Consider the following 144179-nt stretch of genomic DNA (forward strand, 5'->3'; position numbering starts at 1 on the left):
GCCAGTAGAAGAATTTCTTTCCTACATTAAGAGACTACCCCACAAGTTTGACATATACTGTATATGCCACAACATGAAAGGGTATGATGGACATTTTATGCTGCGAGCTATGATCACCAAATTCAAGGTTTGCCCGGAAATTATCATGAATGGTTCGAAAATTTTGCTGATGCAAAAGGGTCACATACGGTTTCTAGATTCACTCAATTTTCTACCTATGCCTCTATCAAGTCTACCTAAGGCATTTGATTTACCAGAAGGGATGAAAAAAGGGTACTATCCTCATCTTTTCAATACAACCCAAAATAGATTCTATATTGGACAGCTACCTAATATGGAATATTACGCACCGGAACAAATGAAGTTGGAAGAAAAGCAAAAATTTGAGAAATGGTATCACGAACAACAAGAGAAGAATTATATTTTTAACGCTGAAACTGAACTTGTGGAGTACTGCATCAAAGATGTTGAGATTCTTCGATTGGCTTGTATGAAGTTTAGAGAGACGTTCCTAGGGGAAAACGGTATTGATGTTTGGAGAGAAGGTGTGACTATCTCTGGTGCGTGCAACCTTTTGTACAGAAGAAAGTTTCTACATGAGAATACAATTGGCGTGATACCGGCCACAGGGTACCGGTGGGGTGACAAGCAATCCATTGCAGCTATCGAGTGGCTTGTGTACGAGGAAAGAAAAAGAAAAGTATTTATCGAACATGCTGGGAAAGGAAGAGAAAGAAAAATCTTAGGAATTAAAGTGGATGGATATTATGAAGATGCTGAAGGAAAAGGTCATGTGTTACAATTTCACGGATGTTACTATCATTATTGTGAGAGATGTTACGGTAACAAAAACGGTGGAGAGCAGTTAGGTGGGGGTGACACAATGAATGCCCGAAGAGAGAGGACACAGAGAGTTACCAGTTGTCTGGAGAAAAGTGGTTACAAAGTCGAAGTGATGTGGGAATGCGAGTGGAAAAAAATGAAAAAAGATCACCCTGAAATTGAAGATTTTGTGAAGCATCATCCGATGACCATCCAGAAGCCTTTGGACCCCAGAGCAAGTCTTACTGGCGGTCGAACTAACGCTGCAAAATTATACTACAAAGCTGGTGGCACTGAAAAGATAAAATATATTGATATTTGCTCTCTCTACCCTTACATTTGCAAGTATGGGAAGTTCCCAGTAGGCCATCCAACAATATTTCTCGACAAAAACTGCCCCAATATTGACCAAATCGAGGGGCTTGTATTATGTACTGTTTTACCCCCAAAAGATCTCTACCACCCGGTGCTACCTATGAAAATGAAAGGTAAATTATTTTTCGCGTTATGTAGAACCTGTGTGGAAGAAGATAACCAGGAGGACTGCTCACATACCCTAGAAGAAAGGTGTTTCACAGGTACATGGGTTGCAGACGAAGTAAGAAAGGCAGTGCAGAAAGGGTACCAAATTGTAAAGATGTACGAGGTCTGGCAATATAAAGTAACAAGTTTCGATTCTGAAACAGGTCAAGGGGGTTTGTTTGTGAACTACATAAATAAGTTTCTAAAAATGAAACAGGAAGCTAGTGGGTGGCCATCTAATTGTATAACCGAACAAGAAAAGACTGATTTCATCGCAGAATATCAGAAAAAGGAAGGAATTCTACTAGACTACAATAAAATTGAGGTGAACCCTGGAAAACGCTGTCTTGCCAAGCTGATGTTGAACAGTTTTTGGGGAAAATTTGGACAGAGGTGTAATTTACCCAAAACATCTATTGTATCACAACCATCTGAGCTGTATACAGCACTTACTAATCCCTCTATTAGTGTTAATGCACTTTTACCTATTGATGAAAATGCTTTGGTTATAAACTGGCAGCAGATAGAGGAGGCAGTCGCCGAACTAGCCACTGTGAATGTAGTTATTGCTGCATATACCACGGCGGGAGCACGACTTCACCTTTACCAGTATCTGGAGAATTTGGAGAAACGTGTGTTATACTACGACACATACAGTGTTATATACATTTCCAGGGATGGAGAATATGAACCAGAGACCGGTAACTGTCTTGGTGACATGACCGATGAATTGGAAGTGTACGGTGAAGAGAGTTACATTACAGAGTTTGTCTCCACAGGCCCGAAATCATATGCATTTACTGTGAAAAACCCTACCACCCAAGTTCTGAGTAGTGTCTGCAAAGTGAAAGGTATCACCCTTAACTATGAAAACAGGAAGAAAATAAATATAGCATCCCTGAAGAATATGGTATTTCACAAGACCCAGCAAATTACTGTTCACAATAGGAGGAAGATATCTAGAAGTAAAGATTTCAGAGTATTTAACAGACCCGAAAGTAAAATCCAAAGGGTGGTTTATACAAAAAGAAGAATTGTTGAGGATATCAACACTGTGCCGTTTGGGTACGTTATCCCACAAAAGAAACAGCGAACAGTGTAAATCTAACAGAAGCATTCCGGACACCACCACGTGCAGAATCTCTGTAAACATCTAAATTCTGAAAAAATAATCGGGTATTAATTTTAAAATTGAGTACAAATGGGAACATCCATTTTCAATGATTCTAGCTGGACCATCTGGATGCGGAAAGTCAAACTTTGTTTCGAGGATTTTAACACATCTGAAGAGTTTAGTGAATTTGGATTTTATGAACATTACATGGTGTTACAGTGAATGGCAGCCATTATACAGTAGAGTTTCAAGTGATGTGCACTTTTCGAAAGGACTCCCCAACATGGATACATACACAGTAGAACAAGGACCTCATTTGATTATACTTGACGATCTGATGAGAGAGGCAGATAATAGAGTTGTTGACCTTTTCACAAAAGGATGCCATCACAGGAATATCAGTTTAATATTTCTCTCTCAAAATGTATTTCATCAGAGCAAAGGATCCCGCGATATATCTCTGAACTGCCACTATCTTGTTTGCTTTAAAAACCCTAGGGATAAAGGTCAGATTGGTTGTTTGTCTTCTCAAATATATCCTGAAAACAAAAAATTTTTCGTTGAAATTTACAAGGATGCTACAACCCCGCCTTATGGATACATATTCCTCGATCTCAAACAAACCACACCAGAAAAGTTTCGATTCAGAACCTGTGTGTTTCCCGATGATGAACATAATTATGTTTATGTACCTAAATAAGTATATTAAACACCCTGGAGAAATATCATTCTATCACAATGTCTCCTACGATCAAGAACGGGGCGTTACTCCGAACTTTATCCAAATGTAAATCTGGAATCAGACAGACCATCCTCAAGAATGCAGATGAATCCTTGGTTCACGACATCTGTGAATGTGCCCACAATACTTTAAAAGGAAATGTTCCGTTAAACAGCAGTCAGAAAAAGAAACTTTCTCGTTACAAGCAAGTGCTAAGAAAAGTAGTTAAGCGTGGAACATCGTGGAAGAACAAAAAAAGTATATTATACAGGCAGGCGGATTTCTACCGTATCTCATCGGTCCCTTAATTGGTGGAATTTTTTCTAGTCTTTTTAAATAATGGAGTATGCAGATAAAATGATTTTGGTACCACAAGATACATTTCGAAAACTACATCACCAGCATCAAAACATTGTACCACTCTCCAATCTGGATAAAGAGATGAGTAAAATATTGGATGAAAAAAATTTATCTGATGAAGAAAAATGGAATAAGTACCATCAAGTTCTCGGTAGATATCTTCATTTTGTTCAAAAATTAAACACCCCTATCAAACTCCCCATAGTATCACAAATGGAACATCAAAATGAAAAAGTAAGTAAACAACCAGATCAAGAAGTGGAACATGGAAGTGATATCTCAGACCCTATCTATGAAGAAATAATATCGACAATACCAAAAAAGTTTCACTCCAAAGCAGAATTACTGTATCGTCGTCTGAAAACAAGCAGTGATATCCAATGGGATTCTCGAGGGGAAACAAAAATATATGAGAAGTTAATCCCTGGAAGTAACATGATAGACCTTATCAGTGATGTATTACGAAACAGACAGAATAGTAACCCTAGGGGTAACAATATCTTCTCTCGACTCCTTGCAAATGTCAATATTCCTCAGGAAATTATTGGTAACTCTCGACGTTGGGAATTAATAGAGAAATTTAAAATGGAACCATCTAAAAAAAAGAATAGTGCATCCAATTGGCTAAACTATTAATATCTCTCACACACAGTCACCCTATTATTTGTGAGTAATGAATTCTACTTTAAGGAACACTTATTATAACGTCTCCAACCCTGCAGGGTATTCCACCTTAGACAAAATATGGAGGGCTACAAACAGAAAATATCCAAAAAAAAAATAATTGAAGAATGGTTACAGGGACAGGAAACCTACACAATACATAAACCTATAAGAAGAAAATTCCCTCGGAATCGATACATCGTTAACAATATTGATGATTTGTGGCAGGCAGATCTTGTAGACTTGAGAGGTATTAGTACCCACAACAAAAATTATAAATATATGTTGACAGTTATTGACAGATTCTCCAAGTATTTGAATTTGAATTTAAAATTTTGGGAGCGTCAGCACTTAGGCTATTTTGCTCCCGTCACATTATACGGGGGCCAGCCCCTTATCATTACAAAGAACAACTCTAACGTTGCATAACTAAAAATCTTAAAATGTTCTGACTTCTGTTAAAAGCTGAGGCTGTAAACGGGCACTCAGCACACACAAGGACAATAAACAGGACAACACGCACAAAATTATACTGGTAATAATGCCAGTCGCCAGAGCCTCGTTAGTCTTTAGTCCAGGGTGCACTACGTGGAAGTGAGGTTGACTTTTGGGCGCCTTAGAAGAAGACCGCCCCTTACACCCCCATTCTCCAAGTATGCATGGGCGGTTCCTCTACCAGACAAAACAGCCGCAAGTATAATAAAAGCATTCCGGAGTATTCTACAGAATCCAGATGGAAGAAAACCAATTACTATTCAAACAGACAAAGGAAAAGAGTTTCTGAATATTACAGTCCGACAATTTTTCAAGAACAGTAATATTCACCATTTTACAACAAAAAACCCTGATGTAAAAGCAAGTATTGTTGAAAGATTTAACAGAACATTGAAGGAAAAAATGTGGAAGTATTTCACATCAAAACAGTCATACTATTACATCGAAGACTTACCGAAGATAATGAAAGCTTACAACAATACTAAACATTCAACAATCAAAATGTCACCCAGCGAAGTCAAACGAAATAATGTTCTCCAAGTTAGGGAAAATCTACGTAGCGGACGTTTAAAAATATCATCACCCAGTGTTAAAAAAAACTACTCGACATTTTCTTCAAAAAGGTGATTATGTGAGAATTGCTAGAGAAACATCAGCATTTGAAAAAGGGTACATAGGAAAATGGTCGGAGGAAATTTTCAGAGTTGTTTCCATAATATCACGGAATCCTGTTGTTTACAAAATTCAAGATTTGGACAAAAATTCTGTTGATGGTACATTCTACCGACAAGAACTTCAAAAAGTAAAACTACCAAAAACTTTTCAAATTGATAAAATATTGAAGACCAGAGGAAAAGGTACCAGACGAGAAGTTTTTGTTCAATGGAGAGGTTATCCGTCAATGTTTAACCGGTGGATACCCTACTCCAGTCTCAAAACAGTATCATAATGTCTTCTTCGTTCTATATAACGTTACCAAGTAACAGTTCTATGAATATATTTCCTGATAATACATTATCGAATTTTGTGACGAAATTACCGAAGGATATAGAACTTCAAGGTCCGTGGGAAGTTGCTGTAGCAGAAATTCACTATCCTAATTTTATGTACAACGTAACAGAAAGGCAAAATATAATCTATTATAATCTAAATCCAGATGCTGATGAATGGAAAAAAGTAAAGATCCCAGCTGGATATTATAGAGACATGACACAAGTTGTAACAGCAATTCAGAACTCTGGTGTCCCATTTCACATCTCCCTTTTGGATGATCAGCATATTCTTTTGAGACAAAACACCGAAATTATAAAAGAGGGGCTTAGTACAATAATATTCACCGAAATTAGGTTTTCACCAAAACTAGCAACACAACTAGGGTTCGATCATTTCAAAATTATCAAACTAAGTGGGGTTCAACGCATACACTCCTCTGCTCCCACAAACCTAGCATTAGGTGTACCACAACAAATGTTCATCTACTGTGATATATTGGAACCTCAAATTGTAGGGGACAGTTTTGCGCCACTTCTGAAGATTGTGGGTACAGATGTTCGAAATTTTGTGTTTGGTAGTGACGCACATATTGAGTTTTATGCTTTACATTATGTTCCACTGATGAAAAAACAGTTTGATACTTTGGAAATAGATATTAGAGACCACACCGGACAGAAAATACCATTTCTTTTCGGGGAAGTGTCGCTAAAACTTCACTTTAAACGGTCTCTGCAGTGATGAATCCCTACATATATCACTACCACAATCTTCATGGGAATGGAGTTTCCAACATATACCAAGGGGCACCCTTCCAGAAAGGACACGGTATTGGCAGTTTCCTTGGAGGTCTTTTTAGGTCTGTAGTTCCACTTATAACCAAAGGAGCAAAAGCTGTTGGTAGGGAGATGCTTAACACAGGTATCAATGTATTAGGTGATATTTCTCAGAACCATCCTATAAAACAGTCGTTACAGACAAGATTTGCGGAAGCAGGAGACAGATTGAAGCGAAAAGCTGAAAACAAAATTAAAACTATGGTTGGTTCAGGCAGAAAAAAAAAGAAAACTCTCAAATGTTGGTAAAAAACAGAAAAACAACAGTAATACAAAAAAGAAAATAAGTGAATCGTCAAGAAAAAATATAAAGAAGAAAAAACAGACTGCACGTAAAACAAAGATGGATATATTTGCTTAAAACATCTCACCAGGATTTATTCTCATAACGTCGTTCACAGAGGTACAAACTGGTCAGTTTTACTTTGATTGTCAAAGAATAAGGTTCTCTGGAACATGTCTTTTATTAACAATCTTTCATGTCAGTGTGCAAATTCGGAATTGGAAATTTTCTCCGTCCCCCCGACGCAGACAAGTATACAATCTGGACAGTTTATTTCATACAAGCCACTGGCTTCCATCAAGGATGATGCTCCCTTAGAATTTTCGGTTCCAGGGCATGGCGAAGACTACTTGGATCTACCACATACTTTTCTTCATGTCAAAGTAAAAATTTATAATTCCGATAATACAACAATCACCGTTACAGATAAAGTTGCACCTGTCAACAATTTTATTCATTCTCTTTTTAATCAAGTTGATGTATTTCTTAATCAGAAACTTGTTACATCACCATCTTATACATACCCATACAGAGCATACATTGAGAATCTTCTTAACTACAACCCTGCTGCAAAAGAATCCCATCTTACATCATGTTTATGGTTCAAGGATACCCCAGGATACATGGATTCTGTAAACGGGGATGAAAACGAAGGTTTTAAGAGTAGAAAAAAGTTGATTTCCAACAGTAAATCATTGGATTTGATTGGTCATCTCCACTGTGATATTTTCAACCTGGAACGTCTTCTTCTGAACAACGTCGAGATGCGTGTGAAGTTGGTTCGGGCCAAGGATTCTTTTTGTCTGATGGCAGAAAATAACACATTCAAAATTCAAATCGAAGATGCAACTTTATTCGTTAGAAAAGTATCGCTGAACCCCAGCATTAAAATCGCACATTCCATCATGTTACAAAAAGCAACTGCAAAGTACCCAATCAACCGTGTGCATATGAAGGTGGTAACTTTTCCAAGAGGAATTTTGAACAAAACCGTCGACAACTTATTTCTCGGACAGCTTCCAAAACGTATAATCATCGGTTTTGTAACTAATAGTGCTTTCAATGGAGATTATACTAAAAACCCATTCAATTTTAAACATTTCAATATCAATTTTCTATGTCTGTATATGGATGGAAAACAAATACCGTCTACACCGTTACAACCTGATTTTCAAAACAATCTATCTCTCCGTGCCTATCAGACATTATATGACAGTACCGGGATACAATATCAGAACGATGGGAATGGAATCTCCAGAGAAGACTACGGGAATGGATATACTCTATTTGCATTCGATTTAACTCCTGATCTCTCAGCTCACACTTCAACACATTGGAACCTTTTACGACATGGGACCGTCCGGATGGAAATCCATTTCAATACACCATTGGCAGAGACAGTCAACAGTGTGGTGTACGGAGAGTTCCAGAATCTACTCGAGGTGGACAAGGATCGCAACGTCATCACCGACTACACAAACTAATAGTACAAAAGGTGAGTCCATTGTTCATTCTATTTCAGTTGAATAAAAGATGGGTTTTGTAGTAGTCGATTTGCACGGTTTTAATGTAGACAAAACATTTATACCAAAGGAAATAGCTATATATAGTGGTGATGGTAGTCAATCAGTTCATTGGTTCCTTCAACCCCCATATCCTATACAAAATCTCTCCTATAAAAATCTACAAACTGTTAAATGGCTACAGAGAAACCATCACGGGCTATCCTGGTCTGATGGAGCAGTTCCTTTTTCCTCCTTACAGCGTCTAATGCAACATGCTCTAGCACCTTACCAAACCTTATTTTGTAAAGGTTCAGAGAGAACCCGATTTTTAACATTTCTGCTCAACAGGCAAGTTGAAGATCTCAACTACCACAATTGCCCTTCCATAAACTTACTCTTGAAAAATATAACTGGACCTCGCTGTTTTCACCAGGCACACATCAAATCTACATTCGCCTGCTCACTCTCAAACGCTTACGTGCTTGCACGTTGGAAATATGGACACAATTCAACTACTGTCGTTTCTTCGACAACTCCCTAATCAGAAGCACATTGGTGTATACCCTTCAAATAGACTCCCTTATAATGTAACCACGCCGGCTTCTATAATTGTAAACACAGACCCCGACTATAAACCTGGAACCCATTGGGTTGCTATTTATATCGACTCCTCAAGAAGAGGAGAATATTTTGACAGTTTTGGGGTACCACCACAAATAACGCAAGTACGTAATTTTCTGCAAAACAATACTCTTTTTTGTTCAACCCAATCCGGTTGCAAGGTTTGAACAGCACCGTATGTGGGCATTACTGTCTTTTTTACATCACACACAGAACACATGGAAAGTCTTTGAACAAATTTCTATCCCAATTTACAAATAATACTTCTTGGAATGACACATATGTTAGAAAAAAAGTCTCACCTATTGTGAAAAACATTGAAAACTACAATTGTTCAAGCTTGGAACTTCAAATTTGCAACCCAAGGTAAAAAATCTTTGGTTATAATTTTATATATATATATATATATATATATATATATATATATATATATATATATACACACACACACACACACACACTCCTTTTTTTGTTTCACCAAAATAAATAAAAATTTTAATTGTATTTTTTCTAGATAAAACAATTTTAATTGTATCTTTTATTTTATTTTTCAGAGGAACCTAAAATGACTATCGGATAGCAAACCAGTAGTTAATAATACGCACCTGTGTTCATCTTGGGAAGAAGAAAACAGAAAAAATCTTGAGACTTTCGAATTTTTCATGTGTTCCACCATTACAAGCAATTCATAGATACTCTTTCCCACCTTTCTACAGTAATCAGATAAACTGAGTGTATTTTCTGTGCGTGTGTGTGTGTATGTAAAGTTTGATATCGAACAAAAGACATTTTTTTTTGTCCTGAACAATGACCAGAGATTCGTCAAATATATATATTTTTTCTTAGTGTACATATATTATTATCATTATTCTGTGTAATATATAATATACTATAAACTTATTTTCTTCTCATGTAAAACAGAAAAAATATATAAACAATATGTTTTTTAAGGTGTTAATTTTGTTCTGCTCAATTAAATGTTTTTCCAAACTTGTATCAAACTTGTATCAAGCAGATTACTGTTAAATTTATGACAATCTAATCTAGTAGAAATAATGAACAATAAAATAATATCAACATTATCTTATATTTATTATTATCACCACCTTTTTTAAATAGAAATATTCTCTAGAATACTCACAATTTTTCAACGTATAATAATTTACTAACAAAAATACGAAGTGGGGCACACATGGTAATTTCTAGCACAGCTCTCGCATATTAAGTCTTTTTTTTCCAATATACAAGCACTACTCTTGAAAATACCGTACCTACTATGTATCTGAATTAGTAACAAAATAGAAAAATAAGGTACTAAAATAAAAAAAAAACATATATTTTAGAAATTTATTTTTTCATTTTTTTTACATATATTTGTAAACATTTCAACAATATTCTTACAAATTTCAAAGATTTTTCTAGTTAAAATTGAAAAATCAATTGTTCTTGCAGAAGCCAATAAAGTAGGCGCCAAATTGTCGATAATCATATCCTTGCAAAAATATTCCACTTCAAGCAATAATCTTTCAACATCAATACTAGCACTGTCAATTCCAACGGGTTCAGAACCTTTATGGCTAAGAATAAATTCCGGTTCAATACATCCATGAATCTGGGAATCATCCCGACAAGCATTACAACTGTCACGTACATTCTCTGCACACTTTGCCCGATAACGCTGAAACCATTCCGCCACAGGTTTCTCATTCTTCTGCATTTGCTCTAACGCATAATCAACACACGGACGGAGATTCAGAAGCCCTTCCCATCCCTTTTGGGCCAGACATACACATAAACTAGAATTTTGACTAGAATTTGAATTTAAAATTTTGGGAGCGTCAGCACTTAGGCTATTTTACTCCCGTCACAGTATACAGGGGCCAGCCCCTTACCTCTACAAATAACAACTCTATCGTTGCATAACTAAAAAATTTAAAATGTTCTGACTTCTGTTAAAAGCTGAGGCTGTAAAGGGGCACTCAGCACACATAAGGACAAAAGAACAGGACAATACAAACAAAATTATACTGGCCATGGAGCCAGTCGCCAGAGCCTCGTTAGTCTTAAGTCCAGGGTGCACTAACGTGGAAGTGAGGTTGACATTTGGGTGTACTACGTGGAAGGTCGCCCCTTACACCCCATACACATAAACTGTATTCCACATTACAAACAGGCTCCAAACTTATCACCTTGTTTCCATGGAAACGCCAAAAACGCACATTCAGATTCGCTCCAAGTTTTATACCAGGAAGACGTTTTGAACTCTCGTTCTCAAAATAATTATCCACAATCACTTGCACATTCATTAAAGTTTTCCACTCCTCCACGTTCAATATTACACCATGCTGACCACTTTTGAATACACGAACAAAAGAAGAAAAGTTCTTCACCGGATCCAAACCAACAACAATATGTTTCGATCCTCCTCCTTCACCCAGATTATAGCATACCTCCAATAGACCCTGTCGGATTGGTGTACGTTCAGTCTTCTTCTCTGTTCCTTCCTCATCCTCCTCCGTCTTATCCCCTTCATCCTCTACTTGTTTTGTGCCTGCTTCAGATATTTTGATCCATTCTCCTCCACACCCTCCTGTCGTCGCTTCATACTAGGACGTTTAGGAACAATTCGCCCCAATGCAGAATTCATGACTTACTTCTTCCACAACTTGCAATAAACTGATCTTCCTCGTCTTCACCAAAATCTACAATGCCGTTATCTTACACGTCACAAAGCATGTATAAGCCTGTTCCATGGAAAATTCCAGTGACCCGAGTCAATACAAATACACACTTGCCTCATTCCATACAAAGGTCAACGCACCGTCTTCCACAGCATCCACGTGGTTAGCTTATGCCGTCCAACGCTACAAATTCATAGTCACGTCACCATAAACACTACGTAGAGTCACGTGACCCGTGACGTCACAAAAGTTAGGTTAACTTAGACCCTTCAAGACTACACACACATAGCCACGCCCCCTTAGAGTCACGTGACACGTCTCGACCAATCAGAGGCCTTGTGCTCAGGTGACTCCTTACTACTTACCTACGTATACGTATACCTGTGAAGTAGTGTGTGGCGCGTAGACAGACACACACACACACTGTATATATATATATATATATTATATATATATATTAATATATATAAATTAATTTTGTACCTCCGCAAATGCCACTGTCACTGGTCGAGGCAACTGAGCATTGTAACGAGATGAATTTGAATTTAAAATTTTGGGAGCGTCAGCACTAAGGCTATTTTGCTTCCGTCACATTATACACAGGCCAGCCCCTTACCATTACAAATAACAAGTCTAACGTTGCATAACTAAACATTTTAAAATCTTCTGACTTCTGTTAAAAGCTGAGGCTGTAAACGGGCACTCAGCACACACAAGGAAAAAAAAAAACAGGACAACACACACAAAATTATACTGGCCACAGTGCCTGTCGCAAGAGCCTCGTTAGTCTTTTGTCCAGGGTGCACTACGTGGAAGTGAGGTTGACTTTTGGGCGCCTACGTGGAAGGTACCCCTTACACCCCACATTTAGATGATGTTGGGGTAGAGCCCCACACATTCTCGATCTCGGCCACTTTGGAGGTGCTATGATCAGCACCAGGCTCCTGCCGCCTTTGACGTCCACGCACCCTTTGTCGGTGAACCCCAGTACTATGCCTGCCTAGGGATTGAGGTGTTACACGTTTCTCTAAAGAAGTAGATTGGAAGATAAGATATAAATCTGCTTCAGAAGAGTATACCATATATTATATGTATAGGTATACAACTACCCTTCGAATTTCTCAACATTATATTTTTCATTTGCAATCCACCTGATTTGCTCAAATACGCGAACATGGAACTCGTTCCAATGTTTAACCCTTAATTGGCCGTTGTATCTTGTGGGATACACTACATTCGATACGTTCTTAAACGATCTTTGCGCTTGAGTTGAGCAAACGGGCAGTGTGGATCGTGAGATACGTGCATTTGGAAGATTCTACTCGTGTGCCATCTGTTGGATCTTTGTAGAACTGCATGCACAGTTGCATGGAGAGGAACATGGCATCTTGCAGTAGGAGTTCTAACAATGGGGTGGTAAGTTTATTTCTTGTTGACCTCTTTTTATTTTGTTTTGTAGGACGTGAGCATGAAATAAATGTGTATTGAAGTTACTAGAAAACTTCTGATAGTTAGAATACTTGAAATTGTTACCAAGTATGTTGTGAGCCAGTTCTTTCTTCGTGTGTATCTACAGGGATACATTGCCCAAAAAAGGACAATTTCACCTTATCACATTCTATGCAAATACAGAAGGAAATACATGTAGGATGCATGTTCTCTTGAACATTCTGTGTACTCTACCATTGCTTTTGCTCAGTATAAATGTCGTATTTTATGTTGTAATTTGTAGGGTTATTTTCTAATATACAAATGTTATTTTACATATGAAAATATGTAGAAATATAGTATCATTGTATAAGAAATTGCATCGTGTCTCCTTTTGTCTCGCTTTAGTTTCTCAATATTTTCTTTTGTTTTTACTAGAATATAATAACGAAACTTACGTTGACTCCACTTTGAACAACATGAATAGTTACACCATTTCTAAAATAATAATTTCCAATAGAGTATGTGCATTTGAATGAAATGGAAAATGTTTTGTCTGCATTTTACATTTGTTTTCATACAACTGCCTCTTCTTTCACAGGATATCACAATACCACCATGGAAGTTTTATGGTCACCATGGAATACTGGTTCCTCTTGGAAATCCTAATGTGTCAGATATTGGATCCTCATCTAGCGACGAGGGTGATATTTCTTGCGATGACAGTGACATTGATCCAGATCATGCTCCACCACCAGAACTGTCATCTCTTGGTGAGGAACAATGTTCCAGTGAGGATGAACTAACATCACCCCCACAGAGCAACAAAACTGACCAAATCGGAAGAGGGAAGAAGAAAGTAAAAGCACAGATTTGTGATAATTTCAGATAATGCCACATTTTATTTTCAAATTTGAAAATTGAAAACCAGTAAATGTATCATATGAAGAGATACATCAATTTTGATACAGGATGACTTTAGTGCATCTTGTATTTCTTTCAACGATTAGAAATTACAATTATCCAACATAAATGCAAACAATAACATCATTTCTTATTTCAATTTCATTTCTTCGAAAAGAAGAAAATCATTATCTACGATGACTCAAGAATTCGTTTCCAGATTCAAGCCATGTTTCAGAGGTGTTCTGTACAATGCTATGAGCACATCTGTCAGAGCCACACCACCCATGTGGACAGAATAAACTGTGACTCTGGCTAGCTCTTGTATATTTAAGGATCGTCGTGATGTCGAAGCAAAAGGAAGAAAGAAGTTTGAAAACATTGAAAACTTTCAGGATGGACATAGCTAATGGACATAGCTAATGGTCTCATTCACTTACATACACCAAAACGGGGAAGACCATCTCAAACAGACTTACCACAGAAATAAGTAGAGCATCGAATAGCACCACGTCCACTTCAAGATATAAGATATGACAGTGTTGGGCATTGGTAAAAAATTACAGAGAAAGGTCGTTGCAGATTAAATGCGAATGGTTGACAGGTTCAAAAACAAGGAACTGCTTTACAGCATTTTACCAAAAGTAGGTAGAAGATAAAACAAGCATATGTCTGTAAAACGTTATGTAATCGGTGATTGTGGCACATTATTATAACAAAAAAATACTTAATTTTAGGATTTTCTTCATTTTCTTGGTAAATATATTTTTGAATATTCATTATACTAACAAAGAAATGTGGAACAATTATATTTTATATGGTACGATTCTAATCATTGTAGGAGCACTATTTACCTATGTATAATTACATGTATGTCTCTAATGGGCAATGTATCTCACAGGACACATTATGTATCTCACTATGTAATACATAAATATGTAAAAATAAAATATTTTTGTCATAATTACACTGAAAACATAACATGTATCCTATTAATTAATTTTTTTGAGCATGTCATAAATGTTTGCCCGTTTAAGGGTTAAGGTAAAATTGAAATCAATGCTCCAAGCTCTCGCGGGGAATCTAATCCGGCGACCCTTCATTACAAGAGGACAGTGTTTGCTACTATTATATCGGAAAGGATTTCCTAGGAAACTAAGGAAAAATAAATTCGTGATTTTTCTGTTACAGTTATATGCTTCTTGGAGGCTTTCATACGCCTATCCGATGGCGTAGTGCTAACGTCGTTACCTTGTAATCAAGGGGTCCCGAGTCAGATACACGATTCGTATCCCAGTCCTGATTAGCTTGCCTGTCTGTGCATGCAATGGACTTAAAAAAAACCTAGAACCAACAATGAGTAGAAATAAACAATTCTTCAGTGTTCTCTCGATTTTCTTCGTTAAATTATTGTTCGTTCTGATGTATGAAGGTCAACTATCATGAAAATTTGCCCCGTACCTTGAATCACAAATGATATGCGTCGACTGCCAACCTCCTCTCCTCGTTCCGTCTCGAAACTCTCCTCTTACCCCTATCTCCTTACTATATACGACTAACCGCTATTCACTTTACTGAGTTTGGAAAGAATACAAAGATGATCCTACTTTCTTCGCTTTAGTGAGTACTAGTGAAGATCGCGACGATGAAGCAGTAAACCACATTTTTTGCCACCTTCCGATGCAGGTAACAGGTGCTATTCTCAAGGAAGAAAATGAGATTGTTCAACAGTCCATGGGGAGAAAATCGCGAGGCTCACGATATCAGTTGCAGTAATGCTGGAATTCGTGAACACGTCGTAAGTCATAGTTCAGAAAATGATAATGTAAGTAGTCTTTACATATCAGGGTCAAATATCGAATACATTTCTTAAAAGAAATTTGAATCTGTTTCTTGTTCAACGGAACGTTTAAGTCAAGTTGACGGAATGTTTTTTTTTATTTTGAATTTAAAAGTTTGGGAGCGTCAGCACTTAGGCTATTTTGCTCCCGTCACATTACACGGGGGCCAGCCCCTTATCATAACAAATAACAACTCTAGCGTTGCATATAAAAATGATAAAATGTTCTGACTTCTGTTAAAAGCTGAGGCCGTAAACGGGCACTCAGCACACACAAGGACAACAAACAGGACAACACACAAAATTATACTGGCCATAGTGCCAGTCGCCAGAGCCTCGTTAGTCTTTAGTCCAGGGTGCACTACGTGGAAGTGAGGTTGACTCTTGGGCGCCTACGTGGAAGGTCACCCCTTACACCCCAGTTAACGGAATGTGAATTCTTAACTCCTGTGTTTGATTTGCACGAACCGGGTAATTTTGAAAATTTCTTGTTGCAATTGACCACGAGTACCGACAGTTATCCATGCACTGCTGTTTCCGGGGATGCAGATGTATCGGCCAAGGACCATGATGCTGACCTTGTAGCATCCTCAACGCCTCTGCACCGTTCTCAAACAAATGGTGCACACGTTGCACAATCCCAAGCACGTGGTGGTGTCACACGCAAACTTACTGTTTATGAGGACTTGAACGTTAAATTTGGCATGACGTATGGTGGGTGGTGTAATATATTCGTCGAAGGTGAATTACATGTTGGACACTGGACTAATGTGGTGAGACCTTACTTCAATTCTGCCAATGATAGTTGTGTTTTGCAATTCGAGACCCATCGATTAAAAACAACTAAATTGTTGCCGAAAACTCCGTTTTTTTACTATTTACGCATACTGTAAATACAACTGTAGAAAGTACAAGTTTACAGTTGTCAGTGAACCGACACCGGGTTGCCTTGTTGTCTTTCGGGTTTCTGCTTGTGGTGTCTACGATCATAGTGGAGATCCTAAGAATTGCCAGTTGCGGGGCTCTGAATAGGCACGCGACGCATTGTTATGAATGAAGCCGATGCAGTAACGTGCGCAGAAAATCGTTGATTCTGATGCAGAAGTATTGAAAAAGGGGAATTTTAAGGGTATCAAATCAGTTTGGGTATTTAGAAAAATTAGATCTGAAGATCATTCGCGGGACGATTTACTTGATATCATACTTGAACAAAAGCACGAAGTTATTGCAGATGAGCAAAACGGTTCGAAAAACTCAATACTTACGAGGGGGTGTTGAAAAGTTCGTAGCCCAACCCAGAAGGAGTGCACGTGGAACGATGAAACTTTACAGTTTTAGAGAACATATCTTGGTATGTACACATACAAATTTTCATATTAATAACGGAATTGGTATTGTGGTTTTCAGGCCCCGGAAGTGATCATGTGTGCCCAGCCAGCGATTTTCACAAACATCGAGATCAGAGCTGTCATCAATTTTTTGTTCCACCAAGGAAAGACGTCAAAGCAAATTCATGAGGAAATCAGTGGAACACTACGGGACTCTCCTCCATCATATGCAGTTGTGAAGAAGTGGGTGGCACATTTTAAACGTGGCGATTTTTCAACAGATGATGCTCCACGTGCAGGAAGATCAAAAACAGTGACTGTCAACAAAATCGTGGATGAAATTCATGACCTTATTCTTGAATTCGCAGAATCTCACCAAAACGTGTGGCAGAGATTATGGGCATTTCTCGGGAACGCGTTGGTACCATAATTCATAATGACTTGGACATGCGCAAGCTCTCGACAAAATGGGTTCCCAAAATCTGTCAGCAGATCAAAAGCGTGAAACAGTGAGGACATCAAGGGAAGTCATTGCCAATTTTGAACACAATGCCGACCAATTTCTGTCACGAATACTAACCATGGATGAAACATGGTTGTACCACTACGATCCTGAAACGAAACAATAGTCAATGGAGTGGCGGCACTCAGGTTGCCCTTGCCCCAAGAAGTTCAAGATGCAGAAGTCTGCTGGGAAAGTGTTTGCAACATTCTTCTGGGATAAGGATGGAGTCGTACTCATAGACTACCTGCCCAAGGGTCAGACATTTAATGCAGAGTATTACTCTGCATTACTCACAAAATTTAAAGACAAATTGAAAGTGTAACGCCGCGGAAAAATGAGAAAAGGAATTCTGTTCCTGCAGGATAATGCCCCTGTCCATCGAGCACTGCAAACACAACTGACATTGCATGATCTAGGGTTTCAATGTCTAGATCATCCTCCTTATTCCCCAGATTTAGCTCTATCAGACTATTTCCTATTTCCCAAACTCAAACAACACTTGAAAGGACGCCATTTTGGATGTGATAAGGAGGTGATAAGCGCTACGGAACAGTGGTGTGTGGAACAACCTTCAGAATTTTTTTTCACTGGTCTGCAAAAATTGGAGCACCATGCAAGGAAGTGTATTGCACTTCGGGGGGAGTATGTACAATAACTGTAAAATTTTATCATTCCACGTGCACTCCTTCTGGGTTGGGCTACGAACTTTTCAGCACCCCCTCGTACAAGCTGTGGGAACTTCCTTCTACGTACACATGTATAGCCATGATCAGTATTGCATTTTGTACGAGGCGCCAAACGCTAGAAACCGCCCTGTTGTATATTTTGATGCTACGGCCTCTGTTGTTCGATCGCCCCCCAATGCGAAAAGAGAGTATTACAACGCTGGCCTAATTGCTTTTAAGAACAAATGTGCTCCTATATTTGAGATTAAGTTCAAAGCACGATTCGCACAACATTGCAAACTTACTGACGTCTTTCAGACGTTACTGCGCAGAACAAACTACAAGATGGCCGTTATTTTCAATTATTGTTGTTGATTTCAGTAGAGCAATGATAAATGCAGTTATGTGGTCTATTAATCGCATCACTTTAATTGTCTATTTGATTTTGATTTTGAATTTAAAATTTTGGGAGCGTCAGCACTTAGGTTATTTTGCTCCCGTCACATTATACGGGGCCAGCCCCTTATCATTACAAATAACAACTCTAGCGTTGCATAACTAAAAATGTTAAAATGTTCTGACTTCTGTTAAAAGCTGAGGCTGTAAACGGGCACTCAGCACACACAAGGACAACAAACAGGACAACACACACAAAATTATACTGGCCATAGTGCCAGTCGCCAGAGCCTCGTTAGTCTTTAGTCCAGGGTGCACTACGTGGAAGTGAGGTTGACCTTTGGGCGCCTTAGAAGAAGGTCGCCCCTTACACCCCTAATTGTCTATTTGAATATCTGCTATAAGATCCTCACATGCGAATTCGACATGACTTTTTAAAGAAGAAACTACATTTCGGTCCATATCTGTTGCGCCCATGTCATTCATATTATTCACATTATACGGGGTCCAGCCCCTTATCGTTACAAATAACAACTCTATCGTTGCAACTAAAATCATAAAATATTAAAATGTTCTGACTTTCGTTAAAAGCTGAGGCTGTAAAGGGGCACTCAGCACACATAAGGACAAAACAACAGGACAACACAAACAAAATTATACTGGCCATGGGGCCAGTCGCCAGAGCCTCGTTAGTCTTTAGTCCAGGGTGTACTACGTGGAAGTGAGGTTGACTATTGGGTGCACTACGTGGAAGGAGCACCCCTTACACCCCCCCAAAAAAAGGCTGTGTTACCTTACTAGATCCCTTGATTATCAAGCAACAAACTTCCGACTCAAGGTTGCGGACATTCGTAAATTTTATCGCTAGATGGAACACAATGATATCCGATAAAATGAGCGTAAGTAACTGGGTGGCATATTCCAGGGAAGCTGTCAAGCAAAATGACGGCGTAAATTGTGGCGTGTACGTTCTGTATTACACACAGCAAATGGTCAGGGGTCAGAGTTTAGAAATACCGTTTTCTCCGCGAAATTTACGTCTTCAAACTCAGCAAAACATTCTCTCCTCATCTGAAGACATGACAAATCTTTGACTATATTGTGGTACTAAGGACCCTCGCAAATTCAATTTCAGTTCAGTGCGACATGTGTTACAGGTGGGTACACACTTCTTGTAATTGCCGTACCAGATCCAGCAAGGATTACGAGAATGAGATTTACAGTTGCGAGCTTTGTCTCCATTGAAAAAAAATTGGAGGGAAACTTCAAGTAGTTCGTTTATATATTTGGTAGATATATTTCGCTGTTTGTGCTGTAAGAACTGCAATTTACCATCCATTTCTTTCAAACTAGTGGATAATGCCGTATCGGTAGATGTGCCATCTAGGTTTCGAAATTCAAAATACAGTTCCAAAACATTTTGCAGTTGATTACATTTATGGGAATCACTTGTTCACATGCGACAGGTGGACGTGATTTGAAACCATACAGTGCATTGTAATTTAAGTTGTTAATAATCCATTGATTGATTGTTTGAATGAATTGTTGCTTCGAGTCCTCTTTACGTACATGAAGGCTAATCGGGACTGGACATACAGTTTAAAGAGAAATCCGAACACGACAGGGTATCGTCTTTCCACGAAATAAACGGTTTTTCGCGAAATAAGCGTGAAATATCATCAAATTAAATAGCAAACGCGCAAAAACCGACACATCGAGGTTGTGCGCGCAAACGGTCGATTTGTAACGAAACGTTTGCCTAAACTTTCCTACCACTTGCAGCTGAAGAACGTTTTATCTTCGATCACATCAGGAAGACGCTGCCAATTGGGATTTCCCATGCACATATACTCAGTTCGAAAACTTCGCTCCCTGTCAAGCTGCATTCCTTTCTTCCCCCGAATGTCTACTTAACTTCCAGTTTCATTGAACTTGCTAGCTGTAGCAGCGATAAGATTAGTCTGTTCCTGCACATCAAGGGAAACAATGGTGTCATTTGTGTTCAGTCATGAATGAAGTTTGTTTATCATCATGTGATTTTCAACATGTTGGATTGGATTGATTTAAAATTTCTGGGTGCGTCGGCACTTCAGGCCATTTCGCACCCTTCAATGTATACGGGGAAATATCCCCTTATCTAAAATTATCACTGAAAACTTAAAAAGGGGTGTAAATAGCCCCTTGGGAAAAACTAAAAGTGAAAGTTTGTAAAAAGACCTGCACGAGACAAACACATTAAAAAGTCAGAAGAAACAAACTAAAAGCCTCCTTACAGACGGTGGAAGAGTCCAGCTCTTCGCAAAAAAAAACAAAACTAAAAACATTTGATAAAATTCTGCAGTCATCACCCAAGAGGGATGACAAACAGCCGGAAAGGTTAAAAGTCTGCCTGAGGTAAGCAAGATCGACACATTCAACGAGAATGTGTCGAATGCTTAAAACAATGTTACAAACACGACACAACGGAGGGTCCAGCCATTGCAGCAAGTGACCATGCGTTAGACGGCTCTGTCCTAGTCGCATGCGGGTAAGAATAATTTCTTCTCGCCGACAGGGACGGGACCAGGAACGCTAAGCACCTATGGTGGGCTTAATAGTTTGAAGCTTGTTCCCCGTTTCTGTATCCCACTCGGCCTGCCAAGTGTCAAGAAGGTGACACCGGAACACATTCTGCAGGTCGCTAGCTGGCAAAAGGTGAGGGACTGTACTGCACAGAAGATTCCAACAAATAAAATCCGGGATCTTTTGCACTTCAGAATGCATTTAGTTGAAGCTCTCATCAAGGCCGATTTACCAACAAAAAAGAGGGGAAGGCCAAGCATTGAAGAGGAGTCGCAGGACATTTGAAATGTGGAAGACTTGAAGAAACCATCAAAGTTACCAGTGTCGGATGTGAGGTACGATTCTGTATCCGATTGGCCAATAGCAATGGAACTGAAAGATCCATTATGTTGTCGCATGGAACGATGTGGAAGCAGGAGCAGAATAATGTGCCAAAAGTGTCACGTTTATTTGTTTGACAAAGAAGAAAAAACTGCTTCATGGAATTTCATGTCAAAAAATAATATAAAAGACAAACTAAACTGAAAACGTAGATAATCCTGTACAGAATTTATAATCACTGATGATAGAGATTTTGATTATTAAATATATAAATTTTGCAAAAAACAATGGAAATATATATATAATAAACGGTACTGCAATCTGTACATCGATTTGCTTGAGAATTTATTTGTTATTTTATTTTATATAAATCCTTACTAAATAGTGTTTTAAAACTTAATATCTTCCCTGAAAATAAAATTTACATCAAATAAACCAATAAAACACGTAAAAATGAATTTTTCAATTGGCAATTCCTATATTTGTGAGATCTAGCAATTCTAAACCAAACCCTTGGTGGCTACCCTCACGATTGTGAAAGTGCTAAAATTTTACAAAAGGGATTTTTTAAAAAAATTGTCAAATATATATGCCACAAATAAGAATATACCAAAACTATATTTTTCTAGATTATATTGACAAATTGGCACTGAAAGGGTTAAGTAGTCCTTCCCGTCTTTGGCGTTCTCTTTTTAGGGATATTACGCCAGGAGAGAGGGGTTATGACCCCCCTTCCACTTGGACACGTCACTGAATTCATGTTCACTTTTGCACGCACCAGTAATTCTAGGTAGCCTACGTAGCGGAAACTGAGAAGTTGCCTGTTACTTTCTTGGGCATTGCCTGCTTTTGTTTTTCAGTTTGTTATTTAACTTGTTACTTGTAAGCAACCTGTAATTTATGCATCTTGAATCTAATCTTTACAATGTAGTAGGAATGGGACGATATGAAATTTTGACAGATGCCGATAAAATACAGATATAAAATTTACCAATACCGATAACCGATCCGATATAAAATTAGAAATGGTCCTGGAAGAACCCGAGAGGTTCATTGACCTCCTTAAAAATGTGTCTTTCAAAGTGACTGCAGCGCAAGAGAAATTGCATCTTTAGACATTTACTTTTTAAAAAAGTAGGGCATGGAGATTATCCAAGAAAATTACAACAAAAATGGCAGAATTTTGCACTAAACATCAGATATTTATCGACATATCGGATCGGTAAAATAATCGGTAATTTTACCGATAAACCGATATGCCTATATTGGCCAATATCGATAGAGTACCGATTAATCGGTCCCATCCCTACAATGTAGTAAGATACATATAACCATTTTCTTTGATAAACACTGTCACTTGATTGATTGATATGGCGTTTTCATTCCACTTTATGTACAGTAAGGCTAATCGGGACTGGACCAACAGTTTAAAGTGGGATCCGATTGACTATGTGCCTCCACCCGGAATCAAACCCGATACACCTTGTTGATTACAAGGCAACGACGCTTCTACTGCGCCATCAGGCAGCCCCTAAACGCTATCACTTATAAGAACAAAAGAAAAAATTTCGAAGTAAATTTTAATCCTAATAGAACTTTAGAAGAGAAACTACTTGCCCTTTACAATGGAAAACAAATAGAAGAAATTCTAGAGAGTACATTTTTAGGTATATGGATTGATGGGAATCTATAATGGGATAAACATTATAACAGTTGGGCTGAAAAGTTCATAGGCTGACTCATAGATGGCGTTACTAGAATTAAATCCATGTGATTTTTACTTAGTACTAACCTTCAAAAGATACGTGTATAAATTTCACAGCTGCCGGATAATTAGTTTGTGAGATATAGCATTGTGAGTGAAGCAGCTTTTGTTATTGTGAAAAAATGGATAAAAAAGAATTTCGTGTGTTAATAAAGCATTGCTTTTTGGCGAAAAAAAATACTGTTGAAGCCAAGGCTTGGCCTGATAAACATTATTCGGACTCTGCACCAGGAAAATCAACCGTTGAGAAGTGGTTTGCTAAATTTAAACGAGGCGAAATGAGCATCGAAGACGATGCACGCAGTGGACGCCCCAAAGAGGCTGTTACCGACGAAAACATCAAAAAAGTCCACAAAATAATTTTAAATGATCGTAAAGTGAAGTTGATCGAGATAGCTGAGACTTTAAAAATATCAAAGGAACGTGTTGGACATATTGTGCATGAATATTTGAACATGCGAAAGCTGTGTGCAAAATGGGTGCCGCGTGTGCTCACAATCGATCAAAAGCAACAACATTTTGATGATTCGGAGCAATGTTTAGCGATATTCAACCGTAATGAACACGAATTTTTCCGTCGATATATTACAATGGATGAAACATGGCTCCATAACTACACTCCAGAGTCCAATCGACAGTCAGCCGAGTGGCTGCACGTGATGAACCGAATCCAAAGCGTGGAAAGTCGCAACAGTCGGCTGGCAAGGTTATGGCATCAGTATTTTTAACATATGCTGTGTTATCTTCATTTCTCTTCTTCTTTGCAGCTTCCTTCTTTTCCCGAAAACTGCCGAAAGGCACAAGTCGGGAGTGCTACACACAATAGATGTGCTTTCAAGTAGTTACAAGCTAACCGCATGATTCATGCCATATACAAGGAGGGCTCTCTAGTGTTCTACTGTACCTGCCTCACAGGTGGTCGGGCCCAAGAGAGGCTGCCATCACATTGCAGCGCCGGTTGGTCTGAGTTGGGCCCCACTCAATACGGCGGAGAGTTTTGGGGACCGTATTGCTATTTATATCACTATAAAGACATTTCCAAGAAGTCTTTCAAGGAGTGTGTCGCCATGAAACTACTGATATTCTCCTAGATATCAAAGAGGGCCATACAAGGAAGTCAATAATTGTCCTCTCTGCAAAATATACTACGCTCATTCAGAAAATTTCATCTTTCGAATATGCATCTTCCTGTTGTTTAACAATGTTTTTTTCCTTTTTATTTTTTTCTTTCAGCAATGGAGGAAATCTGGGAGTACTTCCAGTTCGCTCCCAACAGAGGAAAAGTTTGACTTGTTCGTCTCTTTGAAAATCAGCAGGTTTCTCTTTCCCTCTGTTGGATTTTTATGCTACTTGAGAGAACAACGGTATTCATAATAGACGGAGTCACGGTTTATGGAGTCCAACAGCAGGGTGCAATAACGGCAAAAAAGTGTGCACTCGTTTTAGAATATATGCCGTCATGTGTACGTAATCATTTTCGTACAAGATAGTATTGTGTACTGGTATCATTAAATTAGATTTTTATTTCTTGTATTGCAATTGGGTATGTTCGGATGGCACATAAACAAGTTGTACTTTTTCAGTTTTATATATTTTAAATGATCAAATATTGATTGATTGATTTGGTTTATCTTACTTCGCTTTTCTGCTATTTCTGGCTAATTGTGAAGATGGAGATCAGTGATATGATGAATTGGATGAGTGGATACTCATACCCATGTCCAGGCCGAGAATCGAACCCGGAACTCCTGACGTCGTAGCACGATGTCCTAAGCATGTTCCCTGTATGATTAAAATTGACTACTAGCTCCTGTATTGTGTGGTTAATATATATAACAATATTGGGAAGAAGTTCCTTGAGCCCTTCATAACAAGCTTGTATCATCAGCCCACAAGTCAGATCTCGCTGAGTTTTGAATTTGATTTAATTTGAATTTAAAATTTTGGGTGCGTCAGCACTAAGGCTATTTTGCACCAGTCACATCATACGAGGTCCAGCCCCTTATCGTTACACATAGCAACTCGAACGTTGCATAACTAAAATCATAAAATATTAAAATCTTCTGACTTTCGTTAAAAGCTGAGGCTGTAAAGGAGCACTCGGCACAAATAAGGACAAAACACAGGACAACACAAACAAAATTATACTGGCCATGGGGCCAGTCGCCAGAGCCTCGTTAGTCTGCAGTCCAGAGTGTACTATGTGGAAGTGAGTGATAAGAAGGAACTATTGAACGTTTAAAGTATTTTGCATTGTATTTTGTAGAGTAAGGGAGATTATAACCTTAATAATAATGCCATACATTCCAGCGTTTTCCAGTGTTGAAACCAGTGATAATTTCAGGGGGTAGCTGGGGTGATCCCCTTCGGAAATATTTAAAATTCATCACAAAACTTTCAATAACCTGCCAGTTCATTCGGACAATAGCTAAGTAATTTGACAAACATGTTCACTCTGGCCATCTTTATTTCACTTCGGTGTAATGTACAAGGTGTACAACTTTGCTTCCGCCGTTTTCAGACAGGTGGCAACAACAGGAAGTAGCGGCCGAAAGAAGCAGATCGCAGACGTCACGCAGTTAGCTTGGACCTCTGTCAAGATAACCCCATTCAAACATTAGTCGAGTGGTGTGTGCATCGTGAAGTTGTTCGCGATTGAAAATGTCAGTGTACGAGCCAAATTCTCGCCATTTGCGGGAGGTTCTACTTTTTTGTTTCAATATGAAGAAAACTGCGGCTGAGGCTCATCGAATGCTCTCCACTACGTATGGTGAGGACGCTATAAGTGAGAGAACCTGTCGTGAGTGGTTTCAACGCTTCAAGAACGGTGACTTTAACGTAGAAGACCGGCATAGTGGTGGAAGACAAACTTTTCGAAGATGCAGAATTGGAGACATTGCTGAGTGAAGACTCGCGTCAAATTCAAGAAGAATTGGCACGATCATTGGGAGTGACACAGCAAGCCATTTCAAAACGTCTGAAAGCCATGGGTATGATTCAGAAAGAAGGAACTTGGGTCCCGTATGAGCTGAAACCACGAGACGTTGAACGGCGTTTGTGTGTGTGTGAAAAGTTGTAGAATGTACTTTCATGGCTTTTTCATAGTAAGCACTGATTCAGTTAGTTCTCTTTATAATTAAATGACAAAGTAATGAACGAATTTAAATTATCATTTGTTTGGATAACTCAACTTCACCGCTTAAAGTGAAAATGCCTAGTCTACATTCTAAAACTGTATTTGTTCTTTCATCTATTACAATCGTTTATCCTCATCGTTACGCTCAAACTTAGAAAGTGGGGCAAAAGTATTTCCCTCCCAGAAGTATGATAAAAATACGTTTGTAGATGAAGTTACTGCCGATTTATGAACGACGAACCAAAGGCTGATATACCGGTCTCCTTAAAATTTTAATACCACTCGACTTGTAGGTTAATAAACAAAAATTCGCCAACTCTAAACCGTAAAAAAGAAATCACATCACATGTATGCCTGTATTGTTGACTTGTGAGCAAATGAAAAATTTCCCGGATCGGGATTTGACCTCCACTCAGGTGGATAAGGAAGAGGAAATATGCAGCATGACCCCTAGATACCATATTTCCCATCCCCTTCTCCTCACCCTTGGAAATACCAAGTGAATCAGCCGTACCCCTTCAATAGCCATTCAAATAAAGAACGTGTCATTCATTGTGAATTGAGCCTACCAGCATGATGCCTGTACTCCATGGTTACGAGATGGTCGGCGGCTCCCAGCTCTTGCGGCTGGCGAAGTATGTACACACCACGACAAATCAGAGGGACTGTGAATCGAGTTATTTTTATGCATATTTTTTGTAAGAAAATAATTGCAAAGCCCTTAAAACACCATTGAATGAAACCTGCAGTTTCACGTGTCTTAGGACCCTCAAAAATCTAATTACACAATGTATCTCCTGTGTCATATGCATAGTTTATCGTTATAACGCACTTCCACCGTGGTGTGAGCATGCCTTCTAGTTGTTACATAGTTTTTTGAACTAATTATGTACTCCTCAAATAACCTCTCATATCGCGTATAATTCCAATTTTACAATTTGCACTTTTGTAGTGTGTGTGTGTGTGTGTGTGGTGAGGGAGCGAGGGAGAGAGAGATAGAGTGCATGTGCACAGCCATCACAACTGTAAGAGGTGGCGAGTTTTGTCTCCCCGGTTACTTGGAATCTTCTCTCGAATGAGAATTATGGATATTCGCACTTTGTGACAACCCACAGTTCCCATGTTTCAACAGTCAACGGACATAGTTGTAGTAACAGCACGTGCGGTGTTGCCACGTTCAATATTCATGTTTAATTTGTCGAGTAAAAATCTGCATAAAATTGGATTCGCAATGTGAATTGACAATGATAATGGATTTTAAAAACACAGCTGCAAAAAGGTTCAAAACAAGACCAAGAACGTATTTGTAGGACTATCAAATACTAAAAATAAGTTGTTTCACATCATTATTCAGAAAAAAAATAGGCAGATTTAAAAAAAACACCTGAGAATTATGAATTGTATTTAGAATTTTCTACCTGCACTGTTGCTAAATTTCGTCAGCATCGGACCACAAGTGTTTCATGCATGGAATTTCAAAAAGAGGTTTTGAAAAAAAAAAAGACTGGTACTTTTTCTTGTTCTCAAGACTATAAAAAAATCGAAGACACATTTGAAAGAAGTTTCGTTACCATAACTTAACTTAGAATTGAATAAGCTACATTTTGATATATAAGTATGTCTTCTGTTAATTTTTAAATGTAGTACTAACTCTAGTATTAATAATTTTTAATACGATATTATGTAGTTTCGCTCCTTGAGAAGGTAGTTCCTCGACGAGTGCAGCAAGGATAAATCACCATGTATCGGAATCTATTACTTACTTCGTGTAAAAAAAATCTGCTTTATCTTTTTAGTGAACAGAATTCGTCGGTGGGGTTTTTGTGTAAGTGTGCAGACCACACACGATCTCTTCAGTGTTCTGCGGAACTATTCTGTGAACAGGAAGAGAGTGCTGGTGATGATAGGAACTAATCACTTCCTCGAGGTTGGTGTAGTTCTGTCTTTTTCTTGTTTCTTTTTTGCAATCATTTCATTGACAAGATGTAATTTCACCGAAGCCTGTGAGGATTTTAATGAAACGTAGCCATAACCAAAAGATTCATACAGACCAGCAATACAAATGAAATCGGTGTTTGGAATAACGGTTACTTTTTTGAGGAATTCTATAAGTATCTACTTTTATTTGTGAAACATCCACGATCTGTCATTTCTAAATGCAACACGAAAGAATTAAATATTTTGAATTGATTTCTGTAATTGCATGTTCATGGAAATCTTGATTTGCAGTTTTGTTAATGAAGAAGGAAAAGTACATTAATAATACTTTCGTGCAACAAGATTAATTTATAAGTGAACGAACATTCTTGCTTAGTACGAGAAAGTGTTTAAGACATATGCATATATATAGTGTAAAGTTAAAGTGAAAAATTCATGTAAAGCTGTCTCCTTGTTGTACTAATATAGATATATGAAGACGTATATCATGTACCACAAACATAAGGAAAGAACATTTCACTTACACACATTAATTTTATTATATCAATGATCATAATGTAAATTGTTTGGAAAACAATTCCCATCACAAAGTGACTATGAGTTGAACTTACTGTTATTTACTTATATTTATTGTTATTAATGTTAATGCCTACTTTGTCATTGCAGGGTGTGCCCATAGCACGTATGTGCTAAAATGTCTGCCAAATTGTATCCAATGATTTGAATTTAAAATTTGGGTGCGTCAGCACTAAGGCTATTTTGAACACGTCACATTATACCGGGTCCAGCCCCTTATCGTTACACATAACAACTGTAACGTTGCAGAACTAAAATCATAAAATCTTCTGACTTTCGTTAAAAGCTGAGGCTGTAAAGGAGCACTCAGCACAAATAAGGACAAAACACAGGACAACACAAAGAAAATTATACTGGCTATCGGGCCAGTCGCCAGAGCCTCGTTAGTCTGCAGTCCAGGATGTACTATGTGGAAGTGAGGTTGACTAATGGGTGCACTACGTGGAAGGAGCACCCCTTACACCCCTGCCAAAATGTACAGATTTTGGAAGGGAGAGGGCATGAATTTGTGATGTTGGTGCCTCCCCCAGTGGCATTAATAATGAGAAACCAATAGCAATACAAAAAATATAAACGCTATGCACAGCACATAAGAAACCTTCCTCGCTGTAGTATTTATTTTCCCGTTTTTCTTTTCGATTATGCTGTTCAGCAAACTCAAAGGGTGGGGTTAGTTTTCAATCAAGGTGATTTATTTTATCATCATTTCTTGTTTTTACAGGATTGTTTCCAGGGAGAACAAACGAGGCATATATTGATCCATAGTCTTGCGTCCCACACAAAAAGCACTCATTCAGTCTCAAATGATCATGTTCATCCAACCAATATACAATAATTAACATAATTACTACAACAAATTAAATTAAGTATGTGTGAAATATACATTTTTGGTTGGACATTCAATTTTCAATGGACTAAGGGGGATTTTTTTTTTTAGAACTACATACTACATGTTAACTGACCAGGGTGGAGAGTAAAAAAATGCATTACATTACATTTGATTAAACATGTCGTTCATTTTAAGGAAGTTTATTGTTTCTTTCTCAACAGGTCGGTCAACACGCACGAAGGGAAAACTGGAAGTAATGAAGATTACAAGTGTAGAAAGAGGCGAGAATGTAATGGCAGTAGTGTGTTGTAATGCTTCTGGTAGTTTCATTCCACCTTTCATTACTTTCAAAGGCAAACGATTCAAAGAGGTGTTCAAAAAGGAACTTCCTCCAGGTGCCATGGTAGAAATGACAGACTCAGGCTACATTAATGAAGACGTCTTTTTACTATGGCTACAGATTTCCAAAGAAACCGCGTGCAACGAAGGTGTCTCCTGATTCTAGATGGGCATACCTCACACTGTTCTGTGCAATGCGTGGAGTCTTGCAAAGAACACAACATAGAACTGCTCTGTCTCCCACCGCACACGCCTTGCAACCATTAGATAGAGCAGTTTTTAAACCAATGAAAACATTTTGCCATGACGCTGCAACATCATATATTCACAACTACCTTGATTCTACATACAATCAACTAATTTGTGTTGGGGAAAATATTTACGGCCGCTTGGAACAGGAGTGCAATACAAGTTTATTCAGAACCTAATGATAGGCCAAGCCCTACATATGTCAGTTCTACTCCACCATCTACCCTTCTCAGGGCCTCTACAAATTTAACAAGCACATCCTCTTCTACCCCCTCCATGTAGGACTGCCTTGTTGGGGCAAGGGGGCTTACTAGGGAGGCCATTATCATCGTATCATTTCATTCATAGTTCATGTCCATCTCTCATATTTTCACAATTCCATATCATCATTCATCTCCATTTAGTTGATCTCCCTATAACTAAGGGTCCTGCTAGAGGAGCCAACCAGGATAAAAAAAACTATATCACAAGGTGTTAGTTGCGCCTGCCCATGGGACAGTGTTGGCTGCAGGGGTAGGTGCAGTCGCGAACGTGGCCTCGGGGATTTCGGTTTGGTCCTCGAGTGGCCTCCATCTTTGGGGGTAGGCCTTCCTCGGCATAGAGGGCATGTCGAGGCGACAATTTATGGACCCTCCACAATAAATAATTTTGTATATGGGTACATAAAACAACTCAAACGGGAGAAAACGCCCAAAACGAGTCCAGCCTTCGAGCCCGCTTCAATTGTTGGAAAAGACAAGTAGCGTACCACGTCATCTTGTAATTAGTACGTATTACACAAGACTGATAGTAACGATGAATCTGCAACAACCAAGAAACATGGAGCTGCTACATTGAAGGACTTGACACAGTTTCTTACCAACAAACAGCTAGACTACGCCGTTGGTTCTGATGTACCAGAAATAAAAAGCTGAGAAACGGGAGTCTACTTATCCAGACCAGCACAGACAAACAACCTTTTAAATTTAAGATCTTTGGGCGACTTCCCTGTTAATGTTAAACCCCATCGTCAACTTAACAGTAGTAAAGGTGTGATTCGCCACGTGGATCTGCTAAATTCTGAGGAGGAAGAGATTCTTGAAGCACTCTTGGGGTGTAAGCGGTGCTCCTTCCACGTAGTGCACCCAATAGTCATCATCACTTCCACGTAGTACACCCTGGACTGCAGACTAACAAGGCTCTGGCGACTGGCCTCATGGCCAGTATAATTTTGTTTGTGTTTTCCTGTGTTTTGTCCTTATTTGTGCTGAGTGCTCCTTTACAGCCTCAGTTTTTAACGAAAGCCACAAGATTTTAATATTTTATGATTTTAGTTTTGCAACGTTAGAGTTGTTCTGTGTAACGATAAGGGGCTGGACTTTGTATAATGTGACGGGTGCAAAATAGCCTTCGTGCCGACGCACCCAAAATTTTAAATTAAAATTCAACATAAAATTGAAGCACTCTCGGACCAACATGTCACCGCAGTGCAGCGAATAAAGACGAGAAAATCCGGAGAACTTGTACCAACTGCTTCACTTATACTGACTGGCCTTTCAAACGACCATTCTCCAAGATAGGGTACGGGCTGGATATTTGAGACAAAGTCCGGCCGTATATCCCTAACCCGATGAGGTGTTTCAATTGCCAGCACTTTGGAACACTCAGCCTTCCTGCAAGGCCACTACCGCCCTTTGTGGTAAGTGTAGTCAGCCTGATCATGGGACCGAACCTTGTTCTTCTGGTCCCAAATGCATTAATTGCAAAGCCGAGCCCAGTCTGCCCAGTCTGGCATCGTGACTGCCCCTCTTTTCAACAAGAGAAGAAAATCAGAGAGTTGGTCGTCACAGAGAAAATCTCTGCTGGTGAAGCAAAACAACGTCTCCGTGAAAGTATACGCACCGCTTTACCTGTACCATTTGCTACAGCTGCTCTTACCCATCCCAGTGTAGGTGTACAAACCAGCGACGTGTCCACTCAAACGACAATGCTTCCCGTCGTAGCTCGCCCTGCTTCGAGGAAACCAGCAACCACTCCTCGCTCCACAGAAAAGAAGTTCAAGCAGGTACATACTAAAGAATATTTTCTCAAGTCCAGTAGCTCTCCAGTCAGGGTGGTCAGGGCGGCATCGACCACCCTGAAACTTAAAGCGCAGCTGAAAGCACCCGCTACCACTCCCTCTTCACCATCCCCATCGCCCTCATTGTCCTTAACCGAGGACATGATACAGGATGAAGCTGGGGATGAAGAATTTATCAAGGTGACAGGGCCTAGAAATAGAGACACCTTAAAAGGTAACTTTCATACCTATAGCTATAGCTTATTGTCTCCAATGGAACCTTAACGGTTTCCGTGCGCATCTCGAGGAACTGCAAATTCTAATATCCGAATTTGACCCTGCAATTATGTCTCCAAGAGACACATTTTCGTCCAAATGAATCAGTGATTATGAACGAATACACGCTTCACCGCACCGACAAGCTTCCTGAGGGTCTTCGTGCTCATGGTGCTGTTGTAATCGGTGTTCAAGATACCATCCACTTAACGCCAATCTTTCTCACACACCCCCCCTCCACCTTTCCTCCAAACTGTCGCTGTGCATGTTCATCTACCACAGCCAATATCTGTGTGCTGCGTCTACATCACAAGGGACGAGCGATTCTCTCTTGAGGACCTCCTTACTTTATTCGAACAACTTCCGTCTCCTGTAGTTCTTTTGGGTGATTTTAATTCTTACCATAGTTTGTGGGGCTACGTTCGTACAGAGCCCCGGGGTAAAATTGTAGATAGATTCCGTGAGGCATCAGCTTTAACGTTGCTGAATAATGGGACTCCCACATATTTCAGTCCTTCCTCAGGCACACACTCTGCGTTGGACTTGTCCTTCGCCTTGCTCCTACCACATCTTGGAGCCTTCACCATGGTCTCTCTGGGAGTGATCACTTCCCACTCTTCCTTACTTTCTTACTTTGGAACATCTTCAGCACTCACGTGAACAACACCCTCACTGGCATCTCAGTCGGACTGACTGGGGTGACTTCGAGCGGGCAGTGGGCCTTGAAGTCGATCTTGCGTCGACTTTGTCAGCAATCGACGCCTTAGATATCTTTGTGTGACGAGTGCATGATGCTGCACGCACCTCTATTCCACATCCTAGTGAACCTGGGAGGTGACGCCCAGTCCCCTGGTGGACTGCAGAGATTAGTGCAGCCATCAAGGATCGCAATCAAGCCCTCGATCGATTCAATAGGAAACACACAGCCGCAAACTTCAAGCAGTTACGCATTAAGCATAACCGTCGGCTCATTCGAGCCAGTAAGAAGGCGTGCTGGGTCCAATACGTGTTTTCTCTGGCAAAGCAGGCTTCGTCGAAAGCCGTTTGGGCATTATCCGAAAGGTTGAGCTCATATTGTTACATGTTCCAAATCCTCAGGAATATCCTAACAAAACATATGATGAAATCTTTGTAACATGCAATAATTAATTCAAGAATAACACATGGGGTACCATTCTGGGGTCTATTATCAAAAATATAAACCATTTTCAAACTCCAGAAAAAAATTGTCAGAATAATAATGGAAGAAGCTCCTAGAGCACCTAGTAAACCAATCTTTAAACATCATCGTATACTACCAGCGCCTTGCTTATATATTACAGAAACAGTTTCATACATACACGAGCATGCACACTTATTTAACCAAAATTACAACTTACAAGAACACAACCCAAGAACAGCAATCAACTTTCATTCAGGGACCATAAGATTACAGTTAACAAAAAAAATACTATTGACCACACATCATTAAAACTATAGAACAAATTACAAAATGTATACAAGCAAATGAACAAAAAAAAGATTTAGAAATCATGTCAAGGGATTTCTCTTGAATTTGAATTTTGGGAGCGTCAGCACTTAAGCTATTTTGCTCCCGTCACATTGTACGGGGGCAGCCCCTTACCATTACAAATAACAACTCTAACGTTGGATAACTTTTGAATTTCAATTTAAAATTTTGGGTGAGTCAGCACTAAGGCTATTTTGCACCCGTCACATTCTACGGGATCCAGCCCCTTATCGTTACACAGAACAACTCTAACGTTGCATAATTAAAAATCTTAAAATGTTCTGACTTCTGTTAAAAGCTGAGGCTGTAAACGGGCACTCAGCACAAATAAGGACAAAACACAGGACAACACAAACAAAATTATACTGGCCATGAGGCCAGTCGCCAGAGCCTTGTTAGTCTGCAGTCCAGGGTGTACTATGTGGAAGTGAGATTGACTATTGGGTGCACCCCTGCAGAGGTCTGAATTCAGAAATATTAACATAGAGCCTGTGTGGAGATCCACGAAGACTCCATCCTGATTCTTTAGCAGCAAACTCAGAATGTTTGATAAGCAATTGGTCTCAACCCGCTTAATAGTTCGTCGAAGTTTGTATTTGAGTATACAGGTACAGTTTTTGTTATGTGGGGCTGTGTAAATATTGTACTGTTTGGTTTCTTATATTGAGTATACAATTTGAGGGATAGCTTATAAGAGCTGTTTTGTGCATATAGAATAGCCTGCACATTAGAATTTACACTATTCAAAAAATTCTTAATATCACATTTTGGCTCTGATACGAAACGGTAATCCCTTAGTTCACCATTAAAACTACTATCAATGGGTGCTTTGCATGGCTGCTTTCCTGGTCTAGTATTATCAGATGTAACAAGCTTTCTTCTTAGACCAGAAGATGTAAATGGCTGGAGGGACGATGTAGATAGTTGTGCGGAACAAGCGCCTATATGCCTATTGAAGTATGCCATGCTAAATATTCTATGGCATTTTGGGGATATTTTAGTGGGCATTTTGAGTTTCTTGGGATCACAATTACGTTGATGCTTAGCCCAATTAGGGCTAGATATATTATTATCGCATTGATTACAATATTTCTGATTTGGCATTTTTGGTTTTGGTATTTATATATAATTTCTTGGGGCTCAAATCAAAAACTATATACTTAATACAAAATATCAGTTGGGTTCAGCAGTGTGCTTTGTATACTTAGTCTGTTACTATTTTTGGTTTTGGTATTTATATATAATTTCTTGGAGCTCAAATCAAAAACTATATACTTAATAAAACTATATACTTAAAAAAATGGAAAAACCGACAGGTGTGTCAAGTAAACCGGAAGTAAATATGTGTGGGTGTAGGTGTGGGTGTTACGTAATTTAACTCGAAAGAAATTATGACACTCGTACCAAGTATGAGATGAAAAATCACAGAGTTGCAATACTATAAAATCGACAAAAACATCGTCAAAATAGGTTTACCACTGTGCTTAAATTAATAAAAATAATAGGCCTCGTACCAAGTATGAGTTTGAACGACTCCAATTACACTACTGACCTAGGGCTACTGCAGACGATGGCACAGTCTCCTCCACAGGTGCAACCACTCCAAATAGAAACTAAACTGAAAACCTAGATAATCCTGTACAGAATTTATAATCATTGATGAAAGAGATTTTGATTATTAAATATAAATTTTGCATAAGCAATGGAAATATATATATATATATATATATATATATATATATATATATATATAATAAACAGTACTGCAATCTGTACATCGATTTGCTTGAGAAATTTTCAATTTTATATAAATCCTTACAACTTAATATCTTTCCTGAAAATAAAATTTACATCTAATAAATCAATAAAACACGTAAATTTTTTTTTCAATTGGTAATTCCTATATTTGTGGGATCTAGCAATTCTAAAAAAATGATTTATAATATAAAAACAAAACTCTTGTTGGCTACCCTCACAATTGTGAGTGTGCCAAATTTTGGCTAAAATTTGACAAAAGTGAATTTTAAAAAAATTGTGAAATATATATGCCACAAATAAGAAAATACCAAAACATTTTTTTTCTAAATTATATTGACAAATTGACACTGAAAAGGTTAAGTAGTCTTTCCCGTCTTTGGCGTTCTCTTTTTATGGATATTAGGCCAGGAGTGAGGGGGGTTATGACCTTCCTTCCCCTTGGGCAGGTCCCTGAACTCACATTTACTTTTGCACGCACCAGTAATTCTATGTAGCCTATGTAGCAGAAACTGAGAAGTTGCCTTTACTTTCTTGAGCATTGCCTGCTTTTGTTTTTCCATTTGTTATTTAACTTGTCACTTGTAAGCAACCTGTAATTTATGTATCTTGAATCAAATCTTTATAATGTAGTAGGGATGGGACGATATGAAATTTTGACAGATACCGATATAAAATTTACCAATACCGATAACCGATATTCTACCGATCTGATATAAAATTAGAAATGGTCCTGGATGAACCTGAAAGGTTCATTGACCTCCTTAAAAAATGTGAGTTTCAAAGTGACTGCAGTGCAACAGATATTGCATATTTAGACATTTACTTTTTAAAAAAGTAGGGCATGGAGATTATCCAAAAAAAATTACAACAAAAATGGCAGAATTTTGCACTAAACTATCAGATATTTATCGATATATCGGATCGGTAAAATAATCGGTAATGTTACCGATAAACTGATATGCCTATATCGGCCAATACCGATAGAGTACCGATTAATCGGTTGTAATGTAGTAAGATACATATAACCATTTTTCTTCTGATAAACAGTCACTTGATTGATTGATATGGCGTTTTAATTCCACTTTATATACAGCAAGGCTAACCGGGAGTGGACCAACAGTTTAAAGTGGGATCCGAATGACTATGTGCCTCCACCCGGAATCAAATCCGATACACCTTGTTGATTACAAGGTGACGACGCTTCTACTGCACCATCGGGGAGGCCCTAAACGCTTTCACTTATAAGAACAAAAGAAAAAATTTCGAAGTATTGAAGCAACAGGCACGTGACACCACTACCATGCCAAGTTCAGATATTCACCAGGATAATAGTTCGGAGTCAAATGTAATGAATCCTGTTATGTTGCTCTACCAGTCCCTGCAGTGACTTCATATTGTGCCGGATCGATACAGGATTCGGATTCGGAAGAGAACACATGTTGTGTTGAGTATCCTGGATCTTGCCGTAATCGGTGAAGGTCTCAATGTAAGCTTAGCAAAACAAGATGCAGCGAGGCAACTTTACCACTTGCTAAGAATATACTATGGGTTGGTAAGTGATTCTTCAATTTCCTTTTTGGTTTATTATAAACATAAAAGTTTTATTCATTTACCCTTCTAGAATAAATTTTTAACCTGCAGCTTCTCTTTCTAAAGCTGAGTGCATTAATTAAAGAAGTGAATTAACCATCAGAACCGTGGCATGCATGTAACCGGTGTTACCACAGGTAACAGTAAAATGTGATCAAGTGATGCACAAGATTCCACCTATTTTCAGTATTTAAATTTCGAACTGAAGTGCTGCTTGCCAGCATCATTCCAATGTTTCATTTCTTCATATCAGTGAATTTTGGGTGGAATAGTTGAATTTTGATAACTTGTAACAAACATGCTAAAGTTAGTGTGCAAAAGAAGAGGCACTGATGTTCACTGAAATTAAGGAATAGCATAAGGCGTTAAAATGCAATAAATAAAAATGAATTAACCCTTTCTCTACTAAGTTAGAATTCAACATGTTACACTTACAGACCAACATAGTATGTACTGTCAATACCATGCCAGGAAATCTGATATTGTTTCAAAATCTAGTCAATGATCATAAAATATAAAAAAAATAACATTCATGTGTTAGAAGAATGTATGTACTCACAATGGACATTTCCACTCTAACCTAACATATGATTTAACTGTATCACTGCATGCCATTCATGTTATATTAACATTGTGCAAAATACTTTGTGTTAATTCGAAATAGTTTGTGAAAAATTGGCCTTAGAAGTTGTGCCAAAATGATGCTATACATCACGAAAACTGAACGGCCTCTGATTGGATATTCCAGTTATGACGTTCTTGTTCAGCAGTAAACTCGGTCGTCTGCTTAGTGCTCTAGAAATCCATGCACGAAGGCGCTCATTGCTCCTCGTGTTTGTAATGCTGAATATTGAAGAGGATTCTCTGTGATTTTCAAAATTTAAAGTTTCGATTATGACATGCGAGAGATGTACGAAAGCCAGTTCCGGCAATCTAACATGTGCAGATGCATTCACGGTAGCTCCATATTTTGCACAACTGATATTGGATGGAGCAGAGATAAGAGGAGCGAAAGCAGCGAGTTAAGTTTTGCAAGGGAAATTTGACATGGTGTTTACTTTCATCGATAGCTTATTTAATATTATTCTATTGAAAGATTTTTCTCAGTAGCAATCATTCCTAATTTTCAGTTATTATTTGTAGTGCTGGTATTACTGCAATTCAATAAGTTTACCTGGAGAAAAATGTCAGTGCCTTTTTTGCACGACAGTATAAACAAGCGTTTTTTTTTCTTGCGTAGCTGAAAATAAATGTGTGTAATGCAAATGTTCATTGGGAAGGGAAGGGACACAAACCGGTCTGTTTACCAGCTCCTAGAAGTTGGCACCGCTCATTTCAAGTTACAAAAACAGAAAGTATATTATTTTTATTGTAAATAATAATAACAGAAATAAAATTCAGTTACATATCCAACCATGGACATTGTCAGAATTTGTTGCTGGAGCTCGGGAAACGATAAAACTTGAATAGTAGAAATAATAATAATAATAATTAAAAATTATAGATACCCTTGGTATCTTCATAATCTTGTGTAGTAGTAGTTGTGCATTTATGTTTTTTTTCTTGTGTAGTGGTTGTTATATGTTTGTGTCTCTTGTGCAGTAGTTGTGCTGTGTAGTGTGTTTGGGTTTGTCTTGTGTAGTAGTTGTGCTGTCTAGTGTGTTTGTGTTTACATCGTGTAGTAATTATGCTGTCTAATGTTTCTTGATTTGATTCGATTTGAATTTAAAATTTTGGGAGCGTCAGCACTTCGCCTATTTTGCTCCCGTCACATTATACGGGGGCCAGCCCCTTACCATTACAAATAACAACTCTAACGTTGCATAACTAAAAAATTTAAAATGTTCTGACTTCTGTTAAAAGATGAGGCTGTAAAGGGGCACTCAGCACACATAAGGACAAAAGAACAGGACAATACAAACAAAATTATACTGGCCATGGGCCAGTCGCCAGAGCCTCGTTAGTCTTCAGTCCAGGGTGCACTAACGTGGAAGTGAGGTTGACATTTGGGTATACTATGTGGAAGATCACCCATTACACCCCTCTAATGTGTTTCTGTTTGTCTTGTGTAGTATCGGTGGTGTGTATGTATGTGTCTTGTGTTGTAGTTGTGCTGTCTAGTATATTTGTGTAGTAGTTGTGGTGTGTAGGATGTTTGTTTTGTCTTGCGTAGTAGTTGTGCTGTCTAATTTGTTTGTGTTTGTCTTGTGTAGTAGTTGTGGTGTGTAGTTTGTTTATATTGTATAGTAGTTGTGGTGTGTAGTTTGTTTGTTTATATTGTATAGTAGTTGTGGTGTGTTTGTGTTTATATTGTGTTGTAGTTGTGGTGTGTTTGTGTTTATATTGTGTTGTAGTTGTGGTGTGTTTGTGTTTATATTGTGTTGTAGTTGTGGTGTGTTTGTGTTTATATTGTGTTGTAGTTGTGGTGTGTTTGTGTTTATATTGTGTTATAGTTGTGATGTGTTTGTGTGTTCGTCTTGTGTAGCAAATGTGCTGCCTAATGTGTTTGTGTTTGTCTTATGCAGTAGTTCCTCCATTCATATTGGGGGTTAGGCGTAGAGCTGACAACTCTGCACTATAAAAAAAAATGTCAAGAAACAGCAATATAAGGCCATGGATGTTCCCACGGTAAAATATTCCGGAGGTAAAATAGTCCCCCGTTCAGATCTCCGGGTGGGGACTACTTTGGGAGGTCCCTGGACTAAAGATAAGATCTACATTGGGAATAAGGTTATTAAATTAGGCACCTGGAATGTTCTGAGTCTTTACCGGCCTGGGACATTTCAGTGTACAGTTAATGAGATAGTTAAGTATAAATTAGATGTAGTAGCTGTTTAGGAAGTTAGACGGCCACCAGAAGGGAATTGTAAAACTAAAAATTATACTTTTTTCTATGGTGGTACTGAAAATCATAATTTTGGAACAGGCTTTTTCATAAATAATAGAATTATCTCGGCTCTTAAAACAGTAGAATTTACTAATGATAGGATATCATATGCAGTTTTACAGGGTAGGTGGTGTACAATTATTTTAATAAACATACATGCAGCAACGAAAAGATAAATATGATGATACTAAACATGATTTTTATGCAGAGTTAGAACAGGTCTTTGATAAATTGTCTCATTATGATACGAAAATAAAATTCTGTTAGGTGACTAATGCACAGATTGGCAAAGAAGAGACATTTAAACCCACGATTGGTAAAGAAAGTCTTCATGAATTAAGTAATGATAATGGCATAAGATTGATTACTTTTGCAACCTCAAAGAATTTAATTGTGAAAAGCACAACTTTTAAACATAAAGATATCCATAAATATACCTGGTCTTCTCCAGATGGTAAAACTCATAATCAGATAGATCATATTCTCATTGATAAGATTGATTGATTGATTGAATTTAAAATTTTGGGTGCATCAGCACTAAGGCTATTTTGCACCCGTCACATTCTACGGGGTCCAGCCCCTTATCGTTACAAATAGCAACTCTATCGTTGCAGAACTAAAATCATAACATATTAAAATATTCTGACTTTCGTTAAAAGCTGAGGCTGTACAGGGGCACTCAGCACACATAAGGACAAAACAACAGGACAACACAAACAAAATTATACTGGCCATGGGGCCAGTCGCCAGAGCCTCGTTAGTCTTTAGTCCAGGGTGTACTAACGTGGAAGTGAGGTTGACTATTGGGTGCACTAGATGGAAGGAACACCCCTTACACCCCAAACATAAGAAAATAACATTTCACTTACACATATTTAATTATATTAATGATTATTATGTAAATTGTTTGCAGAACAATTTCCAAGACAAGGTGACTATGAGTGTAACTTACTGTTATTTACTTATATTTATTGTTATAAATAGTAATATTAATGCCTACTTCGTCATTGCAGGGAATGCCCATAGCACGTATGTGCTAAAATGTCTGCCAAATTGTACAGATTTTGGAAGGGAGAGGGCATGGAGTTATGATGTTGGTGCATCCCCAGTGGCATTTCTAATGAGAAACAAACAGCAATACAAAAAATATAAACACTATGCACAGCCCATAAGAAACCTTCCTCACTGTAAGTATTTATTTTCCAATTTTTTTTTTTTTTCGATTATGCTGTTCGACACAAGGCGATTATCTTATCATTTCTTGTTTTTGCCCGTTTATGGACGTGCTCTGGATTGTTTCCAGGGAGAACAAACGAGGCATATATATTGATCCATAGTCTTGCGTCCCACACAAAAAGCACTCATTCAGTCTCAAATGAACATGTTCATCCAACCAATATACAATAATTAACATAATTACTACAACAAATTAAATTAAGTATGTGCGAAATATAAATTTTTGGTTGGGCATTCATTTTTCAATGGAGGGCGGGGGAGTTCTTTTTAGTTCCTTTGATAGTAGTCAATTTCGGGTTCAAAGGTGGTAAATAAAATAAAATTTTGGTGTTATAACGGTGAAAAATTGGATGAAAAGTAGTATAAAAAAAGATATTTTGGTTTTAAAATTGTGAATATAATCCTATATTTGACTTAAAAACTAGACTTATTACACAAAATTAACATTTCACTTCTAAAAGCTCATTTGTGTAGTTATCAGAGTATAAAGTTTATTTCTGTGTAAAGAACTCCAATTTTGCTTCTACCATATTAACAGCAGAATTAATTAATTTTCTTTGAATTGGTTAACTCACAGGATAATTCTGACCTCAGAAGGTGTCGCATTGGTAAATAAACCCTAAATTTCGTGTTTAAGAGCTTATTTCGCATTTTGCAGTTCATTTCGCATTATTTCGTGAAAAGACATGGTAGCAAAATGCATCCCACACCTTTCAAAATCATGAAAAATTAACACTACAATGTATTTCTTGACAGTTCATTTTCCGTCAAAAAAGAAATATGCATGCCCCTACCGATTCATAATTCGCATTATCATTTTCTTTCAGGATCTATAATGGAAGTGGGAGAACCGATCTCACACACTGCTGTGAGGAGGGAATGATCCAAGTTCTACATATGTTACGGCATCACCTATAAACCATTCAGAGGAACACAAACTGACAAGGTTCTTTTTACGAACCGATAGAGGAAAATATTGACCTGCTGGTTAAATTCAATAAGCATGTTTCTATCTCCCTCCAGTGGGAAAATTTTCGACAGAGATCCATCAGACTTATCCTGTTTTATGTATATAGCACTAAGAAAGGTCACACATTACCCGCTTGATGGAGCCTTCTTCAGCACCGCCAATCAGTATTTTATTTATTTATTGAACTCAACAGGTACGCAACTAATTACAGAGTCCAGAAACAGTGAATACAGTTACATTTATTTTTTGGTAATGTGTTTATGCTTGCTACTTTAATACACCATTTCATTAGCAAATTATGTGATTTAGGTCAGTATGTAAATACCGGCTTTACTAAGTTCTCTCAGTTTCATAGAAAAGATTTAAATGGTGTTATTCTTCGCATGTCTGCTACTTTTGGCTTATCGTAAAGATGAGGACGAGTGATATGATGAAATTGATGAAAGAACAAACATGGCTAGGCAAGGATTCAAATCTGTTCAATCTATCTAGCCTCATTGAAAAGAAAAACTTCGTTCTTGAGTCTAGTGTTCGTTGATAGGCTTATAGAATTAATCTGACCGAGTATACAGGGTGGGCCAAAAGTCCCTCACCACCCCCTGTAAAAATCGTTTTAGTGGAAATTGATGAACAACAACCATGTGTGACCACATTAGGCCTAGGGGGAAGTCATAAGGTGGGGGTGCCCTTGACGGCGGCCATCTTGAATTTGAATTTTAAAATTTTGGGTGTGTCAGCACTAAGGCTATTTTGCACCCGTCACATTATACGGGGTCCAGCCCCTTATCGTTACAAATAACAACTCTATCGTTGCAACTAAAATCATAAAATATTAAAATGTTCTGACTTTCGTTAAAAGCTGAGGCTGTAAAGGGGCACTCAGCACACATAAGGACAAAACAACAGGACAACACAAACAAAATTATACTGGCCATGGGGCCAGTCGCCAGAGCCTCGTTAGTCTTTAGTCCAGGGTGTACTAACGTGGAAGTGAGGTTGACTATTGGGTGCACTACATGGAAGGAACACCCCTTACACCCCAAACATAAGAAAATAACATTTCACTTACACATATTTAATTATATTAATGATTATTATGTAAATTGTTTGCAAAACAATTTCCAAGACAAGGTGACTATGAGTGTAACTTACTGTTATTTACTTATATTTATTGTTATAAATAGTAATATTAATGCCTACTTCGTCATTGCAGGGAATGCCCATAGCACGTATGTGCTAAAATGTCTGCCAAATTGTACAGATTTTGGAAGGGAGAGGGCATGGAGTTATGATGTTGGTGCATCCCCCAGTGGCATTTCTAATGAGAAACAAACAGCAATACAAAAAATATAAACACTATGCACAGCCCATAAGAAACCTTCCTCACTGTAAGTATTTATTTTCCAATTTTTTTTTTTTCGATTATGCTGTTCGACACAAGGCGATTATCTTATCATTTCTTGTTTTTGCCCGTTTATGGACGTGCTCTGGATTGTTTCCAGGGAGAACAAACGAGGCATATATATTGATCCATAGTCTTGCGTCCCACACAAAAAGCACTCATTCAGTCTCAAATGAACATGTTCATCCAACCAATATACAATAATTAACATAATTACTACAACAAATTAAATTAAGTATGTGCGAAATATAAATTTTGGTTGGGCATTCATTTTTCAATGGAGGGCGGGGGAGTTCTTTTTAGTTCCTTTGATAGTAGTCAATTTCGGGTTCAAAGGTGGTAAATAAAATAAAATTTTGGTGTTATAACGGTGAAAAATTGGATGAAAAGTAGTATAAAAAAAGATATTTTGGTTTTAAAATTGTGAATATAATCCTATATTTGACTTAAAAACTAGACTTATTACACAAAATTAACATTTCACTTCTAAAAGCTCATTTGTGTAGTTATCAGAGTATAAAGTTTATTTCTGTGTAAAGAACTCCAATTTTGCTTCTACCATATTAACAGCAGAATTAATTAATTTTCTTTGAATTGGTTAACTCACAGGATAATTCTGACCTCAGAAGGTGTCGCATTGGTAAATAAACCCTAAATTTCGTGTTTAAGAGCTTATTTCGCATTTTGCAGTTCATTTCGCATTATTTCGTGAAAAGACATGGTAGCAAAATGCATCCCACACCTTTCAAAATCATGAAAAATTAACACTACAATGTATTTCTTGACAGTTCATTTTCCGTCAAAAAAGAAATATGCATGCCCCTACCGATTCATAATTCGCATTATCATTTTCTTTCAGGATCTATAATGGAAGTGGGAGAACCGATCTCACACACTGCTGTGAGGAGGGAATGATCCAAGTTCTACATATGTTACGGCATCACCTATAAACCATTCAGAGGAACACAAACTGACAAGGTTCTTTTTACGAACCGATAGAGGAAAATATTGACCTGCTGGTTAAATTCAATAAGCATGTTTCTATCTCCCTCCAGTGGGAAAATTTTCGACAGAGATCCATCAGACTTATCCTGTTTTATGTATATAGCACTAAGAAAGGTCACACATTACCCGCTTGATGGAGCCTTCTTCAGCACCGCCAATCAGTATTTTATTTATTTATTGAACTCAACAGGTACGCAACTAATTACAGAGTCCAGAAACAGTGAATACAGTTACATTTATTTTTTGGTAATGTGTTTATGCTTGCTACTTTAATACACCATTTCATTAGCAAATTATGTGATTTAGGTCAGTATGTAAATACCGGCTTTACTAAGTTCTCTCAGTTTCATAGAAAAGATTTAAATGGTGTTATTCTTCGCATGTCTGCTACTTTTGGCTTATCGTAAAGATGAGGACGAGTGATATGATGAAATTGATGAAAGAACAAACATGGCTAGGCAAGGATTCAAATCTGTTCAATCTATCTAGCCTCATTGAAAAGAAAAACTTCGTTCTTGAGTCTAGTGTTCGTTGATAGGCTTATAGAATTAATCTGACCGAGTATACAGGGTGGGCCAAAAGTCCCTCACCACCCCCTGTAAAAATCGTTTTAGTGGAAATTGATGAACAACAACCATGTGTGACCACATTAGGCCTAGGGGGAAGTCATAAGGTGGGGGTGCCCTTGACGGCGGCCATCTTGAATTTGAATTTTAAAATTTTGGGTGTGTCAGCACTAAGGCTATTTTGCACCCGTCACATTATACGGGGTCCAGCCCCTTATCGTTACAAATAACAACTCTATCGTTGCAACTAAAATCATAAAATATTAAAATGTTCTGACTTTCGTTAAAAGCTGAGGCTGTAAAGGGGCACTCAGCACACATAAGGACAAAACAACAGGACAACACAAACAAAATTATACTGGCCATGGGGCCAGTCGCCAGAGCCTCGTTAGTCTTTAGTCCAGGGTGTACTAACGTGGAAGTGAGGTTGACTATTGGGTGCACTACATGGAAGGAACACCCCTTACACCCCAAACATAAGAAAATAACATTTCACTTACACATATTTAATTATATTAATGATTATTATGTAAATTGTTTGCAAAACAATTTCCAAGACAAGGTGACTATGAGTGTAACTTACTGTTATTTACTTATATTTATTGTTATAAATAGTAATATTAATGCCTACTTCGTCATTGCAGGGAATGCCCATAGCACGTATGTGCTAAAATGTCTGCCAAATTGTACAGATTTTGGAAGGGAGAGGGCATGGAGTTATGATGTTGGTGCATCCCCCAGTGGCATTTCTAATGAGAAACAAACAGCAATACAAAAAATATAAACACTATGCACAGCCCATAAGAAACCTTCCTCACTGTAAGTATTTATTTTCCAATTTTTTTTTTTTCGATTATGCTGTTCGACACAAGGCGATTATCTTATCATTTCTTGTTTTTGCCCGTTTATGGACGTGCTCTGGATTGTTTCCAGGGAGAACAAACGAGGCATATATATTGATCCATAGTCTTGCGTCCCACACAAAAAGCACTCATTCAGTCTCAAATGAACATGTTCATCCAACCAATATACAATAATTAACATAATTACTACAACAAATTAAATTAAGTATGTGCGAAATATAAATTTTTGGTTGGGCATTCATTTTTCAATGGAGGGCGGGGGAGTTCTTTTTAGTTCCTTTGATAGTAGTCAATTTCGGGTTCAAAGGTGGTAAATAAAATAAAATTTTGGTGTTATAACGGTGAAAAATTGGATGAAAAGTAGTATAAAAAAAGATATTTTGGTTTTAAAATTGTGAATATAATCCTATATTTGACTTAAAAACTAGACTTATTACACAAAATTAACATTTCACTTCTAAAAGCTCATTTGTGTAGTTATCAGAGTATAAAGTTTATTTCTGTGTAAAGAACTCCAATTTTGCTTCTACCATATTAACAGCAGAATTAATTAATTTTCTTTGAATTGGTTAACTCACAGGATAATTCTGACCTCAGAAGGTGTCGCATTGGTAAATAAACCCTAAATTTCGTGTTTAAGAGCTTATTTCGCATTTTGCAGTTCATTTCGCATTATTTCGTGAAAAGACATGGTAGCAAAATGCATCCCACACCTTTCAAAATCATGAAAAATTAACACTACAATGTATTTCTTGACAGTTCATTTTCCGTCAAAAAAGAAATATGCATGCCCCTACCGATTCATAATTCGCATTATCATTTTCTTTCAGGATCTATAATGGAAGTGGGAGAACCGATCTCACACACTGCTGTGAGGAGGGAATGATCCAAGTTCTACATATGTTACGGCATCACCTATAAACCATTCAGAGGAACACAAACTGACAAGGTTCTTTTTACGAACCGATAGAGGAAAATATTGACCTGCTGGTTAAATTCAATAAGCATGTTTCTATCTCCCTCCAGTGGGAAAATTTTCGACAGAGATCCATCAGACTTATCCTGTTTTATGTATATAGCACTAAGAAAGGTCACACATTACCCGCTTGATGGAGCCTTCTTCAGCACCGCCAATCAGTATTTTATTTATTTATTGAACTCAACAGGTACGCAACTAATTACAGAGTCCAGAAACAGTGAATACAGTTACATTTATTTTTTGGTAATGTGTTTATGCTTGCTACTTTAATACACCATTTCATTAGCAAATTATGTGATTTAGGTCAGTATGTAAATACCGGCTTTACTAAGTTCTCTCAGTTTCATAGAAAAGATTTAAATGGTGTTATTCTTCGCATGTCTGCTACTTTTGGCTTATCGTAAAGATGAGGACGAGTGATATGATGAAATTGATGAAAGAACAAACATGGCTAGGCAAGGATTCAAATCTGTTCAATCTATCTAGCCTCATTGAAAAGAAAAACTTCGTTCTTGAGTCTAGTGTTCGTTGATAGGCTTATAGAATTAATCTGACCGAGTATACAGGGTGGGCCAAAAGTCCCTCACCACCCCCTGTAAAAATCGTTTTAGTGGAAATTGATGAACAACAACCATGTGTGACCACATTAGGCCTAGGGGGAAGTCATAAGGTGGGGGTGCCCTTGACGGCGGCCATCTTGAATTTGAATTTTAAAATTTTGGGTGTGTCAGCACTAAGGCTATTTTGCACCCGTCACATTATACGGGGTCCAGCCCCTTATCGTTACAAATAACAACTCTATCGTTGCAACTAAAATCATAAAATATTAAAATGTTCTGACTTTCGTTAAAAGCTGAGGCTGTAAAGGGGCACTCAGCACACATAAGGACAAAACAACAGGACAACACAAACAAAATTATACTGGCCATGGGGCCAGTCGCCAGAGCCTCGTTAGTCTTTAGTCCAGGGTGTACTAACGTGGAAGTGAGGTTGACTATTGGGTGCACTACATGGAAGGAACACCCCTTACACCCCAAACATAAGAAAATAACATTTCACTTACACATATTTAATTATATTAATGATTATTATGTAAATTGTTTGCAAAACAATTTCCAAGACAAGGTGACTATGAGTGTAACTTACTGTTATTTACTTATATTTATTGTTATAAATAGTAATATTAATGCCTACTTCGTCATTGCAGGGAATGCCCATAGCACGTATGTGCTAAAATGTCTGCCAAATTGTACAGATTTTGGAAGGGAGAGGGCATGGAGTTATGATGTTGGTGCATCCCCCAGTGGCATTTCTAATGAGAAACAAACAGCAATACAAAAAATATAAACACTATGCACAGCCCATAAGAAACCTTCCTCACTGTAAGTATTTATTTTCCAATTTTTTTTTTTTCGATTATGCTGTTCGACACAAGGCGATTATCTTATCATTTCTTGTTTTTGCCCGTTTATGGACGTGCTCTGGATTGTTTCCAGGGAGAACAAACGAGGCATATATATTGATCCATAGTCTTGCGTCCCACACAAAAAGCACTCATTCAGTCTCAAATGAACATGTTCATCCAACCAATATACAATAATTAACATAATTACTACAACAAATTAAATTAAGTATGTGCGAAATATAAATTTTTGGTTGGGCATTCATTTTTCAATGGAGGGCGGGGGAGTTCTTTTTAGTTCCTTTGATAGTAGTCAATTTCGGGTTCAAAGGTGGTAAATAAAATAAAATTTTGGTGTTATAACGGTGAAAAATTGGATGAAAAGTAGTATAAAAAAAGATATTTTGGTTTTAAAATTGTGAATATAATCCTATATTTGACTTAAAAACTAGACTTATTACACAAAATTAACATTTCACTTCTAAAAGCTCATTTGTGTAGTTATCAGAGTATAAAGTTTATTTCTGTGTAAAGAACTCCAATTTTGCTTCTACCATATTAACAGCAGAATTAATTAATTTTCTTTGAATTGGTTAACTCACAGGATAATTCTGACCTCAGAAGGTGTCGCATTGGTAAATAAACCCTAAATTTCGTGTTTAAGAGCTTATTTCGCATTTTGCAGTTCATTTCGCATTATTTCGTGAAAAGACATGGTAGCAAAATGCATCCCACACCTTTCAAAATCATGAAAAATTAACACTACAATGTATTTCTTGACAGTTCATTTTCCGTCAAAAAAGAAATATGCATGCCCCTACCGATTCATAATTCGCATTATCATTTTCTTTCAGGATCTATAATGGAAGTGGGAGAACCGATCTCACACACTGCTGTGAGGAGGGAATGATCCAAGTTCTACATATGTTACGGCATCACCTATAAACCATTCAGAGGAACACAAACTGACAAGGTTCTTTTTACGAACCGATAGAGGAAAATATTGACCTGCTGGTTAAATTCAATAAGCATGTTTCTATCTCCCTCCAGTGGGAAAATTTTCGACAGAGATCCATCAGACTTATCCTGTTTTATGTATATAGCACTAAGAAAGGTCACACATTACCCGCTTGATGGAGCCTTCTTCAGCACCGCCAATCAGTATTTTATTTATTTATTGAACTCAACAGGTACGCAACTAATTACAGAGTCCAGAAACAGTGAATACAGTTACATTTATTTTTTGGTAATGTGTTTATGCTTGCTACTTTAATACACCATTTCATTAGCAAATTATGTGATTTAGGTCAGTATGTAAATACCGGCTTTACTAAGTTCTCTCAGTTTCATAGAAAAGATTTAAATGGTGTTATTCTTCGCATGTCTGCTACTTTTGGCTTATCGTAAAGATGAGGACGAGTGATATGATGAAATTGATGAAAGAACAAACATGGCTAGGCAAGGATTCAAATCTGTTCAATCTATCTAGCCTCATTGAAAAGAAAAACTTCGTTCTTGAGTCTAGTGTTCGTTGATAGGCTTATAGAATTAATCTGACCGAGTATACAGGGTGGGCCAAAAGTCCCTCACCACCCCCTGTAAAAATCGTTTTAGTGGAAATTGATGAACAACAACCATGTGTGACCACATTAGGCCTAGGGGGAAGTCATAAGGTGGGGGTGCCCTTGACGGCGGCCATCTTGAATTTGAATTTTAAAATTTTGGGTGTGTCAGCACTAAGGCTATTTTGCACCCGTCACATTATACGGGGTCCAGCCCCTTATCGTTACAAATAACAACTCTATCGTTGCAACTAAAATCATAAAATATTAAAATGTTCTGACTTTCGTTAAAAGCTGAGGCTGTAAAGGGGCACTCAGCACACATAAGGACAAAAAACAGGACAATACAAACAACATTATACTGACCATGGGGCCAGTCGCCAGAGCCTCGTTAGTCTGCAGTCCAGGGTGTACTACGTGGAAGTGAGGTTGACATTTGGGTGTACTACGTGGAAGGTCACCCCTTACACCCCGTGGCCATCTTGAAAGCCGTCATCTAGGATACAAGTCCAGTTTTGTAAATGGGAAGGTAGGCTTGTGATACATGATTTTAGGCTAGAATTTGATAAGGAAAACAATGGTGAAGTCGTAATGTTGAAATCTTCATTTGTTAAAAAGATACAGGCATTCAAATGTTGGAATCACACCTTCATTTTTTATTTGTTGCAGGTGCCTAAATCATGCTACTAACCACAGAGGAGAGGAAAGAGTTAATAAGGGCATGGGGTGGAAGGAGTGCAAGGGTTGTAGCAGCTGAATTTAATGAACGGCACCCAGATCGACATCCTGCATCTCATGTGAGTGTTGCCAACCTCTTCCAGAAATTCATGGGTACTGGTTCAGTAGCGGACAAACGCAGGTCTGGAAGACCCACTACTGCAAGAGACGAAGGCACACCCCGATTTGTTCTGAGTATGGCTGAGTACTTGGTACTGATATTAAATTGGCTTCTTCTTTCGAATAAATATTCCATAATGGCATTTATTGAACTTTAGCGTTAAGTCATAATTTATTGTCCACGTTTCTTAATTTTTAATATAATTTTGAAGTTGAATACTGTATTTCTTGCTTATTTTTCTGTATAATTTTAGGATATTATTATGCATAGTGAAAGTAATTTTCATGCAATCCTTCATTTGAAGTTTAAACTCGAAGGCTAACCTATGTCGCCTAACTACAGGCTATTTGGTTAAATATATCCAGTAATAGGAAACTGCAAAACACCTTCAACTATCTGAAACATGTAAAAATAAATCAGTCAAGAGTTCCAGGCCCTAGTGACAGCAGCCACAAAGAAACAAAGCAAGTGGCATTGTTTAATTATAAATAATATAAAGGAAAGCTATTGTATTTGCATCGCACCATGCCAAGAAGCCATCCATGTAAATTGATGCGCTACACGGAGATTAGCACATAAAGGCTCCAGATGAGAAAGAACTATCGCACTGTGGTTTAGAAGTCAGGTAACCAGACCTGTGCTGTCTATCGAACGAGCTGTTTTCTAATGACTTCTTGCTTATTGTCCAATCAAGCAAAGAAATGCTTTGATTTATTTGACAATTGGAAGATATTTATTTAAATTCATTTCCTTTTATAGGAATGGACTATGTGGAATGCCAGCACCGACAACAGATTCAGTACATTATCCACCCTTTTATGCTTAAACAATCAGAGAAAAGAAGCCACTCATGCTTCCACCAGAGCTCACCTCTATAGTTTAGCTGGGCTTGAGCTGTCTGGCATCAAGATGAATCTCCTAGTAAAGAAGGTAGGGACCATGGCCCGAACCCATGGGAGGGGCCATTGGGGACACGGGCCCTCCCCTTCGAACTATGCTCCGTCTACCAAATTCGGTCGTAGTAGTGGCAAGAAAATGATGCAATTTTCCCACGAAAATGGTTGAAATGTCATGATAGGTTGTTGATGAGGTGAGCAAAAGTAGGAAAAAAGAGTGTCAGCTCAATTTCTTTCACTGAATATTGTTGTACAAGGTGTCAAGTATCTACCATGTAAATGACAGTTCGCCCCATCTTCCGATTCGGTCATAGTGGGGGCGAGGATGAACGTCGCATGATATGTTGTTGAGTATGTTTCTGATGCTCAATGCATGTACTTTGGGCGAAGTGTGCCTATTCACCATAATATTAAGGAATTACAAAATCCGCCGAAAAATTACTATTGTACCTATCCATGCTGGTTAATGATTGTAACAATGTGTACCAGACATTGTCCAATTTGTGTTCATCTGACATTTCTGTTTTCAGAGTATGGGTACTCGCTGTGGATACACCAATCTGTCTCCGGACATGCAGATTTCGATTTGATTTGAATCTAAAATTTTGGGTGCGTCACGACTAAGGCTATCTTGCACACGTCACATTATACGGGGTCCAGCCCCTTATCGTTACAAATAACAACTTTAACGTTGCAGAACTAAAATGATAAAATATTAAAATCTTCTTTCGTTAAAAGCTGAGGCTGTAAAGGGGCACTCAGCACACATAAGGACAAAAGAACAGGACAACACAAACAAAATTATAGTGACCATGGGGCCAGTCGCCAGAGCCTCGTTAGTCTTCAGTCCAGGGTGTACTAATGTGGAAGTGAGGTTGACATTTGGGTGTACTATGTGGAAGGTCACCCCTTATACCCCTCCGGACATGCAGAGAGGCATTGCTAACGGACGCGTACAAGACGCGAACACTGCACGAACTGGCAACACAGTTTGGAATCACTAGAAGTGCAGTATCGAAATTTCTGAAGCGGTGGAAGCAACAGGGAGGTGTTGTGAAGGAATCCCATATAGGATGAACCAGGATCACGTCGAGACATTGTTTCCAAACAGCATGGTGGACGTCAGATAGACACAAAGGCCTTTTTACATCTACATGAACGTAATGTGAATAACTTTGCTGAGGTCTACAGAACCAAGGTAATGTATTTAAAGAAACATCTACAGATCTCACGAATTTTATGACAAAGGCTGTCGTGAATGACAGCATTAAGAAAGATGTTTGTGACAGAAATGTCATTGGTCAGGGAGCTTATGACAAGTTTGTTGAAACTCGAATACAAAATAATGTAACCAATTTATGGTCAAAAATGACTATGTTGAAGCTTAACATGTTTAATAGTAATGGCAAAACAGCAATTGTGAAACTTCAGTCTAAGGTATTGCAGCTAAAAGAAGACCGTGCCTTGTTTGAGAGATTGCTATTAGTTGCAAAGTCTAGACCAACTGCAGATCTGAGAGATGCTATATCTAATTATGAGCTTTCGGTTGTTCCACGTGCACTCTTCACACCTGAAAGTAACCTGCTTTTACCAAGTAGCAAGAGCGACCTTCTTGCCATACTAAAATCTCAAATTCGTGACCAAGCACCTGAAAATCCAGAGCCACCCAACCACATGTGTGTTGCAATTGTAGATGGTATGGCAATTTTGCAGAGCCTTGATAAGCCTCATTATATCTATACTTGTGAAGATTTGTCCAATCATTTCCTTAAAAGATTACAGACATACTATAACTCCTATGACAAAGTGCAAGTTGTTTTTGATAAGATATAATATTCCGGTTTCATTGAAGAATGCGACTCACCAACAAAGAACATTACCATGAAAACATTGCTGTCTAGTGTGCAGACTAAAGAAGAGTTAACTGCTTACTTGGCAAATAAAATTATCAGTCGTAGTAATGATCTTCTGAAACAGATTCTTATAATATTTAATTCATTTCATTGTGTTTTCGGTAACAAACAAATACATCAATATGATCCCATTGAGTTTTTCTGTCCTTGTATCTAAAATGTATGATGATGGCATAATTAAATTAAATAAAATAAAAATAATGAAAGATACACAATGAATATTTTGTTTCATTCCAAAATATTTTTTGTACTCTGTAATAGAAAGTAACCCTTCAACGGAAACCAGAAGAGCTATATTAAGCAATCCATAAGAGGCTAACAAGTTCATTTATATTATTCGCAATATTTTAGTAATTGTAGGAACTGCATCAAGAAGTATTTAAAGCTTTGAAAATTGGTTGTAGTCGTTTAAATGAAGAAGATATTGCTGTTTCGGTGAAACGAGTTGTCAGCCATTTTGAATCCCCCCACTCCCTGCACTGCACAATTTTTGGGATTGGCTCCCATTATTGTACCACAAAAATCTCACGGAAGGCAAATATATTACCATCCCACCCCCACTATTTGGACAAATTCTTTTTCAAGCCGTTCAAACACTAATTCAAACAAGAATGTAGGAGGTGGGTAGTGCAACACCCAGGAAGAAAGATCAGGAATCTCAAGGCATGCAACCTACATTTGAGTTCTTGCCAGTGTTGGATGATATAAGGCACATAATTGAGAAGAGAATATCCAAGTACAGGCGTTGCAGATTATGTGGAAATCGCACAATTTATATGTGTTAACAAGTGGGATGCGGCTCTGCATCCAAATGAATGTTTCAAGGTATTTCACAAACAGTGAAATTTCATTGAAAATTACCTAATTTGCCTAACTGTAGAATATTATATGTACAGGGTCATCGAGAATGATTGCCGGCATTTTAAACTGTTATTATAAAAGAAATATTTAATTGATATACATGTGGCATCTTAAAATGTTCAGGAAAGTTTAAAGTTTCGTATAACCTTGTGTGACCGTGAGGCTTAAAAAGGCGGATGCGCTGGAGCGGGAGTGGGCTGCGCTGCTACTCTATTCACTCCGCTTCAGTGTGAGTTGGCACATGACAGGATGTGGACCCTTCAACAGAAGACTGAGTGTGTGTTGTGGTGTGCCAAACTGAAATCGGTTGTCGCAGTGCAACGTAAATGGCGATGTTTGCATCCATGAGAAAACCTTCCAGATGACAAAGCTTTGAATCGGTGGCTGAAACAGTTCAGAGAAACTGGTAGTGTTGAGAAAGGAAAATCTGGCCGACCAAGAACATCGGAGGAAGATGTGGAACACATATGGCAATCCTACATTAGAAGCCCAAAAAAATCAATTGCTCGTAGAAGTTTAGCATTAGGCATTCCAAAAACTACAATTCAAAATGTTCTGCACAAATGCTTAAGGCTCCGCGCTTGCAAAATTCAGCTGCTACATGAAATTAAACCGAACGACACACAAACACGTGTGGAATTTGCTGCATTTATGCTCAACAGCATCGATGACGATGCAACTGTCCTACAGCATGTTTGTTTTAGTGACGAAGGAACATTCCATGTCAATGAGTGCTTTAATAGACATAACTGTCGCATTTGGGGTTCACAGCCACCAAGGGAGATTCATGAGTATGTTCACGGGTCACCTAAGGTGAAGGTCTGGTGCAGACTACTGTACGGTCGCGTTGTTGGTCCCTTCTCCTTCACTGAAAACACCATTACTGGACATATGTACTATGACAAGCTTCAACATTACGAGTTTCCACAACTTGAAGACTGGGAACAAAAACGGGGGGTAGAGTTATTTTCATGCAGGACAGAGCTCTCCATTTCAGTCGCATTGTTCGTGATGTCTTAAATGAGAAGTTCCCAAATGCCTGGATTGGAAGGGGTGGACCAATACCCTGGCCACCTCGAAGCCCATACCTAACACCACTAAACTTTTTTTTTTCTGTGGGGATACGTTAAAAACATTGTGTACGCTAAGAAGATAAGGGACATCCAGCACCTTAAAGAGAGGGTCGCTGTAGCAATTGCAACTAACTCTGACATGATTCAGAAGACATGGCAGGAGATTGAATACCGTCTAGACATCACCAGAGCTACAAATGGCACCCTTATCGAAGTGTACTAAGGTAAGTCTAAAACTGTAAACTTTTCTGAACATTTTAAGATGCCACACGTGTATATCTATTAAATACTTCTTTTATAACAACATTTTAAAATCCCGGCAAGCAATCATTCTTGATGACCCTGTATTATGTGATGCGAGTGAAATATACTAACCCCATCTGCACCCATGCTTTGCTAATGTATAACCAATACGTAACCCTCCCAAAACAACAATAATATTACTAAGGTTTTTCTAGATGTTATCAAAAAATAGCGTTATTACTGATTTAGACTCCGTATGTGCTCCTCGGCAACTAAATTTGGCAGTCAAAAAATACTCCTTTACACATTTTTTTTTTTTCAAATTTTCAGTCTCAACTTTCTATTAGACCCACAATAATAAAAAAACATGAAAAGGTTTTCTAAAAAAGGTTTTTCTAATTAGGAGCACTAATGGGTTAATAGTAATTATCTTCATAAATTTTACGATATGACTTCTTAAGTTCAGAGTCATTTATCAGATTTCGTGAAGACCCACCATAAAGAAATTAAATTTTGAACATATGTAAATACATAGTTTATTACTTTTTTGCTTATTGTTGCTATTTTTGGCTCCTAAGTTTGTATTCATATACGTCACTGGAAAGGCGTGTGTGGTTGCACATATATATTTGAGCTTCTATGGAATAATTATGTTCTTATGGCAACGAGTCGTCGTTATTTCAAGTCAGTGGCATATCCAAGGGAGGGAGGTAGGTTTGGTGGGGGTTATAACCCCCTCCTCCATTACTCCAGTATTCCTGAAAAAAAAAAAGTCAAGACGTGGGAAAGAACTGCAAAATGAAGGCTGAATACTAAACCAAGTATAAGCACACACACCCTTTTCAAAACTACTGGACACGACACTGTTTAAAGTGTAATAAATTTTATTCATTTAATGCATCAGAATTATTGAAAACTAGTGCTGCACTAAACTTATAAACACTGATTATTTTCCTTAATTTAGCGAGCCATATTTTCTTTGTTGCAGAGCAGTTTCAGCTTTTGACGTATTCTAATGTTTTACACAGTGCAGTCGTAGAAACTTGAGAATAGTGATGTTTATCATGGGGCGTCACACTCCGAATAAATACCTGTGGATGTTTTACGGTGAATATATTGGATATACTGCAAGTTTCTTCGTATTTGCGATGGTTATTGTCCTCCGTATAACTTGTCAGTTGCTATGTGCTGGCGAGTCTTTGATGATGGCGACAAACCTCTGTTCCAGAGGTGGCAATACTTGCACCACCTTCCACAGACCACTACAGAGTTGACAATTGTCTTAAGTAGCTTAGCCAATCGGTAGTCAGAGTGCGCTTTCGTGTAAAAATATTGGCGCTTCTTAAGTGCTACTTGTTAAAATTCGTGTTATTTCTCTGGAATTTTTTGGTGAGTGAAGGTGATATGCAATAAGAGGAAGCTGTACATTTCTATTATTTGAGTGTGTATGTTTGTTTGTTTGTGTGTACTGTGGCCTGGACTGAAATTTGTGTTCTCATGTGATATAATATAGGCATCGGAGCCAACATCACCTGAGTGCTATAAACAGGATACGAGGAAACGTGTGTTAAAGGGCGGGAAAAGAAACAATGTTAAATGTATATTCTTATTTTCACTCACAAATAAAACAATTCACCTACTTCCGTAAGATTTGATTTCATTTTGATTTTAAAATTTTGGATGCATCAGCACTTTGCACCCGTCACACTATACGGGGTCCAGCCCCTAATCGTTACAAATAACAACTCTAGTGTTGCATAAATAAAATCCTAAAATATTCTGACTTCCGCTAAAAACTGAGGCTGTAAACGGGAACTCGGCACACATAAGGACAAAAAACAGGACAACACACACAAAATTATACTGGCCATAGTACCAGTCGCCAGAGCCTCATTCAACTGCAAAATACAGTCCAGGGTGTACTACTTGGAAGTGAGGTTGACTTTTGGGTGCCTAAGTGGAAGGTCACCCCTTACACCCCACCTACTTCCGTAAGAACTGCAGTAAAAGTGACAGCTGATGCAATTGGTGTTAGCTCTTCCACAGTATTTAAAAAAAACGAATTTCTCGATAGGAAGGTAAATTAAACACACTAACAAGAAAATACAGAGACCAGCGTAAAACATGCTGGACATTTATGACAGTTTTGCTCGCGGAGCAATAAGAAGACGTGTGCACGCTTTTTTCCAAAGAAAATAAACTGCCAACACTCAATAACATTCTCCATGTCCTAAAAAACTACGACCAACTTCCATTGATATACAGCAGTACATTATAATTATCGTCTCTTACAAGACATTGGCTTCAAATTTGTTAAGTACAAAAGGGAGGTTATGCTAATCGACAGGGAAGATAAACTGCTCGCCATTAAAAATGCAACGCCCAGAAGGAGTAATCTGAATCGGACGAAATGTGCACAGTGTGTAGAGGAGAGGTGCAGAAGGAAAATTAGGTGTTCAAGGCCGTTATGCGTCATGTGCGCCTGCCACGCCATCTGGTAAGTGGTACCTGTAGCAGGTCAGATAGGTGCAGACTAGCAGTGAAAGTGCATGGTCGTGAGTGTAGTGTGTTAAAATCGGTCAGCAATGACACGTCGTCGAATATGGTAGCGATTCCAGCAGGTTTCCCAGTTCGATCGCGGCCGAATTGTTGCATACCATGAATGCAGATTATCCTACCGTGAGATCGGTGCGCGTGTAGGATGGAATGCATCCACAGTGATCCGTGTATGGAACCAGTGGGTCCAGGAAGGCACTGTAGAGCGACGTAGAGGTTCACAACGTCCACGTCGGAAGATGGAACGAGAGGACAGACTTCTGATACGCTTGGCCCTTACAGACAGAACGGCCACGTCAACGAGGATTGCGCATGAAGTACGGGATGTCTTACAACATCCAGTGTCCCCACGACCCGTGCTTCGTCGTTTGGCGAACCGGGGAATATTTTCCCGGCACCTGAGAAAGGGATTTTGTGGGAAGCACACATGAACAAATTTGAAAATTTGCAAAATTTTAGACAACGAGAAAATTAAATACGTGAACAATTTTAAATTAGACTTATTAGCTAAAGCTGGTCACCAAGTTCTTCGCTTGCCCCCATACCACTGCGAGCTCAATCCTATAGAATACGTTTGTGGAGTTCCGTGAAGAACCACGTCGCCATGGAAAATGCTAATTTCAGATTGAACAAAGTAGAGTAGTTAATGGAAGAAGGAATAGAAAATGTGAGCACTGAAGAGTGCCAAAGAGCTGTGGAGAAAGTAAAGCAAACCAAAGAGAGAATGTGGGAAGCTGAAGGGCTGATGAAGCGTGTGCAGATAACAAAAGTAGTGAAGTAAGTGACGACTTCGGAGTGTCAACATTAGACGACGATTAACAAATTCATTTCAGTGAGCACAATATACATGTAGCTATTTATTTCTATTCTGCACATTTAACAATACAGTACTGGCCAAAAGAGTGTCAACTTCGTGTTTTTTTCGCATACCTCTTGCCAATGTTATCCGATGAGGATGAACGTCGCATGATATGTTGTTGAGGATGTTTCTGATGCTCAACGCATGTACTTTGATCGAAGTGTACCATTTTGACCATAATATTAAGGAATTACAAAACCTGCTGAAAATTACTATTGTACCTATCCATGCTGGTTAACGATTGTAATAATGTGTACCAGACATTGTCCATTTTGTGATCATCATGAAACATTGCTATGTTTTCAGAGTATGGGTGCTCGCCGTGGATGCACCAATCTGTCTCCGGACATGCAGAGAGGCATTGCTAACGGACGCGCACAAGGGCGAACACTGCAGGAACTGGCAACACAGTTTGGAATCACTAGATGTGCAGTATCGAAATTTCTGAGGCGGTGGAAGCAACAGGGAGGTGTTGTGAAGGAATCCCATATAGGACGACCCAGGATCACGTCGAGACACGTCGACAGGACCATCCTCCGCATCAGCAGAAGCAACCCCAGACTGACGTCAGCAGACATTGCTCGGGAGCTATCATTCCCAACCACCCCGTCGCCATCTGGAAGGACCATCAGACGTCGTCTCCAAGCGGCCGGTCTCAATGGACGTCGGCCTGTCAAGAAACCGCTGATTTCGGCGAAGAATAAGAAGGCCAGACTTGCATGGGCAAAAGCTCATCTGGCGTGGACCAGGAGAGAATGGAAAGATGTGGTCTGGAGTGATGAATCAAAGTATTGCCTCTTTGGAACAGACGGAATAGTGTGGATTAGACGTCCTGTCGGACAGAGATTTGATCCCAAGTTTCAAATTCCTATAGTCAAGCATGGAGGGGGATCTGTGATGGTGTGGGGGTGCATCACTGTCAATGGCGTTGGCCCATTACGCCGAACCAATGGTATTATGGACCGTTTCCAGTACGAGGACATACTGGAAAACACAATGAGACAATTTGCTCTCCAAACCCTTGGCCGTAACTTCACCCTCCAAAAAGACGACGACCCAAAACACACCTCCAAGCACATCAGCAAGTGGTTCCACCATTGTCGCGTTAATGTTCTCGAGTGGGCCAGCCAATCACCGGATCTCAATCCAATTGAGCACATGTGGAAGGAGTTGAACCGTCGTATGGCAGGGAAGAGAGCACGAAATGTTGATTCTCAGTTGCTCAGTTGGAGGAGGAATGGAAGAAGATACCAGTCCCTCTTATCCACAACCTCATCGACTCCATGCCGCGTCGTTGCCAAGCCGCTATTGATGCCAAAGGCTTTGCCACAAAGTACTAGATGTTGTTTGTTAGTTTTGTGTTGATCAACACCAGTTTTGACCTTTCCCGGTGAACTGTAGTGCAATATTTCTTAATGTTCGATGGTGTGTATTTTTTTTCTGTTTACGTCAATTTGTTCTTTTGCAGACAATTTTACAGTTTGCCGAACCACTCGGTTATCAGTCGAATGTAATCCATTTGAAGATGTTTTGGTGCAAATAAAAAGTATTTATCGTCATTGATATGAATGTTTTAACAAAGATTTTGATTTAATTATATCCCTACGCTGATAATAATGAAAGAGATAATAGGAAAGCATGAAAGTAGTATTCACTGTTCTCTATTCATACACATCAAGGCAGGACTGAGGTGCGTGCGAGACCCAGAGCATGCAAAATACACAGGGCCTATAACCAAAATTTTCCAGGTCTAAATTATTGTTTCTTTTCCTTTCAAATGTGCCACTGGGGCGATGTTCATTATATTTCATTACAAAACTGGATGTGTTCAATACCAAACTATTATTTTACCTATCCAAGTGGCAATTTTTAATCATATTCTCCAGGATGGTTCTCCTTTGTTTACTTCTCATTAAATTATGATGCTGTCATGATTACAGGGTCTCATGTATAACAGTATTCCCACTCCATGATTTCATTTGATTTACAATTAAACGAATACTGTATATACACTATTTTTGGCTGAAATATTCTAACATGATTTTCATGCAGTACTTAGTTTAGAATATGATTTCAGTAGTTTTGGATATTTTTAAGTATGTCAAAACCATGCGTGAAGTTAGGAGAAATCAGATTAGTTTGTTAAATTGCAAGAACCAGTGTCCCATAAACTCGTAATAAAGCACAAGCGAACAAATAGTTTTACCTGGCACTAGGGTGACCAGACGTCCTCTTTTATCCGGACATGTCCTCCTTTTTCGGTGTCTGTCCGGCTTCCGGGCGGATTTCTGAAAAATCGGAAAATGTCCTCCTTTTTGGACCATTGTCAATATACTGCTCATGAAATTGTTCCACGCATAACGATCACCACTTGTTATTTTACGTCCAAAAACCTCACTTGGCGTGTTAAGTATTCGAGCAATGCTCACTGATCATCATCTGCGATCCGAACCACGAACACTTTACACGAATCAGTCATCAGATTCCAACTCCTCGTTGCTTTGCCCGCTGAACGCGTAGATACTGGATGCGTCCCAGATGCAAGCGGAAACGTATATAGCCTATTTCTAATCTGTGCGCATATAGCGTGTGTGCATTTAGTCTGTGCATTAACCTTGTTTACGAGTGCAGTTTTTCATTCGCCGCAAGTTTTATCTGTGATACACGTGGGTCATACGAGCGATACAGAAAAATGTGGTGAGAATTTTCTTTTCATGAAATGCCGAAGCGAAAGTGTAAATTCACTAACGATCTCGGAAGAAAATATCCTGCTTTTAAGGAAGGAAGAAACAAATCTGAAGCTGAATGTAAGATATGCACTGCTGGAACTTACGTCTCAGTAGCAAACAAAGGTAGGTACATGTAATAATTCAAGTAGATAAATACGTAGTAAGAACACATGTTTGCATATGGAAAGTAATAGTCATGTTTCCAACATTGTAACCATTCATTACATTAAAATGTATTATCAAATAAAGCAAATTAAACACGACGTACTGAAAACGAAACCAAAATTTAAAATTATCGTTACAAGGGCTAGATTTAGTAGTGTTTACAATTTTAGATTGTTTGAGATTTAGTAGTGTTTATAATTGTAAATTGTTGGGTTTGGAGTGTTAGGTGTGATAAATCATTTGCAAGGTTTTTTTTGGGGTTATTTTCTATAGTGTGTGCATACAGCCAAATTTTAAGAATAAATGGTGGAAGTACTTTAGGATGAAATAGCCTATATCTGTTGTTTGTTGTTTTCATACACTGAGACACATTTCATATTGCAAAAAGCATCGAAATCGATCGAATGCCACTTTTAATGCTAAAAAAATAGTGATGGAACGAAATTGCAATTATTATTAATCATAACACTATTCATTACATAGTACTTCATTGAGTAGCTATCATAAATAGGGTCAGGGAATTGACAAATCATATTTTTTCTGGGCGTTGGAAGAGAATACTAAACATGAAACTAGTCTGTTTCACTTCAGTCAGAACCAGAAAATATTGTTTTTATTTTGCACTTTCTGCCCTTTTGGTTTTTAGTCCATTTTTGCAGTATTATTCCTGTTTTTGTTGCATTTTTAGTATCATTTTTTTCTCCCAGTTGTTTCAAGAATTTTAAATGCATTTGCTAGCATACCTTACATAAATTACCGGTAACAGATATAGCGAAAATACATTTCTTGAAATTTACAGGAGAAAAGACGGGAAAGTACTTATGGAATTGAGTTCCTGTGCACTTTTGGAAGCTGGGAATAGTGTTTTTTCCATTCCTGCAATTTATTCGGCCGGTAAATAATGTAATTTTCGACATTCATGCATCTCCGTTGCACGATAGCTTGTGCCACCATTATCGTGGAATACGTGAATCAAATGTTCCGTGCCATCGATTATGTAACCCCCTGTCAGTGTAGCAACCACGCGGTAGTTTTACAAGATGACATGTGAGCGTTTTTTTTTTTTTTTTCAATTTAATTTTCTGTTTGCTTAACCTAACTGAACCTAACCTAACCTTCCGTGAATGGTTTGTGGATCAATTTTAGCCTAAAAACCATCATTTTTCAGTTAATAAGTGTTAGTGTAGCAACCACACAGTAGTTTTACAAGATAACGTGCGTTTTTTTTTTTTTTGTTTTTTTCAATTCAATTTTCTATGTTTGCCTAACCTAACCTTCCGTGAATGGTTTGTGGATCAATTTTCGCTTAAAAAACCTTTGTGAATAGTTTGTGCAGCAATTATCGGTTCATAAGTTTGGTAACACTGCATATCAGCTGACGATAGACAGCGTGAATCAAGATTTGAAAAAAAAAAGTAATCCCAAGTTGAAAAATGTTTCACTATGCATATGAGGTAAGTACAAATGAAATTAATTTGAAAATAAACGAGTTAAATGTGTTTTCGCTATATCTAACTAGAACCAAATTACCACACATGGTCATCTTATTAGCAAGTATGCCATTAATCATAAATATGGTCAATTCAAGAGGGCACTATTATTTTTAGGCCATGATTGTGAAGCGATTTTACAATACCGGGAGTTTCTCCAATTTGTTTCAAATTCGACATACTCACTACTTTTGCTCTCCTAATCACGAATCTGCAGTTAAAATTTGGCGGTCACGCGTACAAATTGCAAAATAACCGAAATTAAGTGGTCTGTGATCAGCACAATTGCTCACGAAGCAAAACTGTATTTTCAGGTTCTGACTGACTACTGTCACGCAAGGCCCATTCTGAATGGAGGTGAATGACTTGTGGAGTATTTAAAATAACCTTGAAGTAAAATTATAGAAAATTACATTAGCACTTAACTGCTTTTTTCCCCTTTGCTTTCATAGTTTAAACCATGAAACTGATTTTATCAAATTATTCAACTACTCTTGTAATTTGTGAAAAATCAAGCTTTCATTGTTAAGGGGTGGTCTTTTTTTTTACATTTTTTAGGTCATCAACTTCCGAGCCCTAATATTAAAATATTTTGTTACAGGTAGTCAAGATTTGGAACATCATATTGCATCCTATAAACACAAGAAAAGCCTTTAGTGTTCCAGTTCATCAACTCCACTGGAAAAGATATTTCTTCAACAAGAGTCTACTTCAGCGCTAGCTCATCGTGTACTTGCAGCCGAGGGAGGTCTAGCATTTCATACAGTTAGGCACCATTTTAGCTACAGATCTATGGATTGTACACCAAAATTAAATCAAGTTATATACAGTGATTCAGATATTGCAAAGAAAGTATCGACAGGAAGAACAAAAACTCAGTGTATTATAAATAATGTTATTGCTCCACATTCCTTAGATGTAACTATTCAGTGTTTGAAGGGAATTTCTTGTTTTGGAGTATCAACTGATGGAAGTAACCATGGGTGTATGAAAATGTTTCCTATTCTAATACAGTACTACAATTACAAAGTGGGTGGCATCAAAACAAAAGTAATTGAACTAAAGACAACTCCAAATGAGAAAGCTGAAACCATAACAAGTTATGTTAAGGAAACATTAGAAAATCTAGGTTTGTCAGATAAGTGTGTAGCTTTTGCAGGGGACAATATAAATACTAATTTTGGAGGAGTCAATCGAAGAGAAGGGAAGAATATTTACAGCAACCTAAAGAAATCACTAAATGAAAATCTATTAGGTGTGGGTTGTCCAGCTCATATTTTACACAATGCTGTACAGCATGGAGCTGATAATTTATCAATAGACATAGAGTGTATAATCTTGAAAATGTACAATTATTTTTCAATTTATACTGTTAGAACAGAGGAGCTAAAGTCTTTCTGCGAGTTTGTTGATATTAATTACAAGCAATTGCTGTCCCATTCCAAAACAAGGTGGTTGTCACTTTTCCCTGCCATTGAAAGAGTGCTGGAAATGTTCACGGCATTAAAATCGTATTTCTTGTCACAACCTAAGCCACCTAAGATTTTAATTCAGTTCTTTGAAAACAGGTTAAGTAAAGCTTATTTGTTGCATTTACATTCAATTATGGGCATATTCCATTCTAAAATCCAAGAATTGGAAAAAGAGCAAAATTCTGTGCTTGAGATTATAGACATTCTTAGTTATGTTTGTCAGGTGTTGACGAATAGATTAGAAGGTAGCTTTCTTTGTTTAAAGGTAAGAGAAATTATTGAAAGTGCTGAAAAAGATGGGTTTGTTAAAGAGGTAGAACAATTCATGAAGGATGCTATGTTGCTGTATGAGTCTTGTGTTGAATACATACAAAAGTGGTCACAAAGTTTTGATGAGTTTAAGTGTTTTAAGTGGATGAATTTAACAAATCTGAAGTACAGTGATGTTGAAGAATGTATGAAATACTTAGGGTCCAAAGCAATTCACATTGACGATGTTAAATGTTTTGACCAATTTTGTAACTTGAAGCAGTTTGTTAGTGGTAATCCTGAATTACAAAATATGAGCTGTAATGAGAAATGGACCACATATTTCCAATCAAGCAAGTCTTCTGACTGCCATTCTGAACTTCTAAAGATAGCAGAATATTTCTTTTCGATACCTGGACATAATGCAAATGTGGAGAGAATTTTCTCACTAATATCAACACAATGGACAGATGAAAGGAACAGGTTGAGTGTAGATTCTGTAAAGGGGCTTATCATGATTCAATACAATTTCAAAGAATATTCTTGTATTGACTTCTACGATTATCTTTTAAAAACTCCAAAGTTGTTGGAAAAAATCAGATCATCTGATAAGTATGTGTAAGCAAACTGTAGGTAAGATTTTTATAGTGATTAAATTAAGATTAATGACAAATATCTTTGCATTTTTTGTGGTGTCCTCTTTTTTTGTGATTTGTCCTCCTTTTTCACCATGTCTGTCCTCTTTTTTTAATGTATGCATCTGGTCACCCTACCTGGCACGGGCCCCTTAAAGTCCGGAGCCTTGGATGAGTGCCCAAGTTGCCTTCCCAAGGGCCATCTCTGGTAAACATATTCATGTACCTTAGAATGCACCATAAGGTACATGAAAGGGTGTTTAAACTCTGCATTATAATCCTTACTCATTCCATTTATTATTATTTTACATTGTAATAGCGCTTGATTTAAAAATCTGTCATTTAAACTCTTATTAACAACAGATTGTGAGTTACACAAGATTAGAATACTTTAGCATTGGTATTTAAAACAAAATAAAGACAAGACTTCAAATGTTAACAACTTGACTCTGTACTTGACGGTGGAATATAATTGTCAAAAACTAATAAATACAGCAATTGACACCATAAAAATTTACTGTTAATCTTCAGTAACTTTTTCGTGTTGTATGCGTGTGTGCACGCGAGAGAGAGACAAAGATGTACTGAGCATAACTGATCTGTACTTAACGGTTAAAATTACTGTCTTAATCAAAGTTATAAATAAAGAATTTTTAATTTTGCAAGAATTTGAATTGAAAATTATGGGTATCTCAGTACTTTTGCACCCGTCATGCTATACGGGGTCCAGACCCTTACCATAACAAATAACATAACTGTAACGTCACATAATCACAAATCTAAAATCTTAAAACATTCTGACTTAGGTTAAAAGCTGTAAAGGGGCTCTCAGAACAGGACAACACACTGAATTATACTGGCCATGGAGCCAGTCGTCAGAGCCTCGTTAGTCTGCAAAAAGCAGTCCAGGGTGTACTACATGGAAGCATCACCCCTTACAAATAAAGATTGATTTGATTTGAATTTAAAATTTTGGGAGCGTCAGCACTTAGGCTATTTTGCTCCCGTCACATTATACGGGGGCCAGCCCCTTATCATTACAAATAACTCTAACGTTGCGTAACTAAAAACCTTAAAATGTTCTGACTTCTGTTAAAAGCTGAGGCTGTAAATGGGCACTCAGCACACACAAGGACAAAAAACAGGACACACACACAAAATTATACTGGCCATAGTGCCAGTCGCCAGAGCCTCGTTAGTCTTTAGTCCAGGGTGCACTACGTGGAAGTGAGGTTGACTTTTGGGCGCCTATGTGGAAGGTACTCCTTACACCCCTACAAATAAAGAAAAAATGTATGCAAAGTACACGTGTCTTCTTTTTTCTTCTTTCGGAGTATGGACGGTAGAAGTACCCGCATTGCATCAAAGCGGTAGGCGATGACGGCAACGTCGCAACTGTGATTGGCACCGTATTGACAACTCCCTTCCAACAAGCAGGGCCCACAACTGAACTCTAAATGCTCTGTTCCTACGCTGACACCCACTTTAGCAACCATGTTTTGGTGCTGGTAACCCTCTGAACCCGAAAGTGAAAATAGATAATTAAGATTTTGCTTTACATTAAACCTAGCTTAGTGTCATAAGAGAAACTAACTTACATGAGAAGAGGGAGGGGCGGACTCGCAGGCCCATACTTTTATCACTAAAATTCCAGAAATCATTTTGTTATTGAATCATTGCATCCTTTGTTGATTACATAAGTGTTTGCAACAACCAATTATTACGCGAGTGTTGCATTCACTAAACTGCAAAAAACCAATGTTGTGTGTAGTTACATATTAATTATAATAACTACAAAAATTAACATCATTACCAATTAATTGTACCCTATTTGAAACATGAGTGTAATGTCGGAACACACAACCTTGGGGGTGAAGGCCTAAAATGTTCACCAAGTAAATTTTTTCCCCATTTACGTTACCTTTAGGATTTTATTGAAGAAAGATGATACAGAAATATTGGGAACACTCTATGGAACAAAATATTTTTATAAAAAAAATACGAACAGTTGAAAAAAAAAAAAAAAAAAGAAGTGGGCCAGACAGCCATCCCTTGGGTAAGATAGGGTTAATATTTTAGTGTAATTTTTTTACATTGACGAGGCGAGGGGGCTTAGTAAAGGTTTTTCATTTTTTCATAATTTCATTTATCTCAATCTCCATTGATCACCCTATAACTAAGGGTCCTACTACAGGAGACAACCTCGACAAGAAAAAACTATCCCAAGGTGCTAGTTGCACATGGCAATGGGGCAGTGTTGGCTGCAGGGGTAGGTGCAGTCGCGAACGTTCCGGCAGGGATTTCGGCTTGGTCCTCGAGTAGCCTTCATTCTTAGGGGTAGACTTTCCACAGCATAGAGGGCGTCTCGAGGTGGCAATTTATAGACCCTCCTTTAAAAATATAGACATATGTATATGGGTACAAAATCACTTTCAAACTGAGGGAAACCTCTAAAACGTGCGAGGCCCCAGAGCCTACCTAGTATGTTGTCCCAGCGAATCTGAATGCAAGACTCGAAGAAGTTTTAGATGAGCTTTTGCACCAAGCAAACATCACCTATCAGTCAATGCAGCAAGTTACACATGATTCCCTAAATCCTTTTGCCTGCCGTACCTACACAACTGCTCTCTTCTTCGTAACATGAGTTGTTAAGGTTTCAGGAACGGGTGGAGGAAGACTCCTCAGATGACCATCTGGCACCAGGTGCTGCCAAGAATAGCAAGTACAGTGAGTTGTAGAGGTCTGCATTGTATTGATATCCTGAGGACTTGGAAGTTTGTTGGGACAAGTCTGTTTCTAATTCTTAATTGAAATTCTGCAAATTGAACTTCTTTAGTGGTTTTCTTTAAGAGTTTGAACGTAAAGGCCCTTATAGATGGAGCAAGTAGTGGCAGCGAGTTAAGAAAGCAAGTAGTGGCAGCGAGTTAAGAAAGCAAGTACTGGCGGCCAGAAAACTCAAACATGTTTGTTTTTACTGGCGTGTGGGCAGCAAGTAGCAGGTCACATGACTGACAGCCAGGACTTTCCTGTCAAAACATGCACTTGCCGCCAGTAGCGCAGTACTCGGCAGTCGGGATCAGTCAGTAAAAGTTGTGCTGTGATGTTTTAAGATGTCTGTGAAAGGTTCTGAGAAGAAGAAAACAATAAAGTGGAGTTGTGACGAGATTATTACTTTTCGGAGATTTTTCACAAGTACCTACTGTTATGGAACGTACGGCATGTGGACTACATAGACAGAACAAAAAGGAAACTGCAATGAACAAGTTGAGGGAAGAACTTTTAAAGCAGAATGTTGTGGTACCAGACATTACTTTCTTGAGATCTAAAATTAAATCAATAAAAAAAAAAGGTACAGGCAAGAATTTGTTAAAGATGTTGAATCAAAATCAACCGGAAAGGGTACTGATGAGCTATATGAACCCAAATTATCATGATTTAATGTGGCTCATTCTTTTTTAAGAGAGGTGGTAATGACAAGAACTTCAACTTCAAATAAAAGGTAAAGTTTATTAAGCACTATACAATTGTCAATTAATAATTTGTTAAAAATTATAGAAACTTAAATTTAATGCAGCTTTATGAAAAGGGTGTAAGACTGCCATCCAGAGATATTGTTGTGGTTATTGAATTCACTCAGTAATGTTTATTACATCTATTGATGTGGTATTTATGTCGAAAATGCAAAAGAAATGCAAGATAAATAAAACCACATATAAACGATTTATCTCGTTGCTACGTACAGAATATCTGTGGTAAATTGCTTGAGTGTTCCTTGAAAAAGTACTGGTTTTTATAACGTTGTTTCTTCAGTAACCTCTTATCTGTTAGGAATTAGTATAATAGATATTTTCCAAAATCTAGTCTTTAAATAGATGTACATCATACTATGGTTTCCTAACCACTAGTAAAAGAAAAAACACGCCTTTGCAACTTTAGTTGCCAAGGAGCACATACGGAGTTAAAATCAGTAATGTATGCTATTTTTTATAGTCTTAGTAATATTGTTGTTGTTTTGGGAGGGTTACGTGTGGTTATAAATTAGCAAAGCATGGGTGCAGAGGGTGTTAGTATATTTCACTCACATCACATAATATATATAATATTCAAGGCAAATTAGGTAATTGTCAATCAAATGTCAGTTTTTGAAATACCTTGAAACATTCGTTAGGTTGCAGAGGCGCATCACACTTGTTACACAGATAAATTGTGCAATTTCCACATACTCTACAATGCCTGTACTTGGATATTCCCTTCTCAATTATGTAATCAGTTCTGTCTTGCCTTATATCATGCAACACTGGCGAGAACTCGCATGCCTGGAGATTCCTGTGGCATCCCAAAATACTTCAGAAGACATGTGGCACATTGATGACAAAATTCTAGCAATGATATGTCATGCCCAAATTTGCGGTACAAGGGCCATCCTTGTACAAATGAAACATCAATGGCGCAAGCAAAGAACGGCCACCACCATTTTTTGGTTCTTATATTACAATGATAAGTAGCTACGAATTGGTCACAGATATTCACACCACCCATGTGCAATCAATCAATTGTTCCTTTTATAGGTTATCAATGGGCTCTCGTGAAAGGGACTAAATTTGGACAAAATTCTGGAGGAGCTGGCCAAAGAAGAACCTAAGGAATTCCTTGATGTTATTGCTGTTTGTCCGTCCAAAGAAATCTATCTCTCTCTCTCTCTCGTACACAGAATATGTGTTGTGTTGTTCTATAATAAGTTACCACCAAGTAACCCAAATTGAACTAAAATGCATCAAATTTTTTCATTTTGTCTCTGCTAGATGTCCGTGCCACACATTTAATATGTCATCTTTTATCGTGCCTGAGATGTTGTATGGCATTGAAAGCAGTTCTGAGCAGCAGTCAAGTATGGAAATTGAAGATGAGACAGCTGAACCACCTATACCAGTTCCAGTTCATGTGTGGTACGAAGCCAACAAGATCCGTACCTACTATTTACCTCCCACTGCAAAAGTACAAAGACTACTGGAACTGGTGGCAGCGGATATAAATTTCAGATACCCGGAGCGTACGGGAGATGTCCCATGAAGTTGCACGACACACTGAAGTGAATTTGAATTTGAATTTGATTTTAAAATTGTGGGAGCGTCAGCACTTAGGCTATTTTGCTCCCGTCACATAATACGGGGACCAGCCCCTTATCATTACAAAAAACAACTCTAACGTTGCATAATTAAAAATCTTAAAATGTTCTGACTTCTGTTAAAAGCTGAGGCTGTAAACGGGCACTCAGCACAAATAAGGACAAAACAAAGTACATCACAAACAAAATTATACTGGCCATGGAGCCAGTCGCCAGAGCCTCGTTAGTCCTCAGTCCAGGGTGCACTAACGTGGAACTGAGGTTGACATTTGGGTGTACTACGTGGAAGTTCACCCCTTACACCCCCACACTGAAGTGAGAAATCTAAATTTCAGCTTGAAGTTTCCTGTTCAGGTCTGGGGAATCAGGGAACGGTGAAATTCATTTCGTAATCTAAAGTGATTAACTGTATGTGTGACAAACAACGCTTGGAACATGCAAATAACTCTCCTCGAAGACGTGAAAATAATGTAATATGTCCTTGCCCATGTAACAACTGTTCTGGGGTAGTTTATCGTTGCTATGAGAAACCTAAAAGTTCCGGTGTGGCTAATGATGTCGCAACAGATGACAAAACCACGTCACTTCATGTGCTGAATGGAAGTAAGGAGCGACATGTCACAACTAGACATCAAAGGAAGTCCTCAAAATCAAAAAGAAAAAAGGAGAAAAGAGAGCAACCAGTAAAATTAATTATCTAGTTATGATATGTTTCTTTTCCTTTTTCATTCTTTCATTGATACGGGTTTTTTTTCATAATATTGTGTAGTAGTAGTTGTGCGTTTGTTTTTTCCTTGTGTAGTGGTTGTTATGTGTTTGTTTGTCTTGTGTAGTAGTTGTGGTGTGCTTGTATGTGGGTTTGTCTTGTGTAGTAGGTGTGGTGTCTAGTGTGGTTGGGATTGTCTTGTGTAGTAGTTGTGCTGTCTAGTGTGTTTGTGTTTATCTAATGTAGTAGTTATGCTGTCTAATGTATTTCTGTTTGTCTTTTGTAGTATCGGTGATGTGTATGTATGTGTCTTGTGTTGTAGTTGTGCTGTCTAGTATGTTTATTTTGTCTTGTGTAGTAGTTGTGCTGTTTAATTTGTTTGTGTTTGTCTTGTGTAGTAGTTGTGGTGTGTAGTTCATGTTTATATTGTGTAGTAGTTGTGATGTGTTTGGGTGTGTCTTGTGTAGTAGTTGTGCTGTGTTTGTGTTTGTCTTGTGTAGTAGTTCCTCCATTCATATTGGGGGTTAGGCGTATAGCTGACAACTCTGCACTGTAAAAAAAACAATGTCAAGAAACAGCAATATAAGGCCATGGATGTTCCCAAGGTAAAATATTCCGGAGGTAAAATAGTCCCACGTTCGGATCTCCGGGTGGGGACTACTTTGGGAGGTCTCTGGACTAAGGATAAGATCTACGGTTAGGAATAAGGATATTAAATTAGGCTCCTGGAATGTTCTGAGTCTTTACCGGCCTGGGGCATTTCAGTGTACAGTTAATGAAATAGTTAAGTATAAATTAGATGTAGTAGCTGTCCAGGAAGTTAGGTGGCCACCAGAAGGGAATTGTAAAACTAAAAATTATACTTTTTTCTATGGTGGTACTGAAAACCATAATTTTGGAACAGGCTTTTTCATAAATAATAGAATTATATCGGCTCTTAAAACAGTAGAATTTACTAATGATAGGATATCATATGCAGTTTTACAGGGTAGGTGGTGTAAAATTATTTTAATAAACATACATGCACCAACGGAAGATAAAGATGATAATACTAAAGATGATTCTTATACAGAGTTAGAACAGGTCTTTGATAAATTTTCTCAGTATGATATGAAAATTTGTTAGGTGACTGTAATGCACAGATTGGCGAAGAAGAGACATTTAAACCCACGATTGGTAAAGAAAGTCTTCATGAATTAAGTAATGATAATGGTATAAGATTGATTACTTTTGCAACCTCAAAGAATTTAATTGTGAAAAGTACCACTTTTAAACATAAAGATATCCATAAATATACCTGGTCTTCTCCAGATGGTAAAACTCATAATCAGATAGATCATATTCTCATTGATAAGAGAAGGCATACTAGTATAATTGACGTTCGTACACATAGAGGTGCTGACTGTGCCAGTGACCATTATTTAGTAATTGCTAAATTAAGAGAAAGACTCTCAGTGATAAATCATAAGCAACAAAATCTAAAGGTTCTAAAATTTGATACAGGAAAGTTACTGATGAAAGAATTAAGAAAGATTACCAAATTAAACTGTCAAATAGATTCGATGTTTTGCAGGATTTAAATGATGATGAAAATATAAATGAAACAGATGTAAATAATAATTGGGAGCACATACGTAATGCAATAGAATCAGCAGCTAAACAAAGTATAGGATACCATAAACCGAGAAAAAGTAAGCCATGGTTTGATAATGAATGTCATAATCTAATAGAAATAAGAAATCAGGCTAGACTTAGGTGGTTAAATAACTCCGATTATACAAATCTAAACAATTATAATAGAATAAAGCGAGAAGTTAACCGCACGTTTAGAAGTAAAGAAGAGATTACTTGAAAAGCAAAATTAACGAAATTGAAACAAACAGCAAAAATAAAAATATCAGAGATTTATATAAAGGTGTAAATGAGTTTAGAAAGGGGTGGCAACCTAACGTAAACTTGATAAAAGATAAAGACGGTGATTTTCTATCTGACCCAAGCGATATTCTAAATAGATGGAAGAACTACTTTAATGACCTTTTAAATGTCCATGTAGGAGATAAATCAGAAGTAAATGAAGTCCACACTTCAGAACCTTTAGTTCCAGAACCTAACTTGACTGAAGTTAAAGATGCTATTAAAAGGCTAAAGAATAACAAAGCACCTGGCATTGATTTAATACCAGCTGAGTTAATAAAATATGGTGGAAATTCATTAATATGTCAAATTCATAAATTAATTTGTTTAATATGGAATAAAGAAGATATCCCTCAACAGTGGAAAGAATCCATAATTGTTCCTGTGTTTAAAAAAGGTGATAAAATGAACTGCAATAATTACCGTGGATTTGAATTTGAATTTGAATTTAAAATTTTGGGAGCGTCAGCACTTAGGCTATTTTGCTCCCGTCACATTATATGGGGACCAGCCCCTTATCATTACAAGTAACAACTCTAACGTTGCTTAACTAAAAATCTTAAAATGTTCTGACTTTTGTTAAAAGCTGAGGCTGTAAACGGGCACTCAGCACACACAAGGACAAAAAACAGGACAACACACACAAAATTATACTGGCCATAGTGCCAGTCGCCAGAGCCTCGTTAGTCTTTAGTCCAGGATGCACTACGTGGAAGTGAGGTTGACTTTTGGGCGCCTTAGAAGAAGGCCGCCCCTTACACCCCAATTACCGTGGAATTTCTCTACTCTCAACAACATATAAAATATTATCTAACATTCTTTTAACAAGACTAACCCCATATGCTAATGAAATTATAGGTGATTATCAATGTGGATTTAAACGTAACAGATCAACTACAGATCAAATTTTTCACATCAGACAGACACTTGAAAAAAGTGGGAATATAACCAAAATATCCATCAGCTATTCATTGATTTCAAAAAAGCATATGATTCGGTCAAAAGAGATAAATTATATAATATATTAGTAGAGTTTGGAATACCTAAGGAGCTTGTTAATATGATAAAAATATGCACCAGTAAAACAGAAAGTAAAATTCGTGTGGGTAATAATATGTCTGACATATTAATAATTCATGATGGGTTAAAACAAGGAGATGCATTATCTCCATTGCTCTTTAATTTTGCCTTAGAATATGCTGTTAGGAAGGTAAAAGAAACTACACAAGGAATAAAATTAAATGGTGTGACTCAGTTGTTAGCATATGCAGATAATGTAGACTTACTGGGGGATGATGTGAATACAATTAAGAATAATGCTAAAATATTTATCAAAACTTCTAAAGAGATAGGTTTGGAAGTTAACAAAGAGAAAACTAAATATATGCTTACAGGCCAAAACCAAGTGTTAGGTAATAATGAAAATCTAATTATTGATAACAACTCGTTTGAAACAGTTTCCAAATTCAAATACTGAGGAGTAATATTAACAAATGAAAATTATATTAAAGAGGAAATAAAAAGTAGGCTTAATTCAGGAAATGCATGTTACTTCTCTCTTCATAAACTTTTGTCTTCTCGTTTAATATCTAAGAAACTAAAAGTTAAAATATACAAAACAGTAATTTTGCCTGTAGTATTATATGGATGTGAAACTTGGTCCCTTACATTGAAAGAGGAACATAAATTGAGAGTATTTGAAAATAAGATCCTTAGGAAAATCTTTGGACCTAAAAGGAATGAGGAGACAGGTAAGTGGAGAAGGTTACATAATTTAGAACTACTAACTAACTAACTAACTCTCTAGCCTTCTTAAACCCGAAGGTTCATGGCTGCAGCAACACAGGCCTTCCATGTTTCCCTATTTTGAGCAAGTTCTATATACTCTTTTCCATCCCTACCGATTTCCCTTAGGTCCATCTCAACGTTGTCCCTCCATCTTCGTCTTGGCCTTCCTACAGGTCTCTTACCATCAGGTTTCCCAACAAGAATCCTGTAAACTCCTCGTTCCTCTCCCATTCGTGCCACATGGCCTGCCCACCTAAGTCTTCTTGATTTAATGATTCTAATAATATCTGGACATGAATACAAATTATGTAGTTCTAAATTATGTAACCTTCTCCACTCACCTGTCTCCTCATCCCTTTTAGGTCCAAATATTTTCCTAAGGATCTTATTTTCAAATACTCTCAATTTATGTTCCTCTTTCAATGTAAGGGACCAAGTTTCACATGCATATAATACTACAGGCAAAATTACTGTTTTGTATATTTTAACTTTCAGTTTCTTAGATATTAAACGAGAAGACAAAAGTTTATGAAGAGAGAAGTAACATGCATTTCCTGAATTAAGCCTACTTTTTATTTCCTCTTTAATATAATTTTCATTTGTTAATATTACTCCTAAGTATTTGAATTTGGAAACTGGTTCAAACGAGTTGTTATCAATAATTAGATTTTGATTATTACCTAACACTTGGTTTCGGCCTGTAAGCATATATTTAGTTTTCTCTTTGTTAACTTCCAAACCTATCTCTTTAGCAGTTTTGAAAAATATTTTAGCATTATTCTTAATTGTATTCACATCATCCCCCAGTAAGTCCACATCATCTGCATATGCTAAGAACTGAGTCACACCATTTAATTTTAGTCCTTCTTTAGTTTCGTTTACCTTCCTAACAGCATATTCTAAGGCAAAATTAAAGAGCAATGGAGATAATGCATCTCCTTGTTTTAACCCATCATGAATTGTAAATTTGTCAGACATATTAATACCCACACGAATTTTACTTTCTGTTTCACTGGTGCATACTTTTATCATACTAACAAGCTTCTTAGGTATTCCAAACTCAACTAATATATTATATAGTTTATCTCTTTTGACTGAATCATATGCTTTTTTGAAATCAATGAATAGCAGATGGACATTTTGATTATATTCCCACTTTTTTTCAAGTGTCTGTCTGATGTGAAAAATTTGATCTGTAGTTGATCTGTTACGTTTAAATCCACATTGATAATCACCTATAATTTCATTAGCATATGGGGTTAGTCTTGTTAAAAGAATGTTAGATAATATTTTATATGTTGTTGAGAGTAGAGAAATTCCACGGTAATTATTGCAGTTCATTTTATCACCTTTTTTAAACACAGGAACAATTATGGATTCTTTCCACTGTTGAGGGATTTCTTCTTTATTCCATATTAAACAGATTAATTTATGAATTTGATACATTAATGAATTTCCACCATATTTAATTAACTCAGCTGGTATTAAATCAATGCCAGGTGCTTTGTTATTCTTTAGCCTTTTAATAGCATCTTTAACTTCAGTCAAGTTGGGTTCTGGAACTAAAGGTTCTGCTGTGTGTACTTCATTCACTTCTGATTTATCTCCTACATGGACATTTAAAAGGTCATTAAAGTAGTTCTTCCATCTATTTAGAATATCACTTGGGTCAGCTAGAAAATCACCATCTTTATCTTTTATCAAGTTTACTTTAGGTTGCCACCCCTTTCTAAACTCATTTACACCTTTATATAAATCTCTGATATTTTTATTTTTGCTGTTTGTTTCAATTTCGTTAATTTTGGTTTTCAAGTAATCTCTTTTTTTACTTCTAAACGTGCGGTTAACTTCTCGCTTTATTCTATTATAATTGTTTAGATTTGTATCATCAGAGTTATTTAACCACCTAAGTCTAGCCTGATTTCTTATTTCTATTAGATTATGACATTCATTATCAAACCATGGCTTACTTTTTCTCGGTTTATGGTATCCTATACTTTCTTTAGCTGCTGATTCTATTGCATTACGTATGTGCTCCCAATTCTTATTTACGTCTGTTTCATTTATATTTTCATCATCATTTAAATCCTGCAAAACATCAAATCTATTTGACAGTTTAATTTGGTAATCTTTCTTAATTCTTTCATCAGTAAACTTTCCTGTATCAAATTTTAGAACTTTTAGATTTTGTTGCTTATGATTTATCACTGAGAGTCTTTCTCTTAATTTAGCAATTACTAAATAATGGTCATAATTTAGAACTACATAATTTTTATTCATGTCCAGATATTATTAGAATCATTAAATCAAGAAGACTTAGATGGGCAGGCCATGTGGCACGAATGGGAGAGGAAAGAGGAGTTTACAGGATTCTTGTTGGGAAACCTGGTGGTAAGAGACCTGTAGGAAGGCCAAGACGAAGATGGAGGGACAACGCCGAGATGGTTGATTTGGTTTGATTTTAAAATTTTGGGTGCGTCAGCACTAAGGCTATTTTGCACCCATCACACTATACGGGGTCCAGCCCCTTATCTTTACACATAACAACTCTAATGTTGCTTAATTAAAATCATAAAATATTAAAATGTTCTGACTTTCGTTAAACGCTGAAGCTGGAAAGGAGCACTCAGCACAAATAAGGACAAAACACAGGACAACACAAACAAAATTATACTGGCCAGGGGGCCAGTCGCCAGAGCCTCAGTCTGCAGTCCAGGGTGTACTATGTGGAAGTGAGGTTGACTATTGGGTGCACTACGTGGAAGGAGCACCCCTTACACCGGATCTCTCAGACTTGTCAGACGAAGACTGTGACCCTACATATCAGCCAGATTCATCACTCCAACCTGATTGCACTGCAGGAACAGATGATTCTAGAGTGACAAAGAAGATGAACCACAAGGTAACAATTGATATGAGTAAATCAAATACATTGATGCGCTAATGAATATTCTTCCACAATAATAATAATGACAAATATTATATGTTTTTATATGTTACAATAAATATGCCGGATGCCGTGGCCAAGTGGTTAGCACATCATGCTACGACGCTCGGGGTCCCGGGTTCGAATCCCGTGTCAACACAACGAGGTGGAAACCTTGATCGGAATTCACATCAAGATGGGAAGTCTAAATTATCCCCGTGTGAGGCTCTATTGGTCTAACAATTCAGGAACAAGAATACCAGTTATTTCGGAAACAATGCCAGTAAATCATTTCTTCACTCTTAACAAGCAATTTGCACATGGTGGATACCACAAAACCTGATGAAATAAGTCAGATATGGAAAGTGCAACCACTCTTATCAGTAGTCCAGAAGAAATGCAACAGCCTTCCAAAAACTGAAAACTATTCAGTAGATGAACAGATAATCCATTCAAGTGTAATCTAAACATCAAGCAATACATCAAAGGAAAACCTTCACCATGGGGAGTGAAGGTATTCCTTCTTTGCACCTCCTCAGGATTAGTAACTGATTTCCTTGTGTATCAAGGAAGTACTACAAAGTTCGTTACTAATACAGCAAAGGGTATTTTAGCAGTTGGCACCATTCGACAAAATTGCTTGGAATACTGTCCTTTGAAACCAGAGAAGAAAATGAAGAAGCTTCCCCGAGGCAGTGTACACTATAGAGTTCATGTAGACTCTGATATCTGTGCTGTTCATTGGATAGATAATCATTCGGTCTCATTAATATCTTCTTGGAGAAAAGTGTGACAGCAGCCAGAAGATGGAGCAAGAAAAAAGCAAAATATATTGATTTGATTTGATTTTAAAATTTTTGGGTGCCTAAGCACTAAGGCTATTTTGCACCCATCACACTATACGGGGTCCAGCCCCTTACCCTTACATGTAACAACTCTAACGTTGCTTAATTAAAATCATAAAAGATCAAAATGTTCTGACTGTTGTTAAAAGCCGAGGCTGCAAAGAACACTCAGCACAAATAAGGACAAAACACAGGACAACACAAACAAAATTATACTGGCCAGTCGCCAGAGCCTCGTTAGTCTTTAGTCCAGGGTGCACTACGTGGAAGTGAGGTTGACTTTTGGGCGCCTACGTGGAAGGTACCCCTTACACCCCGCAAAATATATTGATGTGCCCATCCCGGAAATTGTACAAACTTACAACAGCGAAACGGGAGGAGTGGATCTCATTGACATGCTCATTGCTCTGTATATAATCAATATGAAAACAAGGAAGTGGACCCTACAAGTAATATTTCACTTCATTGATCTTGCATGTGCAAATACTTGACTTGAATACAGAACTGATGCAGCTGCGTGCAATATTCCACAAAAAGAAGTTATGGACCTATTATAGTTTAGTGAAACTTTGTCACTGGATCTGATGAAATGCAACAAAGTCAAATCTACAAGAGGAAGCAGTGGAAACGAGGCTGCAAAACCAGCTATACTCCCCAAAGTGCCAAGTGGAAGTCATTTACGTTACAATAACATCGACCATTTTCCCAAGTTACTCGAGCAGAAGAATGCACCCAGAAGAATGAACTCTGTTATAAGAAAACCATGATTGCATGTCTTAAGTGTGGTGTGCCTTTGTGTTTCACTAGGGAACGTGATTGTTTTTATGATTACCATCATTGTAAGAAATGATCATACAGCTATTCATATAAACCTATGTACGCAGTACTCAAAGCTGTTTTAAGTTGTTTTTTTCATTCTTACATCAAAATAAACATTATACATGAAAATGGAGATTTATTTCAAATTATAACATATCTGTGACTGAAAGGGTTAAAATTTGGGTGCAAAAGCACGTAGGCTATTTTCCACTCGTCACTGTATACAGGGTCCAGCCCCTTACCAGAACTAAAATAACATAACTGTAATGTTATGTCGTAACTAAAATATTAAAATATTCTGACTTCCGTTAAAAGCTGAGGCTGTAAAGGGGCACTCAGCACACACTAGAACAAAACACAGGACAACACAAAAAATTATACTGGCCATAGGGCCAGTCGCTAGAGCCTCGTTCGTCTGCAAAATACAATCCAGGGGGTACTATGTGGAAGGTCACCCCTTACACCCCAGTGTTACTGATATTGCTGCAGATTTAGAAGATGGAACATGTTGTGAAATCTTCAAGTGGCAAAGTGTATAATACTAAAAATTTCAGTGATCAATTTTTAGTCAAGCCCCTTCCCCAGTTTTCAGGAGGCAAATTCACCTGCCAGATAAATTTGAAGATTCTGATTCTGAGGAGGATGGCAAGGAAAATGAAAATTATATTCACTATTCTTTGAGAAACTGGGCACTGGAATTTCAAATATCCCATGTTGCTTTATCAGCGCTTCTATGTATTTTGAGAGCACGTAAGTGTTTCATTTTGCCAGCTGATGCTCGTTCCTTATTAAAGACAATATCTTTTGTCTCTGCAGGTTGTTGAACCAGGATGGTACTCCCATTTTGGGTTAAAGGCGGGCATACAGAAAACATTAGGTTAGTTCTCTGAGTTTTTCTCAAATAATCACATTGACCTTCTAATTGATGTTGAAGGTTTGCCATTATTTTGAAGTAGTTCTGGCAAATTGTAGCTTATTTTTTCCTCATTCCAGAATGTTCCTAATGTTGTTTCTCTTGTGGCCATTTATTTTGGATCTCAAAATCGTTACTCTTCCTGCACCAATGTGTAATGTTGAAGGATGCTTCATCAATAACCTGATGACATTTCATGATAATGGCATTCCAATGACACATGCGGCGTTTATTGAAAAACTTTAAGACTAATTCCATGTTAAAGATTCTCCTTTAGTTGCTATACCAAATTTGAATTTTATCGCATCTTTTCCTCTTGATTATATGCACTTAGTGTGTTTTGGGGTTGTGCAAACTATTGTGTGTGTGTGGATTTTTGGTAATGTGCCCTTAAAACTTCCATCTTATATTATCACAAAAAAATCAGATAATCTAAGTTTCACTTGCTTGCCATATTTCATTAGAATTTTGTAGGTAACCTCGAAAGCTGGACCACATTAAATGCTGGAAAGCCATAGAAATCAGACAGTTTTTATTTACACAGGGCCTATTGTTTTATGTGATCCATTAAATGATGATAATCATTCTGTTTATGCTGATTTCAAGTGTTTAAATTTTGTAATGACACTCCTCTTAACTGCAAAGCTTTGTGTTCAACATAAGACATGTGCCCATGATTTTCTGAAGCTGTTCTTTGATTCCTTTAGGAATAATTTATGAGCAACAATTTCAGACACATAATTTCCTTGGTTTTCATCATGCTGATGATGTTTCAACGTTTGAAGCTTTGGATTCTTGCAGCGCTTTTAGATTTGAAAATTATTTGCAATTTCTCAGGAAAGGAGACAAACCTCTGCAATAAATAGTAAAGAGACTTCGTGAATTATCCTATTCATTATTCAGACCATCTGCATTGTCTTAGTCTGAATATTTATCTCCACATATCTAAGGTCGCCTGGTCAATGGAAGTTTGCAGACAATTATATTTATATGTTGCATAACAAGTACTAACCTGTGTTATAATTAATAAAATTATTAATTATTGAAATATATTACAAATTACATGATTTCAAACAATTAACATTCGTACTTGTAATTTTTCTTCTGGGCATTTTTTACCCAGTGTGCATCCTTACGTTATGGCAGAAAACGATCTGCTCAAAAATGTTCAAACTTAATAAAATTAGGTTAGTCATTGAAGATATTATTATTTACATGCTATGAAGCAATTAAAATTTGGATTTAAGAAGCAAGTTATTTGTTTTTCTTAACCCAACGAGCATCCTGCCGAGTTAATTTGAATTTGAATATTCTGACTTTGGATAAAAGCTGAGGCACAGACAAGGACAAAACACACACTATCCTACGAAGATTATGCTGGCCGTAGATCCAGATGTCAGAGCCTCGTCAGTTTGCAAAATGCAATCCAGGGTGTACTACGTGGAGGTGAGGTTGACAATTAGATGTACTACATGGAAGGATCAACCCTCTTCTCATTGATGATAGTAAATGTTTGTTTACTGAATGCCAGGTGATATTCCTCCAGTCTATATTACCTCACCTCCACCACATTACTTTATGCATCCAAGAATTTTGACTTTGCTTTCCACTGAAAACAAGCTGATAAGGTTCAAATCAAAAATTTGTCTTCAAAACTGCATATCGCAATTCCATTTTTTCATAGTTAATATTATCTAGGAACTCCCACGCAGCCAGATGGGTCTCACTCTTGCCAATGGTGCAAACAGTCCCAGGTTTGATTCTCAACAGGAGAATTTCTCAAGTAGTAGGCTCCGCTCTCAAAAGCCAGAAAACTGCAGTGATGGCTTTGATTTTCATTTGATTTTAAAATTTTGGGTGCATCAGCACTTAGGCTATTTTGCACCCGTCACATTATACAGGGTCCAGCCCCTTATCTTTACAAAGAACAACTCTAACGTTGCATAAGTAAAATCTTAAAAGCTTAAAATGTTCTGACTTTCATTAAAAGCAGAGGCTGTAAAGGAGCACTCAGCACACACAAGGACAAAAAAACAGGACAACACACACAAAATTATACTGGCCAGTGTGCCAGTCGCCAGAGCCTCGTTCGTCTGCAAAACGCAGTCCAGGGTGTACTAATGTGGAAGTGAGGTTGACAGTTGGGTGTACTATGTGGAAGGTCACCCCTTACACCCCTGCAGTGAAGGAATTCTATGCTCTGACCACAGATTGCCCAATGTAAAACCCACCTGGCTGGCCCTTGTGTTACTGTTATTGACACTTCCTTTATTTATTTATTTACAGAAAGCTTGTCCTGAAAGTGTGTTGTGGTACATCACGAAGCAGCCCCATTCTGATAGCAAGGATACTGATACAGCAGATGAGTTGGACTTTGAATTGGAGACTGAAGTGGTTTTGCATTACCATAAATTGACACCAAGCGATCTGACCAACATAGAGGTGACCACAAGAGAAAGTGAGCCCAATTGGAAAATACAGAGTAGGATGCTTGACTGCATCAATATTTCATAACATCTTGAAGTGCAAATCATGTGCTGGAAAAGAAGCCATTTTGGAACTGGTTACGCAATATAAGAATGAAATAAAAGCAGATTCGTTACAGTGGGGGAAAAAGCAAGAGAGTACTGCAAGGAACATGTTTTTAGAATCCGAGAGTGAAAAATACATTGAACTGAAAGTCCAACAGTGTAGTTTGTTTGTTGACAGGTATTACTCTCACATAGGGGCAACACCTGATGGTATTGTGACATGCAAATGTCATGAGGCAGCCACACTAGAAATTAAATGTCCACTGGAACACTTAGTTTCCCAGAGGGAGTTTTGTTTGGACAGCAACAAAAATCTAAAAGAAACTCATGATTATTGGATCCAGATACAAGGGCAAGTGGCCATAACTGGACTAAAAAAGTGCATGTTTGTTGTGTGGGTACCACCAGATACTGTACGCATGAGCACGTGAACACTCATGTATATGGTTTAAATTACGTACATATTACATGCACACACACACACACACACACACACACATATTTATTCGAAAAATACTTCTTTGATGTCCGAATATATACACACAATTTACACTGAGTTGACGTCTTTCACGTCTGATAACTTTTTTAGATAGTTGGTAACACTGACTCCCATGGTGTTCCACGGATTTCGTTGAACACAATTGCTTTGCGTGTTGCATCAAACTGACAGCTAAGGGGTTGTTTGCCACTATACCGCGAAAATGTTCACTGGGCTGTACGAACATATGGTACGGGGAGCACCGATTCAAGCAGCAATACTTCTTGCATTCGGCACCAGAGTGCAGCATATACAAGGCATATCTAGGGGGGACTAGAGACAGTCTGCGCTACATAGTTGCAAACTTTAGTGAGAAATCGCTAAGCCTGGTGGATTTTAAATTCCAGTCGTCGCTAAAGTTCACAGAATAGTGACGAGCAACTTTTCTTTAGAAACTAGTTTGCAGGAGTTACATATTTTTAAAGGTTTATATGATTTGAGCATGTGTGTCTAAGGGCCATTCAGACTATGCAACTTTATTTAGTAATCAACGTATTTAATGAAAAAAAAAAAAAAAAAAAAAAAAAAAAAAAAAAAAAAAAAAAGAAAAGAACTCTCACCAACTTAAATTGCAAAGGAAAGTGCGGATTATATTTACATCAATTGAACGTGCATTTTTCTGGTAACTATACTCAGAATAGTATGGAGTCCTAGTTCTAAATAGCTGTTACCGAAAAAAGTTATCAAATGATGTTAGTAAATTATTTTTATTATTCTCTAAGTTATTAGAATATGCTTATTGTGAAGAACAAAATATAATTTTCAGAATACTAGACATGCATTTTTGCTACACATAATATTTTCTTATTTGAAGTTAGAAAGTTAAAAAGAAATCTGCATAAAATTATCTCATTTGAAATTAAGTTATTTTTTAATCTACATTTAAACGTACAAACATTGAAATTTAATTTATTGGTTGGAATAAACCTCATGTAAGTTGTTCTTTACAGTACTTTTTAACAATACATTTTGCATTTTTCACTTGTAAATTTGATTCAGCAACTTTTAGCACATGCTGAAGATTTAGCAACTTCTGCGTTTCAATTGTTGGCAACACTGTTGCTGAAGGAGAACTGCAAGGGGACATTATTTTTGGAAAGGTCAAGTTCCGTTCGTTTTGCACGGCAATAAAAAAAGCCTATGCTCCTTGGTGGCAACTGGCAAAATGCAGTTAGAGTGGTGTCGACTGTTGAGAGCGCGATATCTATTGGCAAGCGGTTGGGTGAATTTATGTGTATTGGCTTTCAGACACGTACGCGTGTGTGTGTGTGTGTGTGTGTGTGTAGTGTTTTGTACACTATGAATACTGTTAGGAGTTTGAAAGAAACTTCATTTTCGCAAATGAGTGAAGCAGAACGAACATAAGTAAAAAGGATGGGCCCTGACATGTCGGACCTCTGCATTGTACAAGAGGTAAGTACTCCCAAACTTCAATCATAAGCATCCAAACAGAGTTATTGTGGGTGAGGCGAGGCGAGGGCATTCTGTATAATACCCAAATATCTTACATACACAAAATATTTTTTTCTGGACTGGACTTGTCCTCCACTCTGTCCCGCTAACGATGCACGTGCTTTCAAACCTGAATGAATGTCATTGGTTAACATATGTTCGGTGTAATAGAAAGTAGATTGCGAAGTATGGTAGTGTTGCATTGTACATACCTAAGATTGCATGTTATACTAATTAGTTTGCACTAGCCATATAGCGTGATTTTGTGGGAAATAGTTGAAAATAAGTTGAACTGTGATTCTTGAGTATGAAGTTACAAGGGGAGAGGAGCAAATCTCCATTCAGTATAAAATGTTATTGTGAACCGCACGCGACACCACTGATTTTGTGTGTCATGTACATGGAAAGATTTTATGGTTAGGGAAGGAACATTAAGTCATCATAGGTGCTGGAGGTGAGCCAAGTGTTACCATGTCTTTACTGTAATATTTTTTGTCCAATCTTGTAAGTGCCATTTTTTCCCTCCGATACTCCTTACTTGTCTCATTTCCTTTACTTGTAACTGGTCTAACACACAGAAATTGTATTGAGTTTTCTCCTAATTGGCCAGACACAGGTGTTTTGAATTTGAATTTTTGAATTTGAATTTAAAATTTTGGGAGCGTCAGCACTTAGGCTATTTTGCTCCCGTCACAATATACGGGGACCAGCCCCTTATCGTTACAAATAGCAACTCTATCGTTGCAGAACTAAAATCATAAAATATTAAAATGTTCTGACTTTCGTTAAAAGCTGAGGCTGTAAAGGGGCACTCAGCACACATAAGGACAAAAGAACAGGACAATACAAACAAAATTATACTGGCCATCGGGCCAGTCGCCAGAGCCTCGTTAGTCATTAGTCCAGGGTGTACTACGTGGAAGTGAGGTTGACTTTTGGGTGCACTACGTGGAAGCAGCACCCCTTACACCCCAGACACAGGTGTTTATAACTATACGTAGTGCGTAATTATTTGATAATTAGTTGGTTTTGTGTGAATAGTTTGTGTCATTCTACTCTTTTCCATTCTGTGTACAAAGCTATATCTTAATTAACATAAGTGTAAGCATGTGTCTTATATTATTATTGTTCCTTGTGATGTTTTCATTTTTATGAAACCATACTTTTTAAACACACCAGATGTTTCTTGCAACACAGAATAGAATTTGAATTTGAATTTAAAATTTTGGGTGCGTCAGCACTAAGGCTATTTTGCACCCTTCACATTATACGGGGTCCAGCCCCTTATCGTTACAAATCACAACTCTAACGTTGCAAAACTAAAATCATAAAATATTAAAATGTTCTGACTTTCGTTAAAAGCTGAGGCTGCAAACGGGCACCCAGCACACATAAGGACCAAAGAACAGGACAAGACAAAAAAAATTATACTGGCCATGGGGCCAGTCGCCAGAGCCTCGTTAGTCTTCAGTCCAGGGTGTACTAACGTGGAAGTGAGGTTGACATTTGGGTGTACTACATGGAAGGTCACCCCTTACACCCCAACACAGAATAGAAGACTGGTGCCAGCAGAGCAAATAGTGGGCACTAGACAACCTGAAATTTGTCGTGTTCTTGGATGAGTCCACCACCTGTACTTTGCATGGTTCGAATATTTGCAATCTCTTGGTAGCTCTACAGAAATGCACATCTCTCTGTAAACGTTTACCATTTCTTTGTTCTTGAATGAGGCGTGTATTTGTGTTGAAATAAAATGTTCTAACCAAAAATGCATTTTTTGTTATGGGCACAGAATGTGATTTCTTTGCAAAGTATTTCCAGCACATCATGATCACATTCAATTGGCAGAGTTTTCTTCATTTACGTGGAGTTGTTGGCATTAAAGAAAAACATTACATTACATGGCAACTAAAGTATCCTATTATAGAAATTTATAATTTTGTTGATCAGAAATTATAAAGATTTGCAAGACAGTCCAAAGTGTGAATGGATTTGAATTTGAAATTTTGGGTGCGTCAGTACTTAGGCTATTTTGCACTCGTCACTTTATACGGAGTCCAGCCCCTTACCTGAACTAAAATGCAACTAATAACATAACTGTAACGTTGGAACACTAAAATATTCTGACTTAGGTCAATATAACAAAAATAAAAACTCTACTGTCATGTCTTAACTAAAATATTCTGACTTCCATTAAAAGCTGAGGCTGTAAACGGGCACTCTGCACACATAAGGACAAGATACAGGACAACACACAGAATTACACTGACCATAGGACCAGTCTCCAGAGCCTAGTTTGTCTGCAAAATGCAGTCCAGGGTTTAAGTGTGAAGGGAAATTGTGATTTCTGCAATTTCTATCTTTACTCACAGAATTGATTGCAGTGGCCTCATGCTCACTGGAAACTGCAATGCTCAACCAGCAATAGACTGATTCAATTATGGCAATCAAATGCAAGGAGCAGAGGACTATCCTTAAGGTTTGGGATCACAACTTTGTAGCTTTTTAGCTGGTGCACACACACACGAAAAAAAAAATCACAAACCATTAAGAAATGGAAAGATCGAAGAAGACAGCTGCACATTCATATTCCTCCAGTGAAGTGGTATAATATATTGCATGCTTTTGTGAGAGACGTAAAGGGGAAGAATTTGAATTTGATTTTAAAATATTGGGTGTGTTAGCACTTAGGCTATTTTGCACCCATCACATGATACGGGGTCCAGCCCCTTACATTATCTAAAATATAACTAAGAACACAACTGTAATGTCGGAGACAAAAATATTCTGACTTCAGATAAAAGCTGAGGCTGTAAAGGGGCATTCAGCAAAAACAAGGACAAAACACAGGACAACACACATGCACACAGTTCTACAAAGATGATACTGGCTGTAGGTCCAGATGCCTGAGCCTCATTAGTCTGCTAAATGTAGTCCAGGGTGTACTATATGGAACTGAGGTTGTCAAATGAGGTACTAAATGGAAGGGTTACCCCTTACATCCTCACATACAAACTTATTCTTCTGTTAAGTGCTTTCCTAGTACATAGGTACATTTCAAGTTTGTTCACCACTTTTGACTTTTTGATTATTTGCATGTGTACTGGTGCACAGGATAATTTATTATGATTTGCTTTATTTTACTTCGCTTTATGTGTAATTTTTGGCTAATTTGCAAAGATGGTGATGAGTGATGATATGATGAATTTGAATTTATCTTAAAATATTGGGTGCATCAGCACTTAGGCTATTTTGAACCAGTCACATTATACGGGGCCCAGCCCCTTACCATTACAAATAACAACTCTAGCGTTGCATAACTTAAATCTCAAAATATTCTGATTTCCGTTAAAAGCCAAGGCTGTAAAGGAATACTCAGCACACATTAAGGACAAAAAACAGGACAACACATAGAATTATACTGGCTATAGGACCAGTCGCCAGAGCCTCGTTTGTCTGCAAAATGCAGTCCAGGGTGTGCTATGTGGAAGTGAAGTTGACAGTTGGGTGTATTATGTGGAAGATCACCACTGATGATATGATGAATGGACATTCACAAACATCCATGCCCAGGCCAGTATTCGAACCTGGGACTCCTGGCGTGGTGCACAGGATATGAATAGAGGTGAAAATATTTGGTACTTGCATCAATAGTAAAACAATGAATGAATTTGAAATTTTGGGGGCATCAGCACTTCGGTTATTTTGCATCAGTCACATTACATGGGGTCCAGCCCCTTAGCATAAATGAAATATAGCTAATATAACATAACTGTAATGTTGAGGGACTAAAATATTCTTACTTGGGTTAAAAGCTGAGGCTGTAAAGGGACACTCGGAACACATGAAAACACATACACAGCCTCAACTGTAAAAAATCCAGAGGATGTTACTGATCATAGGTAGGCCTGCTGGCCTGGAAGACTGCAGTTGCTGGGGTGTACTATGTGGAATGGATATGAAATTGACTTTTGGGTGCGTTCGTGAAACATCTCCCATTACACTCCTGGGTTGAATAGTAATAAGATGAAAGATGATTTTTGATTCAATGAATTGATTTCTATTACTTGGCGTTTCTGACACTTTATGCTAATTGCAAAGATGAGAATGAAAGGATGATCAGGAACAGGATCAGAGATAATGACAGGACAATCACACACATATGTGGACAGCACACAATTATACTCCCATAGAGGATTATAATACTGGCAATGGTTCCAGGTGCTAGAGCCTTGTTAGTTTGCAAAATTTAGTCCAGGGTGTAGAACATGGAAGTGAGTATTATGTCTTGAGAAAGGGTCATGCCTTACACCCTTCTTGCTCTCTTGGATTTCTTAACACTAGAGATTTATTTTCTTACTCTCAAAAATTATTATGTTAACGAGTTCATTCTGAATTTGAAAGTCAGTGGCTTTATTCACAGTCTTGGCAGAATGCATGATGACATTCATGTTTTGTGGTCAGGAATAGAAAATCTGGATGCCCAAGGGAGCACAACAATTAAAGAGACAAAGTATTTGGTACGGTCAATAAATAACCGTATTAATGCCGTGAAAAAGTGCAATAAAGTGACAGAGCGATGATATGTAGGCCATGCTGGGGTACGCCACATGTCTGAGACACTAGTTCCAGACCGCATCGCTAGGTGGCATCACTGGCAGGGAAGGGAGATTGTGTATGTGTAATTTGCCTCCAAGGTGCCAGTCAGTCATTCAGCGAGGTGATTCATTGCACTCACAATGTCAGGTGCCACAAAGGAGATTCAAAATAGCGAAAATATTAGTAGAGAGGCTAAGGGAGGTTGGAGGAAAGACCGAATTCAGTGTTGAGAATTCTTGGGAAGTGAAGAAGAGATTGGAGGGGATAAACCTAGATGAGGAGGATGAAATTCGTAGTTTTGATGTTGTTAATTTGTATCCTAGCGTCCCTCGAGATAAAGCCGCAGATTGTCTTCAGAGATGGGTTATGGATACGGGAATTGATGTTGTGACAGCCTGGGAGTTCGTTCGGTGGTTTCATTTAGTATCAGGATATAATTATTTCTGTTTCAATGGGAAAATTTATAGGCAGATTCAGGGACTGGCTATGGGCAACCCTGTTTCGGGAATAGTTTCCAGCATATTCCTCCATTACATTGAGAAAGATTCACTGAGGGAGGTTAACAATGATATCAAATATTTTTGTAGATATGTTGATGACATCTTGATTATCGGGAAAAAAGAAAAATTAGATTGTATTTTCGAAATTATGGGAGGACAGGACGATAGAATAAAATTCACATGTGAGGTAGAAAATGAAGGAGTAATCAACTACTTGGACTTGAGGATTGAACGGGTTAATGGCAGTGTTCGAACCGGGGTTTACCACAAAAAATTAGCAGGGGACAGATTTATCCACCAAGATTCTGAACACTCAAACAGAATTAAGAATAATCTATACATGAACTTCTACATTCGGGCCGGGAGACTTTGTAATTGTAGGGAAGAGAGAGAGAAAGAAGAAAATTGGATTATGAAGGTAGGGTTAAGAAACGGTTATAAAGTAGAGGAAATGAGGAGAATAAAGAGGGGGGCACTTAAAGTCTTGAATAATGAAGGTGGAAAGAAGGGGATAAGTAAGAATAACGAGGTAGGGGAAATAGAATACAAATACCTCGGCATCCCATATGTAAAAGGGGTATCCGAAAAGTTTGACAAAATTCTAAAAGGCTTCAGGATTAAAGGGGGAATGAGAGCTCCCCGAAATATCGAGAAATTTTTTACTGAATATAAAAAGGATGGAAAAGGGCGAAAAGATGTCAGAGACGAGAAGGGCATATATAAGATTACCTGTTCCTGTAATAAAGCGTATATTGGACAAACTGGAAGAAGCATGGGAACCCGTTGGGACGAGCATGACAAGGATATTAGGGAACTATCTCCGAAAACCGGGCTTTCTGAACATATTTTAGAATTTAACCATAAAGTTGATAAAAGAGAAGTTATAAAAAGGGTACATAAACAACCTGATTTGAACGTTCACGAGGCCGCAAATATTTGTGTTGATAGAGGGAAAAAATTAAACAGGGACGACGGTAACCTGAACGAAGCCTGGATTCACGTGTTTAAGCGATGGGGAAATAATAGGAGTGAATCTGTTAAATTCCATGTCACGCCGGAAGTGACCCACGCTGCTTCTGAGTCTGTGGAGTTTTCATTGGAAGGAATGTAGCATTTGTATGCTACTACAGCCATTCCTTCAATATGGTAGTACGGGCACTAATCTTTTAGATTTATTTCTTAGCCTACATGGCATTTTTAACTTCAGGTATTTTTAATTCCATATCCTATCACCCCTTTTAACCTAATCCTGGATTTCTTATGTTCTTGACGAAGTATTTTAAATACTGATAAGTGACCTGAAGAAGCGAAGCGTAGCTTCGTGAAACGTTGTCTGCAAAACTTTTATACTCACTCACGAAGGTGCCCCTCAAGACCATTGCCCAAATCGAAGAGTGTGCCATTGGAATTACAAGTGATGTCAAAATGACTGATCTGGAAACGATGCGGTGGCAGAGGTTTGTCTGCAAACTCTCCAAAAAAGGCATCAGCATCCAGCAGCTAGATACTGACTTTAAAGACCTGATTAACAGTCGGAATACCAGGTCTGCAAAACTTTTATACTCACTCACGTAAGTTTTTTAACATTTTTATTTTTATCTTTTATAAAGGAGATTCAGCGCCGTGATATAGTTACAAGTGTATGAATGGGTGGGTCGGTTTCAAGCAGGTCACACAAGTGGCTGCCTTAAATATGTCATTATGGATGAGTTCATTTATGCCGTTGACGATCTCATATGGGAGTGTTGGGGCATTAGTCTGAACCAGATTGCAACCGAACTCGGCACTAGTCATGGTACACCACACACTATTGTTCATGAACACTTTCAATACGTAAAGGTGTGTCCAGCCTGAGTGCAGCCAGTCACAGAGGAGCAAAAGGCTAAACAGATGGGGAAGTCACACGTACGCTCATAAATGTTCCTGGGTGTGTTGCCTTCTGCCGTGAAAAACTGTATAACGGATTGCTGAACCTCCTTTGTGGCACCTGACACTGAACGCCATGACTCACCTCACTGAATGACTGACTGGCACCTTGGAGGCAAAGTGCACATACACAACCTCCCTTCCGTGCCAGTGCTAGTGACGAGGTCTGGAACTAGTCTCGCAGACATGTTGCATACCCCAGCCTGGCCTACATATCCGGTACGTTGCATCGCTCTGTCAAGTTATTTCGCTCTCGTGGATTCATAATCTACTTCACAAACTTTTGAAACCCTATGGACAGGTTTTTGGCATGATGCATTCATTCTGAATGATCAACAAGTACTGTACATTTTGTAGAAAAAAAAATACTGGAAACTGGAATACAAACTAAATTATACTGGCCATGGGGCCAGTCGCCAGAGCCTCGTTAGTCTTCAGACCAGGGTGTACTAATGTGGAAGCGAGGTTGACATTTGGGTGTACTATGTGGAAGGTCACCCCTTACACCCCCACCTTGAACCTTCAAACCTGAATCATGCATGTTGGTTGGATAAATACCTGTCTATGTGAAGAATGATAATGACGAATTTAAAAAGATGTAGAATACAATTAATCTAACTCTCACTGGACTTCGTTGCTTATTGACCAGCGACACTGACCTCTCCTCTTGACCTCCCCCCTCTCTCTCTCAAATCCAAATCAAAAGTCAGTCCTCTCCTAGCCTGTCTACCCTCTAAAAACCATGGCCATGGAGCTCTTCCTCCATGCCGAATCGTGAGTTTTTCCTCTGTTTATTGCAAACAGCTGCCACCTATTTTCCTGATCAAACTCCTGTTTCTTCAACACATCAGGAAGTTTTGCTTAACACATAACTGTGCAATATTGAAATACCACAGAGGGTAGACGACTGGTGTAAACAAGTGAATGGCCTGGTCAATATGAAGCTTCCCAAGAAAGTTTAAATAAAATACAATCTTATGGATTAATACGATATTATTGGGCTAGTAATACATTTTAATTATTATTTTCTGTTTCCTTATCTTTTCTTTCATCCAAAATGCCATAAAAATCAGAATGTTCCTTCATTTTGTGCTGAGCTCATTCCAACCACATTGAACATTAATGCCATCATCTTGAATATTCAGAAACTACAGAATTTAAGCTTTGCAATGATATATAACATGATAAGGTTCTGTACACATGAAAAATCAATACAAGTGTCACAAAATCATACAATGACCCCGTACAGTTTCATGTTGCCTGTCCGAATTATTCCATGCATAATATGCACCACAGTTTTTGAGGACAAAAATTTTGGAATGAAGTGCGCATTATACATGAGTAAATACGGTATTTCTTCTTCAAGTGAATCATGATTGGCCTTCAGTAATAATTTATCACTTGAAGAAAATGTAGACGAAATTCAAGCAATCAGATATACTTTGAAATTGGAGACTCAGAAAAACAACTGCAGAAGGGTACAATATATACTCATAAAAAGTAAACAAAATCAAGGGAAGAAAAATAAAATTAGATGGATGGGCACCCTTTATTACATCACAATTAACACAAGACTTACAGACGAGCAGCATCAAAGTTGGTCAAAACAGACAGAGAACAGGACAAGTATTTAGAACACATGACCCATATCTTGTGGAGATTGATCGATTCATTTGCCTTATTGTACTTCACTTTTCTGCCACCTTTGGCTAATTGCGAAGATGAGGATGAATGGTGATAAAGTAGATGAAAAGAGAATCACAGAGACACATGATTTGATTTGAATTTAAAATTTTGGGTGCATCAGCACTTAGGCTATTTTGCTCCTGTCACATTATACGGGATCCAGCCCCTTACCATAACTAAAACAGCATAATTGCAGTGTCGTGTTGCTAAAATATTTGGACTTTCGTTAAAAGCTGATGCTGTTAAGGGGCAATCCGCCCACACAAGGACAAAAAACAGGACAACACACACAAAATTATACTAGCCATAGTGCCAGTCGCCAGAGGTGTACTACATGAACGTGGGTGTACTTCATGGAAGCATCACCCCCACAGATACATATGGAGGGCACACAACACAAGTCCCATAGAGGATTATACCAGCCATGGGTCGAGATGCCAGAGCCTCAGTAGTCTGCAAAATGCAGTCCAGTGCACTCTACATGGAAGTGAGGTTGGCATTAGGTGTCTTCGCAAAAGGTCATGCCCCTTAGTCAGCAACTAAAGCAAGTTACAATCAAGGACCGCACAATGTAGGACAGTATGATTAAGTCGCAACATGGAAAAGAAAAGTTATGCAGGCAGCAAACTTCTCTGGATCGACAAGTACACAGATGTAAAATAATGGAATAAAAACTAACCGCATAACAAAAAATGAGAGAGACAAAGCATGCAATCCCCTTCTATGGGACTTCAATGCCCAAACTGGTGTACAAAAGAGGGAAGTACAAGGAAAAAGTTACAAACACTGGAAGAAAATGAGCAGCACACAGAAAATATATTAAGATCGGTTTTTCCACATTGTGCACACTGATTGAACTATCTATTTACAAAAGACCAAGCAAGATTTTTATTTTTACTGGACGTGTTTTGGTTTAACCACAAAGCATTCATCACGTCCAAATAAATCAATTAAATTCTCTACAGAGCTCTATGCTCTATTCTACCATGATTCCATGAATCACACAGGTGTTTATTCTAGACGTTGGCATTTTGGTCAGCCAATGTGGATTTTATTCTTATGAAATCCCTGCCAAGCATTAGAGAACCAGAGTAAATAGCCCTCACATGGCATGCTGAAAGAAAACAGGGAAACTAAATCCATCTGGAGAGATAATATGCCCATTTTAATAACTTGAATATACAAGATAGTAACTGCAGAGATATTTTAAAGGTTTTCCACATTAGCATACAATATATTTTGGTGGCACAGACATATTTCTGAATTCTCTTCCATGTCAAGTTATTTGCGTAAATGAACATTGGTTAGAAGTTGATGAAGCAACAGTGTTAACATATTGTAGACCAAAGATTAGGGAAGAGGAATAGAAACTTGTAAACATAAATGAATGAATATAAATAAAATAAATAGAAAATTGTGGATACTGCAAATATTGAAGGTAGTAGGGGTAACAATTAGCAGTATTAAGTGTGTATTTATATCAGGTACAGCATACCGTGCTCAAGATTCTGACATTATGCTTTTATGGAATGAATGGAGAAGTGCCCATCAATTAATATCACTGACAAAATACAGATTATAACATCCGAGTGTATAGCAACATGTAAGATGCCAATACCTATAAGAGCATAACAGATTACTGATTTCTTCAAAAATAATAAAATTAAATTTTAGATTGTATTGTTTGAGCATATAAATATTTGGGAGCAGACTTAAAAGTTTGCATTTATTTTGCAACGAACTCCGATGTTGTAAACTGTATTATATTAATGATAAAAACACTAGAGTGCAATCAGGTCTCAACAACATAATTACAGGCTGGATTTTTATGTAGCCTAAACATATGAAATATGTACACAAATACATAGAAAAATGCTATATGCATGGAGAACTTTACCTCTTTTTTTACTTTTACGTAAGTAGCTTCTCAATTGTCATGACGCTGGGTCAACATCCGAATTTTATTGACTGCTTACACCAAAAGCCAAATATTTGTTACCATGAGAGATACAATGTACAAGAATATTCCCATCAAAGAAAATTGTTTCTCAGGCAAAAAATAATATGTACATTTAATGCAACAATACATTACTTCTTAAAGAAATAAAATTGCTTCTGTTTCAATACATACCATACAGTGAACTGCTGAACACTTTTCCATGTCTTAAGAAGGTATTGAGGGTCAGTCAGAATCCTTTTCTAGGTGGAGAAAGACCTCTCCATATCACATGAAGACATACATGCAAACTTGATGTATGACTCAAATGTTGACCTGGAGTCACTATTCCAAGAATCAGCAGCAGTGAAGAACAAAGTCATCTTCAATATGAATTTCACCGCTCCAAATGAGATGAAGTGGAGATGGTGAATCTGCCACAATAAAACAAAAAAAATTACGGAATTTCAGGAGAAATCATAATTTCAATGTTCATCCCGCAATTATGAAAACCAGAAAGATGACCCTAATACAGCATTTTATCTAGGTCTTTCTTAAAGGACCACACGACCACTTTATGTACATGGCTGATTGATTGATTTAATGTTTTAAGACCACTTTATGCACAGTAATGTTACTTCAGACTGGACCTACAGTTTAAAGTGGGATTCAAACCACTACTTGCCTCCACCGGCTATCGAACCTGGGACCCCTTAATAACAAGGCAATGATGCTACCACTCTGCGATTGGGGAGGCTACACTTTATGTACATGGAAAATAATGTATGGTAATTTTAAAGGGTTGTTAAATTTTTTTAAAAATTAAAAATAAAATAAAGAACATTTGAATTTACTGTGTATTATTTTCACAGTATTTTATGTAAAAATATGTAATGTAAATGTGAAATATCTAACACAAATACATATATTGTTCCTAACATTGTAATTTGGAGACATTTGTAATTTTTGCTTGGACACACAAAAAGAAAAAAAAATGTGAAGTTAGATAAAAATAGTGTCCCTGATAATTACAGATACACATCAAGTAGTAATAAAGTAATTTACCCAATACTGTCAGACAGCTGTGGTCTCTGGTTGGGTATATCACGTTAGATAAACTTAATGGTTTGCATAAAACAAAGCAAAAAAAAAAGGTTCCTAGATTGATGTGTCATAACTATTTAGATTTCCAGACCAAATAAGATGGACTGGGAAAATCTTTGCCAAATCCTGATACAGCTGAAAAAGCACTACACAATTTATGTCTGTAATAACTAGGGCTTGGAAGTTGATGCAAAATCACGTTTTTTTTATCCTTCAAGACAATGCTAAACATGATAGTAGCCAGTTTCCCTTCAATTAGAACCAGAAAACATTGTTTTGTGGCCTTTATTGGCTTTTGGGTCAGTTTTTAATATTTTTTTCTAATTTGTATTGAAATTTTTATCCTCTTGTAAGTCTCTTTATTCTCCTTCCCTGTTTCAAGAATTTTCAATGCATTTGCTACCATAACATTCAAATCTAAATTTCCTGACAAGTACACCATTAATCAAAAATATGAGCAATGCAAAACACAATATTATTTTTAACTCAAAACTTTGGCAAATCGATCAAGAAATTCATTTTCCTTCCAGCACACATAAAATACTTTGGGAGTCCTTGCTGCCCACTATTAATGTCTTAATCTGCGGTTTTAAAGGAATTTTGGTCCACACAAAACATTATAATCTGGTGCATGCAAAACACAACTGTAATATCAGATCCTGACTGACTACTGAATCATCCAAGGCTTACTCTGTAAGGAGGTGAATGACTTACCTTACACGGTATATCATGTACCCATGAAGTAAAAATAAAGAAAACTACGTTAGCATGTAATTGCTTTTTCCCTTTGATTCAGTAGTTTAAACCACCAACAATAGGTTATATCGAATTATTCAACTCCTCTATTGTAATTTATGAACAAATCAAGCTTTGGTTTTAACAGAGAAAATTATTTTTAGGTAATTTTTTTTAACAATTTTAAGGTCATTCCTTGAGATTATTTTTTTTAGGTTATCAACTTCCAAGCCCTAATAATAACTGATGAACTTAACAATACTGGCCTAAGAATAAATATATAAGCGACAAACAATATAGAAATAAGGCAAATAAAAAGAACACTGTACTAAGTTGGTTTACCCCTCTTTACCCTTGGGATTTCTCAACGATCTCACTTGAAGACATTCTCCCAAATAATGCACCGTAGGGTAACGGCAGAGATCATAGAGAGGAAAAACAAAGGGTCGGTTCATTTGATGTTCATGTCCCTTGCAAGGCGGGTGGAAGGATTATAAGCGCAGCGTGCCTACATTGCTGCACATTTCCAAAATGTTTGGCACATGTAGTGTCCAAAGTCGCTATGGTAAAAGTGTTGTTTGAAGCTACACAATGCCGAGAAGAGGGTGGACTTGGTGTACTGCAATAAATTGCAAGAACAATGGAGGGAGAAAATTGATTGATCGATTTGGTGTTTTAAGTCCACTTTATGCACAGTAAGGCTAATCGGGACTGGACCTGCAGTTTATAGTGGGATCCGAATTACTTGTACCTCCACTGGGTATCGAACCTGGGACAATTGATTGATTGATTTATTTTACTTCACCATTTGTGCCACTTTTAGCTAATTTGCTAAGATGGGGATGAATGATGATATGATGAATGGACACTGACAAACATTCATACTCAAGCCAGGATTTGAATCCAGGACACCCAGTAGGAGGGAGAAAAGATGAACAAGGAAAACTTAAGTTCCTTCCGCTTCCCAAAAGAACCAGAAAGGTGTTTTCCTTGTATATCCATGCATAGAACAATGTTCTGAAAGTCGCACGTGGAAACTGTTAGAAATATCCTCAACTTTCTTTAGTATTATAAAGATCCGTCCACTGGGGTGGTTTTAAAATAATTATCCTTACTTGTTTGTCACTGTCATATAATGTCATCAAGAAATTAAGAAATGTCATATCCAGAAGTGTATATTGATATTTTATATTTCACAAATTTGACGAAAAGAGATCTACCAAACAGTTGCCGTGGTGTGATTTATTGCTGGATATAATTAGGTAAAAAAAAAAAAATTGAGCCCCCATGTCCACGTTTCCAGAAGGAACACCTATCAAATCTCATTGTACAAATGAGAATATATCATTCTGTGAAAAGAATGAATAAAGAAACTTTTGAAAGACAGCTTGACACAAGAACAAATGTTCGTAAAAAATTATTGAAAGTTGTGCATTCATACCATATCCATTTCAGGTGATTGTATACTTACTTCTATTGATACAGAATTGTAATATTTTGTATGAATATGAATATAGTTATTTGGCAACCAGGAGAACTGCGTACATTTGAAAATTTGATTTTTTAAAAATCTAATGATAAATTTGTGGCCATAATCACTTGTCAGTACTAATTTAAGTAATGTACATTATTATCTTCTTTCGGCCGCAGTGGTCTGGTCGGTAAGGTGTCTGACTGCCACATGGGATACCTGGATTCGATTTCCGGGGTGGGTGATCTAAGGTCGAAATTTGTCCTGACTTATACCTGCATAAAGCGACTACTGGGCTCACCCAGCCTCAAAACAATGGGTACTTGGGGGCAACGATGGTGGGTAAAGGTGGTCTGATAACATCACCTCCAAAAATGGCCGAATTTGAATTCAAAACTTTGGGTGCGTCAGCACTTAGGGTAGTTTGCACCCGCCACGTTATACGAGGTCCAGCAGCTTACCATAACAAATAACGTCACATAACTAACATCTTAAAACATTCTGACATAGGTTAAAAGCTGAGGCTGTAAAGGGGAACTCAGCACACATGAGAACAAAAAACAGAACAACACCCAGAATTAAACTGACAAGAGGGCTAGTCGCCAGAGCTGCAAAAAGCAGTCCAGGGTGTACTATGTGGAAGTGAGGTTGACAATTGGGCATACTACATGGAAGGTCACCCCATACACCCCCAAAATGGCAGAGATCAAGAATGTATGGGGCCCTGATCCAGGGTGGGCACTCTAGAACCATCATAAAATTCAAGGATAATTTCCAGTTTCTTGGGCAGCACAAAGGCTGAGAATTACAAAACACTTGTGGACAATTTGCTGAATAGTTACAAAAAGCAAGCATGCAACATATCTCTGAAACTACATTTAGACTAGACTTCTTTCCACCAAATCTCGGCGGTGTAAGTGATGAGCATGGTGAACAGTTTCATAAAAACAATAGCAGCAATGGAGAAATGTTACCAAAGTGGACGGAAGCTTGCAGACTATTGCTGAGGATTGCTTAGGGACACCCACAGGAGGAAGGTTAAACACAAAACTATGAACTAGGCATGTATATTACCTCATATGCTGTGTTCCTTTACATATGTATAGTTCTATATTGCAATATGTATACTTTACATATTTCTTCATGGAAATTCGTCCTACAGAACAACTTCAGTTAGCCAACTTAATGTATAGGCTGTGTGTCACTGAGTTCATGTTTGCGTATCGCAACTGCAAGTGTTGCAAACTTACCTCAAGTTCTCCAAAAATTAACTTTTTCTGCAATTATCTTCTTCTTCTACTACAAATTGGCCGTGATGGGTCCCAAATGTATCTCGTTGGAATCTGTGTTCCATAAGCTTTTCAACGAGGTATCATTTGCATTACTGGGATAATTAGTAGAGGGGCACAAAAGCCGCCAACATGAAGCTCTGAGATTTACTTAAAATTTTGGCCAGGGACTAAAAGTCGATACCAAAACTGGCATTAATTCTAAATCTGAGTGTGCAGGACAAAAACTAAGTTCAGATTTGCCATTAGCAGCTCGAAAACTAAAAGGAACACCTTCTTTCATGCAAAAAAAAATTTCACTGGACCAGTGATATCATCCCTCATCCTCATCTTTGCAAATTAGCCAAAAGTGGCACAAAAAGCAGAGTAAAATAAACTAAATCAATCGATCAATCAACCTGTGGCTGAGTGATTAGCACAGCATGCTACGATGCCAGGTGCCTGGGCATGGATGTTCTTTGTGATGTCCCTTCATCCATTTCATCATATCATAATGCATTATAATCCTTGCAATTAGTCAAAACTGGCAAAAAAAGTGAAGTAAGTCAACCATATCAAACAACCTAGTTTTCGCAATTCTCTTTCTTCTTCGTTTTCTTATAATTAATTTTGAATTTGAATTAAATTTTTTTGGGTGTGTCAGCACTATTTTGCACCCGTCACACTATATGGCATCCAGCCCCTTATCATAAATATAAAAGCGTGTCTGAAAATTAAAATTTCCTTACCTTGGTTAAAAGCTGAGGCTAAAAAGGGTGCTCAGCATAAATAAGGAGACGACACAATTATACTTACCAAGCGGGTCAGTCGCCAGAGCTTCGTTAGTCTGCAGTCCAGGGTGTACTATCTTCTAATTAATGACAGTGCTGTAACAGGCAAGTCAGTCATTGAAAATCTCTAAAACATTGTACTTAGCACAATCGGCAGGCTTATTATACAGAAAAATCGATGTACTCTGTGAATAAACCAACAAACCAACACCAGACTCGCATATCCTACCTTGACTGGAGCGAAGCTTGATCGCTAGTGTGGATAGCCCCTGACCGTGAGCAGTGTTAGGGGACAGTGACCTGAGTGTAGATGTGAATCAAGCCTAGGTATCGGAAAGTAGTGGGAATGAATGTAAAAGTAATTTAGAACCTTACTGAAAGAATTATCAAAGTTTTAATTTCAAAAAAGTACAAAGTATGGATAAAATAAGATGTTAGAACTATGTTGTGCAAAAATCAGTTTCGCAAACTTGATGCAGTACACAGACTGCTAGCTGTTTTTCTCTTCCTGAATGTTTGCAGGAGGCTGGAAGGGGTTTCATTTTTGAGCAGAAGTAGAGACATCTGTAGTAGTAATCATTTAGCGATGTTATTTTTTAATGGTAATACAATTTAACGTAACCAGTGTAACCTAAACTAAAAATAATATGATTATTAAACGAATGCTAAAGGATCCAAATTTGGATAGCCTAACCTAACAACTGAATCCTATTTCTAAGTATGGAAAAAATGTATTGAAGAAAGTTCTTTACAGTGTGGAGAAGCACGAAATGCATGCAGAAAACCATTGTCAACACATTACTGAAAAGCTTTCTCATTGTTAGAAAAAGTTTCATGCAGCCTGTATCGGTTTCATAAATCTCCGAAATCTTGAAACATTTTAAGAGCAGGAAGAATGGACATGTCCGAACAATGCACGGTAAACTAGTAGAATCCATTAACCGATACCAGAAACCCCTTCTTCGTACCTCACCCATGTGAAGAAGGCATAGATAGGAGAGGCAGTTCGTAACCAAGATGATAGTTGACAAATAAATGGCTGTTGGCAAGTATAGAATAATATATAGAAGTGAAAACCAGTGTCAAGGAAACACGCAGTAATTAATCGCTAAAACTCTGCAGTATGTTCTAACAGCCTATGTAAATCAAATCACTTAGAAATTGCATGCGTAGGTTGATGAAATCGCAATAAAACAAAAGGAACTTGACTACAAGGTAGTAGGAAAAAAAAAGAACAAAAATCAAAATGAAGGGTTCCCAGGTTGCTTGAGTACGTTCCTAACTGTTAAACATACATTAGCAAATTAAAGGAAAGCTGCAAAATTGTAGCTGCATTTCAAGTACTTGAAGGCACAATCAACACATTTGACAAAAATAATACCATAAAATAGTGTTCCATTCAAAGGCACCACCAAAATCCATGAACTTGAATGGAGAAAAGGATCACCTTATTAGGAGGCCAATAGGAGGCCAGGAGACTCAGCTGTTCTCCACAAAAAGTATTCTTATCTGGGAAATTAAAACTTAGTCATGTTCCTTTTTTTATTCTGAAACAGCATTTTTATTGCATTTTGTACTGCTTCAGACTTTCTTCTTCTCATAGTTCACTACAGTAAAGACCAACAAGGCCTAAAATTTAACTTTGCCATGAATGCTCTTATTTATTGGAGTTTTAAAAACATTTTCCGTAACTCGAATATCACAGCTATTGTTACAGGTCAGACTTTTTTTCTCAGGTGTTTATTCTCAGAGAAGAAAAAAAGGACGAGTTAGTTTCCTAAAGCATGAAAAAGAACTAAAATTAAGTTTCAAAGTGACAACCAAGTCCAAAAAAATGTCCTTAAGTTTCAAAGGGAAAACAATCATTCAACATTATGTGGCTATCGTTAATAGGTTTGCAAACAATATCTCTGAATGTTAACACCGCAGTGCATGCACTGGCGGTGTAGAGCTGCTCAGACACATCTAATTGTGATATTATTGAACGTCTTGTTGGATGAGTCCTTGCAGGAATTATCTTGCACAAGCACATCAACACGACACAACGTTCAGAAAAAAACTGTCTTTAGTTCCCTTGGACCAGAAAGTTTTCCAACATGAAGCATGTTTTTTTTTATTTTTAGCTCATGTAGCAGTTTACGGAAACCTTAATATTTCAAAAGCCATTAGAGCTAGAGACTTGAAACAAAATACATTTTGTAGCTAATGAAGCATACTTTACATGATGTTCAAGCATGTTTTGCTCAAAATTGCATCCTAAGAAGAAAAATTATGGTGGAAATTTGGGTAATAATAAGTTCAGTTTGCATATATTGGTATATACATTTCAGCATATCTTCTATGGCTGTCTGAATATACAAACAAAAAGTGACAATGATACGCTACGGCCTTAAAATATATAGAACACAATTTTGTACTTCGGAACATTTCATTCCACCGGGAATCGAATTTTGGATCCTTCGATTACAACTGCACTATCAGATAGGCCCGATTCATTCCATGAGAAACATGCTCCATAGTCCTGTATTTTTCTGTAAGAAACGTAGCTGTATAAAACGTTGTTTTATGGTAAATAGCATCTTTTTAGATACTCTGGTCATTTTTGCAAGTCTCAGCAAATTGTAAAACACTACATTTGGCATATAATAGTCATCAACACTGCAGCAAAAGCTGTGGGCGCAATACTTATCAAACGTGTTTCCAACACACTCCGAAACATTTGAGGGAATCATGGCAACGGGCATGCTTTCGTGCAATGAATTGTGGGGGAAGTTAGGGAAGTTGTTCGCCGAATATTATCCATTCCTAAATCAACAGTCCATGTGATCGTAGATTGCTTTGGCGAAAGAAAAACAGCAGAAAATAAGCAGAGGAGTGGACAACCAAGAGTGCTTTCTGTGCCAGACGAACTGTTTATTTTGCGAGCTAATTTCCTCCAGTACAATTCGTAATATATGCCAATGAAAATGCCTAACATGGATGTGTCGCAAAGGAGAAATTTTGGGTAGTTCAATACACAAAAAGAAGCTCCTCGAATTGGCCCCAATTACGATGCAGACTTCTGGAACAAAGGTCATATTTTCGGACGAAAGCAAATTCAACTTATTTGGGTGAGATGGTAGGCATATGGTATGGCGACAAAGAAATACAGAGTTGAAGCCACAAACTTAATCCCAACTGTCAAACACGGTGGCGGTTCATTCTCAGTATGGGGTTGTATGAGTGCTGCTGAGGTTGGCAAGTTGCATTTCATAGAGGGGACGATGGGTATTGATATATTGGGTATGACTTAAGATGACCGGACTCCTCTCCGATTTTCTTCATACTTGGCATACTTACTAATTGAGGCCTGCTAATAACGAATCTCAAGTTAAAATTTGCCTGAAAATTCTAGAAATTGCAAAATAATTGCGAACCATTGACGCTAGCCCCACGAACCATTGACATGTGGTTAGCTTACTTTCAGTTAGGTTAGTCAAACATAGTTAAAATTTGGTGTTGTGGTAATATAAGGAAAATATATAGTTCCTTGTGAAACAAAAAATTGTGAAAATCTACTGTTTCCATTCCGAAAACTAACGCCTTAACTTAACGTTTCAGACAACTTTTAACTTCAGATTGGTGATTAGGAGGCTACAATTAGTGAGTATGCCAAATATGAAGAAAATCTTACGTCGTTCCATATATTGAAGAATAATTTGAGTGCTAGCGTGGCTCAAATGAACTTGGGTAATGACTACTTGTTCCAACAGGACAACAATCCTAAGCATAATGTCCTTAATACAAAATTGTGGCGGTTATATAACACACCAAAACAACTTCACTCCCCCCCCTTTAAACCCAGATCTGAACCCCATAGAAAATTTATGGGTACCAGTTTCATAGATCGGAGACACATTAAAATCTGATATTTTGTGTTTAGCATGGTTCGTACTTACCAATTGTGTATTGCGGAACATAGTTCAAGGTGCCATTATGCTTTTCACACGAAAAACAAACAAATTTTTCACGTAGAGAGTACTTTTTTCGCTTCCGTAACACATAATATGGCATGCAGAGGTTGACTACTGTTGTAGGTATGCAGTGTTTCCAACCTTCTTCACAGAAAAATACCTATCATGTTCGTCACGTGTGCAAATTGTACATTATGCACGGGTAGCTGATAGATAGCCCTACGAACCATTTCCGATAAGGTTAGGTTAGGCAAGCATAGCTTAAAATAAAAGGGTTGGTAACACTGACAGGCGGTTATGTCATCAAATGTATGCAGCATCCGGTTCACGTAGCAAAAAGCAATGGCACTTGTGCACCAGTGAGATATTTCTCATGAAAAATGCATGATTTCCTGGTCAAATAAATTCTACGATGAAAGAAAATACCTCGACGAATGTTTGAAACATTAGAGAAAATTATTTCCGTAAGTATTTTCTTCTGTAAAAATGAAGAAATGTGTCTCCAATTTACAAAACTGTTACCAATTTATGGAGTGTATTAGAGAAATAGATAACAAAAAGAAACATATCCAGCAAATCAGAAGTAAAATTAGTATTGAAGGAAGAATGGAACGCCATTTCACCTCTAATTACTGCAGATCTGGTTTAATCTGTCAGACAGTGATTCGTGTCAAAGGAAATCAACAAAATATTAAATGCTTCGGATTTCTGCAGAAAATATGGACAAGAATGGCAAGTTTCCAAAGACTTTTTGTGTTAAAAATATGTGATATTTTCTTTTTGTATAACACTAAAATATATGAGGTACAATAATGTGCTTTTTTATTCACTCACCTACCTGCACCCACAACACTAAGCGTATCCTTTGTCCAAACACTTCTTACAGTCACCAGTGAAACACCAGTGTCAAGGAAACACTGAGTAGGTAATCGCTAAATCGAAATCGCATAATGCAAAAATTGCATACGTAGAGTGATGAAATCGAAATAAAACAAATGGAACTTTGGCCATCTTTACAACTAACCTAGTTACATACAAGGGTAAGACTGTTGCCAGAAAATTTACATCCCAACAAATTTGAAAAGCATGTGTTTAGGGTTGCTAGGAGGGTACTAGTTAAGATATACCGGAAACACATTAAACTAGTTTATTTTGAAATAAAATTCATTTCTACTTAACTCATATGCATAGCGGAACATTTTTCAACTAGAGATTACTTTTTTCAATGAAAACAGCGTTATTTTTAACATTATAAGTACTTATTGGTCGTTGCTAATTGGCGGCCAAATTTTGACTCATGTTGTCTATCATCAGCTGATATGCAGTGTTTCAAAACTTATGAACCGATAAATGCCGCACAAAATATTCACAAAAAATTTTTAAGCGAAAATTGATCCACAAACCATTCACGGAAGATTAGGTTAGGTTCAGTTAGAAAATTGAATTGAAAAAAAAAAATGCTCACATGTCATCTTGTAAAACTACCGCTTATTAACTAACACTTATTAACCGAAAAATGATTATTTTTACTCCACAAACCATTCACATAAGGTTAGGTTAGGCAAACATAGAAAATTAGGCATGAGTTTACAATACCGGACCACTCTCCAATTTCTATAAAATTTCGCCTACTTACTAATTTCGATGTCCTGATGACGTATCTGTAGTTCACATTTGGCGGTCACTTGTTAAAACTGTACATTTACGTGTACAACTTGTAAAATAACCTTGCGATTTACCACGGTGATTGTCCATACACAGCAATTCGGAACCATCTTTCTTTCTCAATGAATTACCTAATGGTCTTCCTTTACGCACAACAATCTTGTTGACGACAGACGAGGAATGCCTACGAGGTTAGGTTAGGCCTGTTAGGTTAGGTTCCATTAGCATAAATACAAAGAAAAATTAATATTTTAGCTAAGAGAACTATACCTTATCTTGCCTGTTGATTTCTTCATGTTGGGAAAATGGCGTCTTCCGTGGAGCTATTGTTCTTATGGTAGGGTTACGTTACGTTAAGAAAACATAGTTTATTTCATTTTTTTCTCGATTTCCATACTTGACCGCCAATTATTACATGCAGATTCGTGATTAGGAGTTCACAATTAGCGAGTAGGCGAAATTTCATAGAAATTGGAGAGTGGTCCGGTATTGTAAACTCGTTCCGAAAATTAAATTGGAAAAAAAAATCCCGCTCACACGTCATCTTGTAAAGCTACCGCGTGGTTACTACACTGACAGGGGGTTACGTAATCGAACGCACGGAGCATTTGATTCACGTAGTCGACTGTAATGGTGGCACGAGCTATTGTGCAACGGAAATACAAAAATAACTTATTTACAGGCCGAATAACTTGCACAATTAAAAAAAAAACATTTTCCCAGCTTCAGAAAGTCCACAAGAACTAAATTGCGTAAGTACTTTCTCGTCTTTTCTCCTGTAAATTTCAAGAAATGTGTTTCCGTTATATCTAATCGTTACCGCTACGATTTTTTGATTATATTTCCGACATTTCCAGGTTATCCAGTTCAGAAATTATTTTTTTCCAGGCATGCTTATCATCAATGTAGGTCTTCAAACATGGCACCACGCTACATTGTAAAATGTAGAAAGTTGTTCGAGAACACGAAACGGACAGAGAAAATTACACATATCCCAACATGGATCTAGTAACATAGAACACAAAATGAAAAATTAAGCAACATCTTTCCATATTCTACAAACACACGAACGGTATATATATATTTAAAAAGAAAAAAAAAAAAAGCCGGTATGAAGCTGAGTGAGAGCATAGATTACTTACACCTTTACTATCTTTACCAACTCACCTTCTCTCTGCTTCTCTCTCTCGCACGCTAGAGCACAGATTACTACCCTACCCTAGAGTTGATAACGTTGCGCTGCACGCTGCATATTCGCGGATCCCACTCAGTTCAGCATAGGAGGAACAATTTTTGCTTCTGATTGGTCGACTTGGCGGAAGTGAGCTAACACTTGTCTTCTGCTGGTATTTTGAAAGGAACACACGTATTCTGCAGCCATACGATGTGTTTGTTGAAAATGTAGCCTAATGAGAATTGTAAAATGTACACTATTTTCTAAAAATTTAATGAAAGTGCGTATTTTTATTCTGATGGTACGTTCATCGGAAGGTAACTGTAGCTAGTAGAAAATAAAATCCATTCATTTAAATCGTAAAATGTATCTTTAAATATTCCAACTTAGTGAAGCTTTGTAAGCAAAATATTTCTTGTACTTCCTTTGGTTTGCGTTTCATTTTTCTATCTGCTAGAAAGCAACATAAATATACTTGGAATATTTTATCAATGAGTAGTACTGTAAATTACTGGAATAATGCCTGCTTCTGGCAAATTTGAATATTTTGCAATTCCCATGCCAAGACACCTGCAATGTAAATGAAATCAATTGATTACAAGTTTCAATGTAAATCGTGAGATGGTACATTTTTAAAAATCAGCGACTTCAAAATATTTATAGGAACCTTGTATAAAAATGTTCCTAAAATTTAATGAAGTTTATTTAGTGAATTCTTATTCAGAATTTGTACACAATGGATAAAAACTATCAAATGCAAATGTGAGCATAGCTCATAAGTTGTATGTTTCATTTGTAGGAGAAATCTTACACATGCATCTGACTGCTTATATTTCTCCTTGAAAGTGATAGCTATATGTAAAACAACAAATTCAAAATGAATAAAAAATGAGCATGTCAAAGATGCTAGTAAATTAAAAATCTAATATATGAGAAAGATCAGCCTGTTAGACATATGACCTGAACGCTAATAAATAAATAAATAAATACGAAAATTCAGCGTGAATGTTTTCAAAATTTCACTTTCCATTTTGTTTTTTTCACTACTTTGTATTAATTAAAAACTTCCATCAGCCCTAAGAGCTCTCGAGTGTATTTTTCAAACGTTGATTTTATGCTCAGACAGGCTAATCGGCACTGAAATTGCTGTTCCTTTTTGGATCTTTAAGTCCACTTTATGCACAGTAAGGCTAATCAGATCGGGACTGGACCTACAGTTTAAAGTGGAATCCGAACCACTTGTGCCTCCACCGGGTATCGAAATCAGGACCCCTTTAGGTGGCGATGCTACCACTGCACCATCAGGGAGGCCCTGTACTTAGCAGGAATCTTACCTGAGACCATTTGATTACTACACGTATCTATTGATTTATTTGATTTGGTGTTTTAATTCCACTTTATGCACAGTAAGGCTAATCGGGTCTGGACCTACAGTTTAAAGTGGGATCCGAACCACTTGTGCCTCCACCGGGTATCGAACCTGGGACCCCTTGATTATAAGGCGACGACGCTAAAACTGCGCCATCGGGGTGGCCACACATATCTATTATTTGTCCTAAGTATGACATAGCATAATATTTTTGCAAACACAAACATTATTTATTTCATGTCATCAGTTGTTTGAAGATGTAAACAAAAATAATTATGGTTTCCAACATAGCCTGCCAAAATATCAAGTAATGAAATCCCTATCCACTGAGATATTATTGTTCATTATCCAAATCAGAATATCAATAATAATTAATCATGATAGGGCTTGTACACTTCATAGAAGACAAAATTTAAAGAAGAAAATGTGTTTTAAAACAAACATATGTGGAAGAATTTTTGTATTAATACTTTGTAATTACTTGTAGAGCGTTTTTAAGCAAACTAATTTGTTCATATATGGACAAGCACATTGAACAGTGCTCTTAGAATGAATAATTTTTGTTACACCTTTGCTTCATGTGCAATGACGATCATGTCAGGCATCTTCCTCCAAATATGTAATGATGATACGTTAACATCTCAGCATCATGTGCTACCGAGTAGTAGTGGAAAGAAAAGTCTTATGGAAGTAAACGCAACCTTTTGAATCGATTCACTTTTATGTAGCTATAGTTCGTTACAGGGTTCCCTCATTACACAATCTTTCAACACTGCATCTCTTCTTGTGTTTAAACTTAGAGACTCCCTATCAGCACCATTTGCAGAATGACATCAAATATCTATACAAAATTGTCAATGGCAAAATTCCTTGCAACACACACCTTCAGGAATTCCACTTTCAAGTGCCTATGCACATAGGACGTATCACAAATATATTTTACACAGAAAAACCTACACTAGGTATACCTTTCAGTCTTCCATCACATGACATGCTTGTAAATAATCAAGTAGTGTTACTTATTTTTTGATAATTTGTCAATCATTTTTGTGATATTCTTAATTTTGCTCTTTAAATTGTTGACAATTTCAGTGTAAAATGGCTATCCATGCTGTATCGAAAATTTTCTCAGTAAATAAATAAATATGTATTAAATAGCATTTCCCGCATAATTGTAAACAAATTTAACATTTGAACTAGATTAAAACAGGGCCTCCACAATGGCACAGTGGTTGCGTCGTTGCCTTGTAATCAAAGGATCCCTGGTTTGATACCTGATGGAGGCACATAGTGGTTCGGATCCCACTTTAAACTGTAGGTCCAGTACAAATTAGCCGTACTGTGCATAAATGGACTTAAAACACAAAATCATAGATTAAAACAGAACAGTCATATTTCAACAACTTGAATATTATCTCTGCCTCTTTAGGTTGAATATTGTTATGTGAGGACTCAGTCTGCTTTTCCTTTAAAAGTAGACCATGTCCCGGTATAAAAGTACAGTTCAATTTTTCTTTATATATTTATGCATATGTAAAATTGCAAGTTCAAGAAGTGGCAGAGGTTACAGACAGAACTTGATATATATATAAGCTCACTTTATGTATTAAATCAGGGTGGCTACTCTCCGTGAATTCCGGGAATTATGCATGAATTCTGCTTGAATTTTTCACCGCAGACGTGAAAAATTGTAATTTGTATTAATCCAAATCCCATTCAATTTATACTAATTTATAAATGCCCTGAGGCAAGTTTCACCATTTATCTTTATCGAGGAAGGGGGAAAAAATATGCATGACAAATAGAACAGAATTCTCTCAATCCATTTACTTTGTTAGTGTCCTTTGCAGAATGACCTATGTGACAGACGAAAGATTATTGCAAGATATCTTTAAGTTTATTAGGTAATTCGAGTTTGAAATTCTCATACAACTAACAATTTCTGATAGGTTACTATATCTTGTAACATTTGTGACTTGTGTTTGTAGATGTATTTCAAGTCTGAGTATGTGAAATAGCAAATGTAAATTATTTTAAATGTATATAAACCATTTAATTGAATTAGACTTTTTGGATAAGTTTGAATCACACGGACTCTTTGTATTGTTAATATATTTGTGTGGATGGTGAGAGGCGGTAATACGTAACGTTGAAATAGAGAAAACATCTTCTTGTATACCCCTGAATTTTATGAAAGTTCGTCTTGAAAACTGGCAATTAGAATTGAATTTTATCATGTTCCTAGAGTAGCCACCCTGTAAATGTATCCATGTTATAGCTTGTTAATTATTTATTTTTATTACTTGTTCAACATACCAGTGACCATTACCTTGCATACAAAGATTTGAGAATGGTTTCTCCAAAGTGTCTGACATGCCACTGTTGATTTCTATTCTGCAACTGCAACTACATAATTTCAGAATGTCCACAAGTACTGGAGGTTTATTACCTTCGCATTTCATAAATTTTTGTTTGTGAATAAAAAACTGATCTGGAGTCTTCTACAGAATCTATTTGGTGAACAAATAATACCATGGAAAGAAGCATGCTAAAGGTAACAAATGTTAATATTCAAATATCCTGCTTCATCGATTTGAACTTAGAAATGATTCTTATCTTGGATAAAAATAATTGATTTTAATGTGATACTTTAAGTGGTTCTGCTGTCTTCACTATATTTTATTTTTTACACTTGTTCATTAACTGAAAAACTCCCACCTAAAGTTTAAAAGAGATAACAAAAGATAACAAACTCTACAGACCAATAAACTTCATTATACATTCTTCATATATTTACATATGACTTAATTTAGCCTCTTCATGAAGCTAATGACTCATGATCTCACCACCAATCGTTCCAGTCAAGTGGTCAGGAGTGGCATGTTGAATTGTTTCTACATGTAACCACTGACTTTAGTGTTTGCATGTGCCTATGTTTCAGAGACTGGTTCTGTCTCACTCTTACATGGGACAAGATGGAAGCAAATACAGTACACTACCCAGAAAACGGGAGCAGAACCAGTTTCTGAAACATTGGTACATATGGAAACTAAAGAGAGACTTCACACTAAAATGATGTTTCACTTGGAACGAATAGCAACAATTCACACTGATCCACTGCACAAGCTACCATTGAATTGTCTCATCCTCAATTGACACATGTTGCTTCAGTGTAAAAAATATCCCTAAAAAAACAAGCAATGTAAAGTCCCAACCAACTTTCACTTGGTTGTTTTTATGGTGTTAATATGTGATGTACAACCTTTTTGAAATAAATTCCCCATGCCCGCCCGTAGCTTCCATCACAAGGAACAATGCCTTGCCATCCTGAATGCCCTTTTCCACAGGGCAGTAACCTAAAAGCCAATAGTGCCCATCTCAAAGCACATCATCTCCCAGTCGTGATTATTCTTGCCCGCAAGGTTGACACACACACAGAAAGTTGGTATCTATATTAATTTTCTACATCTCCTGCAAACCAGAAGAAACATGCATGCCTTGTCCAGGTTTGAAAGTCAGCATCCCTGGTTTCACAGTGCAGAATAGAAGAAACAGCATGCCAAATACAATTTGCTGGTATTACAAACCTATGTATTGTTTAACTGCTTGCTCTTTTAATGCAATGATTTCTAGTGCTGCTTGTAGACATACCTTCATGATCAGTGCTTTAAGTGGTTTCAGACAATAGCCAGAATGTCAACCACAAATGAATCAACATGAGTACTACTACTAATGATGACAATAATAATGGTGATTTGTATTGTTATTATTATTGCATACAAAGTAAATATAAACACAAACTATCACATCTGTTATTTCAGAAAATTTAAGTTGTCATTTGGATTATAAAAGACAGCACTTGCTATTTATAATATTTTTTCCAAAATTTCCACACTGCTTACTGACGAGAGACAAATTTAGTACAAGAACTTTCTCCATCTATTGTTTGCAAAATATAATGTAACAATAGACAGACTTTTGTAGTGTAGTAAATAAAAAAAATGGATGACCGGCAGGAACTGAGTTCTGGCACAAAAGTGATTTACCAGAACAGAGTTCCAGTTCACTTTAAGCCCTGTTCATGACACGGCATTGTAAAGGACTTTCTAGATTTGTATGCATCCATCATTGGTTTCAAATTTGAAGCATTATGCTTAAGTAAGAAAAACACATGTTTCTGTAACTCAATACAAAAGAGGAGCATTTGCACTACTTTCATTTACAACCTAACAAGACTGTTGCATGGGTGTATTTAATCCAGGATCACTTGTGTCTATAATTGTTACAAGTGCTCAAAGTGGCGGGTAACATGGAAAAATTTCCATAAGGCATCCCTCAGTTTGGATTATTTGCACAGGCATCTTTCCACCTACTGCATTGTTTCCATGTTGGTTCATACAAGCACCCTCCTATCCCCAAGCATTCCACCAGCCCAGCTATTAATTTCCACTTCAAGCACTGATGATAGGGAGACTCAGGAGGACCACTAGTGGCAAGATATTTTCTATCTTATTTTCCATCAATCTTTGTTTCTATGATTACAATTATTATGAATGGGAATGAACGGCAATTTATAGTAGATTCGATTGCTGAATATATTAGGTGATCACATTTCAAAAGTGTCACTGAAATTCCCAGGTTTGAGTCCCAACCTGTTCATAGATGTTCTTCGTGGGTGTGTCTTCATCAATTTCATCCAATAATCACTTATCCTCATCATCATTAGCCAAAATGACACAAGAAAAGAAATTAAATAATAATACAACAATAATTTGAAGGTAACAAAGGGTGTTCCGTATAGGATGCCGAATTTGAATCGAGTGCTATTGTTTTGTTTTGAGGTTGGCTGACCAGTTCTTACCAATGTTGGTATCTGTTGTTATGCAGATTAATGTAGCCTCAATTGTTTTGACTCGTTTGTTGTGGTTACGATATGGAACTTCATGAAAAATTCCCGCAACAAGTGATCTCTTTGCACGGTGACGAGGAATGGCCGGCAAGGTCATGTGATCTTACACCCTGTGATTTCTTCTTATGAGGGTTTGTGAAATCACAGGTGTACGCCAACAAACCACAAACCCTTTTGGAACTGAAGGTGGAAATCATACGGGTAATTGGAGGCATCTGGATGTGGATGTACATTTTATGCATAAGTTCAGGTTGCACTTATTTTTGGTTGTTTTTTTATTTTTGTTAGTAGTGTGAATTGGAATAGGGGTATGGGTAAAAAGGTAAAGTGCTCCCCTGTGCATAGCACCATGCCATGAAGGCGTATAGGGGGTAACGCCTCACACTTTCTTGATCTGGTCGTGAGTGGGGGTGATGTGATCAGCATCATGCCCCTGACTGCCTTTCCCCCCAGGGTTTCCCCCAGGTACCCATGTTATTCGATGCTGGGTGGGCGCCGAGGCTGCTTCCATCGTTAGAAAAGTTCCCGGATTTGAACCGGCCGGAGATTGAACCCGGGACCTTTAGCATGGTAGTCAGATGCGTTACCGACTGAGCCACCGTGGCCACAGTCTACAGTAATAGGGGTATGGGGAATTAATTATTTTATTGGGTTATATTTATCAACGTGCGAACGTAAGACATTTCAAGGTGACAAAAATTAGCATTTTAAGTTAGATATACACTTATACTAAAATTCTAACACACATAGACACAATCACCAAAGCAGCTGAAATGTTAACATTTTATCCACCCTTGACAAATAACCATCCTAATTAACACACCAAAAGAACATGAGACGGAACCCTTTAACTGGTTTATTAGACTTCGCATACATGACCCCCTGTAGTTTATCTTTATTTCTTGATTTGGTTTCACTTTGTTTATTTTACGTCACTTTTATCTGCAACTTTGGCTAATCACGAAGGTGGAGATAAAGCGATCATCACAAACACATATGGATGACACACAAACAAACTCCTGGAAACGCATACCTGTTATCACATATTCTGAAGTGTAATTGTTTGGTTTGCAATAGCAAATTTCTTCACTCGACAAATGCATACCAAATGAAATTAAAAAGATGATAATGAATATATAATAAAAAATATAATACTACATCTCCTCATTTTAAGAGATAACAAATTTTGTCAAGGAGACCAGGAGAGACTCCCAGCTGTTCCGGGAGCAAGCCTATTCATCTCATGACACATTATCATTGTTTTCACACTCAATGTGTTAAACACCAAACCATTACACCAGGATATCATACACTAACCCTGGGTATATGGAGTGTTCACCACTGCTGTTTAAAGTTTATTGAAAATCAAAGTTCTTGTCTTTGTTAATTTAAAAATATTGACTGGATTTAATTAGATCTGTCAAATGTAGTTCTTTTATATATATATTTGGAAATAGATTAGTTTTTCCAATGGTAACACTTATAATAATCTTTTAACTAGCTAAAAATAAATTGTATGACTGCTTTTTTATTTGCACAATTTATGACATTGTTTGTAAACAAAATACCATTCTTGTTCTAATGTTAGTTTGGTATGATATATTTAACCATAATATTCCAAATTAATAGCATGCCTAATTTAGAAATTGAAACCAGACTTGAATACCTGAATATCACACTGTTAAAACAGATAACGAATAGAACTGGTATGTGTGTAATAAATATATCCTTTGCGACAGTTTATCTGGCAATGGCTATGGTAACATGAATGGAATGCTGTTTAAACCTTCATCCTATTTTATACTTTGTACTTTATATTTCCTACCACGTAGGTAGCTATGCATGGTGAGCAGTCAAATCACAGCCTCGCTACCAAACTTCCCTTGCTCAAGATCTAGCCTGCAGATGGAAGTTACTTTGTATTCCTTAATCTATTTCATGTGATCACCATTTCATCTTCATCACCACTATTAGCCAAAAGCGACAGAAAATCATTATCAAGTGAGAAAAATAAAACTACAATGCATTTATGTTCCCTATCTGTATTGTGACTGTGACCAATAAATGTTAAATACTGAAATACGCAACGAACACACATTAAGAAACAATCGTGTCTTATATTTGTTGAGAATTGTAAGGAAGAATTCCTGGCTTCACAGACCACAGTGGCAGAAACAACTCTCCTAATGGGATTTGGTAGTGCACCATTAAACTTAAAACTCTTATTTTGCACCATTTCATGGTGTTTCACATTGTAGACATGCACACAACATGAATAGGCATTGTCTATGCATAATAATATAACAACATTTTTTAGTGGTTTTCATTTTTCCTGCAATGTTTCGTCTGGTTTCCCAGAACATTTTCAAGCTTACATAAAAATTAAACAAACACACACACATGGCTAGCCATTCTACACTTCTACGTAGTGTGCTATACTGTGTATCAGAAGAACTTTCCATGTACAATGTTTTCACATCAAAACACAACAGTGATGTTTATTTTTTTTACTTAGAATTAAATTTTTTAGTGTTTTTTATTTTTCCTGCAATGTTTCGTCTGGTTTCCCAGAACATTTTCAAGCTTACATCAAAATTAGATAAACACACACACATGGCTAGGCATTGCACTTCTACATAGTGTGCTACACTGTGTATCAGAAGAACTTACCATGTACAATTTTTTCACATCAAAACCAACATTGATGTTTATTTTTTTTACTTAGAATTAAATAACAAAGCTCCCCACACGCATGCATGAACTGAAGCTAAAACCACGGTACTAATCTGATATTCCCCGGACAGATTTCATCATTTTTACACAAGAAACTACTTACGATAATAAGTTCCTGTAGCATTGTCTAACATCTGGAAGGTGTTTTGTGTGATGTAACGGATTTCTTCAAATTTAAAAGTTTTGGGTCTCATTTGGGGGCAGGTGACTCCGGCCAATGTGCCCGACCCTGTGGCCGAGTAGTTAGCAAATTGCGCTGCGACGCCAAGGGTCCCGGGTTCGAATCCCGGTCGGGCTTGGTTGTTTGTGAATGTCCATTCATCAATTTCATCACTCATCCCCATCTTCGCAAATTAGCCAAGAGGCACAAAACGCGAAGTATAATAAACTAAATCAATCAATCAGACTCCGGCCAATGTCTAACATGCCTTTAACAGGGACTCTAGATAAAGCCGGGGAGCCGGAGCGGAGGCGGGGCTGCGGTAGGTCAACTACCCCAGGGGCGGAGCTCAGAATCGGTGGGAAATTTGGACTCAAAAATTTCAAACAAAAATATTTTTTTAGTTTAAATTTCCCACCGATTCCGGGACGAAAAATTTTAATACACCTTAAAGAATGTTCTGCGAAGCAGATAGGTAAGTACAAATGTCAAAAATTGACAAAACGAAGAAGTTATAGGTGTCCGGGGAATATCAGATTTTACCAAAACTGCCTATCAGTTAAACAGGCATATACTGAACAAATTAGCAAATTTCTTTTTCCAAACTTGAAGCTTACTTCTGCACACATTTCCAATATTCTAAATGAAGTGACCAGGTTTCTAAACTCCACATGTGCATAATCTACCTAACCTGGCCTGTTATATGCATACGTGCACTCTCTAGTTGTTAGCATGTATCAAGCTTACATCAGTTTGGGTCACAAGTACTTCTACTTCTGCACACCATGGGTTTGGAAAAATTACCACAAGGTGTTCCGACATTCACTGCTACTGCTAATATGTCACTTGACGTAGGTACGAACGTGTACTTAACACATTCCCAAATGCTTTTGTTGTTAGGTTAGACAGGTCAGGTTTAGAGTTATTAGCATTAAAAATACTTCTGTAAATACTTCCAATACCTGATAATCATAATGTGATTTGTGGTATTCAGCACTTTCCACTGTCCCATATGTTATTCTCAGAAACTGGTGAAAATAGCTCCACATGCTATCCTCACACCCTGGTGACAGTAGCCTCATATACTATTCTCACCACCTGGTGAAAATAGTCGCGACCTATCTAAATGCATTTTCCACCCTTCTATACAAATTGTTAAAATGATTACACAGTCAAAACTTGGACGCATTTTAGTGTAAAAATAGCAAGAAAGAAATATTTAAAGGATAAAATTAAAGTTATCAAGAATACTGCTTCGTACTTAACGTGTTTTTATTTTCTGCACATTACACCATTACAATATTTCTCTGCTGTATGAAACTAAAATTTTCCAAACAATCGACAAACACCTTTCGTCATTATTGTAAACTATTATGTTAAAAATACATACAGATATCCTTCTTGCTTTGATTTGCTCTTAACTCAACTAGCACTATAGTTTGTTATATCTCCTGTTTACAGTACGAAAGTGGCTTTTTTTGTACACACTACACACAATTTCCACCGTTGTTACATTAATATATAAATTTTTAATGCACACACGCATGTTTGTTGTTTATCCATTCAATTGTTTTTGTGTTGGTGTGACGTCACATCCGCAAAATCAGCCAATCGGAGAGGAGAATCAAATCGCCTATGCTGAACTGAGTGGGATTGGCATATATGCCTGCACGCTGCGATGCTGAGGCATTAGGGATTCTTCTTCTTCTTTTTTTTTTGTCCCTGTCAGCATTATCTTGTCGACTTTGGACATCGTTATTGTTTTTGTTTTTTTTTTATTTATTTTAATGTTTTCTTCTAAAGTTGGCAGTTAGTCTCACAAATTAACAAATTAATCGGAATCACAAATATATAACAATTATTATAAATAATTCACTTTTTTTTGTCCATTTTGCTGTTTCTTAAAAATCACTTTATATTTCAAGTCTACATTTTCGAGAATATGCATACAGCATCCATATTAATGAAGGGGATAAATCTGTTAAAATGGATGATAGTGATATTGGAAATGGAATTTTTAAACGTTGAAAACCTTTGTAGAGTATGATTTGTTGTACTGAATAGATTGGACATTCTAGAATTAAATGTTGAGCATCAGGATTATTATTGCCACATTTACAATTTTCTTGAGTTTTAATTTTTATTTTTGCTAAATGTGCTGGTGTACGTACGTGTCCTGTTCTTAATCTATTAATAAAAACTATGACTTGCCGTGGGAGTGTGTATGAATTGAACCAAGGGACTTTAGATTTAAATTCTGCAATCCATCTATATGTGTTGCCCACAAACTTAAATTGATCTTTGCACCATTCATTCCATTGTTCCATAAGTTTGATTTTTACTCGTGGTAATAAATCAGTATACATTAACCTATTGAAACTTATGAGTTGTAAATCTCTGGCCTGTTTAGCGTATATGTCCACTCTATCATTTCCTACATTAATATCATGTGCTTTGACATAACTGAATTGTATGTCAATGTTTCTTTTGCAAGCAAGTTGAATTTGTTGAATAATTAAAATAATAAGATATGATTGGTGACATAATTTGGGATAGGATGTAGATAATGCTTGAAGAACACTCAGCGAATCTGTAAGGAGAAGAATTTTTTTAAAGTCTTCCGCTATTCCATATTGTAAGGCTTTGTATAGGGCGTAACTTTCCGCAGTAAAAATAGATGAATCTATAGGTAATCTAAATTGTTGATAAATGTTTTTCTCTGGGATGTAATAGGCACATCCTACACTATTGTTATTCTTAGAACCATCGGTGTAAATCATTACATGCATTGGCCATTTTTCTCTGTACAATGCATGTAAACCTAGATCTCTGAAGTGGATTGAACATTGAGTATATAATGGAATATCTAGTTGATAGATCAAAGGATGTAAGAGAGTGAAAGTATTAGATCGAAGTTCTGGAAATAAGTAATGACAGTATACAAGGAAATATGAGGTGGTATGAGGATTTATTACATCGGCTTCAGCCCATTGTTTTTGTATTTCAAACAATTTATTAAATGGATGATGATGATTTTCCCATGATTTAAGGAGGAATTTTATTGTTAATTGAATCCGCCTGTGACTCAAAGAAGTCTCTTTACTCTCCATATAAACACTTACATTGGGGCTTGATTGCATAAGACCTAGACAAATTCTCAATGCTTTTCTTTGTAATATATCTATTTTGTCGAGTAGATTGGATTTTGCTCCCCGTAGCTGAAAGCTGCATAGTCGAAAAATGAGCGAAAGCAATTTTTATAAAAGAGAAGTAAAATTTTTGGGTGGCCTCCCCATATTGTTGTTGTCATGCTACGAATTATGTTTAAAAACTTTTGACCTTTGTTTAATAAATATAAAATGTGTGTATTCCATGTAAAACGTCTATCAAAATGTATACCTAAATATTTGTGAGAATCTGTCACTGGGATGTCAGAAATTTGTAAAATTGAGGCATTAGGGAACCAAGGAATATAGAAGTATTTTAGGAAGAGCATTCCGAGACACGGAGCTTTCCCATTGGCTAGAAGCCGCAACGAGCTCTGACGTGACCAAGGGGATCTGTCAAGGGGCGAGGCTCGCGTAGCAATGGAAGCTTACGGGAAATATTTTCATTTTTAATTGTCCATATCTTGGTTCTATTAAGCATTTGAGGCAGAATAATAAGCAAAACGCAAGGAATAAGACCTAGGTAATAATATGAAGAAGTTTACAGCACGCAATTACAATAAATGGCGTTATACAAATCAAGCAAAAAGTAATCACGAATATCCTCTTATATCGCCCCTACATTGAAATCTGAAGTTGCGTATGGGTAAATAAATACAATTTTACGTATTAAATATTTTGCTACCACACCAATACTTATTATCCTTCATACTTTCAAATTTTCACAGATGTTTGTTATTAATAATTTGTTCATTATAATTTATATATCTAGTATACATAGGATGTCGCTGTCGCTGTTGTTATATGACGTCGCTTTTCTACATATTTAGTTTAACCGCAACAATAAAAATGAATGATAAATTTGATGGGAGCGTAGGCTAGATGAGTGTGGCAAGCACTGGCGTACGCAGGGGGGGCTTAAGGGGCTGCAGCCCGCCGAAATTCTTAGAAAATAAAAATAATCAAATTAAGACAGTAATGAAGTAAAAAAAAACTTTAAAATGACCCCCAATAACTATTTTTGTGTTTGAATAACTTTTAAAACGAAGGATTAAAATGGTAATTGGAGCTCGTATCTAATGAAAATAGAACAGCGACAACGGGATATCAGCGAAATTGATTTTCGGCGATACATTCTATGAACCAATCTCATTCTGTTCAGTAAAGGTTAGATTCATGGCACTGAACCCGCGTACAATTTGAATTCAATTAACATAATCCTTGAGTGAGGTGGAAATGGGTTTTGGATAATTTTTTTTTTTGTAGATGTGAAAATCTTTAACTAGTGATGCACACATGCTTTCGCTTACATTAAAGTTTACACTATGGTAAAATTGCAGAAATATTCTACCTAAACTGATTTGTGTTTAAAAAACCGTAACATCAAGATATGTTTTTTAGAACTTAATAAATAAATAATAAATGGATAAAATGCAATGTCGTGGGAAAGCGTAATCTCTTAATAAATTCAAGGGAACTCGTGCCAGCTCGATGGCGAATCTGGTCAACCGCGTATTCGACTTTGAATCCCATCACTGAAGTTCCCGACTTGGAGTCACGTCGTGGGCATTGATGTTCTTTGTGCCTGCCCTTTCATCAATTTTATGTGATCAACACTCATCGCCGCGATTAACCAAAAGTGGTAAAAAAGCGACGTCAAATAACAAATACATGAACAATAGGCCTGCCCTCTGTCTTGGTTTAGCAATGTGATTTGTTAATCACTATACGGTGGAGGCCGAGGCGGAAATAAATATCAGTAAGAATAAAAATTCATTACAACTTAGCCTTCCTGGAGAATTAAGATTTTGAAGACGATGCTAACCACTGTCGTCTTTTTCTCGCTGCACTTGCTTCCATGGACTTGAGTTTCATTAGTTTATTCAAATGTCGAATTCTAATAAAAGTTCTTGTTCTGACATACAGGGAAATAATCTTTTCGTTAACTTCAGTACTGTCTTTAGAGTGTCCATAACTTTATGTTGCTTGGAAACAGTTGACCCATGGAAGGATGCAAACACAATCTCAAATTGAATAACTTTTTCCATATCCGAACCACTACGTGCCTCCACCGGGTACCGAACCGGAATCCCTCGATTATAAGGCGATGACGCCACCACTACGCCATCGGGGAGGCCCTCAAAATAGAAATAGATGTGGTGCCAGATTCCTTAAAGCCCCAATTGGTACACTGCAACAGCACAAGAATGCTTACCTTTGGCACGCTTACTCATGGTACAGACACCGAATACACGTAATACGACCTAAAATTACTCGCTTTAATATTCAAGACAAACAGCACAAGCACTTCTGTAAACGAATACCTGATCGCTACTACTGAACCTGTAGATTTTTCTGACATCTGGGAGAAATCTGTGCCGTTGGCTTATACCGAACAATGAAAGCCATGTCGCTTTCGGAAACTGGAAGAAATTACTTTCCATTTGAATGTTCCCAACTGCAGGTATGAACCCCCTCGGTGTACGTCAAATCGTCTATCCCTTACCTGGAGGAATCGCTAGCGTAAGGCTCTATGAACTCAGAAGCGAACCTTGGTTGAGGCATGGGTGTGTATCATTGTGTGTCTTATCTATTTCATCTTTCATTTTCATTTTATTACCCTAGTTTGCTCTATATGTCAAAAAGCGACGTGAAATAATAAAAGAGATTGATTGAATTGGCGTTTTAAGTCCAGTTTATGTACATTGAGGCTAATTGTACCTACAGTTTAAAGTGGGATCCGAACCACTACGTGCCTCCACCGGGTACCGAACCCGGGATCCCTCGATTATAAGGCGATGACGCCACCACTACGCCATCCGGAAGGCCCTCAAAATAGAAATAGATGAGAACGTTAATTGGTTCAGTAACGATCTCGCTACCCAGCGAAGGTTTAAGGCTCGAGTCCCGCCTGGACATTGTGTCCCTTTGCGGGTGTCCATCAATTTCATCTATTCGTTACTCATCCTCGCCTTCCAATTAGGTAAAAGTTACAGGAAAGCAACCTAAAAATAAGAAAAAATATTTGCCTCGTAATGACGCAATCTGACAAGGACGCCCGCAAGATTTTTTCACAGGAGAGGCAGCAGTGCTCAAAGAGGGAAAGGTTTTGGAATGCTATCTCTCTAGTTAAGAAAATCCTCTTAAAGAAAATTCCCCCACTAGGATAAATTGCATAGACATCCTCCACCCACTGCAATTTGTCTATGATTTTGCAATATACTAGTACTTATTATGTTACGCAGCAGTAACTTCAATTAATTCTTGTCAACAATAAGTCGCCCCTGCAAAGAAGTTGCTGAAATTCTACTGCTGGAACTTTTTAAAATACAACACTACCTGAATATATGTACAATATATTGACATAATTTGATGCATGTTTCTTCCGTATCAAAAAAAACTACCTGTTAAATAAAAATTAAATAAGAAGGATACTGTTATAGACATTCGTATTATTGAAACTGATGGCAATATTTGCATTCATACGGCTTAGACGTTTATTATTGCGTATTGATGCAACTCCACAGGACTCGTACCAAAGACTACAAAAAAGCCTAAATATAGGGTCGTTACACACACACACAATATATATATATATATATATATATATATATATATATATATATATATATATATATCCTGAGTGCCGAATTGTATTAATTTGCACGTAGTACACCCTGGACTGCATTTTACATACTAGTGACTAGCGAGGCTCTGGTGTCTGGACTCGTGGCCATTATAATCCTTGGTGGGGCTCGTATTGTGTTGTCCTTACATGTTTATGATTGTCCCTTCATCCGCCTCATCTTATCACCATTCATCCTCATCTTCGCGATTAGCCAGAAGTAGCAGAAAAACGAAATAATAATAAATCAATATGTATGTATGTGTCGTTCATTTAAAGACGAATTTCTACTGGGTTGATCGCTACTATGAGGATGAATGATGAACTAATGAGTGGAGAATGAGACAAACATTGATATATGCCTTACTATGGTTCAAACTGGGGCCTTTGGCTTCCTAAAGCGTTATGCTGTCATGGAGACCCGTTATATACATGTAGAGGGACTTACTTAATCCTTTCCGTTCAATCTTACTTTCTCGATCCTGTTGCAGTTATGTCCATGCTATAATTAATTAAGTTAGTAAACTATTTGCATGAAAATATGCGCACGAGACTCTACTCCCACCCCCCTCCAGCACACACAGGCATTTCAAATTGTTTCACTTTACGATTTTTCGGGTGTTTTATCTATTGTGCTCGTCTCAAGATGAGACTCTCATCTAATAATCATTTAACTTCATTGCTGTGTCTCGTAATCAAGGGGTCCCGGGTTCGATACCCGAAGGCACATGGTGGTTCGGATTCCACTTTAACATGTAGGTCCAGTCCCGATTAGCCTTACTGTGCATAAAGTGGACTTAAAACACCCAATCAACCAACCAACTAACTTTATTGCTGCGTGTAGAAGTGTAGACAAATAATGTTAAAGAACCAAATACATTGATTCCCTTTTTGCTGAATTCTGCATGAATTTGTTCGTTTGCCATCCTCAGTTAACTTGAGAAGGTACGGGAAAGCAGTGAAGAAGAACTACATGTTATAAACATTGCTTCCCAAGAGTTATAATCGCCTCTATGAGGCTATAAACTTGTATGATTTTACATGTTATTAAGCGGCCCGCAGCTGAGGGATCCCCTTTTTGACGTCACTCTAGCAGAAGACCTTCATGTGCCGCCGTAGCGCGGGAAGCCGGAATAGCACCCCCTTAGGGAACGAGGAATTCTACATAAGACGGAAATACTATTCGCGAGTAATGTCAAAGCAAACTATTGTAGGTGGCAGCACCCCGTTGTGTCCAGGCCCGTAGCTAGAGGGGGGCAGGGGAGGCAACTGTCCCCCCTGAGACCATGCCTTGCCCCCCTGTGAAAAATATAGAACACATTCCTATCTGGAATTCTCACCGTTCTTTACAATTATATCCTATATTACTCTAGAAACTTAACAAAGACACTTATGGATTTGGTGAAATATTTAGGAACGTGTGTTGGATTCCATAATGTCGTACCAGAATTGGGGGAAAAAATCCTTTCCAGATCCAGATTTCGGAAAATGATTTCACGATTTTCAGTATCTAGACATTCTGAGTGGCCTTGTATTATTTAAGGTGCGTAATGTGTTTGGATATGTTTTCTTGAATGTATTTCTATGGAGTTTGAACTGCTCAATTTTTTGTTTCCCACGTCTACCTTTTGGTAATAGTGATGCATGTGGTAGAGCGAGAGAGAGAGAGAGAGAGAGAGAGAGAGAATATGTGATTATTGTTACTTAGCGTTCCTTTTCTGCCCCTTCTAGTTAATTGCAACAATGAGAATGAGTGATGATATGAAATTGATGAAGGAACACTCACAAGCAACACCCATGCCCAGGCAGGAGTTCACACAGGAACTGTCGTCGTAGTGCGTTGTGTAACCACCCCACTACCAGGTCGGCTAGTGAAAGACTTAGGACAGCTTACTGGGTAAATTATCAAACGTGACGAAAATGTGATAGTGTTTCACATTTATTATTTCTGTTAGAAACCAATAAAAATTGTGATGTGATACGAATTACACTAGGCATCTTTTGGAGTGTAAATAGAAAAGACACTAAGAAAGTTTTGCAATACACCTTTAATTTTCACAATCTTTCGAAATACTTTCCACAACACACAATACACTTCTTCATCCTTCGAATTCAGTCGTCGAACCAACTGGTTTCCTCAGGGAGCTGGGCACACTCGTCATCCCACGCCTTTAGAAGGTCCTCTCTGTTGGAAACCTATTCCTTTAACTTGCTATTGACGCGAGGGAACAGTACAAAATCAAATGGAGCGAGGTCTGCACCGTAGGGAGCACCTTTAGCACAGTACGTGGCAAATACTCAGTACAAACTTTGGAACGGTGGGTAGGAGCGTTGTCATGGTGGAGAAACTAAGTGTCTGACCATGAGAGAGCTTGAACTACTCTGGGCAGGCACTCCTCGGTGTGCCACTTCGTGATGACTGCCTTCTGTGTTTCCAGCACCACCCGCACCACAACTCCCCTTACAGTAAAGTGAGCAGTCACCATTCTCTCCTTTACGTATCATGATTTTCGCACACATACGGGAGTGTTTTTATCTTCGAAAAGCCAGTTTCTTTCTGGGTTTTAGTGGGCATGTCATAATAGTAAAGCCAAGTCTCATCAACTGTTAACATGCTGTTGATGTAGCGAGATGCTACACTTTCCTCAACATGCTTCAACGTGTCACAACGTGGTGCTGATCAAATCACCTTCAATTTCGCCGAGATCGAGAATGTGTGGGGATCTAACCCAACATCCCCTAAATGTGTCTTCATAGCACGGTGCTATATGCATGGTGAACTATACCTTTATCTTTTATTTATAACCTAATTATTACACAAAACATTCTTGATTCTCCTAACTTAAGCCATTCTCTGATTAGCAGGAACCAGTATCAGCATGAAATACCCTGATATTTGGAGTTTGAACGTTTCTGCTCAGTGATGGCTATAAGTGCTCCAGAGACCTCACGCTGCGAGGATGGAGTAAGGTGAAGGAGCCCCCTTTTTATGGATCCACCAAGCTTTCTGAAACCTCGGAAAATATGCGAACTACAGGCTTCCCCCTAACTTTAACTAACGACACTAGCGCCACTGCTTCCGCCCCAAGGTTTTAGATGGGTTGGTGGATCTATAGTTGGTTTCGTACTACAGTCATTAAGGAACATATTTCTCAAAATTTAAAGAGAATACAAAACTTCTCTCTATACGACTTAGTTGCATAATGATGACACCGTAATCCAAGAAGTCATTGATCACTCAAAGGGTTCCTTTGTTTGTTGGGTGACAAAGAAATGTGTTTCAAAAATAAAACAATACAATTCACACAATATTTTGCAAAATGGTTAACGTAACCAGTAAGCCAACATTGTCTGTAGTGAGTGTAAGAGTCTCCCCTTTGAAGCAAATAGAATCCGTAGTAGACTGAGAGACCCATGTTATAATGTACAAAAAAAGGTATTACAAATTTTTACAGCATTCATCAAAATGTAGATAACATGTAATCATTATTATTTAATTTAACTTGCATAACACAACACATTAGTGTTATTGAATTCTCATTAGATTCCTTTATGCGTAAATATCTAACATACTGGAAACTGCAGGGAATAAATATGAAGCACGATTTGTAAAGGGCTCCTTTAATCAGTTCTGAGGGAGGCCCAAAACTGTTGGTATGTATTAATCGTCTATTAACATTATCGACCTGCAATGTAGATGCCTCAGATTCGATTTTCAGTAGAGACACATTTAAATTTTAATTAGATACAGTCCCGATCAGCCTATTTATGTTAAATTTTGTTGTTATTCTCGATTTTTTTGTTGTTCGTTGGAATTTCACGATACCATTCCTTTCCGGTTACTTATTGCTTTGTGTGTGGGGGGAGGGAGTACGTGCTCCCGTGTACCCCGCTATGTCTGCGAACGCGACACAATAGAATAATATATTATACAATATATTAAAAATTTGCCCCCCATAGGATTGATTTTGCCCCCGTACCAAGAATTCCTGGCTATTACATTAAATTGAAGTTTAATTTCATCTTAACCTCAGAAATTATGTCTGAACATGATAGTTGAATAATCATGCCCGCTTGCACCAACGTCGATTTACTCGCGAGTGAGAGAACTATTCTATGGTGAGAGTAAACTCAGAGTTAACCCACGAATCGGCTGAATATCTGTTGCACCAACAGAACAGGGTTGGCAATTTTTTTTTTAATAGAACAAAACAAACTGTTTTTTTTTGTTTAAATCATGTTTTTTTTGTTTTAAACATAGTTTTAAACATGAGTTGAAAAAACATTTTTTAAACAAAAGAAAGTCAACTTTTTCCCAGAAAATTATAGTTAAAATCGTTAAAGAAAAATACTCATTTTTAAGAGTACAGTGGCAGCAAGGACAGTTTATTTTTCCTATGGAGATAAGGTTTACCATACTGCAGGGTAGGGGTGTACGGGACAGAATTTTTTGGGTCGGGACGGAAAATTCTTTAAATCCTTACATTCGGGACGGGGAAAATTCTCAATTTCCCGACAAAGTCGGGAAATTTTCGGGACGGGATATGTTCGAAATTTCCCAAAGCTCTTGAAATCTCGAATTCTACACGTAATTTGCATCTTAAGTGCCATTCGGTATTTCCCGACTGCTTGGAATCCTTACAGGGCGGTAGGAAACAAAGAACTGAGAAGTTTTGATTTCTACAGTCTTTCTTCTCACACAACAGTTCTTCTACCTTGTGCATACATAGCCTAACCTAACACGTAGCCTAAATTAAAAAGCTTTCTCCCGTGACGTCAGAACATAAGGTTGGTCAAGTGTTGTGCGATAAGTGAGACCCGTAAATCATGGATTAATTGACACAGATTCAATGAAAAGACAGGGTTGCCAAACAAAAAAAATATATCATAGATTATAAAAGATCAAGTACCAAAATGTGTTTTAACACTTTTAATTGCACACTCACAGATTATCTTCACATGGCGAAACTTTGCTCTGTTTGGCTTTTCCAAAGAATCCAGTCGAGGAAAGCAAGTAGCAATTAGAGCATGTCCTATTCCTCAAAACCAGTCAAGCAGTCAACCAGGCGGCCATGATTGCCAAGACTACTAGAAGGAAAGGCTGGGGTCAGACACGCCTCTTTTCGCGACTGCCGCGGGTGTGACGTCATGGGCGGACAAAACCCCATACGGAAAGAAACGTTTTTGTTTTGTTCTTTTCGCTCCATTTTTCTTGTATTTCTCGATTGTTGGGTTCAGGGTGCGAAATCCTGGAGGGGACGAGGGGGATTTCCCCCCACCAACAATCTTGGCCACAAAAAAAAAACACCAAAAATTTCCCGGGGGAAAGAGTTTTTGTTATAACAATGAAAATATAAGCAATTACTTTAAATTTCAAATATACTTTACTAAGAATAATATTGAAAACACACACAAATTAGTGTAGTTGTGAGTGTTGAATGCTTTCTGTCTCAAGAGATCATTAACAAATCTACATCAATATGTATGAAAGTAACAAATTAATTTCTAATTAATAATCACAATAATTATTTTAATTGAGTAATTTATTTTTACTTTTAATAACATTACAAATATGCACATCGTATAATTCACACATATGTTTGTGGGGAGGGGGGTTGTAGGTTACGAACTTTCTCCCCCTCACCAGTTTTCAATGATTTCGCACCCTGGTGGTTTCTGAGGTGTTGCAGTTCACAATGCCTTCAGTGAGGTGTTGCGACGTGTCGTGATCTCCGATGAAAAAAATAAAAACAGCGGGCGACAATATATAACTGAACACATCGCATCTAACGAGACTTGTTAGTGGATTGCAATACCAGTAGTCTCATTACACAACATCAGGCTACCATACACTTCAAAATACACAACTTGCTATTTATATACGAGTGATGCTTAAATGACAACGTAGTTCAACTTCTGTCCTCCATTGTTCTATTATTTATTCAGTCAAATTTTCATCACAATCCCCCCCCCCCCAAAGTTAAGTGGACTCAACCAGCTTTCACATCCCGCCTGTAGGCACCCCTGTTCGACATTCCACTGATTATATATACGTATAAGTATATAAAGTGACCCTCGACTTTCTTCAGTTCTATGTCTCAAGTTTTCGTTCATTGAAAAGTTTTTTAAAGTGTGTGTTACATAATACACACGAGTAGTAATGGCAGCACTATGTTCCTACGCGTCAGCAAAAATTTGATGCTCCTGGTGTTACGTTACATCCGGTTGTAGCGGGCCACGAGTGATTTTATTGTTGAGTCAGCAGAACGTGTCTGATCACCTTGAAGACATCGGAAGCGGTGGGGGGAGGGGGGTCAATGGGTTTGTCAAGTTGTTTCTTGATGTATGCTAAACTAACACGTGCGTATGTTTGTGTGTGTGTGGAGGAAATGCGCGCGCAACCATTGCGTATGATTCAAAGACATGAAGAAATGATTTAAAGATGGCGCCGAAGGTGCTTTACCCCCGAAAGTTTAGCGGCTAAGGTTATTGCTCTGTAAAACAAGAGGCGTCGAGGGTTCGATTCCTGGTAGAGTCAATATTGATTGGTTGATAGATTGAGTTAGTTTTTTTAAGTCTGTTTTATGCACGGCAAAACTAATCAGGATTGGAGCTACAGTTGAAAAGTGGTGATTCGGACCACTATGTGCCTCCACCGAGTATCGAACCTGGGACCCGTTGATTACAAGGCGACGATGTCAATATTGAATGGTCTCGATTAGCCTGTGTGTAAATAAAGGCAACAAAATGGTTGAGTTCGAAAATCGAGTTGGGTTAGTGGTTAATGTTGTCACCTGGCAATGAAGAGGTCGCGGGTTCGATTCTCTAGGTAGTTAAATTAGGCCAATTGTTTAGTCCCGCCATTATAGGTCCCGATTAGTCCATCTGTGCATAAATAGTGTTTGAATAAAATCAAAATGGCGGCCGCGTTTCGTGTTTAGCGGCGGCGGCGGCGGCGACCGGGGCGCGGCGCGGCGCGGGGCGGGGCGGAGCGGGGCGGCGCGGCGCGGGGCGGAGCGGGGCGGCGCGGCGCGGTTGGTGTTTTTTATTCCGCGAGATGTTTTAACCAAGTGGTTGGGGGTTCGATTCCCAATGTTAGTGAAAATTGGATATTCAATTGTATTTGTTTAAAAGTTCCGATTAGCTTTTTTGTGCACAAAGAGAAAATGAACTAATTGGAAATAGGATGTTTATGCTGTAATGAAAAGGTCCCCGGGTTCGATTCACAATGTCAAATTGGCAGATAATGATGTTGTTTAAAAAAAAAAAAGAAGTGTGTTGAGTCCCCATTAGTATTTAGGCAAGAACAGATATTAAAAATCAAAACAAAATGCCTTTTGATTACAACGCAAAGACTTTACCGCTAATGTATAAAGATAAATTAGAATCTGTTGTTTTGCCGTGTGGGGCCCCAGTACCGATTAGCTTAAATGCATAAAGAGTAGGTAAAATAACCAAGATGGCCGTCACTATTGTTTTGTGATCAAAGAGGAGTCACAGGTTCGATTCAATCAAAGGAGGCAAGATTCTATGTTTTAATTCCATGTAAAAGTCTAAAGTTATGTTTCGATTAACCTCAATGCATAAAGAGGAATTAAACAAAAACAAGCAAAATGGCGACAGATGTGATAAAAGAAAAATTGAATTAGTTTTTTATAGTGACAAGAAAAAATAGCGAATCATTGTTAGAAATAGAATGAAAATAAAGATACTTGCCTTTGCGTGTCCAGCGCTGTGCAGAAAAGCTCTCATGCTTTATCTCCGACAAGTCCACAATACACATTTTTTTTATTGTATAGTTAATTATTAATGTTGTTATTAACACAGTATCTTACCAGTGTGAAGAAAAGCTCTCATGCTCTATCTCCGACAAATCCACAATACACACTTTTTCATTATATAGTTAATTATTAATGTTGTTATTAACACCGAGTTTTACCAGTGTGAAGAAAAGCTCTCATGCTTTATCTTCGACAAGTCCACAATACACACTTTTTCATTATATAGTTAATTATTAATGTTGTTATTAACGATTGTTACCAGTAAAAATATAAACCATGAGGATTTTTAAAGGGGGTGCTAAGTGAAAAAAAAGCCAAGACATATATTTTATCCCTGTTTATTACCAATATTTACAAAATTCAAAAGAGCCGCACACACACACACACACACATACATATGTAAAATGTTTATATTGTGTCACCAGTTTATCAGCATGTTATTTAACAAGTTTTTATTCTTCAAGTTTGTTCACTCACCCACATAAGGAATTGTGTCACTATCATATCCATTTTCTGCTGCAACCACTGAATTAAAATGTTTCACTATTTTTTCCACAAGCATGTTCTCGCAAAAAACAAACACTTCTTTGGAAAGTCTTTTTCCGTCGATGTTTTGTATAGACAAAGGCTCAGGTTTTGTACATCCATGTAGATGGGAAAGCACAAACTTCTCCTTATGACATGCATGGACAGGGGAAATATCTGTGCAACCGAAACATTGTTCGCGAAGGTCGAGAATGCAAGATTCCACACAGTTTCCAAAATATGATTTCAGATACGGCGACACTGTTTCACACATAACTTTCGCATGCTCGATGCACACAAATATCTTCATAAAGTTCCGCCACGAACTTTCTGCGATGAACACTATCTCCAGGGAACCGTAAGCTGGTTTCTTCCTTATAATGATCTGACGGCGATTGTACAGTGTGGTTATCAGCAATTCATGTTGCTCACTTAGTGGGTAGGAAACACGAGGCTGCTCACCTGGAATAGCGATGTAATTGTCGATTACTGGAAACAATTCCTGAAGAGCGTGCCACTCCTGCAACTGTAGTTCAACACCGGCCGCCCCGCTTCTGTGTAGCCTGACCACAGGTTGGAAATCCAGATGAGAGGAAAGTCCGATTGAGATAACTTTTGTTTTCGAAGCATTCAAATAGTAGACGTGATCAAATAATAGCGACTGGCGTATAAGACTAGTTACTTGTTTTTGTTCTTCAGGTAAATGCTGATCGCTCTCTTTCTGAAGAACCCCCTTGAAATTAGTGTACGGTTGAAATCTTTTTTTCAGCGGCATCGAAATAGAGGATTCCATGACTAAGAACTGCGAGATACTGCATGTCGCAGCGTGCAGGTATACATTTGAAGAAATGCGTGGGTGTGTTTTTGAGACGCATGCGCGCGTAGCAAACCAAGCATGTGCTGGACAAAAAAGGTGGAGGGGGCGGGGCATTACAAAGATCAATGGTGAGAGAAAAATCAGCAGAATATCATAAACGTCATATTGAGAAAATATTGGATAACAAATATTAATTAATTTAATTAAAACATCAACCGCATTGTCGATCTGAAATTAGGTTTATAGACAGGGGGCAAAATGGAAAATATCGACGATGTTCTAGTATTGGATTGTTTCTGTATTTCCATCGGTATAATCCTCCACCACATTTGAAGCATACTGTTTTATCCTCTTTTTGAATGTAAAATAATCCTGCTTCGGACAGAGCTTCTACAAACGGGAATTCTTTTGATTGCCAGTTTCTGAAAGAGGACAATCTAGCATTGAAAGATCCCATCTCTGGATATTGCGTCATTGTTCTGTAAAGACACAAAACAAGATAAATATTATAAGTAAGCTGTTGTAAACTGTAACGCTACAAAATTATTAATATACTATTAGGACTATATGTAACTTGTACAAAATTTCAAACAGTATTTACTGTCAATATTTTCTAGTATACGTACCGAGTATTATAAATTTAATTTACGAGTCAGCAAATAAGTTGATATAATATTTGAAATTTATGCATGGGTTTACCAGAGGCTCTATGGAATAAATACAGAAAACAGTAATGCCCACAGTACACAGACCCGTAACTTTGTATCTGATGAGTGTTGTACGTATAGAATTTAGAGTTATTTTCCAAAAATCGCAAATGGTTATGCACATGTGGAGGTTTTCCGTAACTATCAAAAAATTCCCCCCGGGAGTTACTGTCTATGTAAATTGCTACCCAGTGCTTCCCGGGGCTATCTTTGGGATCTGTATTTACAATCAACGCTGCTGGTAGTTCCACATGTACAGGTAATTCATTAGCTGCGAAAACACCAACATGATGATTGTCAAAGGCTCTATTTGATATTAACCCGTGAAGCAAATTTAAAGTCGACAGCATTGCTGGACACTAAATAGTAATATTGTGCAACTCACCTTTTTATACTTCAAAGTAGACGGTACACGTCACAGTAGATTCCAGAACCAATTTGATCTGGGTCACCAAGCTGTTTATCGTTGTTGAAACAATGGAGAGCTATCTAACACAACGCAGATGCTCGGAATATGTAGGCGGGGTTTACAAACGCGCATGCGTACAATGCTATCTGGCATTTGATGTGCTGTTGTAAAATGAATTTTGTACTATAAGAAAATTGTCTGTATGTGTGTGTGTGTGTGTGTGTATATATATATATATATATATATAATATATATATATATATACAGACACACACGCATATTTATTTATTGATGAAGTGTATATATATATATATATATATATAATACAATACAATATAATATATATATGTAATTTGAAGATACAACATATCAGTAAAATCTAACAACTAGCAAAATATTCATAACATTCGACTTTTATATTATATGTAATTTAAAACATTCTTCACAGTTTGAGAAATGGAGTGCTTGTGGAAACACCCGTTCTCTGCAATATTGGCTGGTCCATCAGGATGTGGAAAGACATATTTTGTGAAGCATTTTCTCCAGTGTTTACCCCAAATGGTAAATGTAAAATTCAACAATATTTTGGTGTGCTACGGGGAATGGCAATCTGCATACAATGATTTCCCTGGTTTTGTACAATTTCGGGAAGGAATGCCTAATATTGACCAATTTGTGCCAAATTCTGGACCTCATCTTATTATTATCGATGATCAGATGAGGGAATGCGATCAAAGAGTCACAGATTTATTTACAAAAGGGTGTCATCATCGTGATATTAGTCTTTTCTTTATCACTCAAAATCTATTCCATCAGGGAAAAGGGAATAGGGATATATCTTTAAATAGTCATTATATTGTATGCTTCAAAAATCCAAGAGACAGAGCCCAAATTAATTATTTATCTAGACAAGTATACCCGGAGAATCCAAATTTTATAAAAGATGCATATTACAATGCCACCGCTGAACCCCATGGATATTTGCTGTTTGATCTGAAGCAGAACACTCCGGAAGAAGTACGTTTTCGGTCGCGGATATTTCCCGACGATGATATCAATTATGTATATATTCCTACAAAAAAAGCAAGCATAATCACTAGTCGTTTATTCTGTCATCATGGCTCCAAGAGTGAAACACGCTAAAGTGCTCCAAGTTTTGTCGGATGCTAAACCAGCTCTTCGCACAGCTATATTACAAGCTGCTGATTCTTCCTTAGTTAATTCAATCTGTGAGTGTTGTTACAATGTTCTAAAAGGGAATGTTCCTCTTTCAACACCTCAGAAAACAAGATTGAGCCGGTACAAGAAAGTGATACGTAATCTCTCTGCCAAAGGACACTCTACAAAGCAGAAGAAACAGATACTAGTGCAACACGGAGGATTTCTACCTGCGTTATTAGCCCCTTTAATAGGAGGTGTGTTATCAAGTTTATTTAAGTGAAAAAAAAATCTGAACATGGAGCATGCCAAAAAAATGGTTATAATACCTCAAGAATTTATGGATAACATGAGACATCCTGTTATGTCTGCACCGTCTACATCCTTATCGCAATTGGATCAGGATATGCAAGTAATTTTGAATCTCAAAGGTCTTTCGGATGATGAAAAATGGAATCGTTACAGTATTGTGCTCCAAAAATTTCTGTCTATTACTCGAAAACAAAGAGAACCTGTGTCGCTACCGATTACAGAATCTACTGAGAAGTTGACTGATATGAAAGAAGAAATTCTAGCTGCTACACCTAGCATGTATCGTAGAAAAGCCGAACTGTTGTATGAACGTCTTTTACATAATAGTAATATTGATTGGGATAAATATGGGGCAGTTTTTATTAACAATAATAAAATTGAAGGCTCAAATATTGTCGATCTAGTATCGGATATAATTCGACCACGAAAAACAAGCAATCCTGTTGGGTGGCAACTATTCAATAGAGCTCTGGCGTTATCTAATATCCCTCAAGAATATATTGGAAACCCCCGGAGACAGGAGTTTATTCAACAGATTGTTTTTGGCAACCCCGGACGCCATGTTCCGCTGTCCGGAGCTAACCAAGAAGAGGCACAAGAATTAACAGAAGCAGAAGAAGAAGAAGAAGAAAAGGAACCAATTTCTTTTGTATCATCATTTGCAGGGCACAAACGTAAACGTACTGTTCCAGTTTGGTCAAGATACAAACCATGAGCGAAAAAATATTAGAGAATATCTGGTACAATCCATCTCATCCAGCATCCTATTCTACAGCTTCAACACTATGGAAAGCTGTAAAAAAATCCATACCATTGTCAACAATCAAACATTGGTTGACAAAGCAAACTGCATACACTTTGCATAGACCTGTAAAGCGTCGATTTCCGAGAAACTTTTATTTTGTGCATAATATCGATGACCAATGGCAGGCTGACTTGAATGACATGCAGAGTTTGCGGAATCACAACAAAGGGTACAGATATATACTCACAGTTATCGATATTTTTAGCAGGCATGCTTGGGCTGTCCCTGTAAAAAATAAAACTGGTGTATGTATAAAAAAGGCTTTCCAGCAAATTTTCAAACAAAGCAAAAGAAAACCTTTGCAATTACAAACTGACAAAGGCCGTGAGTTTACCAACAGTATTGTGCAGGAATATCTCAAAAAACAAAATGTAATTTATTTTACAACAAAGAATCCTGATATTAAAGCTAGTATTGTTGAAAGATTCAACAGAACTTTAAAGGAACGCATGTGGAAGTATTTTACTAAGCAAAGAACCAACTGTTATGTTAATGTACTCCCAAAGCTTTTGAAAGCTTATAATCATAAAATTCACTCGAGTATTAAAATGGCACCAGCAGATGTTACTCCTGAGAAGGTTTTGAAAGTATGGCACAATATGTATGACAAAAAACTCAAATCTGATTCATCTCCACTATTGTCATTGAAGATGCCATTCAAAATAGGAGATACAGTGAGAATAACAAAAACCAAAAAACGCTTTGACAAAGGTTACATGGAAAATTGGACAAGAGAAATATTTGTGGTGGAACGTATTTTGAAAAGAAATCCTCAAGTGTATGAATTAAAAGATCTACAAGGACATAAAATCGATGGAACATTTTATACGGAAGAGTTGCAATTGGTCCGCTTACCGGATATGCATGAAATTGATAAAATCCTTGCGACCAAAGGTAAAGGAGCCAGTAAAAAGTTGTTAGTTCATTGGAAAGGTTACTCCAGATTATTTGACAGTTGGATTAGCGCATCGTTTTTGGAGTCAAAAAAAGAGAGAGAGAGGCATAATTTTTTGTAGGTATTCTCATCAGTGGTACAAATAACCTTCATAACACATCATGAGAAAAGCAAACGCTTTCTACCTTACTTTGCCTAGTAACAGTTCCATGAAATATTTCCCAAGTAATACTCTAACTAATTACACCACAAAGCTTCAGAACCGTGTGGAGTTGGACACCAACAAATGGGAGATGGCATTGGTAGAAGTGCATTATCCTTATTCAATACTAAACATTACAAGATTTAACAACTATATTCAATATAAATCTATGGATGATGTCAAATGGAACGAACTTCGAATATCCGAAGGCTATTACGCATCTATAAACAGCATTGTTGTAGAAATCAATAAATATTCTGAAACATTAAATTTTAGTCTCCGAAATCATCCTGCGTACAAACATGTGACTGTTGATATATCTACCAAGCAGAGAAACATAAATGTACGATTGTCACCTCAACTGGCTCGGATATTAGGTTTTAAACCGACCGATGATCTATCAGAAGTAAAAATTGGACGCTCGCCTCCAAATGTTGTGAGAGAAATTCCTTCCCAGATGTATATTTACACAGATATTGCGGAATCACATATGGTGGGAGATGCTGTTGCCCCTCTATTACGTATTATAAACATTAATCCTATGGAACATACTTTTGGAAGTGATGGTGTGCAAATTTTCGATTCACCACATTACATCCCAGTGCAGAAACATAATTTCGAACAAATAGAAATTGACTTAAGGGATAGCACTGGTGCACACATCCCATTCTCCTTCGGACTAGTGTGTTTGAAACTTCATTTTAGACGTTGTGGTGAAAAGCTCTGATTATGAATGACCCATATTTTCAATACTACCATCAACAAGCTGGATCTGGTGTGGGTAACATATATTACGGTGCTGCCTATCAAAAAGGACATGGCATTGGAAGTTTTCTTGGAGGACTTTTTCGGTCAGCTTTGCCTCTTATCAAAAAAGGAGCGAAAGCTGTAGGGAAAGAAATGTTAAAAACAGGGGTAAATGTGTTAGGTGATGTTGTAGACAAAACACCCCTAAAACAGTCACTACAATCCAGAATTTCGGATGCCAGACCAAATCTTAAAAGAAAAGCTGAAACAAAGCTAAAGGAAATGATTGGTTCAGGTTATCAGGGGCATAAACATTTCAAAAGGAATCACTCTGCTTCGGGACAGCGAACTGGAAGGATCGCTCAGAGAAAGAAGAGATCCAGTGCCAATACAAACACCAAGAAAACAACCAAGCGCAACCGTAAAAAAATTCAAATAACATCAGATATTTTTGATTAGATATGGCGCTAATTAGGGAGAAATCATGTGAGTGTTTTAAAAGTGAATTGGATATTTTCTCGGTAAAACCTACTCAGACAAGCATCTTAGAACACCACACCATCGGATACAAACCTGTTAGTTCTCTGGCAGATAATGCCCCCACCGAGTTTGTAATACCTGGACATGGTGATGATTATATGGATTTAGCACACACAATGTTGAATATAGATGCCAGAATTGTAAAAGCGAATGGTCAGTTATTGCTACCCACAGATAAAACAATTGGACCTGTCAATGATTTTCTCAATGCAATGTTCAGCGAAGTACAAATCTACTTAAATAACAAACTCATCTCGTTTCCATCTCACATGCACCCATACAGGTCTTATTTTGAAAAAGCACTGAACTATGACATATCTGCAAAATCATCTCATCTCCAAAGTGCATTGTGGTACAAAGATACAGCAGGCGCTTTTGATAACGTTTCGGAAGACAACAAAGGCTTTACAAAACGTAACCAACTAACAAAACAGAGTAAAACATTTGATATGTTTGGTTACTTGCATTCTGATATTTTCAATCAAGAGAAATTTTTGATCAATGGAGTGGAAATGCGAATAAAACTGATTCCTTCGAAAAACACTTTCTGCTTGATGGGATTAGATGACAGTGAAGGCAAAGTGGAAATTCTGGATGCTACACTATATGTGAGAAAAGTATCGGTCAGTTCATCCATCAAACTTAGTCACAATCGCATATTGCAAAAACATACAGCAAAATACCCTCTAACAAGAGTACAACTTAAAGCTGTAACTATTCCAAAAGATATTGTTTCAAAAACAATTGACAATGTGATACTTGGACGTCTTCCGAAACGATTAGTTGTGGGGTTTGTTACCAACGATGCATTCAACGGCACTCTGTCTACAAACCCATTCAATTTTCAACATTTCAATTACAACGTCTTTACTTTATATGTTGATGGAGTCCAAATTCCCGGCAAACCACTTCAACCAGACTTTGAAAACAACAAGTACATAACAGCATATCACACATTATTCTCTGGAACAGGGATACACTATATGGATGAAGGAAACAATATATCGCGTGAGGAATACCCCCAGGGATACGCATTACTTGTTTTCGATATAACACCAGACGCAGCTGCAAGTGCCATATCCCACTGCAGTCTTCAACGGCAAGGGGCTGTTAGCTTGGAAGTCCACTTCAAATCGGCTTTGGAATCTACTGTGACTTGTGTTATCTACTCTGAATTTGACGCTCTCAAGAAATTAATAATCAAAGAGATATTCATATGGATTAATTGTATAACAAGGTGAGTTGCACAATATTACTATTTAGTGTCCAGCAATGCTGTCGACTTTAAATTTGCTTCACGGGTTAATATCAAATAGAGCCTTTGACAATCATCATGTTGGTGTTTTCGCAGCTAATGAATTACCTGTACATGTGGAACTACCAGCAGCGTTGATTGTAAATACAGATCCCAAAGATAGCCCCGGGAAGCACTGGGTAGCAATTTACATAGACAGTAACTCCCGGGGGGAATTTTTTGATAGTTACGGAAAACCTCCACATGTGCATAACCATTTGCGATTTTTGGAAAATAACTCTAAATTCTATACGTACAACACTCATCAGATACAAAGTTACGGGTCTGTGTACTGTGGGCATTACTGTTTTCTGTATTTATTCCATAGAGCCTCTGGTAAACCCATGCATAAATTTCAAATATTATATCAACTTATTTGCTGACTCGTAAATTAAATTTATAATACTCGGTACGTATACTAGAAAATATTGACAGTAAATACTGTTTGAAATTTTGTACAAGTTACATATAGTCCTAATAGTATATTAATAATTTTGTAGCGTTACAGTTTACAACAGCTTACTTATAATATTTATCTTGTTTTGTGTCTTTACAGAACAATGACGCAATATCCAGAGATGGGATCTTTCAATGCTAGATTGTCCTCTTTCAGAAACTGGCAATCAAAAGAATTCCCGTTTGTAGAAGCTCTGTCCGAAGCAGGATTATTTTACATTCAAAAAGAGGATAAAACAGTATGCTTCAAATGTGGTGGAGGATTATACCGATGGAAATACAGAAACAATCCAATACTAGAACATCGTCGATATTTTCCATTTTGCCCCCTGTCTATAAACCTAATTTCAGATCGACAATGCGGTTGATGTTTTAATTAAATTAATTAATATTTGTTATCCAATATTTTCTCAATATGACGTTTATGATATTCTGCTGATTTTTCTCTCACCATTGATCTTTGTAATGCCCCGCCCCCTCCACCTTTTTTGTCCAGCACATGCTTGGTTTGCTACGCGCGCATGCGTCTCAAAAACACACCCACGCATTTCTTCAAATGTATACCTGCACGCTGCGACATGCAGTATCTCGCAGTTCTTAGTCATGGAATCCTCTATTTCGATGCCGCTGAAAAAAAGATTTCAACCGTACACTAATTTCAAGGGGGTTCTTCAGAAAGAGAGCGATCAGCATTTACCTGAAGAACAAAAACAAGTAACTAGTCTTATACGCCAGTCGCTATTATTTGATCACGTCTACTATTTGAATGCTTCGAAAACAAAAGTTATCTCAATCGGACTTTCCTCTCATCTGGATTTCCAACCTGTGGTCAGGCTACACAGAAGCGGGGCGGCCGGTGTTGAACTACAGTTGCAGGAGTGGCACGCTCTTCAGGAATTGTTTCCAGTAATCGACAATTACATCGCTATTCCAGGTGAGCAGCCTCGTGTTTCCTACCCACTAAGTGAGCAACATGAATTGCTGATAACCACACTGTACAATCGCCGTCAGATCATTATAAGGAAGAAACCAGCTTACGGTTCCCTGGAGATAGTGTTCATCGCAGAAAGTTCGTGGCGGAACTTTATGAAGATATTTGTGTGCATCGAGCATGCGAAAGTTATGTGTGAAACAGTGTCGCCGTATCTGAAATCATATTTTGGAAACTGTGTGGAATCTTGCATTCTCGACCTTCGCGAACAATGTTTCGGTTGCACAGATATTTCCCCTGTCCATGCATGTCATAAGGAGAAGTTTGTGCTTTCCCATCTACATGGATGTACAAAACCTGAGCCTTTGTCTATACAAAACATCGACGGAAAAAGACTTTCCAAAGAAGTGTTTGTTTTTTGCGAGAACATGCTTGTGGAAAAAATAGTGAAACATTTTAATTCAGTGGTTGCAGCAGAAAATGGATATGATAGTGACACAATTCCTTATGTGGGTGAGTGAACAAACTTGAAGAATAAAAACTTGTTAAATAACATGCTGATAAACTGGTGACACAATATAAACATTTTACATATGTATGTGTGTGTGTGTGTGTGTGCGGCTCTTTTGAATTTTGTAAATATTGGTAATAAACAGGGATAAAATATATGTCTTGGCTTTTTTTTCACTTAGCACCCCCTTTAAAAATCCTCATGGTTTATATTTTTACTGGTAACAATCGTTAATAACAACATTAATAATTAACTATATAATGAAAAAGTGTGTATTGTGGACTTGTCGAAGATAAAGCATGAGAGCTTTTCTTCACACTGGTAAAACTCGGTGTTAATAACAACATTAATAATTAACTATATAATGAAAAAGTGTGTATTGTGGATTTGTCGGAGATAGAGCATGAGAGCTTTTCTTCACACTGGTAAGAATCTGTGTTAATAACAACATTAATAATTAACTATACAATAAAAAAAATGTGTATTGTGGACTTGTCGGAGATAAAGCATGAGAGCTTTTCTGCACAGCGCTGGACACGCAAAGGCAAGTATCTTTATTTTCATTCTATTTCTAACAATGATTCGCTATTTTTTCTTGTCACTATAAAAAACTAATTCAATTTTTCTTTTATCACATCTGTCGCCATTTTGCTTGTTTTTGTTTAATTCCTCTTTATGCATTGAGGTTAATCGAAACATAACTTTAGACTTTTACATGGAATTAAAACATAGAATCTTGCCTCCTTTGATTGAATCGAACCTGTGACTCCTCTTTGATCACAAAACAATAGTGACGGCCATCTTGGTTATTTTACCTACTCTTTATGCATTTAAGCTAATCGGTACTGGGGCCCCACACGGCAAAACAACAGATTCTAATTTATCTTTATACATTAGCGGTAAAGTCTTTGCGTTGTAATCAAAAGGCATTTTGTTTTGATTTTTAATATCTGTTCCTGCCTAAATACTAATGGGGACTCAACACACTTCTTTTTTTTTTTTTAAACAACATCATTATCTGCCAATTTGACATTGTGAATCGAACCCGGGGACCTTTTCATTACAGCATAAACATCCTATTTCCAATTAGTTCATTTTCTCTTTGTGCACAAAAAAGCTAATCGGAACTTTTAAACAAATACAATTGAATATCCAATTTTCACTAACATTGGGAATCGAACCCCCAACCACTTGGTTAAAACATCTCGCGGAATAAAAAACACCAACCGCGCCGCGCCGCCCCGCTCCGCCCCGCGCCGCGCCGCCCCGCTCCGCCCCGCCCCGCGCCGCGCCGCGCCCCGGTCGCCGCCGCCGCCGCCGCTAAACACGAAACGCGGCCGCCATT

At 37.6% G+C, this 144179-nt stretch overlaps 1 protein-coding gene across 1 annotated transcript; it reads left to right on the forward strand.

Annotated features, from left to right (window-relative positions):
- The first annotated feature begins 334 nt into the window (after positions 1 to 334).
- Positions 335 to 2446, forward strand: LOC145996225 (uncharacterized). The gene has a single exon (XM_083132645.1). The coding sequence runs from the start codon at positions 335 to 337 to the stop codon at positions 2444 to 2446; it is 2112 nt and encodes a 703-aa protein (XP_082988771.1).
- The last annotated feature ends 141733 nt before the right edge of the window (positions 2447 to 144179 follow it).

Source organism: Lepisma saccharinum, chromosome 12 (genome assembly GCF_977018435.1).
Source record: "Lepisma saccharinum chromosome 12, izLepSacc3.1, whole genome shotgun sequence".
Taxonomy (NCBI): Eukaryota; Metazoa; Arthropoda; class Insecta; order Zygentoma; family Lepismatidae; genus Lepisma; species Lepisma saccharinum.

Bases quoted from the DNA above. Each gene is read 5' to 3' on its own strand.
- LOC145996225 (XM_083132645.1), top strand. From the start codon at position 335: ATGGAATATTACGCACCGGAACAAATGAAGTTGGAAGAAAAGCAAAAA.